The sequence below is a fragment of the Sceloporus undulatus genome, chromosome 5 (genome assembly GCF_019175285.1).
Source record: "Sceloporus undulatus isolate JIND9_A2432 ecotype Alabama chromosome 5, SceUnd_v1.1, whole genome shotgun sequence".
Classification (NCBI taxonomy): Eukaryota; Metazoa; Chordata; class Lepidosauria; order Squamata; family Phrynosomatidae; genus Sceloporus; species Sceloporus undulatus.
In genome coordinates, this window is record NC_056526.1 from 110,770,689 (window position 1) to 110,909,966 (window position 139,278).

The 139,278-nt window shown below is 39.4% G+C and overlaps 4 protein-coding genes across 13 annotated transcripts in view; 2 read left to right on the forward strand and 2 right to left on the reverse strand.

The window, feature by feature from the left end:
- FRMD4A (FERM domain containing 4A) overlaps window positions 1-22,488 on the forward strand; it is a 490,170-nt gene extending 467,682 nt beyond the window's left edge. For 6 of the 9 annotated variants that reach the window (XM_042468233.1, XM_042468234.1, XM_042468231.1 and 3 more), the window contains 8 exons: window positions 4,659-4,781; window positions 11,025-11,253; window positions 11,667-11,723; window positions 12,594-12,831; window positions 13,695-13,859; window positions 15,098-15,957; window positions 17,404-17,500; window positions 21,348-22,488. In XM_042468233.1, coding sequence (XP_042324167.1) covers window positions 4,659-4,781; window positions 11,025-11,253; window positions 11,667-11,723; window positions 12,594-12,831; window positions 13,695-13,859; window positions 15,098-15,957; window positions 17,404-17,500; window positions 21,348-21,450 — 1,872 coding nt within the window. In that variant the 3' untranslated portion in view covers window positions 21,451-22,488. Of the gene's footprint in view, window positions 1-4,658; window positions 4,782-11,024; window positions 11,254-11,666; window positions 11,724-12,593; window positions 12,832-13,694; window positions 13,860-15,097; window positions 15,958-17,403; window positions 17,501-18,687 lie in introns of all 9 variants that reach the window. The other 3 variants (XM_042468232.1, XM_042468228.1, XM_042468229.1) reach the window with 2 other exon arrangements.
- Window positions 22,489-29,420: 6,932 nt separating this feature from the next.
- Window positions 29,421-46,580, reverse strand: PRPF18 (pre-mRNA processing factor 18). 2 transcript variants are annotated; one of them, XM_042468237.1, is made up of 11 exons: window positions 46,507-46,580; window positions 43,071-43,148; window positions 42,928-42,954; window positions 39,679-39,789; window positions 38,462-38,575; window positions 36,769-36,915; window positions 35,382-35,450; window positions 33,108-33,248; window positions 31,026-31,097; window positions 30,222-30,377; window positions 29,421-29,976 (listed from the first exon to the last, which is right to left on the reverse strand). In XM_042468237.1, the coding sequence occupies exons 1-11, from the start codon at window positions 46,570-46,572 to the stop codon at window positions 29,896-29,898; spliced, it is 1,062 nt and encodes a 353-aa protein (XP_042324171.1). In that variant the 5' UTR covers window positions 46,573-46,580; the 3' UTR covers window positions 29,421-29,895. The 2 variants fall into 2 exon arrangements, with proteins under 2 accessions (XP_042324171.1, XP_042324172.1); XM_042468238.1 differs by lacking the exon at window positions 42,928-42,954.
- A 10,799-nt stretch (window positions 46,581-57,379) lies between these two features.
- On the forward strand, window positions 57,380-121,378 carry BEND7 (BEN domain containing 7). Its single transcript, XM_042468239.1, is given in 11 exon segments — window positions 57,380-57,644; window positions 67,543-67,626; window positions 84,039-84,338; window positions 88,525-88,647; window positions 90,162-90,427; window positions 99,850-99,935; window positions 99,937-100,046; window positions 100,049-100,066; window positions 104,594-104,713; window positions 108,345-108,392; window positions 117,820-121,378. Coding segments are annotated over 11 exon segments (1,260 nt in total). The 5' UTR covers window positions 57,380-57,583; the 3' UTR covers window positions 117,864-121,378.
- A 5,256-nt stretch (window positions 121,379-126,634) lies between these two features.
- CFAP45 (cilia and flagella associated protein 45) lies at window positions 126,635-138,279 on the reverse strand. The gene is made up of 9 exons (XM_042469660.1): window positions 138,127-138,279; window positions 137,377-137,547; window positions 136,670-136,848; window positions 134,971-135,100; window positions 131,753-131,899; window positions 130,860-130,973; window positions 129,840-130,033; window positions 128,311-128,535; window positions 126,635-126,818 (listed from the first exon to the last, which is right to left on the reverse strand). Exons 1-9 carry the CDS (start codon window positions 138,277-138,279, stop codon window positions 126,743-126,745), a joined length of 1,389 nt encoding a protein of 462 aa, XP_042325594.1. The 3' UTR covers window positions 126,635-126,742.
- Between the last annotated feature and the right edge of the window lie 999 nt (window positions 138,280-139,278).

Genomic DNA, 139,278 nt, shown 5'->3' on the forward strand with positions numbered 1-139,278 from the left:
ACAGCGACTCTAAGGTGAACCTATCATGGAGTTTTCTTGGTAAAATTTGTTCAGAAGAGGGTTCCCATTGCCTTCCTCTACTGTCCCATTTATAACATTACTTTATTATTCCAAAGCCTAGATAGTATGACAAGTATACAGTCACCCCTTCTTTCTCACAGATCCATGTTCTTGATTATATACGGAGGGGTGACTTCTATTATCCTCAATGGGGCACACCCCTGCAGCATGTGCCATGCGTATAGTCACAGGGGCGCGCCCCATTCAGGTCTATGGGGCTTGAATAAGTGCAAGTCTCTGTTTTCACGGAGTGATCCAGAACGGATCCCCCACGTAAACGGAGGGCCAACTGTTCTTAACAAAGTAGATACATTCCTCAGCTTTATTTCTTTAACAGAAAATGTGGTACTAGAGGCAGAAATAACTTGGAAGGATTATCAATATGTTTCAACACCACCACCGAGAAGAGCAAAAGCAGTTCATTATCTTCTATCAGGCTTTTTTATTCAGAACTATCATTATGCATTTGTGAAATGAAACAACCAGGTCAGATTAATCTTTCTGAAGTAAACATAAACATTTTTAATCTTCTGTAGACCATATCGATGTTTCATTCAAAATGCATTCACTTATGTCTGTCTTGCCTTTTTCTTTGATTACATACAGTAGCACCTCTCTGTAGCAAGGTAAAGTTCTGAGCACAGTTCTTCTCACCATAACAGCTTCAATCAAAATCATGATCATTTTCTGGAAGAACATCCAAGGCATGAGAAATTCCACTTACAGTCGATTGGGCCATTTGACCTTTCCTTTCATCAGCCTCCACCTTTCATATGATTTTTATTTTGGTGACCAAGGTTTTAGATCTGTGCTTCTTTTCTTTTTAACATGTGTAGGGTGGTTGCTGTGGCAAGTGGGTATTCTCCCCTTTTCTCACTGCTTTGCTGTTGTTTGCATGATCAGTAAAGGTTTTTGGAGGCAGTTGCTGTTTGTCAGCTTGGCTTGTCTTGGCTTGTGGTACACGTTGCTACAGTTGAATGAGACTCTTTCCCACCTTGTGCACATATGCAGCAAACAAAGTAAACAGCGCTTCCTGGACAACAGAAGCCTGGTTTAAAGCAGACACCCATCCAATATGGCACTAGAAGCTGCTTTCCTTGTGGGGATATTGGGACCACTGTTATGACTGCTGGTTCCCTGTGTTTTTCCAGCATGCTTTCCTTCACCAGCTTACAGCTGTGGCTCTCCATTATCTTTCCCAATGCTGCTGCTAGGAAACATCTTTCAAGTTGGTAGACAAGGGAGATGGGGTGCTTGGAGTGGGGCTGGATGGGTGTTAGACATGAAAAGAGTATTCACCATTTTTAGTGGCCAAAAACTGGGTTTCCCAACACTTGAGAAACTTGGCCATGAAGAAAAATGCAACAATGAGAAATTTGCACAGTTTCAACCCAGTATTTGCACATCCCAGAGCAGGAAATTATTGTTTGCATCAATACACATGGGATTTTTTGCATGAGAATCCTTAGATTTTGCACAAAAAAGCTCTTGCTAGGACAATAAGATGAATTTACAATAAAATGAATTTACAATCTTGTAATTGCTGAAAATTGATGTTTCCAGTTGTTAACAATTAAATGTGCCCCCCCCCCCCCCAACCTACTCTTTCTGCCTGGCAGTAACTCAGCCAAAGGGTTTCTTAGGCACTGCAGTTTGAGGTGCTGGGAAGTGGCATCTGCAGCACTATCTCAGTCATGGGGTTCACTGAAACAAGGGCTGCATCTGTACAGCAGAAATAATCCAGGTTGACACCTGCCACAGCTCATTGCAATGGAATTCTGGGAATTGTAGTTTGGTGAAACATTTCGCCTTCTCTGGCAAAGAGTCTGGTGACACAACAAACTGCAATTCCCAGAATTCCATAGCATTGGGCCATGACAGTTAAAGTGGTGACAACCTGGATTATTTCTGTATTGTCAATGCAGGCAATGAGTTGCAGCAGGACCCTGAAGGCCCCTTCAACTATCTCTTCTCAGTAAACACTGCAACCAAGAGAGCACTGCAGACGTCATTTCCCAGCATCCTAATTTGCAGGACTTCAGAAATCCTTTGGCTGATGCACTGGCAAGTTTTTGAGGGTTGGCATCATCAGACATTAGTATGATGATGGAATGCCATTATTGTAGTTGTATCTTGACTGTACAGGATCCTGGCCAGTGTTTCCAGACTCCCACAACTGTTTTTTGCACAAGGCTTTCATGTGAGGATTTGCTGTTTTTGTTTTGGTAGAAAATAGCAATCTTGAACACACAAAAAAGCTTTAATGGTGCAAGAGAGCTCTGCACTACTAACTTCTGTAGAAAACAGCAGTCTTGCACAAAAACATGCTTACTTTCTGGAAACAGTGTTTTTTGCACAAAACCTTGCAGTTCTCATGCTCCTCCCCCCAAGTGTATTTCTGCTTACAGTTTTCCAAAACACTTCAGGACATGTGGATACTGGGCTTTCTATGGAGAAGGGAGGAAACCCTGGAAGTTATTCATCCTCACTTGTGAGAATGAAGCAGTTGAATGTTAACATCCCTAATAGGTGTGAAAAGCTTCAGATTCGGAGATATTGGTATGCTTCTGTCTTCTGCAGACAAGGAGTATGCATGCCTCTGTGAGTTGGAAAGAATACAGTTCTAGCCATGCGTGCCAAAAAGCCTTGGTGAAAAGGAGCTTTGCTAGCAATAGATTCATTAACTGGGGAATGCTGGTATTGGTCTGCATCATCTCTATATTTTGAGAGGGTTCCATCTGGCAAACTAACAATTCAACACAGTAGTTCATTTTGTGTTTAAATCCTTAAGCTAAGCAGTGAAAAAACCTAGACCGCCTTTCCCAGTGATCTGGGGGGGAAAGGAGGAGAAATATTCTGTTGAGCAGAGAGGATAGTTGTGGGGAGCCTCACTTGTCTGTACACATAAACGCCAACTGCCATTGTGTAGTTTTTGCAGAAGATTTTGGAATTTTCTGCCTAATGGAATCTCTCAATGCTAGTGTTATAGGAAGAGCACAAAACCTCTTTTCATCTTTGGCACGAAGCTTTTTCTGTACACACTGCAGGGGCTTTTCCCTACCGCAGTGCCATCGTGCCTCCCTCTGTAGGCACTTAAATGGCTTTCTACTTTATGCTTACCACTGTGTAAACCAGTACTACACATGCCAACAAAACCGCAATGTCAACATAAAAGTTAGCACAGGTTAACCTTAAAAAAGGGAAATTAATATTTTGTTCAATGGCCTGAGGCGCTGAAGCATACAAGGTTTGCTTTGTTATTTTAGACTAATTTGTGTGAAATACACTTTCAGTCCAGCATGGCATAATTTAGCATAAGATCAAAGTATCCTATAAACCTGAAATTGCTGCTATTTTAACTGTATGAAGTAGTGTTTAGCAGATAAATATTAAAAAGATACTGTTTTATTATTCATAATTTGGCAAGTACTGTTACTGCAAGATCTTTAGTCACTGATAAGGCCAGCGTTTTACAAATTATTGTTAACATTTAAATAGTGCTATCAGCATAAATGGTGCTTTACAGAGGTTGTTGTTTTTTTTAATTTTAGCATTAAGGCAACTACGTTGTGTATGTTATGGTTTTTTAGTGTCTTAGCATAAATGGTGCATCCAAAATCTCAAAACAGTGATACTTTTATGGGGTCAACCAAAATGCACAAAATACATGTCGCACGCTTTCAAAGCTTCACTGGCTTCTTCATCGTGCAAAGGTGTTAAAAATCATACAGGGAAAAAATAATAATGTTTGTCACAAGCCTGCATTTTGTCAAGAGATATAGAGGGATATCCATACAGGCAAGCTGCTGCTTCTCCTAAGTCTAAAATTTAGATTTTATTCACTGGACTTTAAAATGCTTTATCTCCCAATACCACATGGAAAGAAGGAGGAGGAGTCTGCCCACATAGATATATTCTTCCATATAATCTTAATTCAGAACAACACCAATAACCTATTGGCAAAATGCAGACCTGTGACTAACATTTTCATTTCCCCCCCCCCCCCTCCTGTATGATTTTTAACACCTTTGCCTGAAGAAGCCAGTGGAGTTTTGAAAGCTTGCAGTGTGTATTTTGTGCATTTTGGCTGATCTTATAAAGGTATCTGTTTGGTGGATTTTGGATATTATTGAACTCTGCTATATAGCCAACATGCAAAGCTAAGGGGATGGAAGCAAGTAAATGCAGTTATGCACTCTTAGGGTTTGCTTCACATGAAGGGGAGAACAAATGCATTATTCCATGCACTTTAGAGAAAGGCATGTTTTGAGCTCAGAGTTGAAGGAAGCGAGAAGCAGGACGAAGTAATTCTTAAGAGGGAGTCCCAAAGAATGTTCACCACCATCATCATTCAATGAATTTATCTCAGAAAACATGATAGCTTTCAGTGTTAGCCATTTTAGTAGCTCAGCAATTCAGTACAGGTTCACTAAATATGATACCACTATATGCTTACCTTTAGACTGACAATCACTCTTCAGTATATTTCTCACCCCAATAAAAGGCAAAAAACCATATTACTTGCCTATATAAGCTCAACTTGGTTCATATAGACTTTCTCACACAGTTAACTTCCAGTGTTTTATATATGTTTTCAGGAACTTACAGGAAAATTGCCAAGAGAATATCCCCTCGACCCAGGGGAAGAGCCCCCAATTGTGCGAAGAAGAATAGGTACTTCTTTTAAACTGGATGAACAGAAAATCCTGCCTAAAGGAGAGGTGAGGGATCTGCCTGCCTGCCTGCCTGCCTGCCTGCCTATCTATCTATCTATCTATCTATCTATCTATCTATCTATCTATCTCTATTTGCCTAATTTATAAACCCATTTCATAGTGAAAATACCAGAGCAGAGTAAATTGATCAATTCAAAAGCACATTAAAAACAAATACATTTATGAATCTGTGGCTAGAAATGTATTAGTAAAGACACGCATATTTAAAAAGAAGGGTCTTCAACTAATCCTAACTGGAATGGCATTTCATAGGAAGGAAGCCAGTGAACGGAAGGCCCTTTTCCAGTTAATATCTCCCATGTAGTCCCATGGAGAGAAATACCCAATCTTCTTGTGTCTTTCTCTCTCACACATTCATTTTGTGCTCAGATCTGGAAAGAATGATTTAGTAATGATTTAGATCAATACCGAAATTATCTTCCCTTTGTGAAATTATCTTTCCTTTGTGACTCTTTGTGGTTACTTTCAAAGTAATCTAACTAGATGAATAAGATTAATTTTGGAAACAGCCCTGATTATTATTATTATTGTTGTTGTTGTTGTTATTGTTGTGCTTTCAAGTCATTTCTAATTTATGATGTCCTTAAGGCAATACTATCAATAGGTATTCTTGGCAAGATTTGTTCAGAAGCATTTACCTTTGCCATCTTCTGAGGAGGACAGAGTGTGACTTGCCCAAGCTCACCCAATAGATTTCCAAGGCTGAGTGAGGATTTGAACCCTGGTCTCCAAAGTAATAGTCTAGCATTCAAATCACTACACAATGCTGGTTCATCCTGATTGTGTAGATGTCTTTATACAGCTGGGATGCGTTGCAAAACATCTGCTTGGTTTTTATTTTTGTTTTTATTATTATTATTGTTATTATTATTATTATTTGCAAATTTGAGGTGCTGGAAAATCAGGTGAAAATTATAAAATCTGGAACAGTGGTTATCTTAATTGTATGTTTCACCTGGTTGCGTCTGGCATTCTCTTGACTTACCTGAACATATCTGTATTGCCCCCAATACAAGTGGAGCTGACCAAAGACCCTTCTGTGGTGGCAGCTAACACAATATCTAAAAAAATGAACTTCTGAAAATGAAACTTTAGATCATCTAATGACTAAATTTCTAAAAAAAAATCTATAAGTCACATCCAGAAATCTACTCTTTTTTCACTAATGTTTCTTGTGGCCTATATTAGTCTGAATACATGTAGATTGGTTTATGTTTTATCAGTCATTGTCTTCTCTAACCCTTCTTTTCTTGAGCTCAGTACAACATGAATGGGGTTGTTTTGTTTTATTTGCAAACAGGTAATGGTCAAAACTAGCAGGGATTGACTTGGGGAACATCTTGGCTGAGCCATGATAAAAACTTAACTATCCAAAGTCAGGGTCTGTTCACTGTCCTGGATCATGCATCCACATGAAAATATAATATTTAAAAGCTAAATTTCTGTTGTCTTGGACAGCTGTTGTTAAATTTCGTGTTATATTGGATGCTCTAAATTCATAATACTTTGCCCATTTATTTATAAATATAAAAAATACAGTAAAATAGGCAAGCATAAATTCTTCAGCACTGAGTAGCAGAGATATTGTTATTTCTAATGTTCATCCATGATTGCAAACCAAACGTACTGTAGCCTCCCAACCCTTCTTAACAATGAAAGCATTATCCCAACCCAATCCAACTCTATAGAAAATGTGATCTCTTTTCCTCTAAATTTGTCTGGGCGTGCACATTCTTAAGCCTCCTTCTTTGTGTCAGTGCTGTGAACCATGGCTATAATAGAAATCCTGTAGCACCGGAAAGGTGGGGCTGCAATTCTCACAAAGTCACCATCATCAACATTTATTTGACTTAAATCTCTCAATTGGTGTGTGCAGGCACACATGCACCTGTATGTGCATATATATGTGTATGAAGGCTAATTTTTCACATTTTTTGGTATATTACACTGTGGGTAGTTCTAGACTGAGTTGTTTTTTCTCCCCTACCTCTCCAATCCTTCCCCTCAGATGTTCCCATCCTTCCAGTCCAGAAAAGTTACCACCAGTACATTCATACTTTTGTTCTTCTCTATTCCTCCCCTGGTATCCTCCCCTTGCTTAGTCAAAGTACTACAATCCACACAGACAGAATCAACCCTAGTGTTAACTAATATATGCCAACAAATATGGAACACAACACAGTGTCCAGCAAACTGGAAACAATCAACATACATTCCCATCCACAAAAAGAAGACACAAAATAGACTGCAGCAACTATAGGACCATAGTATTATTTTCCCACACCAGCAAAATTCTATGCTCAAAATTCTGCAACATAGATTCCAGTCATAAATGAAGGGAGAAATCTGAGAAGTGCAAGCAGGATTTGGGAAAGAAAGAAGTACTAGGGACCACATTGTATACATGCAATAATTAATCAAGTGCATCAAGGAATTCCAGAGGAAAATCATCATGTGCTTTTATAGATAATAGCAAAGCCTTTGACTGCATAGATCGTGAAAAGCTATGGATTGCTCTTAAAGATATGGGAGGGCCACTATATTTGATAGTCCTGTTGAGACATTTGTACTCGGGCCAAGAGGCTATGGTTAGAACAAAATATGGAGAAACAGAATGGTTCCCAATTGGCAAAGGAGTCAGGCAAGGCCACATTCTATCACCCTATTTGTTCAAATTGTATGCAGAAAACATCATAGAACTAGTTTAGACTCAGAAGGAGGAGGAGTGAAGATAAGAACAACTAATTTAAGCAGTTTTAAACTGAATTCTTTGTCATGGCTTCCCACAAATAACCTTGAGAGTTAAAACTTTGTGAAGCTGCAGGAGTACTCTGACAGAAATATCCTAGAATGCCTTCACGACACTATAGTTCCCAGAATCCTGATTGGTATTTATAATGTATTTGAAATTGGTTTATATTTGTAAAGGAGACATCCATTTTAAAGTATTCCAAATATGTATATACCATATACTGTTGGTGCTTTTGAATGAATGCATCAAACCCAGCTTTTAGTTTTACTCTGGTTAATGAATAATGAACCACGGCCCTAATGTGTGTTCCAGACCTAAAGCATATGATTTGAAACCAGCAGATTCTTAAAAAGATTATCCAAGTGCACATTTGGTTAAAATCTAGAGTTCAGTCTTCTGCCTTTGTTGGTTGTTATAGGGTATTTTCTGGAGGAAAGGGTGAACAGTGGGTGTGAGCAGAATCTGAGTCTTAAAACTTCCTGAACTGAACATTTAATAAATTCACTGTTGACAGACCTTATAAAACCTTCAAAGCCAAACTCTTAAAATATAATGTGAGTAGAACAGTAATTATAGATTTAATGTAGTGCTGATTCATCACTGAGAGCAAAGGAGATTTTTAAGCTAAGATGTTCTGGTTGATTACTTCATAAAGCCTTCTTATCATGAAAAGAGACTGAGTCACAACAAGAACCAAATTCTGTAGTGTGAACACACAGGTAAATTGAGATAAGACTTCTCTCTCTGTATATTTTGCCTAGCATTCGTTCACATTCTGGCCATTTTAAGTTCAATGTGTTAGCAGGGGTGCTAGCCCCGCTTACCTCTGTCCTTGCTTCAGTCACCTTCCATACAGTGGGCAGCTTTCTGGAGATGAATCCGTGCAGACTCTAAATGTGATGAGGAGTGTCTCCAAAGCCTCTCCATTTTAAAAAGTTGCTTTCCCTAGGTTTAGTGTAACTGCAGTGTTGGTGATTTGTTCCCCCTCCTCACTTGTTTAACTTAGGATGCCTGAACAGGGCTTTGGGCATGACCATAAATCGGAATCCAAGATGTGGCTGTCCTGATGGGAGTAGGCTTGGTTCATAAACAGAAAATAGGTAGACATGAGGCAGGGCACACATTTAGGATCCCTCTTAATTCTGTCTCCGAATGTACACTTTTAATTTCTCCAATACCAGTGAAATGTTGTTGTAGGAGGAAAGGTAAAATGCTAATAATTGTGATGCAGTGTGGGGAGCATTTTCCCTTCACCTCTTACACTGGGTCCTGCATATCCACACATACTGCCTTCTCCCCTGAAAACAAAAAAATTCAATGGAGTTGTGCAATGTGTAAACCCTTTCCCATATTTCCCATAATTCACAATGATAAGTATTTTGCTAGTACAGTTGGCCCGCCCTTTACACGGGCTTGCCTTCCGCAGACTTGCGCTCACGAGGAAGGCAAGCCCCACTAGAAACAATGGGGTGCGCGCATTACGGAGCACCTCAGGAGTGCGCCCCATTATCCTTAATGGGATTTGAGTATCTGCTCAGTTCTTCTTATGCTGTGGGGGGTTTGGAACAGATCCCCCACATATGGGTTGGGAAGACTGTATAGGTTGAGTATGCCTTATCTGGAATTTCAAAATCCAAAATATTCCAAAATTGTCCACATGGGTGGCTGAAATAGTGACACCTTTGCTTTCTGATGGTTCAGTGTACAAAAACTTTGCTTCATGTACAAAATTATTAAAACTGTGTATAAAATTGCCTTTAGGTAAAATTACCATATCAGATGTATATGAAATAAATTTTGAGTTTAGACTGAAGTCCCATCTTCAGGATATCTCATTATGCAAATACAAGTATCCCAAAATACAAAAAAATAAAAAAATAAAAATCCCAAACACTTCTGGTCCCCAGCATTTCGGATAAGGGATACTCAAGCTGTAATAATTGTTTTTTAAAAAATTACCCCATGCCCGTCATTAGAATCCTGAAACAATGCTCCCCATGCCTGCTGCCAAGCTTTGATGGGATGATGCTACAGTGTTTTTCGTAGGTTTTTCAGGCTATGTGGCCATGTTCTAGAAGAGTTTATTCCTGACATTTCACCAACATCTGTAGCTGGCACCTTCAGAGAATCATTCTCTGAAGATGCCCACCACAGATGCTGGCGAAATCCCAGGAATAAACTCTTTTAGAGCATTTATTTATTATATCTATTTATTTATTGTATTTATTTGTATCCTGCTCTTTTCCCAGGACTGGGGCTCAGAGTGGCTTCATAGCATTAAAAACAGTACAGTACAATTAAAAACATTTTTTAAACATACATTAAAAAGGAATTAAAGTATTACGGTATTAAAACAGATTGTTATTAAAAGATAAAACTATGTAGAGAGAAAAAACTGTACCAAATTTTTATAATGGTCAAATATCCCACCCTGTCCTTATAGCAATTCTTTAAACGCCACATAAACATGGCCACATAGCCCAAAAAACCCACAAAAAACTATGGATACCGGCCATGAAAGCCTTCAACTTCACATGTTACAGTGTGTTTATAACAATGTCCCCAAATTTAATTCATTATTCAGCACTTTAAACATTGTGTTGGATCCACTGAAATCAATGGGGCTTGAGTTAGTCTGTTGTAGGTTTTATTCCAAGGATGATCCAGACTATTTGATGGAAGCCAGATTTAGGTACATACATCTCAACTAGTAGATGCAGAATTTTCCAATCCCTCTTCGCCACAGCAGCCCATCCAGGACCCTGAATATCATCTGAAAATACACAGGGCCAGGGGATGCTGCTGGAAGAAGTGGGCAAGCATGGAGATTGGTAGGGGCAATTAAGAAAATCGGGCAGCCCAGTTCCACATACTTAAATCCTGATCCAAACTACTGTGACCACAAATTAGCAAACACCATAAAAGAAAGACCAAGAAAGGAAAGGTCATGGAATGCCTAAGGTCCAACTTAGACTGCTGCACAATTCTCTTACTGAATTACATAGTAGTCGCCAGTAATATTTTAGCAGGAACAATGTGGTTGGTGAATATTGTTTCTCCCTTTGCCAGCACTGCCCTTCCTCTGGTGATGCTGGGTGGCATTTGAAGGAATCACAGGACTTGGCCAGTTTCTGGAGCAGCACAGAAGTCACTCATGCTTTTCAGCAGTATATAATAAATATTGCAGTTTGCCTATCTGAACATCCCTCAGCTCATTACAGAGTATAAGAGAATGTCCAGCACAATCCCTGTAATTCTACTAAAATTGATAAAACCAGGTTGCCTGAGCTGACATTGTTTTAGTACTTCTGTTGCACTGTGTTATATGAAAAGCTGCCATTCTTTAGATCTGTTTCAAGCATTGGTATCTAATAGGCACAGGCCAAATTTGCCAGCTGTCGGTCAAGCAGCTCTGTTTTGCATCCAAGAAGTACAGGTTAACACAGAGACAATGAAAGCATTTTCTTGTTGGGCAGGAAGCTGAGCTGGAACGCTTGGAAAGAGAATTTGCCATTCAGTCACAGATCACGGAAGCAGCTCGACGCCTAGCCAGCGACCCAAATGTCAGCAAAAAACTGAAGAAACAAAGGAAAACCTCCTACCTTAATGCACTGAAAAAGCTTCAGGAGATTGAAAATGCCATCAATGAGTATCGTATCAAATCTGGAAAGAAGCCAACACAAAGAGCCTCCCTGATTATAGATGGTAAACAGGACCAAAACATTTTTGTACTAATAATTCATTGATGGGTGCACTTGGAAAGGTTGGTGGGTTGCCAGCAGAATGCTTTGCTTCTTAAGGTACTAGAGGGGAAATTACTTTTTGGAACACTCATCCAAAGGTTTCCAGAAGCCCCCTAACCTAAATCTTATATGAAACTGGAGTGACAACCTTTTTCCATAGACAAATCCTGAACACATCCTACCTAAGATTTGCTGCTTATATGTCCTGCTTCAGGGAAGCATTGGGCTGGCTATTGTTGGAAATGGCATGCTAAACTAAAAATGCCTTGGTCTAATCCAACAGAACTCTAGCAGATTGTCTTGTATAGATTATGCTGAGCTTTGGTGTTTAACGACACAGTAACAGTGACCCCTCTATGTGTCTTCTCTTCACAGATGGAAATATTGCCAGTGAGGATAGTTCCCTCTCAGATGCCCTTGTTTTGGAGGATGGTAAGTAAAGCATTTGTGGAGCATATCGTACTTTGCATGGGCGTAAACACTGTAAAAACAAGCTTGTGTAAAAAGGACAAAATTCTTCTAAAACAATCCAGTTTTCCATTTGCTTTAGTGGAGAATGTTTAATGGTACCCTTGTCACTTTGATTGAAAACAATGGGGTGAGAATGCAGTATAGGTTCCATTCACCTTTCATGTAACTGAATTAAACAACCCCCCCCCCCCCCCCCCCTTATCCACCTTTGCCTTCTTCCCTTCCTCAGCTCAGCACCTGTAAACCTCTTAGAAATGGATTTGCCATATACTTGGTGGTAATACTGCAGGCCCTTGGTATCTGCTAGAGTTTGGTTTCAGGAACTCTTATGGATACCAAAATCCATGGATGTTCAAGTCCCTTTAAATACAATGGACAGTAAAGTGGAGTCCTTTATATGAAATGGCAAAATCAAGGTTTGCTTTTTGGAATTTTTTTTTTAATAGTCTGCTTTCTCTATACGCGAGGGATCCATTCCAGACTCTCCTGTGTATGGGGAAAAAAGCGTATGCTCAAGCCCCATAGGAAATAATTATGTGTGTGCACATGGCAGCGCGTGGGGTGCACGGCGCAGGGGTGTGCCTCATTATTACTAATGGGGCTTGCCTTCTGCGTAAGTTCAACGCCGCAGAAGGCAAGCCCGCCTATGAGTTGGCCTGACTCTATTTTCAGGCCACGGATGCTTGAATAAAAAATCCACGGATACAAAGGGTCCCAGTCCTGGGAAAAGAGCTGGAGACAAATAAATATTATAATAATAAAAATAACTGTATATTGTCAATAAATACATAAAAATTGTGTTTTATATTTTCCCCTTTGTTCCATTTTTAGAAGACTCTCAGGTTACCAGCACAATATCCCCTTTACAGTCACCTCACAAAGGACTCCCTCCTCGCCCACCCTTACATAATAGACCACCCCCTCCCCAGTCTCTGGAGGGACTCAGACAGATGCACTATCACAGGAATGACTATGACAAGTCCCCTATCAAGCCCAAGATGTGGAGTGAGTCATCCTTGGATGAACCCTATGAGAAGGTCAAGAAGCGCTCTTCACACAGCCATTCCAGGTAAGCCAGGAAAAGACAACACTGTCATGGTGTCCATTTTAAAAAGTAAAACCAGATTTCGGTCTGCCAGTTCCATGGATGTATGGTCAGATACTGGCTGTAGTCCCAATGGTGCCTGCAATTATAGTATGCCACAGACTGAAGTTTCTGCAACACTTTCAAAGAAGCAGCCAAATTAAATTACCGTTTAAAAATTATAATGCCAATTAGGTTTGGCTGTAATGAAAATGTTTGAGAAAATCTATATGCCGATATAGTTACTTTAGCAAATGCCACTGGGCCACCTTAATTATATTTATAGCTGTCTAGGTAACATCAGATAGCAATCACAGAATATATATTTAAAAATGTAAACATATAAATGGCAATTGGAAGCACACTTTTTCTCTCCATCCATTTTGGGGGTTGTGGGCGAAAGGAGGGCAAATTTGGTAGTGCTTGCAAGTTAGTTAAAGGCTTTGTTATAAATGCAAAGGGCAGAAGCAAAGTGAATGTGCAGAGCTGTTAAACAGTGGTAGCTGAGAGAATGAGCTGCCAGGTGGAAATTCATGTTTGAATTGTACTTAAGCCATGAACTCACAGCTCATTGTCTGAGCTACCACTTATATTCACTCCCAGCACAATCACTTTGCTATCAGTCTCAGTCCTCCAGCTGTGAGAATTATAGTACCAGTGGCATTGCATATATATGATTGATGTAAGGCCTGCTGGGATGATATCCATAGGGTAAATACTAAGTACTGTTTCAGCACACTGAGGAGTTCCTCAGGGATCAAAATGCATATGCAACAAATAACATGGAAATAAAAGTTTCAGGTGTAAAAGAATTGCTCTCTGAGTACCACATTCCCTTTTGTTCACAGCAGTCATAAGCGGTTCCCCAGCACAGGGAGTTGTGCAGAAGCTGGAGGGAGCAGCTCTCTACAGAACAGTCCCATTAGGAATCTTCCCCACTGGAACTCCCAGTCCAGCATGCCATCAACACCAGATCTACGGGTACGCAGTCCGCATTATGTGCATTCCACTAGGTAAGTCCTTTCACTCCAAGGTTTCACCCATTTGTCTCCCATTTTAAGTGTGAAGTCTTGATTTCCCACTACTTGTATCTAAATTGACCAAGTGACCAAGGAGTCAAAGGAAATTAATCACTGTTATTTTCACATGTTGCTGTTACATTTGGTCACAGAAACAAGCTATGTTTGAAAAAGATGCTGGCTAAAGGACTTGTAGAACTTTCTGTGACTTGTACAATTTTCCTGGAGTCTCATCTGAATGGAGGGTTTATCAGAGACTTGTGTCACATCCTGATAGCTTATAAATAAAATCTTGAGCGTATAAGTAAAATGTGTGGGAGAAACCATAAGTCTTTCCCTCAGTTTACTGGTAAAAGTGTGGAGCAGGAATACAAACAGAATACAGAAATTAAAAAAAAATCTATTGTAACACTTTGAAGTGCATCAAGTACTTCATTTGGTGTGGACAGGCAGATCTCAATGAAATATTATCCCTTGCCCCCCATCCTCTTAATTTGTTCTTCTATTCAATTATTGTTTTTCACCTTCCCGAACTGCCCAATCTGTTTTATTTCTTTATTGTAAATTAAGGAACACAGACTTTATTCTCATTGCAAAATCACTTACTTTCCCCAGCAAAAAAGGTGAAAATTGTTGTTTTTAATATTTTGGATAAGGCAAAAAAGCAAACATTTATTACCTCATCATATAACCATAAACAATTGTGGTTGAAGACTGATGTTAGCAACAGAGTAGCTGAGCATAAGAAAATTCTGCGTAACTGAATGAATGGGGTTCTTGTAGCACTTTTGAGACTAACTGAAAGGAAGAAGTTGGCAGCATGAGCTTTTGTAGACCTACTTCCTCAGATGTAGACCTACTTCCTCAGATGCATTTGGTGAAGTGGAAAGAAGTCTGAGGAAGCAGACTTAAGTCTACAAAAGCTCATGCTGCTAACTTCTTTCTTTCAGTTGGTCTCAAATGTGCTATAAGATCTCTCTACATATTGATTCTACAGACTAAGACAACTATATCTTTGAGTGAATGGGAGACTTCATAGTAGCTAGGACCATTTGGCCATCCAGAGGTTGTAAGATGGCAACTGCCATTAGTAGTAAACCATCTCTAATGGGGGAGGTGCTGGAAGTTATAATCCAACCACATCACTGTTCTAGAGGCAGTACACTACCATTTGTGAGGTGGCTATAGGCTTAACTCTTCTCCTCCTTTTTTCCCCTCCTCTGTGCTTGCAGGTCAGTAGACATCAGTCCTACCAGATTGCATAGTTTAGCTCAGCACTTTAGACACAGAAGCTCCAGCTTAGAGTCCCAAGGAAAGCTCCTTGGGTCAGAAAATGAGACAGGGAGCCCTGATTTCTACACCCCCAGGACTCGTAGCAGTAACGGCTCAGACCCCATGGATGACTGTTCCTCCTGCACCAGCCATTCCAGCTCTGAACACTACTACCCTGCCCAGATGAATGCAAACTATTCTACGCTGGCTGAGGATTCTCCTTCCAAAGCTCGAGAGCGCCAGAGGCAGAGGCACAAGTCGGCGGGGAATCTTGTCTCCTCTAATTCAGGGAGCATGCCCAACCTGGCTGCCAGGAACGGGACCACCCACCACGGCGTCTATCTGCATAGCCAGAGCCAGCCTTCCTCCCAATACAGGATCAAAGAGTACCCACTGTACATTGAAGGCAGTTCCACACCCGTGGTGGTGCGCAGCCTGGAGAATGACCAAGAGGGACACTATAGTGTAAAAGCACAATTTAAAACATCCAACTCGTACACAGCAGGGGGAATGTTTAAAGAGAACTGGCATGGGGATGAAGTGGACTCTATAAGATTGACTCCCTCCCGTTCTCAGATCATACGGACTCCATCTCTGGGCAGAGAGGGTCATGAGAAGGGGTCAGGAAGGACAGTCGTGTCTGATGAACTGAGGCTGTGGTACCATCGGTCCACAGCCTCCCACAAAGACCACAGCCGCTTGTCGCACACAAGCTCCACTTCCTCGGATAGTAGCTCCCAATACAGCACCTCCTCTCAAAGCACCTTTGTGGCTCACAGCAGGGTAACAAGGATGCCTCAGATGTGTAAAGCAACATCAGGTGAGTGTGCACTGCATTGTCCCCATGTTGCATTCACAGGAGTAATTCTTGGGGTGTGCTGGTAGGTCAATGGGTAAGCACAGCCACTAATCCACACAAGGCTGTATCTCTACATAATTCACTGCTCTGATTTTGCTGGAAGTAGGGAATCAAGACAGCCATGTGTCTGCTTTATCTGCTTGGTTCATGAAGCAGAATGAGTCACAGGGAATATGGTACCAAAAACTGGGTTCATATAAACAGATATGGAGGTACACAGGAACCTTCTAAAGTTTGTATATTGTCATGGCCAATGTCAGATGTTGCCTTTGCCATGAATTCACTAAGTGGTCTTGAACAAGTCATACATTTTCTTTTAGCTCTCCCAGTCCTAACAAAATGGAACTGTGTTATACAGGTTTTTAAACAGAGGCAGATGACCATCTGTAGGGAGTGCTTTGATTGTGTGTTCCTGTATGGCAGGGGGTTGGATATGGATGGCCCTTGATGTCTGTTCCAACTCTAGGATTTTATGAAACTAGATAATTATCTGAAGTGCTTTGACTGTTTGCTATGGTACTATATCAGTGTTAAGCACAATTAGTTAAAACTGGAGACAAATCAATAATGGTTCTAAGTTACAATGAGATGGTTCTTCTGATGTCACCTTTCTTTGGATGAGCTCCCAAAAGATGGACTCCTGCCACCACTAAAGCTTTCAGAAAGCAGCAAATGGAGTAGTTTTATCGTGACAAAAGCAGATTCTTCTTAAAGGTCTTACTAAAAGTAAAATTAACATTCATGTGAGTGCAACATCACATGAATGTTCATTTTGCTGTTGAAGACATACTTTATAAAGTTTTAAGGAATTTCAGAAGTAAAATATTGTTATGTATGTTCTATTGTTAGTTGGAAAGGAATGGAATTGAATCATGTATTTGCCCAGAAGGCATTGGTTTGGGGGAAAAACCTGTTAGGTGGAAAGCCCCAGGTAACATATTTATTACTAAGGAGACTGGCAGTGTTCCTATTTTCCAGATGGCAATGAGGGGTTAGAGCCACATGGGTGTGTGTTACAATGATGGTAGCAGCAATATAGCTGGTGTATTTCAGTAGCAGTTTCAGATTTAAGCACAAATTATTCATGTGACAATTTTGAGCCCAAAATAAAATGCTATCTGCGTGAAGTTGAAGGAGTGGGAGGGATGGTGTGTTGCTAGTCCTTGCATTCTCATAGTGTTAACAGAAAAGTTAGGAGGGATTGTTAGCTTCCATACTGACTGAATATATGTGTAACAAAAGGTGGAGGAGGGGGGAGACTGGCATTTACAGCTGTGCTACCCAAAGAATTGGGAGATTGTACCAAAAAAGATGAATGACTGGTGTATTACATGTGTTCCAACTGCACAAACCAAGCAACACAGGTTGTATTCCAGTCCCTGATTTGATCTCTCAATTGCTTTCCAGCTGCCTTACCTCACAGCCAGAGGAGTTCTACCCCATCTAGTGAGCTAGCAGCTACTCCACCAAGCAGCCCACATCACATCCTAGCCTGGCAGACAGGGTAAGTATTCAGAAGGATTGGGGGACGGGGGGCAACGACAACAACATGAGTAGGATTTAATTTTTTCCAGAAATGATGTTTCCAAATTTATTTGCATATTTATCATTCATCCTTCTATGCCACCTATTAAAACAATGTCCCTCCATGTTGCCTTTTATGCACTGAATGTATAAACTATTTAGGTTTGCAACTATTGGAGCTGTCTTGATTTAATTGCAAAGAAGGAGAGTGGTGAGGGAGGGATGCCCCCCAAAAAGGAATGCTGCAGTTCACATTGCTGTGATCTGACTTGCATCCACAAGTGTCATTTTTGCAAAGCCAGTATGTGTGAATTTGGAGGGGTTCATACCCCATCGAAGCACAGTGGAATTCCAAAATGTCTTAAAATGAATGACAAGACTTTAGCCACTTAACTGTGAACTGCTTCTTGACCTCTGCATGCAAACAGATCTGCTGTGTGATAGAGAGATAGGCCAGCTGCTAATTTCCCACTGGACAGAACAGAGCCTTTCCTATTTCTCAAGAACAAACCCATGGGTAAGATCCAGTGACCAGAATAACAGAGATGCAAACCCCTGCTCAACCAAATTTTTTCAGTTTAAGGAGCCACAATCATCACTTTACAAGCTAGTATGAATTACACAGCTATTTTTCAAGCACTGCCTTTGCCAAAAACATCTTAGGTGCCAAGATACAGTGACTCAACTTCAGTGTGCCATCTACAGTTAAGAGATAATAATATCAACAAGGCTGTTGTGAGGATTACTGAGAGTGCATGTGAAGTACTTTGAACAGTGTTTAAGTGTTACTGCTTTTTTAAAAAGATCAGTCAGGCAGTTATTTGCATGACTGGATACATTAAGAACACAGTACCAATTGTCTGCTTGAACAGGCAAGTGCTTTCTGTCTCCCTGGGAACTGTCCTACCTTGCCCACTGAAGAAATGGCTTTTTGCTTCCTTACTCCACACCCCTTTTCTGAGCCTTCACACACAAATCAAAGCATCAAAATTCTACTTTGACATACTTCCTTATGTCACTAACTTCTTTTTGTGTTCCGAGGTGATTCGCCAATCTATTTCTGCCTGGATTAATAAGCTCTTAACAAATGGTTTGTGTCACTGTTCTTCTTTAACATTTCCTCTTTCCTTTTCTTTTCCTCTCTGTTTTTGGCTCTCCTCTGTTCAGAGATGCAACAGACAACTCACCCACTATGGATGAGTCTCAGTCTCCAACTCAACAAAGTACTGATGAATAGAGGTATAGTGAGGGGATGTTTTGAATTTTGAAACCCACACCCCATCCCTCTGACCCACCATTATGCTTTGTTATTGTCTTTGTTTTGTAAATCAGGTTGTAGTGGAACTGCTTTTGACTCATGTTAGAAAATAATGGAAATTGAGTGCAAGACAGTTTGATTACTAGATTTAGAATCATAGGCCCCATACAGACAGGCCAAAATAAAGCTGCTTCGGGTCACTTTGGAGGTATGCTGTTTAAATGATGCATGCATCCTAAGAGTCCAGAAGCAGCACCAAAGCCACGATCAGTCCTAAGGTGACCCGAAGCAGCTTTATTTTGGCCTGTCTGTATGGGGCCATAGAATCCTAGAGTTGAAAGAAAGGACAAGGGTCATCCATCCAGTTTAAAATGTTGCTTACATATAAAGACCATATGCAAAGAGGCAATCAGCCTAAAACTTAGACCAGATCTCTAAAAGAGAGAACTGATTTGAAAATTTCTTAGATAACTCACTAGGGGATATGACAGCAGGGTTTCAGATTACCTCCACTCAGGTTTCAGTTCCCTAAAGTAGTTTACCTGCATCTAGTTCACCGCCCATGCTTTTCTATCTTGATGTACAGTACTTACTGGATCTGCTGCTGCTCATGTTTTCTTCCTTTCCACTGCCAAAACTACAAAGGAAAGAGAACCTATCTTGGCATCAGCCTCATGGTACAGAGATCTCTCTTCCCATTTTAGTGAAACAAATTGCCTGCACAGAATCAGGGGCTGCAGCAGTCATGTTATGGACTGATACTTTGTTGAATCAGAAGTTTCAAGTTAGTTTGTATTCTGGTGGTTGGCAGAATTTGCCCAATATTTTGGGAACATTATCTGCCATAAGCAAGCAGCAAGTTATGATGATCTCTTTAAATTAATAGCATCTAAATATTACCCCTTAAATTTATCAAGACAAGGTACAACTGGGTGCTTCTGGAAGCATACTATAGCTGGGTTAACAAAGAATTGAAAATAGGATCCAAGTTAATGAGTTTTCCTCAACCTAACAAGAAAATGGCTCTCTGTAAAGCAGGCATAGGCAACTGTGGAAGTCATTAAGAGACCTGGGAGGGCTGCACCCACTCAGAAAAAAACCCAAAAGGTGGGGCACTTAGGATCCTGTGCAAATCAGATTCTTCACCTTCCCAATATACTACTTGCAGTGATAGGTCATAGAGGAAGGATTGCCATCACTAATCAGGTTAGCCTAAAGTGGACAACTTTCATGTTTTGCTCCTGTACAAGTCTCAGTAGCCTGAAACCTGGAAATTTTATTATGTGAAAGTCTTCTCTGGCATAGAAATATGGTGAGAACACATTCATTCATTACATGTCAGGCCATCAGGCTGCTATGCAAACTACAGGAGTGGGACAAATGAGTAAGTAGTAACCTAATTTGCACTTGAGATCACTTTTGGACTCTTACCTCCCAATCCCATAATAGTAGAACAAAGTAGAACACCGTTTGTGCACTTTTCAGTCTGCATGTGTGTCACTATACATATCATAATCTTTGTATTCCTACTCCTCTTTTACTTATTCTAGGCATGCCTTTCTTTCCTAAATACAACTGTTGCCTCCATCCACCCTGCTCTTTCCGTCACCTAAATTTTGAACAGTTCTGTGCCTCTGCAACTTAGTTGGGGAAAGAATAAAGATTGTAACCTCCTCCTGCGGTGATTAAATTGCTTTGTTGGCCCTGCCCAAGGGAAATGAGCTTGAAGTATGAGCAATAAGACAAAGTCTCCTCCCCATGTTTCGTGTACCTTCAATAATGTGCCCAGCCTCTATCAGCTGTCACTTGCCTCAGCACATGCAGTATTCCATTAACCTAAGGAAAAAAGTTTTGCTTCTATTTAGATTCACCTTGGGCAGGTTTGTCTATCATGTGCTTCAGTCTAAAGATGTTAAGGAATTTAAAGAGAACAAGTTAGATTGTTAGATTACTCTTATATATTTACTGTTTTTATGTACAACGCTGTGCAAATCTGCAGCGCTAAATAAATAAATAAATAAATATTAAATTCCTATTTTTAAAATTTAATTTAGAGGATGTATTTAGAGAAGCCCAAAAATATTTTTAAGGCAAGAAGGGCTGCCTATATCTAAAAATCTCTACATCAGGAGAGATTTAAGATGAAATTCAAACAAAGAAGAAATAAAATGTCATTTTCACAAGTTGGTAGGCACATTTGGGATGAAAAGGATAAAAATACTAAATTTCACAGTCAGCAAGGGGTTTTGCCCTCACACAGTACTGGGCATCATTTTTCTGATGAAGCACTATAAATTCTGTAGCTACTCTAGATAACTTGCTGAACAATAAAAAAAAAGACTATAAATTGTGCAGACTAGCATCAGTATCCTCTAACATTATTGATCTGGGCAGACACCAAATTACAGCCATAATGAAAGAAGGTTCGCACAACATTACATGAAAGCAATGGGAGAGAATATGCTTCAATCCATCCTCTCAGGCCTGACCGTTGACCCTCTTGTGTGACTGCAATTTTCCTGTCTTGGCCAAACATGTTAATTTGCCCTTGCACCTCATCTCTCTCTAGGAGCTACAATGACAGCTGTTACCTGGATTCTCCCATCTATCCAGAACTAGCTGATGTTCAGTGGTATGGACAGGAGAAAGCCAAGCCTGGAACTCTAGTGTGAATCCCCTTGACCTCAGCCGTTCAAACGCATCAATGCCATTCTGAAAATCACCTCACTGCCTCTCATTTGCCTTACCCAGATGCACTGGCGCCTGACACCAGCTTCAAGTCAAAGCACTTTTTGCATAAGGCAACTGAAGATGACATTACAGAACCATCAACCTCTCCATGGTAGATCTCTATTCAGTCAATAGTGTGGGTGGGTTGGGGGAATCCTGCACTCTTGGTTAACTGCAGGTCTACCATGTGTCTCACACAGCTCAGCCAAGAGCAGAAGGCAATTAACTGGATTTTAAGAAGACACCAGTGAGAGGAAACAGTAAATTCAAACCATTTGTTGCATAAATAATCTTATTCTTCAGTGTGTAAAACTATTCTAACATATAATTTGAACTCAAAACTTAAAATACTGGTTAAATATAATGCAACTGTTACCATGAAAGACACATTTAATCACAGAAAAGAATGGAGAGTGGGGAAGAGAAAAATGCTGTCATTTTAGAAACAGGCCAGAATATTGTGATTTCTGTGCTGCCAAAGATTTCAGTACCTGCTACGAAACCATTTTTGGAATAGCCTTGTATAACCTGCTCTCCATCTTTTTCATGCTGATGCTCTAAAACCTCATACAATAGTACAGATATGTCCTGCATGTACAAGTCATGAATTATTTTCCACTGTGCAACAGAAGCACTGTTGTACACACATCAACAATGTGTTTGCAGACTGACCCAGTCATTGACATGTGTTATCATTTTGCCCGGGGGTTATGTAGGGCTGGTATAGAGTATCTCTGCAAGAGCATATTTACAGTACACTGATGGGATATTGGATTGAAACCATTGTTGGCAAATACCAGTCAGGAAAGAACACTGGATCGATGAAGACGGGAATGAGCAAGGAAAGAAATTGCTTATTTTAATATAGTTGTAACTAGTTGCAAGCAAAACCGCCAGTATTTTTCTTTTAAAGAATTTCTGCACTCAATTGAGAAGTAAAATACCAAAATATTTTACAAATAAAGAAACAGAAAAAAGCACACCATGGTCTAGTAAATTTCATCTTGGAATGCATTAATACTAATATAGCAAAGGGCTTATTGACTGGCCAGGGAAGTGTGCCGTGCTTTAAAGAGTGCTTTGGCAGTGTTGTCTATTTGACTACCAGCAGATTAGGTCACATTCCTCTATTGATGAAAATGAACCATTAATGTATTTGAAATGTTTCAGTTTGATACAAAGCATGATTGTCTGCCAATACCAAAAGAGAAAAACCTGTAAGTTTACATGTAACATTTGAGCAATGCTTTTTTTACAAGTCTAGAAAGCCATCAAACTTCAGAAAGGCCTCAATACTTTTATAATGAAATAATGCACAACCTCTCGGCCCTTGTTCAGTAACTGGTTTTGCTAGTAGACCACTTTTAGGTCAGGGTAGTGGAAGAACAACCTGCACACTGCCACAACCAACCTTCCCTCCATGCTCCTGTTTGCCAGAAATGGTGAGGACCAGAAAGCACCTTCCAGGGATCACCCCTACTCTAGCCTGATGCTGGAGCAGGTGCATCATGTTCCTCACTGTGGTGCTATGCTGTTTTTATGTGACTGGATGGCCAAGTGTCTTGGGGACATCCCCACATTCTGTCTTTGTTTGCATGCAGCTGACAACAGCAAAACCTGGACTCCAAATGGAATCTGTAGTAAATGTTCTTTGATTTGTACAGAATGTCTGCATGTTCCCAGGAAAAAGTTGTTGCTAACACCAAAAAGAAAATCCCCCAAACTTTCAAGGCTGCTGTTCTTTTTAGAGAGGAGTCATGAAAGTAGTTCCAATATAATTTTCAGCAAGATGCTGTTTGAAAGCAGAGGACAAAAGAACAAGCAAAACAATTGGTATTATTAATGCAAATGGCAGAAGAACAGTTAAGTGACCCAAAATAATTCTTTAAATTGCCTCTTTGCTAGGAAAATTGTACAACTGTGCCCCACCCTAAGCTCTTGCACAGTGACAATTTTTTTGGATTGTCAACACACTGATGGACAGAATTAATGTGACAACAGCAGGCTCTGGAACAATAATTACAATACTTCACAAAATCAGCCTTTTAAAAACACAATGTAATCTCGGGAATTTGAGCCCCTAAAAGCCAGAACCCTGTTGGTACAGTATGCTAGGGGTTCCACTTTTCTGAGATCGCACAGTGATAGCAAGCCTCCAAGCAATGTGTTTTTCTGATGCCATATACTTTGATCATGGCTACTATACTCGCCGCCTTTTCCCTCCAGCCATTATCTGCACTGGCAGCTTTATACTGGCATTGTGCACCAACAGGCTTCTAGCCTAAGATTTGAAATCCACATTGCTTTTAAACTATCTTCTGTGTGTGCAGCGCCCCCTCTGCTGGTAACCTCTAGTTGGTGGCTTCCAGCACAGATCAAGATAACCAACCAGACCAGATTTGCTCTACTACAGATTTCAGAGTATTTTCAGGCCAGTCGCCACCTAAAGGTATCTCTTTTGACTTTTGGGCCTCATTCCCACTTACAGATAAATCGGTGTGCAAGCCGAATCGATGGATCAATTCAACATTGGATCGTGGTTTACACTACAGTTTCTGTCATTTTTTGGCATCAAAATAACCCACTTGTGGTTCCCATTCACGAATGAATCGATTCAAAATGATTCAGTTCACACTTCCATGGAATCAATTTATTGAAAAAGAAGCTGAAAAAAATCAGTGTCAAAAAGATGTGGGTTAAATGGGTCTAGAGCATGGGCCCCCCTCTCAGAAATGCTTCAGCAATTCAGATTAAGTGGGAACCAGGGTCGTTTGAACTGATTTGAATCGAATCACGATCCAGTTTTAAAGTTAGTGGTAGTGAGGCCAGAGTTTCACCAAATATGCTAGTATGCTTACAGACCACTTTACCATTTCTTGAAAAAGAAACACAACAATAGTAACCATGAAATCAAGTCTAACTTGTTGCATTTTATCAATGGGATTTGATCACACTTAAAAGTAGCTGGGATGGGGAATCATCTCTTTCATCTTCAGCTAAAGTTATACTAGCCATCTGTTACATCCAAATGAGAGCTAACATGCTATTTAGCAAAAGTGCTGGAATCCCTAGATTAATAATTCTGGGACTCTCTGAAAGAGTAAAACAAAAAACCTTTCTTAAGCCTATCTGCAACATTCTTGGAGAGCTTTTGTTATGTGAGGAGGGTGGGTTGAGTGTTAGTTACTGGGTTTTTTGTTTTTCAATCAAGGCACTTGTGAGCCAGTCTGGTAGTAAAGACAGAAAATATGTAAAACAGGTTTTACTGTTTAACTCAATTCAGTTATACAAAAATGTACATAAAATGTTAATCAGGAGATTAACATGTTTTGAGTATAAAGTGAAAGGGGTAAAGCATAGCTATTGTATACAAGCACTTGACGACCCCATTAATAAGCCCCTTGAATTTTGCTTTTATATACATAAAAAAAAGATCCCTGGTCCAATATTGCATTTTGTCTGTATGTAAAAACCCAATTCCTGTCAAGCTTTGTATATGCATAGGCACCATATGACATGGTGGGCAGGGTTATTTTTAAAATGATATTATATGCAGTTGAGTGTTGGAAATGTCGGGAAAGAGTCCAGTTTGTTTTGTTTTTTCCACCCAGTATTAGTTTTAGTTTGGACATAGCAAACTCCCATTCAGGTGCTATCAGATGACCAGTTACTGCTTAGTTAACTAGATGTAAAGTTTTACATATCTATATTAATGTCAATAGTTTTATTACAAGTTGTGCAAAATGGACTCTAGTTTAAAATAAGAGAAAAACCTTAGAACTCTTCTGAAACTGACTGTAGAGCATGTAAAATGATTTTACTGAAACCTGTGCAACAGTAATCAAGGGAAAGAAAAAAATGTTATGTTGTAGAAACGGTTACAGAATTTTTTTTAAAATCTGCTTTTAATTTATTCTTTTTGTATTAAGAATTTGTATAGTTACCTTACATTTTGCAAAAACAGTGTTGTCAACACTTCCTTATTAAAGCATTTTCAAGATGAATGTCTGATGTGTATGCATTTTTGCAGTTTCTAAGACCTTAATTGTTGATGCCTTGGCATAACTGTAGGCAACTGCTTTCTGTCTTGCATTAGTTGTCTTGGGTTTGCATTTTGGAACAAACCACTCCTACTCTTTAGACAGCTGGAGAGAAAATTTAAAGGTAACATTCTTTTTGCTTTGTTTTCCTTTCTGGGCAACTGATGAAGCACCTATTTTGCAAAAAACATACTCACCAAAATAGAATATAAAAATTCAAGAGAACGCTCTCAATAATACCCTGCTCAATGGAAAAACAATTTTCTGATGTTTACCAGGTGGTGATAATTATTTATGCTGCCCCTTGTGTACACTAAACGAAAATCCTCTGAACTTATTTCAAAAGAGTATTGTTAAGTAATGCTAGCTAGAATTCAGGTCAAGCTCAGAAACAGAGAGGGTCCCTCAATCCAGAGGTAGCAAATGTTGCCAGAACAGCATTAAGGGCTGCAGCTGGCTCCCACAGTTAGGACAGCTGGAAACTCTTAAATGCAAACATGCCATGAGAAAAATATTTTGCAGGTTCTTTGTTTCCAATAAGGTGCCATTCCACAGATTGCTAGGGATAAAGTTATTCCTCACATAATGCAATTCAGTATAGGGAGCATATGGACCACCAACCAGGAGATAGAGTACTTATAAATAACTTTTTCAACAAGAAATAGCAGTTTTCAACACAGAAGCCATTTGCACCATTGCTTTTGAGAAGACCCCCCCTCTACATTTAAAACAAAATTAAAAACAGAACTCATCACAGTTGAGCAAGGTGAAAGATTGATTCATTTGCTGGATTTCCAAAGAATTTTGCTACTCCTTTTTTAAAGATAATACACCTACATAACTAAATGGTGCCATTTCCTTCCAGGCAAAATTATAGTTCATGTAAATCAGAGTTGGCAATATTTCTGAATTATTTAAGGAATTTGCAGTCAATCCCAAGCTATATAGGAATGGATCCAGAAACCAATAATGCAAGCCGTGGAAGAGAAATACAGTGATGTGAGAAATACTTCCTGTTATATCCAGTCCCCTGAGAACTGTCTACAAATCAATTCACATCTCATGTTTTCTTAATAGCATCTGGATGGCTACTCTCACATATTCCCAGGCCATCAAGTAAAGTTCTGCTTCTTTGCAACTCTCAACTCTACTTTCATCCCCAACCCCACCACAAGTTCTTTTTTTAATACTTCTGAACTGTAAAGGGTTTTATATCCTCTTCTAGGCTTTGATAACTTTAGTCTGGACATTAACCAGGCCTAAGGACTTTATTACACTTACAGAAAAGACAAGAGCACAGTGGGATGCTCCCGTCAATATTGCGCATATTGAACATTATCACACGACATTGTGCAATATTGCAATTATCCCATTAATAAAAAGCGGTGCTAGAATTCCTCTTTATTCACGGGATAATCGTGGGATAATTGCAATATCATGCAACACTGTGTAATAATCTTCATGCTATTGCAAAATATTGATGGGAGCAATATGATAAAGTCCTAAGTACCTCTAAACACAACAGTGAGAGCAAAACTTCCACTGAAACATTTATTTAAAAGAACCTGCAGAAAGCCAAGCAGCTTTGATAACCTACTTCAGGGAAAATTACATATTTTTTAAAGGATCCATCCAATTGCTGTCTTATCTCTCCCCTCCCCTTCCCCCTGCTCCATGGGTGGAGTGTCACACGATGCAGCCAATACAGCAATCCCAATCTTATTTGTCTCTGCCATTGAGGGTAAGGATTTGCAAGTGATAAACAGAGGGCAGGTAGGACATGAGAGTGCTCAGCCATCCCCACACCAGTTCTTCCTTTGCAACTTACTTCCCCCTCAATGTTCATCAGCATGAGATGTTCATCAGCATGAAGAAGGGAAAGCGTTCAAAACCTTTCCAGGCAGAAGCTTATCTCCCAGAACCTCATCCCAAATTGGGTTTTGCAGAGCAATTGCAAGGTTATTTTCTCTTATCAGTACTTCTAAACATTCAGACTGAAGCATTTCTAAATCATAAAGATTCAAAATAAATTTAAGCTTCCTATACAAACCTTGCCAAGAAACCCCCATGATAGGTTCGCCTTAGGGTTGCCATATGGCTGAAATGAATGGAAGGCACACAACAACAACATAAAAGCAATAGATTGAGCCAACATATAGAATCCAGACACTTGCATCCAGCTAACAAAACTGAAGTAAGACTCCCACACAGTTAGTTCCACAGCTGCCTGCCTTATAAGCTTTGTAACTCTCCTTTCTTCAGATCAACTGTTCACAAGATACTAGTTTGGGTTTAATAGCAAAGCTGCACAATAATGTATTAAATAAACAATTTGCCACCTTTTCCTAGAACAACCAAAATCAGCTTCCCAAGACAACTGCCTCACTCTGCCTAATAGTAGGGATGGTCCTGTTTCACCTTGAAAACCTTTCTAATCACCTATTCTTCCACTATTAGACTTTATACTGTTTTGAAAAGGGTTAAGTGTGTTGCCAAAAATGTGCCACTGTTTTTGAGAAACCAAATAAAATGACAAAGCACAGAACAATACACTACATAACTGGGGTGGAGATGGTCACAGCTCTGTGTGAAATAACTATATCCTTGTCCCCTTCCATATATATCTCCATCTATCTTATACTGTCACAGAATGACAGAAAGTGACTCCATGAAACTGGCATGGCGTAAACAGGGTGGATGACAGGATGCCTATGTGATCATGGTTAGAAAAAGAATTTAAAAATCAGGATGGCCAATATGATCAGGGGTAAAAAAAGAAAATTTAAAAATTTGGATAGGCAGGTGCTAAAGGAGGTATCCAGAGATACTATGGCACTGTTTGATGCTTCACTGGTGACTATGATTCTGCCCCAGATAACAGAGCATCTGCTTCCTCACAGATCTGTCCCTGGTTTGGAAAACTGCCTTGGAAAAACTAGTCTGTGGGCCATCATTGTGCATCACTAGGTGGTCATGAGGGAAAGGGTAATCCTCTTCTGTATTCACACACCAGCTTCTTAGATGTTATTTAATTAGCTTTCTGTCCCCACACACAGGTTAGTTAAACTGGATTATCGACTCATAGACAGAACAGGGCCTGAGGAAAAGCTTACTCATTTATGCTGAGATGAACACATTGTGCCACCATTTCACATTTGTCTCTTGTCAGCTCAAGAGCATAGAACAGAAACGAACACAGGCTCTGCTCCTCCTCCCTCTCTTAACTTCCCCTTCTGTCAGTTATTAAGATGCAGTGCAAGTAGCTGACTTCTGGTTAATATTCTGTAAAGTGCTGCCCATACCAATATAATTATTATAAACAACTTTGGTCAATATTCTTTAGGAAACAGATGGTGGCCTGCAGGAGGAACCATGGCCTATGTGGCTTCAGGTTGGTGGCATGTCAGCTCTCAGAGGGCTCGCCACTCCCTCCCAAGAGAGAACTGGTTAACATTTAGGCACCAGCTAAAACTAAATACATTCTCAGAATCGAAAGATTTCAGAGTATAAGCTCATGATTTGCTTAGCTGCTTGTTTATATTGTTGAATTTACTGAATTTTTACTAGACATTTGTGATTTCAAATATCTTTGTAGATGCCATTAATTACCCAGGTTTGAGAAGAGGAGCATGACAAATCAAATCAAATAAATAAAAATAAATAAAATTAACCTTTCAGTGATGGATAACAAGGAAATCCACATCTTTTACCACATATTTGTGATCCCAATAGAACAAGAATACAGGTTATCAGAAAGATCAAGGACTAGCCCTAGTACAGACATTGCTAAAGTTACTGTATCTGTGTACTTGTGACTTACTACAGAAAGGACTAGATAGGCTCACAAAAAGATAAAAATCAGAAGACAGAAACATTTTCCTCCTCTCTTTATATGCGCTGGTGAATAAGATAGGAAGGGATTCCATAAACAAGGATTTACAACTGGTTTCTAATTCAGACTTGTTTGGATGCAATAAACCAAAATCCCTGTTTCAGACATAATAATATGCTTTTGAGTTTCCATCCCTACATCCACAAAGAAAGGCATGAATAAACCACAGGGATGAATAGGCTAGTAATTCACATTGTGTCTTAATATGCAACCCAAGTGCAAGAACTATATACATTTCTGGAAATATATATTCCCCTAAAAATAAAATAGGATTTTTTTTAAAATATACAACTTTATCCAAGTACAAATGACTGTGACCTGTCCAACTGAACCTAGGTAAAGCACCTGGCTTTTCTTCATCCATTTTAGCCCACTTTGATGCACAGATCAAGAGTTCTTATAGAGATGGTGCTCTTCTCTCACTGTCCATATATCCAAAACTGTTGGCCATCGTGTCACAAAGCGTTATACTCCACGCATTTGGATGGGTCTGTAGGGAAGTGTTTCTGACATATGGTCATGAGCCTCTTCAAACCCTACAGAAATTAATAACAAACACTAAATTGGTAACATATCACAGCAAACCCAACCAACTGCAGAATGAGCATGCAGTAATTGCAGTTACTAGCCAGAGTACAGGTGGTCTAAATCTAGTCCCTTTCCCATTCCATTATTTTTGCTCAGAAAAAAATATTAATGCTAAAATTTTAACACCTCTTCAGAAATTGAAGCAGCTCTCCAGCTAATGAATCCACTATGCTGTTGTCTGTTTGTTTTTTACCTGGATGTATTTCCGCTGAGTTTCATCGTTTAGAACGTGAGCCACATGTTTTGAGAAAATCTTCTCTCGTCCAGTTCGGGCATGGATACCAACCATAGTGACACCAATTGGCCAAGGAGCATTTCCAATAGCCATCTGAAGGTAGGCGTCATTGGCCTGAAAACACAAAACGTAATCAATCACTGACAAGGCATAATGGTAAGGAAAATGACACACATCTTAAAAACACAGCCATAAGAGAGAAACCCTGGAGTTCTAACCCTCATAGGTGACTTAACAGTTCTGAGGGCCAAAGCCAAAGGAAATCTGAAGCCCCCAAGCTTACAATGCATTGGCATAAATTCTTGTTTCTATAATCACACAGCTTTAGATTAATTGCTGTTTTTATGCACATCTTCTCCATTTCACATTGTGAGCAAAAGCAGCATTTTTAGTAAGCACAATAATGCTAGCAGGTCAGTTAAAAAACAAAAACCATCCAGAACGTAACATCTCAAAAGAAATTTGCTTGAAGGTTTGCCCATCCTGTCAATCCACCATGACTAAACTGTCAATGTTCATTCTCTCCAGAAGGAAAAAATACAAATGGAGCTGAACGATGGCCATTTACTTCTCTAGGAAACTATTTAATGGAATGGCTTCCTCCACATCCCTGCATCTGAAATGTAAATAATACCATACATATATTTGAAAATATGTTGTTATACTTATCATTAGTGAAAAACAATATTGTCAACATCACACACGTTATTCCAATTAGGGGATGTGAATATTTTGCAATTTGTAAGGTGATTCTATTTTTACCTTCACATATTCCCTTTGCAGCATAAACTTGATAATATCCGTTATTGATTCTTTAATATCTGCAGGAAGAGTCTAAAAAACAGACAAAAACCTTAGCTCAAAGAGAGAACGGAAAAAAGCAATACATTGCATTACTAGATCAATCTTCCTATACCCCCAACAGCCATGCCAACACTGTATTTGTTAAACTTTTAAAATGGAGGCAAATGCATTTCCTTTTAGCATAACAACTCAATAACCTGAAACCAACCTAGTTTCCTGCCTTTGCACATGAGTGATGGGTGGAGACATTGTCTCTGAACTAGAAAGCCCCAAGCCCAGAGCAACAGTTTATTCAAATTTACAACAAGCAGCTTCCTCTGAGGACTGATCAAGCATGGCTGCACTGAAAGTGGCAGACCAGGCAACTGAGGTTAACCCTCAATGGAACCCCTGGCACTGGAAATCATGCAAACATAGAACAGGCACCATCCTCTACCAGTGAACATTTGGGAGTAACAAGAATAACAGGAACATTTATTAGCATGACAGAGTTGACTTTATTCACTTATTCTGCTTTCTTCCTCCTCCCTTCTCTCTGACAAGGCTGCCTTATTAACTACTGCCATGATGATACGCATGTTATCTCTTGTTTTAAAAGGATGCTAGGACTTGGAGAGGCAGCTCATAGCTATGACATTCTTACGGCTCTTTCTATTCTACTTTTTAAGGGAGAAACAAATGAGAAGAGGTAAAGAAGACAGCCAGGGAGTGGCAAAAAGAGACTTTAAGCAGCCAAAGAGGAAGAGAAGAAAGGAAAGCAGCCAGAGAGAGACAAAAGAGGGGGGAAATAGAGATCATGGAAGAAGAGTAGCTTTAAGCAGCCAACTGCCATCCCAAAAAGATAAATTGAGAGAAGTAGTAAGAGAAAGTCAGCCACTAGCCACTATCCTTTAGTTCTATTTGCATTAGAGAAGGGCTGGTAAATCCATGATCCTCCAGATGTTGAAGAACTATTATCATACCCCTGGTCAACAGTAACTAGAGTCCAGTATCTGGAAGGATGCAGTTTTCCTAGCCCTGGATCAGTCACTTTCTCCTCCAGCCATCTCCTAACATCATGTCCTGATATTAACCTTATTTGCCTCATTTTCCCTTTTCTGTATAATTGAAAGAGAGAAGACAGAATAGGTTCAATGGAATGCATTTGTGTCATGTAGGATTTCCAGGGAAAGAGGAACAAGCTACTTCACAGGCATGATCTTCACATACTTGTCTGTTTCCACTTTCTTTGCAAGAGCTTGCAACTAAGCAGGAAAATGCACATTCAGATGAATGCCTTGCATGAGAGACAAAACCCCAATCCTTTGCACACATGCTTTAGTGGCCTCCATCTCCTGCAACTCCTTGGTCTCCCACCAGCTGCCTTACCCTCCATGCCACCAACCCCAACTCATCACATGAACAGCATTCCACTTAACCAACCATTTAACTGATGACAATCAAATATGACCCTGAGAGAATTGTGAAGTCGAAGGCTTTCATGGCAGGCATCCATAGCTTTTTGTGGGTTTTTCGGGCTATGTGGCCATGTTCTAGCAGAGTTTCTTCCTGACGTTTTGCCAGCAAGATGCCAGCCACAGATGCTGGCGAAACGTCAGGAAGAAACTCTGCTAGAACATGGCCACATAGCCTGAAAAAAAAACCCACAAAAAAACTGAGACAATTGGCTCAAAATATCAACCTTTTGTATATGGATTCTCAGTGTGCCTTTCTGTGAGCCAAAAACATCTAATTAGTTCCCTCCGTAAAATGAAAATTATAATCATGATTCTGCACTCAGTATTATTCAAATAGTGAAACCAATAAAGGCTATGAAGAAAACTATAAATGTTACAACTGAAACAACAGAATATATACAATTAATCTGAAATAATATGGTCCTGAAACAGCATTACCACACGATCCACCAAATTATAGGCTGTCTGTTTTACCTGCTCTGGTTGTGTCAAAGAAAAACAACAACATTATTATCTTTCCATTGTTAACTGGAAAAATCCACAACTTATCATTGTTAATAACAAACAGAAACTGAAACATTACCCTTTTCCGAAGCTTCCTGAATAGTGGTCTCAGATATGATTCTGTCTGCTTTTGGGTGGCACTGTTTAACTTTCCCTGTACACCACGTTTCACATAATCTTCTCTGGCATTCAGTTCCTTAGCCCAGACTCCAAGAAGAAACTACAGAAGACAAACAGTTTATACCATACTGCCACAGTGTGGCTAAATAAGAAGTTGCAATTTGATACCCTTACTGGTGGTAAATCCCATTACCTCATGTCTCATGTATATGTTTGAGCTGTAAATCTAATGACCAAAGCCATAAATAATCTAGAATCTATATAAATAATACAATCCTCAGATATTCCATTTTGAGCACTATACTAAATGGAGCCACAGAGTGACTCTAAAATATATATTTGAAACAGATTACAAGTATTCAAAGCATTTGATATATTTTATCTCATGAATTTTTACAAACTTTCTGTAAGTAAAGTGACTGAAATTAATCACAGAATCATAGAGTTGGAAGAGACCGCAAAGGCCATCCAGTCCAACCCCCTGCCATGCAGGAAATCCCAATCAAAGCATCCCCAACAGATGGCCATCCAGCCTCTGTTTGAAGACCTCTAAGGAAAGAGACTCCACTACACTCCGAGGGAGTTTGTTCCACTGTCGAACAGCCCTTACTGTCAGGAGGTTCCTCCTAATGTTGAGGTGGAATCTCTTTTCCTGGAGCTTGCATCCACTGCTCCGGGTCCTAGTCTCAGGAGCAGCAGAAAACAAGCTTGCTCCCTCCTCAATATGACATCCCTTCAAATATTTAAACAGGGCTATCATATCACCTCTTAACCTTCTCTTCTCCAGGCTAAACATCCCCAGCTCCCTGAGTCTTTCCTCATAGGGCATGGTTTCCAGACCCTTCACCATTTTAGTCGCCCTCCTTTGGACATGCTCTAGTTTCTCAATGTCCTTTTTGAATTATGGTGCCCAGAACTGGATGCAATATTCCAGGTGGGGCCTGACCAAGGCAGAATAGAGTGGCACAAGACTAAAACAAAGACTTGCCACCTGGTGAGTTGCTGGTTTATGTTTGACCTCAGGCCTGATAAAAAGGTGAAGAGATGGGTTTTTGACAGTCCAGTCACTTTGAAAAGAGGATTCAATTTGGCCACTTGGTTACTTGAGTTCAGCACAGCTTGGCAGAGACCCCCAGTGCCAACCAAAGTAGAGACTATCCACAAGGTAAGAACAGTGACAAATTCTCCTGCCTGCTGCTTTTCCTTTGCAAATCCTCCCCACCCATAGTTCAGTTCACACTATTATCAAAAGGTCCACGTGTTCTCTTAGGATTATCAAGCTCCAAAGCTTCTGAATGTCGGGGGAAATCCCCATTTACACAAAGGGCATGTACTGTTCACAGTCCAAATTGCTAGTCACTGACTTCAACCTTACATGTAATTTCTGCATGGAGAACTCATTTTAGCATTAAACTAAAAGTGCAACAATAAGATAATTCTAATAATTTAAGACAGAAATGCAGAAAGCATCTTCGGGCCTGAGCAGATAAGCAACAAAAAGTAGCTCGGTACCAGTTAATCCCAAACCAGTTGGAAACCTCACTGTCCGCATGGCCCACTTTCAAAATGACTCGAAAACACATGGGCAGTCAGTACCATGTGGCATCAAGCCTCAAGCCATGATTATTCTTTTTCACCTCTCCCACATTTCATGCACACCATTGCACAAACACACTGCCTGTGACTACCAATTACTTCCCTTATTTTGAACAGCTAATATCCCATCAGAAGCCCTGTGTAACCGGCACGTGTGACCAGCCATATTGACACATGTGTAATGCACCACCCATAAATGCACTGGTGCACTCAGTCACACGCTGACAAAGCACAATCATGGAGGCCCCCCTCTTACCTGCCCCCTTTCCTCCCATCACCCATAGCCCCCTATTGGACTGTCTGGTTTGTTTATGTTGTAATTACATCCACTGCATTATTGACAATCTGCTGTGCTTGTCCTACTTTCGCATTTTTGCATTCTCACATTCCTGCACTCATGCCATGCAGTTTATATACATGTGCAATGATATGCACTTTTCCCATTGAGGCAGAGTATCAGATCTACTTCTTGTTGCAATTTTTAGCCCCAGAGCACAGCTTCCAGGCAATTTCCATTTGGTTTCGCATCACATGTCATCTTTCAGGTCAGTTTGGAGCTGCTTTATTTTGCCAGTGCAGACAATCCCTTAGCACCATATCAGTTTTTCCCTAATAGCTCAAAAGTGAAGCTTTTTACCTTTAAGAATTTGGTTATGATATCCATGTCCTTATGATCATCACCTTGTCCTAATGATTCTCCCAACGCCTAGAAAAATATATATATATATTTGAATCTACATTCTTCCTATAACACATATCAATGCAAATTTACATGAGCTTTGTACCACCATACACAAGTTATAATTATGCAGTATGCCTATATTTAGGAGTATGCTTGAAAGATGCTCTCTTTTAAATTTCATAGACCAGGACTGAGAGAGTGACTCAAGGTACATCCAAGTGTTTGAATATGCCCTATGGAATTTTTCAGCATCTTTTGTCAGATAGAAGGATTCTCCAGTCCCTGAGAAAGACAAAGGAGATGTGTGTAGACCAGACCCTTTAACTCAAGTGGCATGCTGCCCTCCTGGAGCACATAGCCTGTCACCGAGTCTTATTCTCTCTGGTGTTTTAATGCAAGCAATCTGAGAAACAGGATGATATGGAAATCCTAATATGCAAAACACAATTTGATAGGCATTACCAAGACATGGTGGAATTAAATTTATGACTGGAATATCATATGTGAAACATATGTCTTATTGAAAGGAACCTACCCACAGAAAAGGAAGGAGTGCTTACAGAAAGTATACCTGCATAGAAATCCATGAATCTGAGTGGAAGCCCTGCTAAAATCATTTGCAGCAGGAGAGACAAACAAAAGTGTTTTTGGACATCAGAATTCCTTTTATTCAATGTATTAATTAACACAAAGAGTCTATGATACATCAGACACACTCTCTACATTTTGGAGAGACATTTGCTAAGGAATGATCAACTGGGTCATCATAAAAGACTAGAGGAGAAGGGTTTCCACTGGGCTCCAGATAATTTGGAGACTGTGACAAAAGTCTGCTGAAATTTCTGTAACCCTACAACTAGCTGAATAGATTTTTTACTAAAGAGGGGGGGGGGGGGGTTGCATTGAAATCACTATTAAAACAGATGCAATTAGCAAGAAAACAGAACATTGTGTAAAATTATACAAAATGAAATTTGCAAATTTTCTCAAAATCCTTAATTGTTAATGGCTGAAAACCTTCTTGGCACAGAATGCATAAAGTGACTACCCCTTATCTGGAATTTCAAAATCCAAAACTTTCTGAGTTGCAACACAAGTAACATAGTATGTACCTGCACTGTTCAATGGTACCTGCAATGCTGAACCCACACCTCCCTTTTCACAGATCTTCAGTCTCTCTCTAGACTCATTATGTCTCATTGTGTGTATGCAAATGCAGGTATTCCAAAATCCCCAAAAAATACAAAGCTCTTTGGTTCCAAGAATTTCAGATAAGGAATACTCAACCTGAATGCACAGCTGTGGGTGTTATTTCAAAGTACTCAGGCACTTGGTACAATACCTCCAGCTCTTCAATGGTTGTGTTCTCTTCATGGACTTTGAGATCATTCTGTGTGTCATCTTCTCCCTGTTCTTGGCCACCTACAATTTCATTCAGATACTGCTGATCAATCTTATCCAAAGCCGCCTTCAGATCATTCCTCAGTCCCTACAGAACGAACAGTTAAAGAGTGTGTCACATTATCCAGAAAAAAAATTGTAGTCCAGTGCACACCTGTATATTACATGCACTGTCAATTTTAATGTACGATGTAGTACACAATCAGCCTAAATAGTCTAATTGGTTATTTTTAGCTGCACATGGTGATTTTAAACTTCATATCTCTCATGATCCTCTCATAGCCATTTCTAAGACCACACTGATCATTTAAAGGCTCTCCCTGAACTGGTCCCCTCCAAGTGCCTTGGACTGTAATTCCCACCATTGCTGATCACTCACTATACTGATTAGGGCTGAATTAGAGTTGTATCCCAAACCTCCAAAGGGCACAAGGCTAGGGAAAGTTGGTTTTAAAAGTGCCCTTTATATGAAATAGGATCAGTAGATTCAATATGCAGCTGCCACAATCTGACTGGTTGATTTTTTTTTTAAAAGCCATCATGGAAGACCCACAGAAAGTATGAACTGGCTCTAACATTCACACATTAAGATGCTTAAAAATTAGTTCTGACAAACCATAAGTTACATTTTCTAAACTTGTTTTCAAAAAAAAAAAAACACACACACACACAAAGAAAGTTACACACCACATTGCCATGTATACGCTCAAGTGAATGCATATAGCCATAGCTGGGAAGGACAGTTTGGCCATGGGGCAAGTAGTTTCAGCCTCACTGCTGCACCCCAAATATGTGTATAGCTGCACACAACCCTGCAAAGCACATATAACTGTCTACGTCTAACTATGTAAATAGATACTGTAGCACCTTTGAGGCTAACAGTGCATAGGAAGTTGTAGCATAAGCTTTTGTAGATTTGGTCTACTTTTTCAGATGCACTGCATGTGTACTGATATTCTTAACACAGCTATGTTTCTTAATTCTATACACAAGAATATTGTCAATGCAACTAAAGAGGTCAATGAGCCAAACTTATGGATAGCTACAACAGTGCTAAAGTATCAAACTAAAAGCTAATCTACTAAAACCAAACTGTACAAGTGGGCTCATAACTTAAGAAGATATATTCTTCGTACTTGAGACTACACTATTTTATATGTTTAAATAGCATATGCACAAATCCATCTAAAAACTAGGAGAAAAAATGAAGCCAGTTACACAAAGAATCCATGGAGTTTATCAGTCAAGGGGAATTGGAAGTATAATCCGATGGCAATTTGAATGCAATCATGGGGTTTAACGTTATTGCGTGACAACCCACTACACACAAATTCGGGCAATGGGAAGTCAGTCCGAATGCAATCATGTGGTTTCACGTTATTGTGTAATGGACTGCCACACTCAAATTCAGGCAATGGCATGCTATTTTCGGGCAATGGGGAGCCAGTTCGAATGCAATGCGTATTCACGTAACTGCGCGAAACTAGCGACTTTAAGTGAATGCATTCTGGCCCCACTTTCATTTCATTCGAATTTAAGAGAAATTCCTCCCATTTGATAAACTCCCATGTTATACATACAAAAGTTAAACATTAAGTTATAACCACTTAAATGATTCCTCTCTCAAGACTTACCTTGTTCACTTCTGGTGCCAGAATTTCTATCTTTCGTAATCGCTGAAAGGCATCGTAATCTGTTTCTCCAAACAGTCTGACTGGCTCCCCCCTTTCTCTCAATCTCCGAATAACCTGCAAGAAGTCAGCAAAGAGCTTCCTTTATACATACATGGACAAAAACAAGATAGACAAACCCATTCACAGGCTCAGTACAAAACAACACTTGAGAAAGAAATGCCAATATTAAAGAATAAACCCATTTAAGATAAATTCTCAAATGAGTAGAAAAAGCTTGCAGGGCATTTCAACAAGAATTATTATTTTCACTATATATATTATATATTATTATATTATATATTTTATTTTATTTTATTTTTACACCACCCTTCAGCCCTAAAGGCTATCAAAGCAGCTTACAACAACAACAACAACAACAACAACAATAATAATATTTAATTAGACAGTTCCCTGCCCTCAGGCTTACAATCTAAAAGACACGACACAAAAGAAGTATATTGTTGATGTGCAGCCTAAAGTCTCCTTCTTGCTGAAGGCCCAATCATGACTTGTGGCAGCCTTTAAAGAGTCAACATGCAACTAGCATTTTAAACATGGTTGTTCCAAACAGTTGGAAATTATGCAACTAAAACACTCCAACTAAGATCAGAACATTAACAGTGAGAGACATTAACTGGACCTGTGTTACATTTGTATCAGGAGTTTGAAAATCAAGATCTTTCCAGACAGATGGATTCTCAAACAGCTGACACAAATGTAACATAGATTTCATCCTTCCTTTACTCTTTCACTACTATTAAAGGTATTTTCATTTAATCAAGACTGGAAACAAAGGTTTAATGTTGATTTAAAATCTTAATATTCTTTAGCTGCAGTTGCAGGGGAAAGGTTACTCCTACAAGTGTAGGAAGAGAAAGAGGAAGACTACCCAAAGTCTTACTTTCAGTTATAGCAAGACTTCATGATCCTTACACTGGCTGTAAGGAAGTTAAAGACTGAGTAGAAATCAAAGGAGCTGCTGTGCAATCTTGGGTACAGAGAGAAAGGCTATCCTAGTGAACAGTTTCATACATGCAGCTAGCGACTATTCTTGTGTCTTGCTTGATCAAATTATCTAACTACCAAATAAGTAATCATTTCCATCCATAAAACAGAAGTAATTTGTTCGCATGTTGATAGGTAAATGACCATACAGTCATCCAGACACTGGTCTTCACCTCTTGTCTGGAAAGAGTCATAGGCAACTTCTCCTCTGCCAGCTCAAGTTCCAACACAGGATTTGATGAAGTGATTGCCTTCTTTTCTTCCTCTTCCTCCTCCTGTTGTATCTAGGTAATAACAAGGAGCATAACAATATAGCTTAATTTTAAATATGGATAGATACAAAATTCAATTTACAGGAACTTGGACTGCTTGTAAGAAATTTTTTAACCCTACAGTATATCTGACATGCAAAAACTGCTTGAAATCTCTAGACTGGTCACAACTAACAGAGCTGACATTAAGAATTCCTAGGTGACTTGGGGATGGGGAAATTAAGGACAAAAGGAACTATGGCCTGATACAGACAGCCAAGATAAAGCTGCTTCAAGTCACTTTGGAGGTATGCTGTTCCAATGATACATGCATCCTAAGACTCCAGAAGCCGCACCAAAGCCACGCTCCAGTCCTAAGGACTGGAGTGCAGCTTTGCTGCAGCTTCCAGACTCTTAGGACGCATGCATCATTGAAACACCATACCTCCAAAGTGACTCAAAGCAGCTTTATTTTGGCTGTCTGTATAGGGCCTATGTTTACTAGTGGAAACTACATATGATTTTTCCATTCAAGTTTGAGGACACAGAATATGCTTCGTCAAGTTCAGAGGTGATGGCAAACTGTATTATGATCAAAACATGAAGTCCAGAAAGAAACCTGAGCATCTGAGGGGTGAGGAAAGCCAATCCATGATATGCCATTATGACAAATGAGCCATTGCACCAATTTCAAATGCTATTTTTCACAGAAACAATGACATTCTGGCTGAGGTATCAGTACCTTCAACTATTAGAATATCACCCACTTTCTACTTCAGTCAATACCTCCAGCAGCCTATGCAGAAGGCAAAGCAAAAAGCCTCAGAAGAAACCCCAGAAGAATATGCAATTCGTGTCCAGGACTCTTTAAGTGACAAGTAAAAACCTCTCAAAATACCGTATCAGAATAAAATGATTTATTATACAAAATATTTTACCTGTATTATCACACAAATAACTTGATATATTCATCTCTGAAAAGGAAGTTGCCTATATAAATTAATTTCCAGATGGAAACAGATTTAAAGAATTCCTGTCAGCTGGATCCAGTTACAAATAATGTCTGCACCAGATTAAAAGCAATAGCTAACAACAATAATATTGTTTCAATGCTTTCTCTTAAATGCAATTCAAACTACATTTTTCAATGCAGTCAGCCCTTTGCCATGTCTTAAATACATTAACAACATTGAAATGTAGAGATGTGGCAGGCATTGGCCTGTTACAGACAGCCAAAATAAAGCTGCTTCGAGTCACAGTGGAGGTATGGTGTTTCAATGATGCATGCATCCTAAGAGTCCAGAAGCCACACCAAAGCCACACTCCAGCTGGAGCGTGGCTTTGGTGCGATTTCTGGACTTTTAGGACGCATGCATCATTGAAACACCATACCTCCACTGTGACTCGAAGCAGCTTTATTTTGGCTGTCTGTAACAGGCCATTGTAACAATATTTGGTGAGCTATAATGTCTCACTGTCATTTCCATCCACTGGTAACACTGAATTCTAATTTCTCCAAACAGAATATAAACACCAAGGACTTAACTTTTAATTGTACCAAGACTTGATCTCATTGTGATGTAAACTAGAAATGTTTACTGAACATCCAGGGAAATAAAAGAATCCAACCTTAACATATAGAGACCCTTCCATCAAACATTTGTCTGCATTGTCTGCATATTTGTCTGCAAGAATGTGTTCATTCATGCCGATTTGGTCACTGTAGCCCTGCACATGTCATCCCAGAATTGAGCAGCAGGTAGCCCTCTGACTGCTAGAATGCAAGTCCATCACACATACATACTATGAATGGTAGGGCTGAAATAGTCCAATGACATTCTAGATTACACATTCCTTGCAGAAACCCTAAGTCCAAGTCCCATCTACATCCATCAGCAGTATCAGTGTTAAATGGAGTGAATCACTACCTCTTTTTCTAACTGAAGCAATAGCAGAAGTGTGACTCCTTTTCGAAAATATTTCAAAGAAATATTTAAAATTCTGTAATTTGCAGAAGTTAAAATCCACAGTTTCATTTTCACATGTGATATGAAATGGAATCTATATTATTTTTATACTCCCCTTTGAGAAATATGGTACTTTTCAAAGAAGAGACTGCGATGCAAGCAAAATCCAACCCCATAGGTCTGTAAATTTAGACAACTCCATTGCACTTATAAGGACTGATGGCACACTGAAATCAGAGTACCATCTTCCAAAGTGCTTTGTGGACACATTAAGTATGGTCAAGCAACCCTGAAGCAGAGTGAGAGAACCTGCATCAGGCAGCAGATCTGAGGGGGACCACTTGAGGACAACAAATTGACAGTGATATATTTTTATGCTTTCACGTTCTTTAGATTTCATGATGGTTTTGTTGAATTCCATTTGCTGTAATCAGTTTTGTTTGACCCAGCCTTAGCAGCTTCTATTATGGCCTACAGCCAATGCAGAAATGAAATGAAATAGTTTTATAATGTTACCATAGCAGAGATGGAATTTGAATTTTCTGCTTCAGGCAGCAAAAGTTGTTTGGCCACATCTGAGTTGAAGAGCAACCAGTTTAACAGCTTTATGACATTAATATATTGATAGGACAGGCTGTTGAGAAGATTTTGAAGCAGACCTCCAATCTAAAGCAGGTTACATTTACCCTACTTCAAATTGCTAAACTACTATTTTCACATCCAGATTGCTTTCCAGACATGCCAGCAACAAGAAGCCTTATTTATTTATTTAATCCAAATAATTCATTGTTATGATGTGTCACAAGTACAAAGTATTTTATTATTTCCCCCCCTAAATGACCCCCCCTAAACACACAAGCAGCATTTCACTGTCTTTCAAGAAGTTGATCTTCTGGGCTAAAAACAGAAGATAACCACCGATGTTATGCTTTTTGCTAGACATCTAAGCATTGGAACCATGCCAGGGGTCTAGAGTTTAGCAGCCTCTCATGTAGTTCAATAAACAGAGGAGGATGTTATATTCGATCTAATGTACATGCCTGCTGGAGCAAAACATCAAAAAAGAAAAAAGAAAAAAGCAGCTTTAGTGTCAAGCAGTCTCATGCCCTCCACAGAAGAAGCCAAACCATAAACACAAATTCAAGTAGCTGCATATCCATGCATGCCTCTTCCTGCATTGCAAACTTTACTTGGGAATTCATACCTCTCCTGATGGCTTCTCGTTTACAGGCTAAAGTACAACAGTGATAGAGCAAACAAAGAATTATTGTTCGTATATTTCAAAATATTCAGAGATAGATACTATACAGCTAAGCATAAATGCTAACATGAATATTATCTTATTACCTTGTAGCCACATCTTTCGAAATATGCTTCTTCTTCCTTCTTAGCTAATTCACTGCGCTTAAAATACTTTTTATTGCCCTGAAAGACAGGAAAGTAGTTACTATCTTATGTGGTTTCCTTGATAACTTAATAAGTTCCATCATATTAAGCAAAATGAGAGTTGGCATAAGACCCCAAACAGCTGAATGATCTTTAGTGGGAACTGCATCCAAAATGGTGAAGTAAAAAAATTAGCAGCCTTTCTCATTCATCAATATAAGAATTACAAAAGGGTAGCTAGCAATTTTCCTCACATTTATATCAAAGGACCAGCTATCTTGTGTATCAGAAAACAACTAACAACTAGAGAAGGATACATTAACTATTAGTGTAATTTATGACAAGCTAAAGCTAACTCGGGGCCGAAACAGACGCCAGTTTGAGGCCGCAGCAACTGCACACCATGCCCCCAACCCAGCTTTTTGCCAGCACAAAAAGAAACGGCAAAATGCTACTCCTTCTTGAGCCAGTAAAAAGCTGGCTTTTCTGCCACCACTGCAGCTTTGCAATGCTCCTGCGGCATATAAACACTGTGCCACTGGAGCACTACAAAGCTGTCCACCATGTGGTCAGGTGGGCAGTGTGACAGCAGCTTGGGAACGGTGTCAGAGCATGCGACATCCCCTTTTCGCCCCTTAATGAAAGATCAAAAACTTTAAATCTAATAAAGAATTTATTACTCAGCAGATAGAAATTGCAAATGTTGCAAAATGTGTAGGGTTTTTTTCTGGCTAATCACACACCATAAACTAAATGAACAGGTGTTATAGAAAAGGTGTTGTGTTTGTAAACTATGGTTATATAGAAATATCGTAAGTAAAGTGTTGGGAGGGAGGGAGAGTATGGAATGTTGGGAGTGACTGGTGATGGGCTGAGCTGACTCTATGGTTATATAGACCATGGATGGATGGAATGAAGTGACCAGTGGGGTCCCACAGAGGTCTGTCCTGGGCCCAGTGCTATTCAACATCTTTATCAATGACTTGGATGACAGAATTGGGGCATACTCATCAAATTTGCAGATGACACCAAATTAGGAGGAATAGCTAATACCCCAGAGGACAGGATCAAAATTCAAGATGACCTGAATAGACTAGAAAGCTGGGCCAAAGCTAACAAAATGAAATTCAACACAGAGAAACGTAAGGCACTGCACTTAGGGCAGAAAAATAAAATGCATAGATATAGACACCTGGCTGAACGAGAGTATGTGTGAAATGGATCTAGGAGTCCAAGTAGACCACAAGTTGAACATGAGTCAACAGTGCAATGCGGCAGCAAAAAAAGGCCAATGAAATTTTAGGCTGCATCAATAAAAGTATAGTGTCTAAATAGTACCACTCTATTCTGCTTTGGTCAGGCCCTACCTGGAATATTGTGTCCAGTTCTGTGCACCACAATTCAAAAAGGACATAGAGAAACTAGAGCGTGTCCAAAGGAGAGCAACTAAAATGGTGAAGGGTCTGGAAACTATGTCCTATGAGGAACGACTTAGGGAGCTGGGGATGTTTAGCCTGGAGAAAAGAAGGTTAAGAGGTGATAGCCCTGTTTAAATATTTGAAGGGATGTCATACTGAGGAGGGAACAAGCTAGTTTTCTGCTGCTCCTGAGACTAGGACACGGAGCAATGGATGCAAACTGCAGGAAAAGAGATTCCATTAGGAGGAACTTCCTGACAGTAAGGGCTGTTCAACAATGGAACAAACTCCCTTGAAGTGTAGTGGAGTCTCCTTCCTTAGAGGTCTTTAAGCAGAGGCTGGATGGCCATCTGTTGGGGATGCTTTGATTGAGATTTCCTGCATGGCAGGGGGTTGGACTGGATGGCCCTTGTGGTCTCTTCCAACTCAACGATTCTATGATTCTATGAAAGGTTCATGTGTAGGACAATGAAGTCCAAAACATAGTGCAGAAATAATCCAGTTTGAGATAGCTTTAATTGCTCTGGCCCAGTGCTAGGGAATCCTGGGAGTTGTAGTTCATTTTAGCACTGGAGTTCTCTGAAAGAGAAGGCTAAATAGCTCACAAACTACAGTTCCCAGAATTCCCTAGCACTGAGCCAGGACAGTTAAAGCAGTCTCAAACTGGACTATTTCTGCAGTGTGTTTTGGACCTCAGAGAGAGCAAGATGACTCTGCCAGAGTTAGAGTTAGTCAGAGAGACAGATGCGGATTTACTTACTCCTCCATACTGAGGAGGTATGGAAAGAACAGAGTAAATCAGGTTTTCGGTATGTTAAATAATCTTTATGTTTTACTTATGTTACCTAAGTTATTTTATATTGTGCAATGGGCCCTTGGTATCTGCTGGGGTTTGGTTCCAGGGGCCCCCATTGATACCAAAATCCATGGATGCTCAAGTCCCATCATTATTATTATTATTATTATTATTATTTCTTTCCCACCTCTCCTCAAGGCTCGAGGCGGGGTGCAACATGTTAAAATACAAAACACAATTAAAAAGGAAAACACATCAAACCAACAGGTAAAATACAATACTACAAAACACTAAAATATAATTGTATAAGTACATTCTTCAAAAGTCATGATTTAAAATCGACTGGTTGCCATAATAGTTAAAGCAGAGTTATAACACTATAACTGCGCAGTGTGAAAAGACTAATTGTTCAGACTTCCTAGTTACAGGGAGATTAACACTGTTCCATTCCTTCTCCCCATCAGCCGCCATAGCCTTTTAACAACTTTATTGTTGATGTTGTTGTCTCTTCATGTTGTTGTTGTTTTTACTTATGGTGAACTTATCAAAGGTTTTCTTCGGAGGGGTTTACCTCTCTGAGAGTATTTGACTTGCCAAGGTCACCAAGTGGGTTTAATGGCTGAGCTGGGATTCGAACCCTGATCTCCAGAGTCGTACTTCTACTGCTCAGGCTGCCTCCCGTTGCATTCTGGGGTTTGTAGTCCACTGAGGCCTCAGAGCTCTCTGGCTGAGAATTCTAAATGCCCCTTCTTTAAACTGCAAATCCCAGAATGCCACAGGAGGCAGCCAAAGTGGAATAGCAGCACTATATGACTGTATTGATCTATTTGCACTCTGGAGGCCAGGGTTGGAACCCGACTCAATCCACTGGGTTACTTTGGGATACTCACACTCTCTCAGCCTCTCCAGGGAGAGGCTATGGAAAAACCTCCCCTAAACAAACCTTGCCAAGGAAACCCCAAAATAGGGTTGCCTTGGGCCAGTCACACTCTCTCAGCCTCTTCAGGGGAAGGCTACTGCAACCCCTCCTCTGAACAAACCCTGCCAGGGAAACCCCATAGGGTTGCCATGAGTCAGAAAGGACTCACTTCAAGGCACACAAACAAGAAGCAACAAGGAGGGTTTGCCACTGCCTTCCCCGGTGGGCTTCAATGGCCGACACCTTTGGGGCTGCTGCCCTTACCCCCAGCAGCTCCTTCTCCTCCAGCAGCTTTCGCTTCCGCTCGATCTCCGTCTTGAGGATGTCCATGGCTGCTTCCTCTCTATGGAATGGAAGTCCTCCAGCAGCAAAACAACAGGCCCTTCGCTTCCGCGCAGGCGCAGTAAGAGGAAAGGCCTTCTCGGCTACTGCCTCTTTGGAACGCCGCCATTTTGTTTCCTTTGGAGGCAGGGGAAGTGGCTACCCCTGGGCTGCATCCACATGGGTGAAATAACCCGGTTTGGCACCGCTTTAACTCTCTTCTGGCTCAAGTGCTATGGAATTCTGGGAGCTGGAGTTTGTTGTGGGCATGGGCCCACAACAAACTCCAACTCCCAGAATTCCATAGTACTTGAGCCAGACAAAGTTAAAGCGGTGCCAAATCGGATGATTTCACCCATGTGGATGCAGCCTCACCAAACTACAACCCCCCAGGGTTGTGGAGGATAAAAGTGGTGTCAAACTGCTTTGTTTCTGCCCTGTGCCACTAGTTTGGTATCTGCTTGTGAACTGTTGCCAACTGTCTCTCCCAGCCGATATCTATAATTTTAGATACAGGATTCAAAGATATAGCCGTGTTAGTCTCTAGAACCAGTAACTTGTGGCACCTTGGAGACTCACTAAAAGAAAGGAGTTGGCAGCGTGAGATTTCATAGACTTAAGTCTACTTCCTCAGGTGCATCTGAGGAAGTAAAGTCTGCAAAAGCTCCTGCTGCCAACTTCTTTCTTTCAGTGAGTCTCAAAGGTGCCACAGGTCTCTCTATCTACTGATTCTACAGACTAACGTGGCTATATCTTTGAATTCTATATCTAAAATTGTAGAATAGAATTGCGCATACCAGTTGTAGATGCTGTGCCTGATGTTTTCAAGGTGCAAATACATCCCTTAGAAGCAGACAGTTATATGAGCTAAGTAGAGTCAACTCATCTAACAGTGGCCGCCTGTGTCTTTTGAACACCCGAAAATATTAGTGTTGAAATCACACACTCCCATCAAAAGACTCCCTCCACAAAACATACTGTACTGCCATGGGATTTTAAGTGAGTTTCTTATCTCATTTGTCACATATTGCAAACATCAGTCTAACTGCCCTTTAGGGGGTCCCATTTCTAAGCCAGCACTCAGATGGATGGATCCTTCTGTGTCCCTTTTGCTCAGGGTGACCAGATGTCCTCACCGCAAAGGAGGACAGGGCACCTCAAAATGCAGGACATTCAAGAAAAATGTAGAGCATGACCAAAGAACAGCTAAAAACGCTAAACGTAAATCCATGCTTTGTAGTCATGCTCAAAGTAGAGGACGTTTTGGAATTCATCCTGGACACAAGGCTGAAATGTAGGACATGTCCTGGAAAAAGAGGATGTCTGGTGATGCTGATTTCCCGATAGTTCTAAAGTGTGAATGGGAAACTCCAACCAAAACAGAGAAACTGGTTTCTCTTCTAACCCTTTTCTATTCCTGTGGGACTGAAACAAAGGCTGCCAGCATGCAATAATGCTTCTGGATGATATTTGGTTTTGACTCTTAAAAGTCAAGTACAAATACTCTTCTATGGTGTGATAAATGGGAGATGTATGGATACTGTGAACAGCTTAAAAAGACCAATAAATAGGACCTGGTCTGGAGCAGATCAAGTCTGAATTCCCCCTAGAAGCCAAGATGACTAAACTGAGACTACTGTACTTTGGACATATCAAGAGAAGACATGACTTACTAGATAAGACAAAAATAGTTGCCAAGGTAGAAGGCAGGAGGAAAAGAGGAAGATTGTATTCCAGATGGATGGACTCAGTCAAGGAAGCCATGGCCCTGAGTCTACAAGAGTTGCTAGACAGAGTACAGTTTGAGTTAAGCAAATAAAAGTTCTACAGCTTCTGGAAGAGAAAAAAGTATAGGGAAGAAGTTGAGAGAGAAGAGAAATTGGGAGAAGAAAAGCATTTTGCAGCCAAGTATGGCTCGTCCAGATTTGCTGTTTGTTGAGCAAAATTGAGAATTCATGCCTATATTTGCTGTTTGTTTGGCATAGCAGATCTTGTGTCATGGGCAAAGCACAGCAACTAATCCCTGGGTTGCTGTGGTGAACCAGCCACCAGCTGGGTTACTGTGGTGAAAAGGGCAGGTGGAACAACAACTGTGATGTTTAAATTCTGTCACAGGCATGAACACACCAAAGGTTTTGCACCAGATTCCTTTCTGATCTCTACTGTAGATTGTTTTTATCTCATCAAACTGCTATAAAACCTCTTTCTGGACAGAATGTAATTAAGAGATAATGGAACAGAGGTAAAAAGGAAGTCTGGCCACATCCTTTCCACTGATTTGCCAAGGAAGATTGCTGTTAAGAGGCTGGGCTTCCGATCAAAACATGGATCCCAAAACAAAGCTAAAGTTTCTTAACGTTCTGTAAATGAAGCCTCTCCGGGAGATATAAAAAGGTCTGAATGGTACCCTTCCAGCCGTTTAGAAAGCAGTGCTCAGCTTCAAGGAAATTCCACTGACTACTGCAGTAAAGCAATCTTGAAAACAGCTGCGTTGCAGGTCTCAGCTTTGGCAAAAGTGGTGACTCGGGTGGCCAGAGCCAAGTACTCTGGAAAGAAACATTCATTCTGTGGCAAAGCCTCAAGTTCCATGACGAAAGTGAATTCAGCAAAGCAACTTCAAAATAAACTCTTCCAGAACACAGCCTCATAGCCCGAAAAAACCACAAAAAAACCAACTTCAGATCTTTCGCTTCTTTTCAAACAGCAATTAGGAGTGGTACAAAAGACAAAAATCCATGAACATTGCAGCCTGGTGGTTTAATAGCCAAAGAAGAGGAAGAAAAAAGAGACCACTCATACTTCTCTTCTCCTGAAAAAAGAAGACCACAAGGTTGAGAAATAAACTTGGTCAGGGAGAAGAATAGTTTTGATAACGTAGGTTCCTCCTGTTGTGTTACATGTAAAAGTAGTAGATCTTACCAGCTGTGTTCATATGTTATAAGCTAGTGCCAATTTATGTTATCAAATTAGTCACATATTGGTGGAATGGTGATAGGGTAGTCATCACTTTCAGTACTTTCCACATTGAATTTCCCTCTGGCCTCACTGTCTATGGTTCCACCACACACAGTGTGCTCATTATATATACCTGAAATTCAGGAAAATAAAGTAGAGTCCCTAAATGTTAGTCTTTAAGGTGTCACAAGATGTCTTGTTGTCCTTACTCTAAGGGATGAACACTGCTGTTCTTTGGACGGATAAAACACACACTCTTGAAGAGACAACATCTTGGCTTTTTCTCATGTTTGACTTGTCCCAGGTGCTAAAGAATGAATGATGACACAAGTAAGTTGGTCATTGGTGAGGGAAGAGCTCTCACATATGAGACCCTGCCTACTCACTGAGCTAGAAATTAGAATCCTATGCCTGCCTCTTTGACAGAGACAACACGCTGATATTAGAAGCAACCAAGACTAAAAGCATGCTGCTAATAACAAGTCAGTTCTGAAATACTTAATTCTTCACACTTTGTAAGCGACAGCTTCTGCTCATGTGTTAGAATGGTTTTGACAAAATATTGGCAGGATTATATTTGTTTCCCTGGAGAATACGCCAGATATTCCCAAGTGTGGAAATCTGAGGGAAATATTAGGAAGGGAGGGTTGAGGGGGAGTAATCTGGCAGTCTTCCTGATCAGGCTTTCTCTTCTTTTTTATAATGCAGACAAGCAAGCCAAAGTTAAAAATTAAAAACACAGAATCAGATTTAGGAATCCTGGGGACTTCACCGTTGAAATCCTTTTTGAAAAAGATAAAAATTAATAGTAGAAAAAGACTCACTGATGCCTGTCACACGTAGCTACAAAAAGATCAAACTCCCCTATATTGTGCTTGACATTTCATCCATCAATCCTGGTATTGCATGTTTTGACTGAAGGCAGTTTTCCAAGGTCACAGGCATCGGTCCCTTTCCCCCATCACCTGCTATTTCATGATTGTTTCAACTGGAGGTGCCAGGGATTGACCTTCTACTTGCAAAGCATATACTTGAATACTGAATTGCGGTCACCCCTTGATACACAAAATTATTAATTATATGCATAGTTCGTAGTTCTATTTTTAAAGAACTCCAGCTATATCATTTATTTCCTTTCTATTTTCTTGGTTTTTTAAAGTTTAGTTTAAAATATTTCTCACCAGTCTTCCTCCAGCTCAAGACAGTTTTTACACTTTAACCTCAATATAAACCTTTTAAATAATGGCAAAATTAAGGCTTGCTTTTTGGAATTCTATGATTCTAACTCTCAGTTACTACTACGGCCCTTTCTTGATCAAAAAGCAAGCCAGGACAGACAAAATCCCAGGCTCTATATGTTTTTCAGTGGAATAAGCATTACCCATTTAAAAATCTTTTAATACCACCAGTAGATGTTTCATTGTGTTCAACCTAATGCTCACTGTTTTAATTAAAAAGCATATTTAAGAACAGGAGCAGTATTATTATTATTTTTGCATCCTTTGTATCCTTAGGAGACAGCATATTGTTCTTTTGAACAACCACTAGGCTAACCTGAACCCAGGTCTCCAAGTCTGTGAATCTCTACCAACCTGAGGGGAGGTAATTAATATTTCTCATGCATTTATTACAGCAGATATCTGTACTCTCTGGTACACAGATCATAATTCAGCAGAGAATCTCCTTGGAGAAAGGATCAGGGGATTTGAGATGGTAGTATTTTGAGGTGACAAGATAACTGTGAATATAGCAACAGTGAAAGTTTTGGAGGGCTGATGGGAGCAGCTGGGTTTGCTGATACAGAGGATCTTGGCAGTCCAAAGGAAAACTAAGAAGATCCAAATAAATGGATTAGCAGCATACCAAAGCATATATCACTTCCAGTTTTTAACCTCACGTTGATTTTGATTTAAATGTTTACTTATGGAGAAAGAAAGAAAAAGATTCAAAAGGGAATCAAAAAGCAGTTTTAAGCAATGTCAAGAATTCAACTGTCAAACATGTGGTCTAATGTGTTGTCACCAATTGTTAGCCTCAATCAGGATGTATAAGGAGAGAAGTTGTTATAATTTCTTTATGGTTTTGATACAGTCTCCTATGGTTTTGTGTGGATCATGTATCTGCCACAGGCTAATTTAGTTTCTTCACAACTGTACCATCAGTGATCAACAAACACATGAATAAGCTCCTCTGGTGAGAACATTTAATGGTACAGTCTACATACTTCACTGAGAAGTAAATCCCATTAAGGTCTATGGGACCTGTTGTTGTATGCTTTCAAGTCATTTATGAGTTATGGTGACCCTAGGTCTATCATGGGATTTTCTTGTCAAGATTTGTTCAGAGGAGGTTGGCCATTGCCTTCCCCTGAGGCTGAGAGGGTGTGACTTGCCCAAGTCCACCCAGTGGATTTCATGGAATCAAACCCTGGTCTCCAGAGTCATAGTCCACCACTAAGCCATGCTGGGACTTACTCCTAGGTATGTTGGTACAGGAATGTAGCCTTAAGTCTATGAAAATAGCAAGATCCTAGCCAAAGATGGCCATACTTCATGGGACATCTATTAGTTCTGTTTCGAACAGCACATTTCTACCTTCAGGCTTAGGCAGTTCTGCAAAATGTGAATGGGTTGTTGAGAATGAAACTGTGACTGGTCAGCTTTGCTGATAAGATCTTTCTAATTATTTAAAATACATGTAAATGTTAAATTACAAAAATAATTAGGACCAAGTTAATACAAGATGGATTTTCTGTCGTAATTTCCTATTAGAAATGGGGCAGCAAAGCTATTTTAAAGTTTAGTTCCTTTCCTTTCTTCATCTTTTTAAACACAAGGATAATAGTGTATTAATTCTGAAGAGGTTGTTGCAGCAAAAATACGTGTGAAGAATGTAGCAGTGTAGAGTACCAGAACATTAGTAACAGTTTAATTTTAAGGTATATACTGAATACTAGTCACATGCTCTTAGCCTCAGGGCAAGGCAAACCTCCTCTGAACAAATCTTGTCAAGAAAAACCCATGACAGGCCTTTGGGTCACCATAAATTGGAAAAGACTTGAAGGCACATAACAACAGGCAAAAGATATCTTGTACTTTTTTTCTCCAGCCATTTCACCATCCGGTGTATCATTCTTTCATATATGCCCCTACCTTGTCCTTGGCATCCATCTAATGAAGATTGAGGTAACGAACAGTAATAAACTGATTGACAGATAATAGAAATGGAATGGAAATTTAAAGCAATAACCATTTACCTTTTTCCTGGTCCAGTGGCCAGAGTTGGAGGCAGAATGGATAACATTTGTATGTGACTGCACACTGGCAATATAAAAAGGAAGATATCAGCGTGCCCACCCTGCCATGTGTCCACTATCACAGAAAAGCTACACAGCGTGTTTATCATGAAGAGGCCTTGACAGAACAAAAAATTATGTTGACAAAATTCTGTAAAAACTATGTTGACAAAATGTTGATGACAACAGGCTGGATGAGATGGGAGGATCCTCTCAAGATGAAAATAGCAACACTGGAAAAATATATTTTTGTCCTATTTTATTCTCAGCACCATGGAAGCAGAAACCTCTTTTGCCTTCCCCATATGCTCCTGAAGTTACAAGGGATTTCCTGTGCCTGGTTTTTGAATAAGCAAAACGGTGTGCATTCACACAATCTAGTTTGGGGATGAGAGTTAATAATTTGATCAGAAGATTAATGTCCTAAAGCAAGTTTGACAAGTTAATACTTCTCAAATCTTGGCAGCGACAAGTCACTTGTCAGCCTTATTTGCTCCCCTTCAGATGTTTGCAATTCTGTCCCAGTAGCAGCACCCCAGCATGGATGCTGGTCATGGATTATAGGAACAGGGTTCAAATCACCACTCAGCTATGGAAACCTACTGGTTGAGCTTGCCACACTTTGTCAGCCTCAGAAGGCAATAGCAAACCCCCTGTGAACAAATCTTGCAAAGAAAATCCTGTGACAGGTTTCCCTTAGGGTCACCATGAATCAGAAATAATGAAACACAACAATAATCTTATGGGTGTGCCACGTCTTAGACAGCAAAATGTATTGAACAGAACTGTGACAGGTTCATCTTAGGGTTTCCATAAGTTAAAAAATTACTTGAAGGCACACAACCACCACCTCTGGCAGGCACTAGATTGATGCGCAGGCCTGTATATTTTTGAATGTGAATGTTGGCATACTAGCAAAGAGATACATAACGCCTGGCATCTAAAAGCTTGCTTTGTTTACCTACAAGAATCAGTTTATCATGGAAGATAGTACTGTATTAACATTATTATTTTATCATATATTATTTATAACCATTTAGTAATAAAACAATTTATGCATTCAGTATTAACAATTAAAACAACTATGCATTCCGCATGGTCCTGGAAAAAAGTCTGACATAACATTGTAGCTAGCACTTGATACGATTTGTTGAGGATGTACCAAAACTTTTGTTATAATGGGCATAAAATGGGGTAGTTACCTTTTCTTGGGGGTTTAAAAACTTTGTAAGCCTGTGGGTGTGTTGATGAATTAGTAATCATGAACCGTAGCTGGCCAAGATAGTTAGAATTACTGTAGTTAAACAATACCTGGACGACCGCAGATGCTCTAGCCTTACAGAAAGATGCTTTAATGGATAAAGATTCTTCTTAAGTAAACAATGATGTCTAGAAGATACTGGTTTGGCTAAGCATTGATGGACGTTATGGTTTCTGTGGAGACTGGCATATCGTCTACTTTGGTCGAGACTGGAAATAAATTGTTTGGCAACTTTTAGAAATCAATGAAGGAGCAGGAAGTCTGCATTTTGCAAGTGATTTTAAATAAGCAGCTTTTTAGTTGTTTTCCTGTGGTAGACCTAATTCCACTTTAGAGACCACCATTAACAAACTAGATGCTTTGCTGCTCCCCCATGCTCTAATTTTGTATACATGATACCAATATATCCAATACATATTACAAAGGAAAAAAATATTTCTAGTACACTTTCCTCTCAAAGAATGCCCTGTAACTGTGTATGACACACCATTTTCATGAAAGCTTTATGCATCTTGTACTGAAGGTATAAAATCTACATTGCCACATTCCAATTACTGTATATGCATTTTCTTGCTTGCAATGTAGCTTCGTTAACAATAGCCAGACAGGACACACAATATGAGGTGAGCTGAAGTGTGTTATGGACATTCTTGTTGTTATTTGCCACCACTTTTCATTGGTAAGGTGCTTTGTATTCCAATTTTGTGGGGGAAAGCAGAGTATGATGATGATGATGAAGTAGTAGTGTACTTTTATGTCATTTTTGGCACCTTTGTTTTCGACCAAGCAATACAACTCTCCTCCCTCTCATAGATGCCTCTGCTTACACAGTTTTGAGGGAAATTCAAATCCGTTTTTAATTTGTGGTGACTAATGTGAATGCCTTTGCCACAGGACTGTCACTCAGCCTAAGGGGAGTGACACCACTGCGCCTCAGATATCTGCGTTTTGGCAAAAATGGGGGCCTGTATCTCTTTAAAATGGTGATGAGATGGTTTCAATGTCAGTGGGAAGAGAAAGGAGAGGTCATAGTGTTTTTATAAAAAATTTGAAATTTGAAATGTTAATTTCTTGTTTACAAAAGGTAAAGCACAATTAAATCACCATTTCTGCTTTAAAAATACAAGCTAAAGCACAAATTTACAACACTGAGGTCTCATTCAGAAGAACTTCAGACCTAAATCCCCTGTGATGCTTTGATGAGACATGAGCCTGAGAGCTGCTGGAGTGTATCTATTCTATAAGAGGCAGCCACTTTTCCTAGAACTGCTTACAGTTCCTTGCCTCAGAGGTTATTTTCTTTAAAAGCATCACATTTTACCAAACTTTCACTTTAACTCCATGAAACTACCAGTATGCCTACGTAAACACATTTATATTGTGTGTATGATATTGCAATTTAAAGGTATAAATGCAGACCTAAATCTATACACACACACACACATATACATACATACATATAAGGCACACAGCCACAAGTTTTTAATGTTTTATACACACACATACTTATATGTCTGTGTGTGTATGTATATATATATATATATATATATATATATACACACATACATACATACATCTTTCAATACACACACACAAACACATGTATATATTTATATATAAGGCACACAACCACAAGTTTTTAATGTTTTATATATATATATATATACACACACACACACATATATTGAGGTGTGTGTGTGTATATAGATATATATACACACACACACTTATATATAAATATTGAGGTGTGTGTGTGTATATATATACACACACACACACACACACATATATTTATATAAGGCACACAACAACAACCACAACAGCTTTTAATGTTTTATATATTTGTTTTTAAGGTTTTATATACATGCACACATATACTTATATATTAATACAGGTGTGTGTGTGTATATACACACAGACACACACACACACATATATATATATATATATATATGTAAAATTTACCCACACACACACCTGGTGGTTGTAGTGTGCCTTATATATAAATACAGTATATGTACGTGAGTGTACTGTAATATATATTGAAAAGTGTGTATATGTGTGTGTGTGTGTGTGTGTGTGTATAGATATATATATATATGAGAGGAGGAAAGTCTGCATATATATATATATACACACACACACACTTTTTAATACACACACACACATTGATATACATAAGGCACACTGATTACAGTATATAACAACCACCACCACCGAGAAGCAACCGAGGGAAGCCCCTGAGTCTCTGGGTCCCTATTCTCTGCCGGGGAAAAGGGAGGCGCTGGGACTGGAGGGAGGAGGGCACAAAATGGCGGTGGCGCTCGGCTGGCCCTCCAGCCCAGACGCCCGCCCTCTCCAGACGCCAGGCGCGGGAAGGAAGGAAGGAAGGAGGGAGGGAGGGAGCGACGGGGAGCCGGCAGCAGGGCCGTCCGCGGAGTCACCGCCTCCTCCATTAACAGACATGACACTCAGCCCTCCGTCCTCCTCCTCCTCCTCCTCCCCTTCCCTCCGCCCCCTTGGGGCCCGGAGCTGCCTCCGCGTCCCCGGCCTGGCGTGGGGCTCCAAGCCGGCGTGGAGGTGGCGGCGGCCCGCGGTGGCAGGCCAGGCTCCCTGAGGGCGGCGCCCCACCGGCTTCTCCCAGCAGGTGGCACCGCCATCGCCCGGACAGGGCCACCTGCGACTGACTCAGGGCGCCGTCGCCTCGCTCGCTTCCCCGGCTCTCTTTCCGCCTCCTCGGCTGGCGGCTGGAGGAGGCCAGGCTTTGCCTCCCTCGAAAGAGGAGGAGGAGGAGGAGGAGGCTGCAAAGTTTGGAAGTGAATCTGGCTCTGAAGAGCAGGAGGAGGAGGAGGAAGAAGAAGAGGGAAGTCTGGAGCTCACTCGTCCCAGCTTCCCCCCTTTCTTTCGCCTGATTCTCCTCCTCCTCCTCCACCAGCTCCAGTTTTTATTATTATTATTATTATTGCTGATTGAAAGAGACGGACCTTGGCCTGCCTCCGCTGGGGGGCTGCTGGACCCAGACCCCCTTCCTTCCTTCCCTTCCTTCCTTCCTTCCTTCCTTTTCTCTTTCCCCTCCAGTTTCATTTCTCCTTCCTTCCTTCTTTCTCATTCTCTCTCTCACACACTCCTCCAATTTGATCCCTCCTTCCTTCTCATTCTCTCCTTCAATTTGATTTCTCCTTCCTCTCATTCTCTCTCCTCCAAGTTGATCCTTCCTTCCTTCTCGTTCTCTCTCTCCTCCAAGTTGATTTCTCCTTCCTTCCTTCCTTCCTTCCTTCCTTCTTTCCTTCGTTCTCATTCTCTCTCTTACACCCTTCCAATTTGATTTCTCCTTCCTTCCTTCCTTCCTTCCTTCTTTCTCTCCTTCTTTCTTTCTCGTTCTCTCACACTCCCTCCAGTTTGATTTCTCCTTCCTCTCTTCCTCCCTACCTCCTTTCTTATTCTGTCACACTCCTCCAATTTGATTTCTCTCCTTCCTCCATTCCTCCCTCTTTGGCCTCAGACACACCATGGAGTTCACTGAGAGGAAGAGGAGCAGGAAATCCCAAAGCTTTAAACTGATCAATCAAGGTAAAGGGTTGTTTACAGGGGTCGTTTTGTGTGGTGGGGTTGTGTTGTGTTGTTGTTGTTGCCCCCCCCCTTCTTTGAAAAAAGGACTTTGACATACAAGGAGTTTGGTTATTGAGAGGGACGGCCTGTTATGAAATGTGGCTCCTTCCCTTCAGGCCACCTCTTCTCTAATGCTCCCCTCTCTCTTTCTAAACTATTATTGCTATTATTATTTAAACTACCTTCTAAGATTGGGTTGTTTTTCCCCCTCAGTTGTGTTGAAATAGGCCCTCACTTGAGGCATCAAATATTAAAGAGTCAGGTTGCAAATGCAGTTTTAAAAAACAGATTAACCAGGAAATTAACTCATCTTAATTTAAAAGTATACATTCAATCTTCCTAGTTTTACCCCTGAAGGGTATACATTCAATCTAGTTGTGTATGTCTTTCTCAGTTGTGTTGAATATGGGCCCTCTCTTTAGGCATCAAATATTAAAAGTCAGGTTATAAATGCAGTTTAAAAACAAACAGATTAATCAGGAAATTGACCCACCTTGGAGAAAGAAAAGAGCCCCTTTTTGTGGATTTTGAACAACATTTTTGTTCCCTTCCTTATGGATCGATTGTGTTAAAAGGAAAATCTTCATAAGGGTTGTTGTGTTCAGCACAACTCAAGGCAGCTAGTGAATTGTGTACATGAGCAAAACAATTGTTGGCATTGCAACTTGTGCCTTCCCTGTTTGTGAGAGTGTATCTTCTCACTTTCATCTGAGATATATATATATATATATATATATATATATATATATATATAGTTCCTTGGTGTTGTATAACAGGTGTTCTACTTGTGTGGGGTGTGTGTTGTTTCTCTGTTTAAATTGACTTAAATAAAAAAACATGGCTGGATAAAGACCTGTAGGACTGAACAGAAATATCTCTGAACTGCGTATGTGCCTTGGCTGCCAGGTTCAAGGCAGGTAATTTTTTAGTGTAATGCCATTATTACTATTATTACTAGATTCAGTAGTAAATAAATACAACAAATGGTTTAGGAAATCCCCCCCTTTTGCTTGTCGTTTCTAGGAAAGCTGGACACAAGATTGCTGTGATCAAGAGGAGAGGCTATTTTGAGAAGCAGTCACTGACTTAAAGGGTGGTTTTCTGAATGCAGAGAGAGCTTGTAGCACCTTTGAGACTAGCTGAAAGAAAAGAGGTTGGCAGCATGAGCTTTTGCAGACTAAACTCTACTTCCTTAGGTGGATTTGGAGTTGGTTCTCTCAATATGTGTCAGCACATGTTGGAAGTTTTTCCCTCCCTTCAAGTATAAGTTTGTATTTGCAATGTGAACGTTGGACAGTAATAAGCTAGGACTGGCACTAGAAATTGTGTCACACTGGAAATGGGACTGATCTGTTGTTTTGAAACTTTTTTTTGCCTCCTCAACTTTAAGCAATAGAATATAAAGGCAGATTTCGGATATCATGAAGTATGGCTAGGTGCTAGTCCTTGTGCCTCCACATTTCATAAGAGAGATTCTCAGTAATCAAAAGTGAATGCACACAATGTTCAGTGCTCTAATGAAATATTTGACTCCTGCAGAGTATTTTATTTGGCCTGTATAATTCTTCTGCTAACAGTTTGTAGCCTCTACATAACAGAGAACTATTTTGGTTTTTAAGTAATATACTTAAAATCTACACAAAGCAATTTCTAAAATTATAATTTGATTTTGAGCAATTTATGCTCTGTGTTATTTTTATGGCTGGAGTTGTGTATTAGTAGGTGTTTCCCTAGCGATAGGCCTCCTTCTTCAGCTCGAATCGTAACAGCAGTATTGCAGGCTATTCTTGTTTGCTGTCATGGAACTGATATGCACTGAACAGGTCCTGGACTGTAGTATCTTGGGGAAAGAAAAAAGAGAGAGAGAGGCTGTAATTTATACATTTTTGACGTAAATTGTATGACATTTACTATACACAGCTGCACCTTTAAACCTACAGGCCATATTAAGCAGTTTCGTGTTAGTGCTTAATTCTGTAAAATGAATGAAGAGTACTAATTTACATTTTGACATAGTGGATAGTAACCTAACCTGAGGTGGCTATTTTGGAAATGTAGTACAGTACTCAATCTTGTGAATCCTCTAACATGTGGTATCCTATCACAAACTAAGCAGCAAAGGTCCATCAGAACATGTTAACCTGTAGCATACATCACAAATCGAAACTATCAAGAAAACAAAATCACGCAACTGGTTGCCGCACCAAAAGCAACCATTTATAGTAGCACCATGTCATAGTTGCATGAATTTCCTGTGAACCTTCCCATTAATGACTGTGTTGAGTTTTGTTTGTTGGTATTCTCTGTCAGCCTCACTGTTAGAGTCATAATTCACACACCCATAATGTCGTCTGTTGCATTATGTGCAGCGTTTTGTCTGGTAGTCGACCTCCTTAAACTTTGAGCCTTTTAATTATCAAAACCTCACCCAAGCCCAACAGACAAGATGGATTAAGCTGTCTGTTGAACGCTGAATCTTTTAAGAAATAACTAAAGTCACTCAGAACCAGCTTTGGACTGGAACAGTTTTTCTGTGAAAAGCTCAAATCATTCATACTTTCTCCAGAGGGTGAGATTTCCACAGATGTGGGGGAAAACACTCTGGATGATGCTCAGATGTTTCAGTCCATCTAGGATCCTATAGCTTCTCAAACAAAGGTAGGAATCGTGTCTACCTACATGTTGTTGGGTGTACAGCTCCCATCAATCTTGGATAGCACAGCCAGTGGTGAGGAATTGGGAACTGCATCTGGAGGGCTGCATGATTTCCATGCGGTCAATTACACATCTAAGCACAAGCAGTTTGGACCAGTTGTGTACAATGGGTTTGTATTCCTATATTAGAGGTGGAAATTGTGGCATCCCTCCAGGTGTTTTCAGGCTGGAAGTTGCAGCAGCCATAGCCAGTATAGCCAATGGTGAGAAAGGTTGGAAGTTGCTATTGAACAACACCTTAAAGATTACAGAATCCTCCCCCCTACTGTCTTGTATTGTACATTTCATAAAATGCCACAAAACTGGAGACTGTAAGAAAAGCAATACTGTACAAGATTTATAAAATGTTCTAGGCATATTTGCTGGAATTGTTCTAGGGATTGTATAGATATGAAGCCAATTAAGTTTAGTTATTAAAACTAGTCTGCTCCAGTTGGAACTTGCCAGCCAAGATCCAACATTGTACTTAATGCTCTGCCAATATACTTTTGTCTAGGCTACTCCTTCAGCCATCTGTGAGAGGCTCAATGCCAGAGCATCCCCTCATGACCAGAGAAGTGGCCAGAGAAGAGAGCACCCAGGCAAGATCTAGCTACAGTTCCACAGCCATGGCAAGAGACCAATAACAGATTATGGGGTGATCTCTGTCCTTTTCTCCTAACTGCGGAATGGCCTTCTACCAAGGAGGGACATTCTGTGAGGAGGTATTGAATACCACCTTCTGCAGCATCCACAAAATGGTGGACAGGATTGTGTGTCTAGTGTTATCAACTGGAATCTGGCCACAGTATTCAAATGATGGCTCTAGCCACTTAGTGGTTGTGCTTGGGTGCAAATTTCATTGTTATCTCTTCCCCTGAAATTAATGGCAAATGTGCTCCTTTCCCTGCCTTTTTTGCCTAGTTTTTCCCCCTTGTTCACTGAGTTTTATCTCAGTAACCTTCTGTAAGTTTGAAGTCTCTACTTGTGCCTTTTACACACATGGATGATGCAGACGGGAAATTATGCAAAGAAAACTATGGGTGTTGACACTGACATTTCCTCCACTTTGGGCAAGACAAGCTTTTGATGGAGTGTCTTTTCTGGCATGGGCTTTGGGTCGCACACCAGAATATTGGGGGTGGCTCATTTATGAATTACGTTTTTTGGTTTGCAGGATTCATCTCTTTAAGATAAGAGTTAAATGGCAATAGCATCTCCCTCTTCTTTATAGTTGGTTCACTTTCCATAAAGATCCAGTTAGAATTTGTTTGGGGTAGCATCTCTGCTTGTAACAGTCTAAGTTGTGGTGTTCCTGTTGACTGTTTATTTTTGTGGTTCTAGCCAACATATAGTTATGGTGTTTTTTTCTCATGTCTTCTATTATTTCAGAAGGCAGCGAGATTCCTGTAAGAGAAAAATAACTTCATTTCAAAGCAAAAAAGTTATGGTTATAGCTGTACCCCAGAACACAAGGAAATTTGGACCGTAGATCAGTCTCCTAAAACATGGGCGCATTGATGGACCTTTGTTGTATCTTAACTTCCACCTGAAGGAGACTGTTTGAAGAACCATATACTGTATGAACCTACTCCAGTTTGTTCGATCCTCCGGATGGGTGGGGGAGACTTCTCAGGACAAGGTTTTGTCTTGTTCCCACCACTGTTGCAGGCATATTTAGTGAGGAGATGGGAGAGGACCTTCTAAGTGGCTGTTTCAAGTGTATAGAATTCTCTCCCATGAGAGGCTAGGTTGGCCCCATCTGTTCCACTTTCTGTCAGTAGGTTGAGAGCTTTTTCTTGAGAGAGGGCTTTGGTCTTTAACTGCCTGCTCCAAAAGGGTCTTTGAATGAGATGTGCTGTCCTGTATCTCAAACGCCCTAACCAAAGGGTTTCAGAGGTACTGAAGCTCTGAACTCTGGGAAATGAATGCTGCAATGCTCTCCAGTCATAGGATGCATTGAGACAAGCAGTTGTGGCAGGACCCCAAGGGGTGTTTCCAGCTGCCAGTTCTTGACATGTGCCCCAACTGGGAGTGTGCTGCAGATGCCATTTCTTAACACCCCAGTCTACAGTTCCTCAGCAACCCTTCAGTTAGTGGAGCTCCTACATTGAAATTATATAGGCTTTTGGGTGTGTGTGTGTGTGTGACATCATCAGATGTAACTATAGTGTCAGAGCTTCATCATTGTAGTTATGCCCGACAATGCAGGATCTTGACCAATGTTTTTGGTTGCATATTTAATTTTTAAAAACTGTTCTACTTTATTATTTTTTTTTAAAGTTTGGGATAAATAACAATTCCCCCCCCCCCCCCCCAGTACACACACTGAATGTATTTGGGTCATTATGTTGGGAGGTAAGAACTCCCAAAACAAAGGAAGTTCATATTACATATCACCTACTCCAGGAAATTCTAAACAAAAGCATATTCACTGTCCCTGTTTTCACTTTTACTTCCAATCCAAGTAAAGACAAGAAGTGTACCCCAGCCTCTGATATTGCGGGCCATTACAGAGCCCTGTCAAATTACCTCAACTGTTTCAGAAGTGAAGGAAACATAATTATTTACTTTCTGGAGTGATAAGTATGGTAGCATAATATGGAGCATAGATTTCATTATCTTTGCTGAATCTACCACGGAATGTTATTTTTATGGAAATGTTTGTAATTGATACTTTGAAAAAGAACAGATAGTAGGAAGGAATCAGAGGATACAATCTTTGCCTATAGGTTATGCCATCTTTACATCTGGAATCCTATACAGTATATCTGGCTTACCTGGGATTAATCTCATTCAACGCAACAAGACTTCCATCTACCAAATGCAGATCAGTTTCACTAGACTAGAAAAGCAGGCCCCCTGTGCAAAGTACTATACTACAAATCCGGTTTTGTGTGGGGTTTGTTATTTTATTTAGTTTTTTTCATACTGCCAAAGCCTGTGCTTCATTCCAGTTCTTTCACAGCATTACTGATGTATCAAGTGGGAAGTGGAGTGGATAATGGCATAATGCTGTAGTGTGTATTTGGTGAAGGACCCAAGTTATAGAGGTCTCTCAAGACGCCCATGTTTTGAGTTAGTACCCTGGTAGACCGGATGAACTGTAGTCTAGATTTCTTTGCTTTCAGGGTATAGCTCAAAGCCTCCAAATAAAACATTTTATTAAATTTAAGGTTTTTTCTGTGTGAGAAATAGACATGGGCTTGGATTAAAAACTACATTGCCAACCGTAATTGTCTGATGCAGCTAGCTTTTGTTAGACTACCTGGTGTATATCATTCAGCTGAGAGACAACTCCAGATATTCAAAATCGTGTGTTGTGTATTGAATTTAGTAATCATGATCCTGATGTAGAAGTTATAACTTTAGTAAAAGTCAGAAAAGTGGAAATGTTTCTGTGAGCACAGACTATTGGTACTTTTACTTAGAGATTATTTCCCCTAGTTAAACTTCACAGCCACAGTTTAGCCATCTGTACTGTACTGACTTGGGAAATGCTGGAAACTGTGATCAGAGTACAGATGACTTGGAACTCTTGAGGCCTCCCTCCTCCCATATAAATGTCTGAATGCCCATATCTAGACACACCCTATTCCTTATAATAACAGACATTTTGATACTGAAGAATAGACAGCATGACATTTCAGGCAGTTAGAAGGACCAGCCGGTTCTCAGGAGACTGCAGGATTCAAATACGTACACACATCTCTTTTTGAGCATAACATTTTCCTAAGACTGTAATTCTATACATCTGACCTGGGAGCAGCTCCTTTTGAATGCAATAGCACTTTGAGCAAACTTGCATAGCATTGGGCTTTAAAAACTATTGAGGCCGTTATTTCAGTGTTTACCATAAATTCATTACTTTTTGAAGGGAAAGGAACTCGCTTCCCAATAAATGTGTCTAGGATTAGTGTTATATTTTCTGATTCCTGGAACTTAATAAGATCTGGTGATCATGTGATGTATTTCCTAGTTGTATCTCAGTCTTTGAAACAACACAATAAGAAACATATCTGGAGTAAACATCTTGGCCGTGCAGCAAAAAACAACAAAATCCACAAAACTGATAACTTTATTGGGATACTTAAAATGCACAAAATACATCATGCAAGCTTTCGAAGCTTCACTGATTTCGTCATCAGGCAAAGATATTTAAAAATTCATACATGAGAAGAAAAGTGACAATGTTAGAGTCACAGGTCCATGTTTTGTCTCAGATGTTACTTCTGTAGTCAGTGAAGATGCTCTGAAGAGATCTCAGTGCAGGCAAAGGTCACTTCCCTTCTTGGCCATGTGGGACCTAGGGACAAAGGGCAAGAAAAGACAGGTAATAAAATTTCAACTCCAGTAGCAACAGAAATGTTACTTCCCTTGAGCTCCAGGCTGGCACATTGAATTTCTCAAGGTGTTTTTGTACTGTTACATCTCAGAAAACGTTTGGGTGCTTTATTGGTCAATCTTGCCAACTGCAGTCCAAAAGAAAGGCCTTTATTGAGGCCTCCCTCCTCCCATATAACCTTTATTGTTGTTATGCCAGTGTTATGGTTAAGAAGTTGAAGTTGAGATGACTTAACTAAAAGTGACTTCTCCAACCACTTCTTGCTAGTTTACCATAATCTTTTCTTGAGAATTATGCTTGCTTGTTTTCTGGTTTTACTTGTTTTTCGTGGCATCACAGTTGTGCATCTATTGACAATGGTCATTAATGTCAAAATGCAGGTGCTTTCTTCTGAGGATCCTTTCGTACAAATTGTACTGAACAAAACACAGAATGTAGAATACTTGAAGAACGTTTCCCCGCCAAACATAAAGACTTACAGTTTCAGACTAACACTTGTAGTGTGTTAGTTCAGCATTGATGTGATGTTAACATGTGCTGCTTTAAAGTACCTCTTCTTGGTGCTTCTGAAAGAGGCAACTTCTTTTCTCAGACAAGACATTAGAAACTCACTTTGTCTATAGCAGTAGTTTTTAAAGTATTGCGTGAGCTGTCCAAGGAACAACAGTTGGCTAGGGTTAGTTACATATTGCTTGTCTTGATGGTCAGCAGGACAAGTGCCAAAAAGTTAAATGTATTATTATTATTATTATTATTATTATTTACGTTATTTATAATAAGACGGTTCCCTGCCCTTAGGCTTACAATCTAAAAGTAATGTAATGTTTTACATTGTACGGTCAGCTCTTCATATCCATGGCATCAACCCTCCACAGCATGAAAATATCCCTCCCCCAAAAAACAAAACCTTAATTTTGCCATTTTATACAAGGGACACCATTTTACTCCACCATTGTAATAAAGGTATGTGAGCATCCATTGATTTTGATATCCACAAGGAGGCCTGGAACAAACCACAGTGGATACCAAGGTGCCAATGTAATCCCTTGTCCCTTTTGTTTTTGATCACTGTTATATGGGCAACAGCTCTGTTGTATAAGAGGCTTTTACCCATCCTTTTCTCCATCCATCAGTCTCTTCTTTAGGGAATGATTACCCAAGACAATTCCCCCTTCTGGTAACGGGTTCATATAATTCCTCAGATATGTTCATATAGAGCAAGATTGGGCAATTGTAGCCTTACAGAAGTTTCTGGATTGCAGTTCCTGTAATTCCATGCCATTGGCTGTGCTTGCTAAGGTGGCTGGGAGTTGTCATCTAGAAACACCTGAAAGGCCACAATTGTTCTGTGTACAGTTGGCCCTTCTTATACACTGATTTTTTTATACACGGATTCAAGCATACACAGTTTGAAAATGTTCAAAAAAAGTATAAATTTCAAATATCAAACCTTGAGTTTCCATTTTTTATAAGGGACACCATTTTGCTATGTCATTATATTTAATAGGACTTAAGCATACATGGATTTTGTTATACACAGGGGATCTTGGAACCAAACCCCAGCGTATAACAAGGGTCCACTGTACTAGAAGAGGTGGCTTCTCAATAAAACAGGCACATTTTTGGGTTCCAGTGAAGTACTGCCATAAGTTAGAAATGACTTGAAGACACACTACAGCAACAACCTACTTCCAATATCAGATACTTGGCAAATTTCTCATGAGAGGTTATTAAATGTCCCTTATTTGTAAAGAGTTGTGTTTTTTAGTTTTAAAAAAGGTATTCGATAACAGCTTTTTGGTATACAGAGGATATACAGTGGTGCCGGGGTTACGAAATTAATTCGTTCCGCCATTCCTTTCGTAACCCGAAACACTTTTCCGTTAGCACTGGAAACCATAGCTGCACTTTGCAGCATTTGAATTTCGCGCCGAAATGAATTCGTAACCCGAAAAATATTTCGTAACCCGAAACAGTTTTTGCAATCCAACTTTGTCGTATCCCCGGAAATTTCGTAACCCGATCATTTCGTATCCCGAGGCACCACTGTACCTCATAGTGAACTTTACAACTCCTCGGGCCTCTTAATTTCTAAATCTGAATCAGTTGTAAGCCTCTAGTCATAGAAAGTACTAGTACTGTAATAGAGTCAGAAGCAAACCCTCCAAATGTAATTCTTCTATAAATGTTTGTCATAAATCTTCTTTCTCTAGTGCCTACATATAAACAAGTTTATTTTTTATTTATTTAGTATGTATTTGTAATAAAAAGAAGCTTCTACATTCATTTTCTATATTCAATTTCATTTGAAACCGCTATTAATTTTCATTCATCGAGACTGATCTGTTCCCATTAGAATTCATTGGCAGTCTTCCCAGATAAAAGGCCAGAGAGCTAAAAGGTTATTCATTGCATTTCCCAGTAATTTTATTGTGAGGCAAATCTCTATTGATCTATGAAGATGGCAAACCCGTCATTTTTGTCAAAAATTCAGATGCATTCTGTAAGACACAAGTCCAGATAGCTGGCATCTGGTATGTTACACTTAGTGTGAAAATGAGCATCACAAGCTAGGCTAAACATATCTATTTGGTAAAATATGTAAAATATTTTGGTTAAATATTTTCAGCATATGTACAGAGCTTTATTTGTTTTCAGGGAGGGCTGACACAGAGCATGTTTTCTTTGACTGATCTGTTGCACTTGGAATAAAATGTCAGATACACTGGTAGATTATGAGATAAAAATGCAGCAACACATTCAATGTTCATTTTTTCCAGATCACTTGATTTCTAATTTATTTCCTTATTTTAATTCCAGACTATCATCATGACCAATACAAGATCTCTGACTACAGTAATGATGTTAATGGGGAGGCCAAAGAAGTGCAACCATTTTATTTAGGTATGTTCTCATCTTGATTGATTTCTAAATGCCACATTTGCGGTGGAGAGGGAGATGGTGCATGAGAATTACTGCAGACACACAGGAGGTGTTTGCCATTGTTTAATGGGAAGGTTTTTTCAAAGGTTTTTCTATTTTGCAGATTGCTAGCATATCTTTTATTAACATTGCTCAAAACGTTGTAATTTGAGACATAAATGTTTATTAGCGTCTACACACAGTGCTAATTATCACTCACCCAGAGAACTAGATGCTGACTGTGCAGTTTTGCAGCTCTGTGCTCAACTCATTTACATTGCATATTTGCAGGCATGCTTCACTGGCAATAGTTTGTGTAATTGGGGTATTACATCTTTGACATCTGGATAACAGAAATTCAATTTCCAGGAAGCCACTATTTGTTTGGTTTTGCTTTGGCTGTGGATGGGATTAATGTGTTGTCTTAATGTAATGTCCCTTCACCTCTGCAAGCATGTCACTTTTCTTAACCATGGCAAAATTAAATTAAATCAGCTGTCCAAAATGTGCAAGGAAAATACTGAAATATTATATTCTGACAAATGGAAACTTGCTCGGATCCCATCAGTGAATTACTAATTATTTTCATTACTGCTCCTGCTATGATTCTGTCCCTTCATACAGGGACATAGCCAAGGGGAGGGGGTCTGTGGGGTTCAGACCCCCCATTAGAAGAACGAATGGCATGCGCTGCTGCGCCACCGCACCCAAGCCCCATTATAATGGTGGCACTTAGTCTGGACCCCCCCCCCTTCCTCAAATCCTGGCTACGTCCCTGCTTCATAGCTCAGTATTCATGCCTTTCTCATACCTGCAGTATTGTGGAGGAATCTTGAGTTATTCTTTGTTCGTTTAAAAATTGGGGGGGAAACCCTGTTCTTGCCTCAGAATGATTCTAAACAGTTCACAGTGAAACAGCAATTCTCCTGTGTAGAAAAACCAGTTAATGCAGAGTTCACTGGGATTTAACAATGCCTTGCCTTGCAGATATGACCAGTATTAATTAATTTTAATTCAGGGCTACCATTTGGATTTAAAAGCATGTTTCCAGAACATTGCTGGTCTTTCATGAGAGCTACTTGCTCTTCTTGATGCCATCTCCCTCATCTCCTGTTCCCAATATTGCACTGTGACTCTGCTAATCCACTGATGTCACCACTTTCTGTTGGACTGATAAAATGGCTGACTTGGATAAAGTGTGACTGTCACCAGAGAGACTGTACGAAAGCAGTGGTCACTAACATATTTGGATAAAAGAAAATTTTGGAATACGTGTAGCCATGGTACTGGTATGCAGAGCCAAAAATATGTGGGAAGTTGTGCTTATTTGGCGTTTTCCCCTTTGGGGAAAACATGTAGTTTGCTTGTTCAGATTTGAGTTTTGTTTCTGCTTTCTGTTGGTCTTGAAGGTTGAAGTATATGTATCCTTGAGGAATACTGATATGCTATATTCTGTAATGTTGGTGCATAACTCTGGTGTTGAAGCAGGCCTCGTATTTAGTTTATTTTGTGGGATAGGGCTTTCTGATCCACAGCTGTTCTGACAACATGCCTTCACCGCCATGCCATTTAACTTTAAGTATACTTTGTAATTCTTAAGAAACTTCATGCTTACATTCTTTTCTTCTACCTTTTGTAGAATTCATTGCTTTCCATAAGAATGGGGAAACACACACCCTTTAGAAACACTTTTTACAATGAAATTCAGATTCCGCTTTCGAAAGGTTAATACAGAAAGCTAATTATGCTATCCTGGTAACCAAATGTGTGATGAGACATTTATCTGTGTAATTAACTATGAAGAACTTTATGGTTTCATAAAATTGAATGCTACACTACGTGCAGTCACTGTGCATTTATTTCGAAGATGTGCTGAAAACAGAGATGTTTATAGCTGATATAAAGTGGGATTGAATTATGGTATAGTAGAGGTGTCTGTGTGTTTTACAACTCTTTTGTTTTTGTGAATTAGACTTTGGCAGAGTAATAACTTTGTTTTGTCAGAATAGAATAAGCAAAGTAGACTTGTGGTGGGGAAAAGCTGTTTAAAACCCACAGCACAATCTTTTACGTGTATACTCCGAAGTAAGTACTAAGTAAGTCCAGAGGTGCTCACTTCCAGTTAAGTGTTGTTGTTGCCATAATTTATTTAAATAGCCTAATCAATTTACATGGCGTTTTACAGGTACACCAACCAAAAACAGTGGGTCCTGCAAAAAGCATACAATTTAAAGTCTGTGTATACACATACTCACAGAGGGAAGGAAGGATAAATAAAATAAAATAAAATTACAAAAATAACTATAAAAACTATAAAATAAATAAAACTATACAATACAGTTATAAAACAAATTATCTAGATAGAATACAAAAATACAATATAATATGAAACAAACTGACCCAGTGGTATTCAGACTCTTTATCTTTGGAACCCCCCCTTTTTTTTTTTTTTTTACATCTACATGTAGATATTGCACCTTTCCCTTCAATGTAGTATATGAATTAAAATATTTTCTTTAGTTAGTTTATTTGTTTATTCAGTATTTTATAAGAAAATAACATTGTTAAATTAGAACAGTTTTATTTAAGTTAATTTAATATTTAACTCAATGCATGTGTAAATTTTACACATAAAAAGTTTGGGAAGAGGAGAAGGAAGGATCAGAGCTCCAAGTCTCTCGTCCCCCCAGAGCAACTCTTGTGCCCCCCTCCCTGGGGGTCCTGCCTCACCTTTTGACAACTACTGAACTAAGCAATACATGTGATCAAATATACAGGATTATGAAACAACATACACTAAAATTCCAAATGCTTTGAAAACAAGAACGTTTTAAATTCAGATTTAAAAATAGCTAGGGAAGGAGCAGTGTACAAATGTACAGGCAATTCCAAGACTCTGGAGCAGTGAGTGAGAAAGGATAAAGCCAAGTCAAGGAAGAGGAAATCCTTGGTTGGGTAAGACACCTAGAATTCCTAGAATGTCAATCTCGAGCAGACTAGTAAACAGAAATAAGGGCTGAAAGCTAGAGGGAAGCTAGATGGTGTAAGGTTTTAAACATTGAAACAAGAAGCTTGAATTCTAACCAATGAAGAGATATCAAAAGTGGGGTAATATGATCAAAATGAAGAACCAAAAAGATAATGTTAGCAGTAGAATGTGGAATGGAAACTAGAGGATTAAGGTATAATGAGAAGACACAGATCACTAGAAAAAACAATAATGCTAGGAAAGATAGAGGGTAGAAGAAAGATAGGAAGACCACAAACCAGATGGATAGACTCAATTGGTGGGTTATGGGCAAGGGTTTGCAGGATCTGGACAAGGCAGTGGAGGATAGGGACTCTTGGAGATGTCTCGTCTACAGGGTCACCATGAGTTGGAACTGACTTGAGGGCAGCTAACAACAACAATAGAATTGCAGTCTAGAAAGTCCCCAGGCCTGTATTTTTAACCATAATTAGGAAATTTTAACAGAACTCCAGGTCAGAGATAGGTTGTCATCTGTCTCATCAGGTCCACCCCAAATAACAAAGATTGCAAATTACATAGGCTGGAGTTAGCCTAACCATCCACTCTCAAATATTGTTTGTGGGAGAGCATATACGGTGCAGTTTTGAATCAAAATACTCAGAGCCCTCTCTGTACGTATTTGATCTCATACTGTCTAGTGTTAGTTGTCTTTTAACTGTATTCAAGGCAGATAAAAATATTGAGTAATTGAACACTGAGTGACTGAGTGTGAGGTACTTTGTAGTAATGCCCCATGTCGACAGGAGTTTTGTTGGGTGTAGATTAGGACATTATTCAAACCCAAAATGCTTAGAGCCAGAAACCACATGCTCAGATGAGGTGGAATGTTTGTCTTGACTAGCCAGCAGCTCTCAATTGTTGTAAACAACACAGAAATGGAATTTAACACCAAAAAATTATATAAGATTTATGCAACTGTGACGTTTATGAAACTGTAACATTTATGGAAATGTGCTGAAGATAAGGGAACTTCATTTCATATGTGCTGGACGTGCATAAAAGCAAGGCAATTCTGATCTAAAATGCAACATTTTAATTATTATATGATGTAAGAAAATGTAAAATTCAAACTTTAAATATTTTTCCTAATGATACAAGACAAAATAGAAAAAAAAACATGAAAATTTTTGTTCTATATGCTGTCAGACACAAGAACAATCTATCCCTGTTTATGGAAACAAGAGACTACACCTTCTATAAAAGATTGGCTTGAAAAATTGTTTGAGGTTATAGAAATGGACAAACTGACAAGAAAAATACAAAATGAGCATTCTGATAAATATAAACAAGATTGGGAAAAAGTGATCAATTATCTGATGCAGGAATGGGGAGAAATATCCACAATAAGATACACTTGAGATATGCAAGTGTGGAGCCTATGCAAAATATGATCAAAGAAATATACAGAAATATAAATGTTTTGATGTTCAAATCAACAGAAAAATGTAAAGAAAAACAATTTATTTTCCCTATTTAAAAAACACTAATATAGTTCAATTCTCTAGAGGAAAAAACCAAAAAGTTCTAGAAGTAACAAATAATGGATTATGAATGATTTGTCATTTGTTAAACGTATCACTTGTTATTGTTAGACTTGTTAAATGTTTCATGTTGAATGTTCAAAGGTAATGTCAAACATGGAATGCGAGCAAATAAGGTAACAATGGTTTATTTTTTAATTAATAATTTTAAAAAAGAATTCTTCAGGTGACAATGTTGTAAAATTGTTAGGGGTAGATTTGTGTGAATTCTGCAACAAAACATGACTCTGGGGGACAAAAATGACTGGATGTGAGGTAAGCACCATTAATTTCAGTGTAGTGTAAACACAATTGGCTGCCTCTGGGCTGAAATGACTGATCAGAGTGGACAGCAAACAGATACCGTGTGGTGTAATTTTAGTTCATTGTGGTAACAGTTTGTGTTGGCACAACGTGGAACTATTATTGGGACCATGTTTGAGATCTGAATGGTTAACACATTTGGGGAGAGAGAGAGAAAGGGGGGGGGGGGGGGAATCCTGCATTCTACAAAAGCTGGATTTCTATTATGTCTGGAATTAATCCAAGTTGCATTAATTTACAAACTACTTCAGTCAACATATTAGGTACATCTCCTGCATATAGCCATTCAAAATGAATGAAAGTCACACCAGATTGAAGTTTGTGTTGCCTTCAACTCCTAAGGAACAAGTGTAGAAGCAGTTTTCGATGAATTTATAACTCCCTGTCTGTAGTTAAGTTGACCTTGCTCTTATCAGCTTAACCATAACAACCTAAGATGAGCCATGCTGGATTACATCTATGTAGCAGCAAACCAGATGACTAGGTTGCCAAATCTACGTCTTATGTTGCCCTGTGACACACATACATAGAGAAGGACTGGTTAAAAATAGTTGGAAGTCTCTCCATTTTTATCAGCAAGACTGATTTGAGATTTTATATAGCCAGTTTTGGTATTTTTCTATTAAATAATTGAGTATCTGTGGTCAGAATTTCAGCAGTTGTTAATTCATTGTTATTGGGGTTTTCACAATGCAGTGGAAACAAGATCAGTAAACCACTTGTATGCAACTTTAGTTTATTTCCGAAATTTGCTGTTATTTGTGTCCCACCCAGCTGTTCCCATCCCAATGACAGTACAGAAATTAGTACAAAATGCCTAGAAGGTGTAGTTTGAATGTGTAATGACATTTCTGCTCATCTAGGAGGGATCTCTCCTAACCACATGGAGCATTTTAGGTGAACAGGCTGCAGCCAAGAAAACCATTCAGGAGGTTGTCTGCACTTTGAAACTCCAGTGGGATGGGTGTGTTAAACTGACAATTATGGAAAATTTACAAGATTCTCTAATGCCTGGCTCTGTTTGTCAGTTTTCCACCAACAGCTTTCCACAAACACTAGCCCCTGGAGCTTTATAAATGCAAAGAAACCACTGTTAGACAACCAAGGACTACAAAAGGCAAATATTTAGTGATCTCTGTCTGCCTGTGACAGCTTGAGTAAGAGTGATCTAAGTGGGCTTCTTGGTGCCACAGAAACTGGAATTTTGATTTGAAGATTGGGGAGGTTCCAACCGTCTTGCTACTTGGCTGGAAATGTTTCATTCAGGCTCCTCGTTTTTGTGTGTGTGTGTGTGTGTGTGTGTGTTGTTGTTGTTGTTTTAAGAGGCTAGGAATCAGTAAGCCAGGAATTTCTTTTCACAATTAGAGTTTGCTCAGAGACATAGAAGAACCTGTGGTTTTCAATGTTTTAGTATTTGTCTTTTAATTGCATTTTTCAACAGTACAAATAAAGTAACATTTAAACAAAAACTAAAAGGGAAGAATTAAAAATAGTGTTGCCTATTCTCTGAGATTCAACACTATTTGTTGTTATTTAGCTTTACAAATGGCAGTATGTGTTAAGCAATTTTTGGGCCAAGCAGAGGGGGAATTGACATGCAACTTATTTTGGAAACCTAATATTTAGCTGCAAAGCATATAATAAGTATAGGACATGGCTTAGCTTAAGCATGTTGAATACCCTTTAAAGCTATTATTGTAGGTTATAATTTACACTTGCTTATACAGGTTGAGTCTCCCTTATCCAAAATACTTGGGACCAGAAGTGTTTGGGATTTTGAATTTTTTTGGATTTTGGAATAACTTTCAAAACATGAATTATTTTAAAGATGGGTCCAAGTCTAAACACAAAACACATTTATGTTTCATATACACCTTTATATACATATCCTGAAGATAATTTTATACATAATATTTAACATAAATTTTAGCATGAGACAAAGTTTGTGTACATTGAACCATCGGAAAACAAAGGTGTCACTATCTCAGCTACTCATGTGGATAATTTTAGGTTTTGGAGTATTTTGGAATTCTGGATAAGAGATAACCAACCTGTAATTTGTTTTTCTGCTCCCCCCCCCCCCCAATTCCCCTACTTCAACTGCCATGGCTGTGAAGGTCTCAAAAATACCTGCCAGACTAATTTTAAACAGTTGCTTATTTCCCCACCGGTAGAAAGGAGCATCTGTTTTTATATTGTTTTATAATTGACTGGTAATTAATATATGTATGAAATTGTGAGTTGTGAAATTTATGCATTGTAATGCTAATTTTAGCTGTTGTGCTCCCGCCTCGATCCATGGGGAGTGGCGGGAAATATAAATAAAGATTTTATTTATTATTTATTAAGTTCATATTGAACTTTTAGGCCTTGTGTTGATTTCCAGAGTTTCCTCAGCATGTCAGCCAGATTCAAGTGTCCTTAGTTGAAGGGAGGATAGCCCTCTGCTGTCTAATTAAACAGTGCACTCTTCCAGAAAGCAAGAGACCCATCAAAACCAAACAGGCTGGCCTGTGTAACCATATACTGTGGAGTTATGTATCTGCTCAGCATTCACTTCCCTACTGTGCTGTGGATTTGTGCCAACTTTTCAATTTCCCTAGCCAGAGATGCTAAAAACAATAGTTCTGTCTCCCATCCCCAGTAGTTAGTTAACTAACTACATAGGATGCTGTAGTTCTGTGAAGTACAATGTGAAGTACAATCAAGCCACAAGACAACCAAGTGATGTTCCAATAGCTGGGGGAAGGCTTATATATATTTCAGGTAACTTTAGTGGAAGTTTTGTACCCATCATCGTGCAAAGGGATAGTAGCAAGAGGAACAAAACATTTCCTTTAAACTCAGTTTGCACATGAGACCATGCCACAATTCTGCTGTCTTCCAGCATATGCACCTCTCTTCCTACATTTGTGTGTTCTGATTCTCACCCTTTCTTTGCATGTGACACCATAACTTGCTACTGCAATATCATAAGTCAGGGCTTCTGATCAAGTGGAGCTGCATAACTATATTCACTTGAAGACAGTTACGGCTTCCTTTCAGGCCTTTCTTGGCAAAACAGGGTGTCAGGAGTTTAAGGGGCAGGGTTGGAGCCTATGACCTCTGCTCCCTCTACTGGTGTGCTGAAAATAATGCCTGACCAGGGCTTATGATTTTCCAGGAAGTTATGGAGAGTATTGAAGTGTGCAGGAATGGAGCAAGCATGCAAACCTGAAGACTTCCAGACTACAGTTTTACGTAACATGAACAGCTGACCCAGTGGTAGTTTCACTCTGTGTCTTTCTATAGCGATGCTAAAAGTAGACAGAAATGTATCAGCAAAGTGCAATAATACAGTACACATGATATTTCAAATAACTGCAGATATATTGTTTCAGCAACTCTACTGTTTGGTAGGCCAGTATAATTACTAAACAGAACAAAAAAGCCAAACTAACTGATTTGCAAAAAATATTTTTAATAATTTTCTTTCTTTATTAAAATTTTTATATTCCATCCATTGTCATAGGAGTTCAAGATGGCATACAGATAAAACAGTACAGTAAACAATTTAAAACAATTCTGTATTAAAACAAAGTACAGCCACCCCTCTGTTTTTGCGGGCTTGGAATCCACATCCCTCGCCTGTTTGTGGGCGGCAAATGTAGGGGGACAAAATGGGACATGTGGCTGTGGGTGCCCACATGTGCGTGTCACCATTCAAACCAATGGGGCTTGAATATCAGAGATTTTCCATTTTCGTGGGAGAGTCTGGAACGGAACCTCCACAGAAATGGAGGAGCGACTGTAGTTTGAACTAGATAAGAACAGGACAAGTTAAAACATGTATATATACATTTAAAAGAATTTAAGCCCCCCAAAGGCTTTAATAAAAATCCATGTCTTGACTTGACACTGGAAAGAAGCTAGTGTTATGCTAGTCAGACCTCTTGGGGAGGGCATTCCACAACTGGGGTGCAACAGCTGAAAAGGCATTCTCCCATGTTCTGCCACACTGTATTGCCCCTGCTGGTGGGCATGGAGGAAAGCCGCTCCTGCAGACCTCAGTTATATAGAGGCAGAGATGCTCTTTCAGATATGAAAGTCCCAGGATGTTTGGACTTTAAATGTCAGCATCAGGCATTGCATTGAGACCAGTAGTAAACTGACAGCCTGTGCAGCTCTTTTAAGATTGCTCTTATATACTGTCTATATGGTGTGTACTGCTCAATGGCATCATGAGTTGGCATCACCCAGTGCAATAACTTCTGGTGTCACCCCCACCCACCCTGATCTCCTCACATACCACACCATACAAAATCCTTAGTAAATTTTTTTGTGCTAATGTTACTCATAAATTGTAATTCCTTTATGTTACTGTATGTCATGGTTATAGTGACATAAACAACTAGCAAAATTGAAATTATACCTTTAAATTACACTATCATATGCACAACTAAATGTATTTGCCTGTACATTAAAGAAAATGTAAAGACCTTTACAAAAAAATAATTAAATCTTTTAAATCTTTTAAAAACCTGAGTCATTTCCTTTCTCCTCCAACTGAGCCTTACCCCACTCATATCATCTCTACCACTGAGCTCCAACATTTTAAAGGGATGCAGGCAAATAGCACAGCCCATTTCTGCCCAAAGAAAGATGTTTGGGAGCAGTGGGGTCACCTGCCCTTAAGGTGCCACCTGTACCTCCCCTAGTGACACACCTGTTATTGCTGTGTTGTGAAATAGCTGTAGCTTTTGATTCACGCCTTGGATCTAGACTATCTGAAAGACTGTTACCTCCTAGTGTGAGCCTGCCCAAGATTTAAAATTCTTGGGGAAGGCATTTCTCTTGGTCCCACTGCCATCACAGATCCATTTGGTGAAGGCATGGGAAAGAGCCTTCTTGGTAGCTGCTTCTAGACTGGAATTCCCTACTATGGGAAGCTAGGTTGGCCCCCTCTCTGCTCTGTTCCTGCTGGGAGGCAAAGACCTTTCTATTTAACCAGGCCTTTCAGGCTGCAACCACCTTGCAGAAATAATCCAGTTTGACACCACTTTAACTGCCATAACTCAGTGCTATAGAATTCTGGGAACTGTAGTTTTCTGTGGCACCAGAGTGCTCTGATAGAGAAAGCTAAATGTCTCCCAAAACGACAATTCCCAGAATTTCATATCCATGGCAATTAAAGTGGTGTCAAATTGGATTATTTCTGTGGTGCTGATGCAGCCTTGGTGTTAATTGTCTGATGCAGAAGGTCTTTTAATTAAGGTTTGTTTTACCTGCACTTTTGCATTTTTATCATTATTATACTTTAGCTGCCTTTAAAAAGCTTTTTAAAATTAATGTTTTATATTATTGTTTATTTAATTTTTAAAAATGTTTGCACTGTCAATTGTTTTAACTGTATTTTGTTAGGTGCATTTGATCCCATATTGGGAAAAAAGTGGGATATAAATTAAATAAATAAATCTTCAAGGCCATCCCCTCATAAAGTTCATTACAGTAGTCTTAATTCAGTAGTTACCAGTGCATGGACTACTGTGGCTAAGTTATCTCCATCCAAGAAAAGCTATATCTGGTGCATCAGTCAAACCTAGTGCTAAGCACTCTGAGCCGCAGAGCCTACTTGGGAGTGATAGAGATGGTTCTAGGAATACTCACAGGCTATGTAATTATTCCTTCAGGGAGAGTGCCACCCTCTCCAGACTGGGTAGGGTAACCGGTTCCTATACTTAAGAACCATGAGTGTACAGAATGTCAGTCTTGCAGGATTCAGCTTTAGTTCATACACCTTCATCCAGCCCTTTACAACATCCAGGCACTGCTTCAGCACCTACAGAGCTCTAACTGATTCCAGTGACAAGGAGAAATAGAGCTGAGTCTGATCAAAATAATAATGATATCTACCCCAAAACACCTTATCACCTCACCCTTAAACATATATCGAACAATTTGGGTAACAAGATGGAACCCTGTTATGTGCCAAAGTGGAATATGGGGCTGAACCGGCATCTCATTATGCTACTGGAATTATATCAGTAATTAAACTAATTAAGTTATAATATTTAAACACAAACAAATTATAATATTAAACTACAGTTGAATTAAAAGCATTTAAAACATGTCTATAAAAAGTACATCAATAAAAAAATACTTGCAAGTACTTTTTGCATTGGCATGGATCACTGTAAATTATTGTGGCTTTTTCATGAATTGTGAATTCATGAAATGGTGTTTCATGAACACTGGTTCCCATCCTGGCAATGATGTAGGTTTATACACACACACACAAAATAGAACTGGAAAGTTTTCCAGTGTTCTATATAACACTGTTTTTAACATATTTGGTATATTTATTATATTTAAGCACTGTTAAAGCTTTATGTGGAGTAGCGTATACTGTATACTCATGTATAAGTCTAGAAATTTTAGTCAAAAAATTGATCCAAAAAACCTGAGTCGACTTATCAATCTAGGTACTCTAAGTACTGTACATTAACACTTATTTTAAAAAAGGAACCATCCCCTGGTGAAAGGCAAAAATATAATCTGTGCTTTCATCCATCCAGCCTTTATTTTGAGCACAAATAAATATGCCTGCTAGAATTTGGTAAATTCTTTGGCATTGTTTTCCTTTGTATCATCCTTTCTTACATGCCCCTAGATTTTATCCTCGACTTATCCACAGATCATATCAAAATCCATAATTCTGACCCCAAAACTTGCACTTGACTTATATATGAAGTTAACTTATAGTTGAGTATATACAGTACTTCCCTTATTTTTAACAAAAATGGCTCCTCGTAAAAGAATTCTATTTTTAGGATCACAAACCTATAGACAGCCTTACTTGGTTTATCAGCAGTTTATCTTGTCTTTTGCTGAAGTACAGCTGTACTGCCTTGAACTTCACTCACACTCTTTCTGTACTGTCTATCAATTCCATTTAAGGTTCAGAAAAAACTGATTCAGTACAACTAGTTGCTAGTTGAGCAGTGTATTTCATGGAAGGATACATGTGGCAATTTACCCATTTTATCTTGACTACAGTATTTGTATTTATGACTGAGAAGCAAGGGATTTTGTAAAATTTGCTTAGCAATGCATTTCTTTGCCAGTCTGTTCCTCTGAATAGAGTTTGTCAATGCTTGTCTTAGAAGAGTAACTAGAAGTTCATACCTGATATTTGGTCCATCTAAGATGATTGATTGCAGAAAATTTTCCAGTCCAGATTTCTGATCCTGACTAACAAAATTTGTCAAAGGAAATAACCACCTAAATCCAAAATGGTTAATGCTGCCTTGAGAGAGGAAATCATTCTGGATACCTGGAAGGAAGCAATTGTGCAACCACTGCTGCTGTTGGTGCTGCAACCTATTGTGACTTAATGATTTGTCCATGTATCAATCATTGCTAATTTCGCCTTCGTGAGTAAGATGTTTGAGTAGTGACACTGCAAGTCCAGAGAGTCTAAGAAGAGATGGATTATTAGATCAGTTTCAATCTGGCTTTCAGCCTGTCTTTAAGACTAAAAATATTTTGGTTGGTGACCTTTGCCTGGGTATCTCAGCATTTCTCTTGGAGATTTCAAATTTTTAAATACTACTGTACTAGGTCATGGTATCTATCTGGATAGTCTGGCAAGGATGGAATTAGAAACACTACTTTCCAGTTGTCCCATTCCTTCTCATGGATCAGTTCTTATGAAGTGGAACTGTAACATTTTTGCTCAATATTCTATAATCCGTGTTAACAGTTTTCTTCAAGCCTTTGTTATTATTTCTGTCCTATTTGACATATACAAGGAGCCATGTTAGCAAGTTTGCAACTTATTTTGTCACCCAATGGATCCAGCCTTGCTTGGGGATGTGCAATTAGTTCAGAGCACATTTTTGTCAACAGTGGTTGGAATAATAGCTTTATGTCTTCTTCAGAAGAAAAGATCTTGCTGTGTATAGACATGATTTAGGAACATGCAGCCTTGATTGCTTAAAAATACTATATGTGGAGCTGCCTCCGAAAAGTCTTTGGAAGTGGTTCATTTATAGTGGCTATATAGTTGACCAGGACTTGTTAGAATGAGAATATTATACTTGTATAGTCAAGAGCCTCATTGGCCGTCATTTTGTTTCTATGAAATAGAATGTGTTGTTTGATCTGTAAAGCCCCAAATGTTCTGGGGTAGTTATAATAGACATTTCACATTCATCTGTGTGAACATGCACATCATATGAGAGCCCCTCTCAATATGTATCACCTTCAGGGTTTAGGTGGATAGCAACTAAACAGAGGGCTTTTTATGAATATACCTTGAAAGAATGTGAAACACTATTACTGTATCTTGATATATGAATTTGCCCAAGTTTTAAGATACACATAAGAGGGCTTTCTCATCCTGGATGAGAACACACAAGTGAATCTTTTTGGTGGCTGCTCCTAGCTTGGAGAACTCGCTCCCATGGGAGGAGATTTAATTCTTAACTTGTTGTAGCAAAAAGAACTTTTAATGAGGTGTGCTGTGCTTTTATCTTTTAAAATGTGGTTTAAATGTGTTGTCAGGTTTTGACTTTGAGCTTTTTATAGATTTATTTAATTGCTTTACACTTTTGTACTAGTAAATTTTTGTAGCTGTACTTTGTTTTAACTTGTAAGCTCCCTTGAGTTTTGTGCTGGGAGAAAGAACGAGATATAAATGAATTAAAAACCTGACTATAGAATTGACTTCCATAGATTATTTGACTGGCACTTACTTTCTTTATGGCATCAGGCAAATTCTAGTTATTTTACATTTTTGATTATTGATGAGCCCATTTTATTCTAACAGATTTTGTGTTGTTGGGGATTTTGTTGTGATGATTTTGTTGTTGTTGCATGCCTTCAAGTCATTTCTGACTTGTGGCAATTCTAAGGCAACTGTATCATGGGGTTTGTAAAAATAAAAAGTAAATCATTCACTTAAATGTAACTTCCGTAAGGGCTGGACGTAATAGCTAATTTCAGCTAGAATCAATGAATTAAAGGGCATCCATCAAATCAGTATTAATATAAATCCCATCGATTCAGTGAATTTGATCTTGTTGGGATTAACATTGGGAATTAAACCATGGTTTATTTAATTCTTATATGTTACAAAAATGTTTGCTGTTAAGCATACAAACTTGTATAGCATCCAATACCACATCTGTGGCATTTTACATGGGTATTATGTCTGGATGACTCCACTAGGAGAGCAGAGAGGACAGCAGACGTAGGAAACCATATGGATGGTGATGGGCTTGTGTCTTCACCAGGAACCCAAATCAGAACCTAGGCCACCATTTCATTCTTCTTGCTTTATTTTACTATATATATTCAAAAAATGAAAGCACGGTATATTTTTATTTACCCAGTTTTCTGTTGCAAAACTTCAGTGACCACAATCCAGGGAACAGGACAGCTAACTCCATGTGTCTGAGGAAGTCATTACAAGTCTATGAAAGCTCATGCTATCAACTTGTTTCTTTCAGTTAGTCTCAGAAGTGGTACAAGATCCCTTTCCATCTCATTTGTTATACTAAAATATCAGTTCAGCATGCTACTTGGCAAACTACTGCTTGAGTGAAAATGTTTGGGCACATGCCTTCCAACTATGTAATTTGTAAGGCAGTTTCCCTTTGTCTTCCCCATGTCCAAGTTGATGTAACAGCTAAGATACTCACCCAACTCTCCTCTAACCTAAACTCATAGTCTTAGGCAAACAACTGTTTCAGTCCCTTGCCTTCATTTTCCTACGTTAATACTACATACCAGGGGTATGCAACTATATGGAAGCTGGGGTCATTTCCCCCTCCCGCACATGCCACATCCCCACAGCAAACTCAGACATCTATTTTCTTCTGCATTCCCTCCCAAAATGGTGACAGAAGGCAACAAGAAGGGAAAAACAGAGTTATTTGAGCATAGTACAATGTTCTGAGCTATGTGTGGGGCCGGGATTTTTGTGTTTTCACATGTTTGTGCTTTTGGGGGCAACAATTGCCCAGAAATCACACAGACATTTTAAGTGGGGGGTTGGGGGCTTTGGGGGACTGGTGGGGGCTTCAGGGGCCACAAAGACAAAGTCCAGGGGTCAGGTTTGGGCAGCAGGCTGAACTTTGGACTTTTGCAGCTGTAAAGGAATAATAATAGAACTGGTCTATTTTATAGCGTTCTTGTAAGGTTGTTTCATTGTGGGAGGCATATTATACGATGTATGTGAAGTGCTTTGAAAACCTGGAAGCATTAAACAAAAAGTGTTGTTAATGCTATACAAATATGTGTTATTGTTGTGTTCAAGAAATGTTTCAGGGAAAACCCCATGGAGCCAAGCCGTGTTGATATCATTACTGTTATATGTTGTGGCCACTTTAAATATTTTGATTAATTTCATTGTATTTTATGGATTTAAAATTTTATTCTGTGAACTACCTTGAACAGGCTTTGTAAAGATGGTATATACTTTTTAAAATAAAATAAAGATATGACACTGTACACAAATAAAAGGCTTCAGCCGGACAAAAGCGGAATGGCTGCATGAAATGAAAGCTGTGTATGCATTTGTGATTTTGTGTGTGTGTGTGAATTGCCTGTTGACTTATGGAGACCCCACTAATTTCATAGGGTTTTCTTAGGCAAGGAATACCGTACTCAGTGGTTGTTTTGCCAGTTCCTTCTTTTGAAATATAGCCTAAGGCTCCTGGTGTTTGTTGTTGGTCTCTCATCCAAGTACTAACCAGAGTTGACCCTGCTTAATTTCCAAGTTCAGACATGATCTGGTGCTTTTAGGTTATGTATGAAAGGCTGTACAAGAGATTAAAAGACATTCTGGCTACCTAATGGAACAGATCTTAATAGAGAAGGAAGTATAGTGGATCTTCCCTTCTTTTTTCACTTTATTTGTTCAACACACATAGAAGTTTGACTAGTCACTGTGAAAAGCTACTCACATAGCAGCATATATGTTTGCAATTATGTGTTTTATCCACATGAATAGTGGGGAAAGACCATATGTCCTGCAAGGAAGTAACCTCCATTTGGAAATTCATCTAGTGTGAATACTATATTTTCAATCTCTGTTTTCACTCTTGGTTAAAATTCTTGATAGTTTTGCTTAGATGCCTTCTCAGCGGCTAATGAAATGTGTTTGCATGCCTCAGTGGGCAAAACGGCAACATTCTGCTTCAAACATATACACATGAAATGAGTATGGTCATAAATAAAATTAAAAATTACATGATAACCAAGTACATAATTAGTTTTCAATGTGCTGAATTCTCATTAGCAACAGTTGCATCTTTCTTGTTTGTACTCCCATCCACCCCGCCACTCAGCTTTTCTGCATCAAAGACTGTGACCATATTCTACTCTGTTCATGTTGAATTAAATGTAACTATGTGTGTAGTTATGCATATGCATTTCAGGAGGCAGAAATTCTCAGAGTTCTCTGAAATGTAGTAATATGTATCATTACCATTTTTGCTAATTTACAGTGATAACTGTGTCTCTGTTTTCCCTAGGAGATGAAAGCCGGGAAATTAAAAAACAAATTACAGGGATGAGAAGATTACTGAATGACAGCACTGGAAGAATATATCAACGAGTTGGCAAAGAAGGAGAAAAATTGAAAGAAGAACCTCAGGATTTAGATTTGGCCTGGGCTCATCGTGTAAACGCTCCTGCAGAAACTCAGGCAAACCCCCATTCGTCTCAGAGTGGTACTTGGAATGAATTATCTCCTCAAACTAGCCACTATTCAGGGCAATATGGAACTCGTTCCAAGACCTTCCAAAATCAAGCTAGAACTGTAGACTCAAATGGTATGATTTACAAATTTAAAGCATTGTATATTTGCTATTTGTTAAAGGCTGTACTGAATTTCATGCACTAAATAATTAGGCAAATGGCACCCTTGATTTAAGGGTGCAGGTGCCAATTGCTTCAGTTGATGGCAATGAAATTAAGTTTTAGTCATAGTTGCCAGCCTCATAATAGAAATGTGTGCTAGTCTGGATATATCAGTCTGGAAGGAACAGGAACAAGAGTTGGGTGCTACATTCCTGCTTGTGTCTCCTATGCTTTACTGCTGTATACTTATGCTTGCATCTCAGGAGTTGAAGGGGAAACACCATGATAAACATAAGAGGCTGCATATGTGCTATAGTTTGCATTGAACTGGCACATTCCCATCCTTTGAATTTGGTCTATAGCTTACTTGCCAAGAAGCTTGGCCACTGCTGATTCAGTTGATTAACTGCCATGGCTATTCAACCTCTAGTGTATAACTGTAATATTTCTCATTAGTTCTTGGTGGCCTTTCTTTCATCTGGTCAGTTTATTCTTCTAAAAGAGCTAAAGTGCTAAATCTCAAATACATGTGTATCAAAGAAACAAGATACTTTTGCTTTGACATCTTCTGGATTATCATAGGGGTCTGTAGGAACAGTAAAAATGTGTACTCCAAATGTGTCTTACAAAATAAATAGATGCCTATTAAGTTATTAGTATTTGTCCTGTAATGCTGCATGTCTTAAGATTTTCTTTAAAGGCACAAAAATGATTTCTGGTTGTTTTTTTTTTCCAGTGTTGTGTAAGAACGGAAAGAAAATTGTCCCTTCACTGGGATTTTGATGATCTGATCCTTAAGTATCTGCATAGACCCTGATTGAATCTAAAAAGGATAGCAGTAACCAGAGCTGTCATTTTAGCCTTTAACCAAAAAGGCTATAAAGCTAACTTCTAAGTTTATGAGCCGCCTTCATTAAATGAAGGCTAGATGTACAATATTTTTTGACACTTCTAGCAAATTGCACCTTCTCTGATTCTTTAAAAACAGAGGTAGACGTAGAGGTTTTGCTAACCTGACAAAATGAAAGTCATTCCCATTTTAAAAAGTTACATCTTTTTAAAAAAGATTTTTAGCTAAAATAAAGTATGGGCACCCCATACTGTGTTTTGGAGGGGAAACCTCAGCAACTCAATTCTCCCATTTGACATCTTCCCAGTTTTAGCAGTATTTTTCTGAATTCCAGAAAAATGGCTTATGGAACTTACTTTACCCTGCTCTGTGGGATGGGCAGTCCCAGCTCAAGTATCTCATAGACTAACCTTCTATAACAGGGGTAGGCAACCTTTTTGAGCCGGGGGCCGGGTTGCTGTCCCTCAGACAACTGGGGGGCCGAAGCAAAAAAATAAATAATTAAATTATTATTATTTTTCAAAATTTAAATAAATAATTAAACCGGGACAAATGTAGGATAACATTTTCAAATGGTGGACACTTTTTTTTAAAAAAAGTGGAGGACATGCAAAAAAAAATTGCTGATTTTTAAAAAAATGTTAATATGCATGTTTGTGAGGCGTCTATAGACAATTGCCCCCCTTGCCCCTGCGCGCGAGTGGCCAAAGGCCCCGGCGGCAATCAGCGGCAGGACCGGGCTGGGGCCGGTGCCAAGACCTCACCGGGCCACATCCGGTTGCCTATCCCTGTTCTATAACTTGGTGCCCTCCAGACATTTTGGACTACAGATACCCACATTCCTGGCCATTGGCATTCTATAATGTAGCTGAGTCTGACACCCACTAAATAAAAAATGTCTGTAGGGAATCAGATTGGGAAGGCACAGATAGACTGGCAAGTCTGTTTCACAGATGTTGGACCTAAATTGTCTTTGTTGGTGGTTTTGTAAAGGTATTGACAGCAGTGTTTTTCCTTATTTTGTTTTCATTCGTTACTTGGGTTTATACTGTTCTATGTTTTAATAATTGGAAATAAAATTGTAATGCCCACATACCTGACTTGCTGTCTAAAATGGTGCAGATAGTTTCCTGAAAACTATCTGTATATGGAAAATGTGTTAATAGATATTTTTTGAATGCTCCCACTGCTAAACTACAGTGCAGACCAGTATAAAATTGCACTGGTTGAAACAGGTGTAAAGCAAGAGGTGATTCTTAAGGACTTATCTGTCCAAATAGTTTTTTTCTTCAATTAGAAATGTAAATTAAAAATATTTATAATTTATTGTACATACATACATACATACATACAGTATATATATATATATATATATAGAGAGAGAGAGAGAGAGAGAGAGAGAATGAGAATATTGCTTTTTTCTTTAAAATGATAAAGGTGATGCTTTGAACATAAAATAAGAACATTCTATAATATGTTTTTGCTATTACTGATCCAAAGAAAGATGATGGATTTTTTAAAAATTCATAAATATGTATGAAGTTAGCAGAGCCCTGCTTTTGATTTGAAATATATTGGTGGTCTCCTTTTTTTTTCATTTACTGTACATAGGGTAGAATTACATGGGTAATTTCTATCAGTGCTAATGGGAATTATAATGTAAATCCCCCATGCCTCAGTGGGAAAACAAACCCTCTGGTTTTCAATTGGGAGTTTCAGTACCTGCACACACTCATTAGTACAGTAATGCATTATATCTGTAACAGAAAAGATGAGCAGGAATTTATTCCAATGTTTGCTTTGTCAAAATGTTATCATGCTGTTCAGCAGAATATTAAACACTGGAAAAGGTAGAGGATGAATTCATAAAATACTGTTTATTTGCTAATCTTTGCAAGACACAAAATACAGATTAGCCTTGTTCAAAAAGATTCTTAGTAGTAGTAGAAGAGGCAGAATAGACTGGAAAAAATAGGCTTTAAAAATATACTCTGATTCCCATCCTTAGCAGATTTTGTTCTGTACTGCTTGACTAGACTGTGCAACTAAGAAGAAGAACCCAGAACGGTTATGAACAGAATTAACTAGAAATAATTTAGTGCAACCACCACTGAGATTAATAGTTATTGAGCAGATGTTCCTATTTGTGCCCTTTTTAATATGTAAAATCACTGTTGATAGATATCGTGGAAGAGATTTTGTGGAAGTCTGTCTTGTGCTCATACTGGAACATGCTCATACAAGTTCAGTGACTTAGTGAGCTTTTGTGATTATTTCAGATTATTTCAGAACAAAGCTGTTGTCCCTTTGTAGAGTTACAAAAGAGAATTATCTGTTGGTAGCCAAGTGTGATTTACGCTTAGCATAGACAAAAATGATTCCAGGTTAGTTTTTCTACTCTAATGAAATTTGCAAGCAACCCTAACAATATTTGCTAAATAGAAGAAATAAATTAGCTTAGTTTTTAAATCATTCTCATTTGCTAACAAAACATTAGATGTGAGGGGTTTTTTTAAATCAGAAAAAATAAATCCTAATTTTGATTCTTCTAGCACTTTGCTAGACTGACCTCTGGAAGATGGCAAGATCTGCAATTCTAAGTTGCTAAGTCAAGCATAGGAAACTTTTAGACTCGCTGGCAAGTGGTTTATAAATCTATGATAGGTTGAACAAATACCCTCCCCGAAGTCTTTCTGACACATGGTACAATAGAATAAAAATAGTCGACTACCACTTCCTCAACTCTGTACTTGAAAATAAATGATGAGAAGAAGTGGATTATTATCAGGAGAAGTATTTTTTAGTATTTTAACCCCACACAAATTATCTGTTCATAAAAATGGGGCATAGAAGACTCTATTTAAATATATATATATATTAACACTGTAAAGGGACAAGCAATCCCCTATCCATTTTAGATTTGTTAGGTCTTTATTAAAGAACATTTATTACACAGGCATCTCATTCTTTGTAAGGCTCTTGTCACAGAGAAGAGTTTCTGTAGGCTTTTTGTGCATGATAAAATGGCTATAATTGTAATGAGGCTTGATGCTATTCTTATCCACTATGAACTAGTTTGATAATAAGGAGGCCCTCTGTTAGGTCGTATTCTGTTTACCGTTCTGTATAGACTTCACAAAATATTACATGCAACTTCATTTTGACCCACTATGTCACGGTAGAAATTTTAATTTGGTCTTTTTTTTACTGTGCGACAGCAGGTAACAGCAATGTTAAAATCATGTCAAGTTGTTCTGTTAGGAAATGCTTTTCCTATATCATTGTTTTCATTTCAATTTTTTCCTCAGGAGAAATTCCAGCAACTAATTCCTCCTCTAACTCAAACTGTTGTACTTGTAATTGCCAGCCAGCATTGCAAGCCATTCTTCAAGAGCTTAAGACCATGAGAAAGATAATGCAGATTCAAGCAGGTATTATCATCTGTTTTTTTCCAGAAATGTAATTCTGAAGATCTAATCTTCATCTAAGAGAAAGGTTTCCGTACAGCTGCCCAAATGGTACAGACAGTATCTTTTGTTAGAGCAAATGCTTTGGTCAGGTAATAGGTTTTACAGTTGTGCAGAGGACTTCAACATGAATGTTGTTGCTTGAAAAATTACATGGAGATTAGTAGGTTCCTTTCCTACCAGTATTGCTGAGTCAATTAATGCTTCTGGCCATTTGACCACATTGGCTTTTTGCTTGCTTCTATTAAAAAGCATACCTGAATTTGTACACAGCTGAAGAAACACACAGAAAGAGTTATAGTGTTTGACATATTTATCCGCTTTCAGTGAGGAGTTATATGGAGAGCTCTGGGGATAGAGGAGTGAAACGGCAAACTGCATGTAGCATATTGGACATTTTCAACCAAGACTGATGAAAAATGGCAAGCCTGAAGTATATTGACAGTTTTCAAATATTTAAAGAATGTCAGGAATAGGAATGATAAAGATTGAAGCAGTGGCTTTCAGTTATAAAAGACAAGAATTAGCTGAACTAGTAGGGTGGAAATAAACTGCCTGGGAAAGGGCATCTTTTGAGAATGGTTTAAATATAAGATATTTTCACACACATACAGCATACATGTACATTGCTGTTGTATAACCTGATTGCACCCAATCACTGGCAGTTGTAAATGTCTGAACCGACTTCCATTTTAGGAATCTGTGAATTCCCATTCATACATGCAAGTCATCACACTCTTGCATATATCAAGGGAATAATGTGTGTATGTGAAACAATCCTTACCTTTGGATGTCTACTTATATTTGAAATGGAACCCTAAATGGTTTATAGTCAGAATGCTGCAATCTACTCTATAGTTGAAAGCACATTGGCTGAAATCCTGTTAGTGATATATGTATATTTAATTCTCTTGGACAGAGCTCAAGGTTCTATTCTGAAGCTCTTTACACAGCATCCAAACCTAGGTGTCTCTTCAGCACTAGGATTTGCTGAATAGGAAGAAATACATGTCCAATATACCCTTTTTAATGACCCACTCCTGGCAATTTTTAACTGCTCCCCAGACTTCCCAGCACTAAAGGATGAAGAGGGCTTAATACAAAAGGGTTTCTAGAGTCCCTCCCATTTTAGTGTTATGAAGACAAAGGGGCACCTAGCCTGCTTTAAAATGGGAACCTTTAGTACATCTCTTGGTCATTGCTGAGTATAGGTAATAGCTCTAAGTCAGTAAAGCTGTAGTGGGCAACTGTGACAATATAGATACTTTTATACTACTTTTCCTGCAGCTCATCTTCAAAGGCTCTGCTGGCTAGGGCTGATGGAAGTTGTAGGCCAAAAATATTTAGAAGACTGTCATCATCTACTCCAATAGCAAATGGTAAAATTGAAAAGAGGTTAGGAAGCTTGTTTGGTGTTGCTGAACTATTGAGACTTCAGCCAGTCTAATAAATGTACTCACAAGTTTTCTTTTCTTCAGTTGCTGCTCAGAACAGACAACAGCCTTCGGTTCCCCTGGTTTGTGCGCAGAAATCTGCCCTGTCAAGAAAGAGAAATAAAAAGAAAAAATTGCCCCAAAAGACTATTGAAACTCTTACTGTGAATAAGAAACCCAACACTGTAGAGCATGAAAAAAAGTTACCAGCAAGTTCTGGAAAATCAAATGGAGAAGTAGCTGAACCCTCCTTGAAATCGGAGCCACAGATTTCAGGATTTGGCATTGTCCTTGAATCTTCATCTTCAGATGTAAGTATATAAAAGTACAATAAATTATATATAACTTCCAGTTGCTAGCAACACAGATCCCAACTTTGTGCTGGCTTAATGTTATAGATTTTGGAACTAATGCAGCATGTTTTAGGATTCATCTGTAACCTTGCTTGCTTGTGAGGTATTTTCTTCCACTTGCATCACGGCTGATCATTCACTTGCATTTTCTCAGGAAGTACCTGTGCACAGTTACTGAATATCCTCACAAATACACATTTTTCCCCAGGTCCCATTTAATACTTGCCCTGAGGGCTATACCAAAAACACTAGGGCAAAATGCATAAGGACTATCACTAAATCAGCATTGAATTGGTCTTGTTTGTTTCGTTCACAGTAGTAAGCCATTAGTTATGGGACAAGAACAGGAATTACCTTATAGGTCTTGTAAATGTTTTGTAAATGAATACTAGATAACCTCCATTTTGGTGCTAAAGTGCAATGATCAAGTGAGATAATGTTGCCTTTTGCTCAAGAAAGCAAAGGTGTCCGGAAGGGGGACTGATGAGGAGGCTTTATGTGTAGTAGCAATATAGTTACAGATAATCAAAAGTTATCTGTAGATCTTGAAAGCTGGTTTCTCAGTTCTCTTTAGACAGTTTAGTGTAGTTGGCTTTTTTAAAATGTGGAAGTCACACTGCTGCTATCGTTTAGGCAGTGTCATCAACATACATGTATAAAGTTCCTGTCCCAAAGAATATGCAGTATATAATTCAACAGTGTGAGAAGTGTCAAGGAGGAGGGGAAAAGAATAGACTTTGTACCAAGGTTTTATAGTCTGGCTTCTGTGTCTGCAGATTCTGCATCCATGATTTCAACCATCCATGGCTTGAAAATATTTTTTTTAAAAAACAAAAATCCAAAAAGCAAACCTTGATTTTCCTGTTTTATTTAAGGGACACCATTTTACTAAGCTATTGGACTTGAGTATCCATGGGGGGCCTAGAACCAAACCCAATGGATACCAAGGACTACTGTGAAAAATACACAGGGGTTTGGCTCCAGGATCCCCTGTGGATGCCAAAATTCGTTAATGCTAAAGTCCCATTATATTCAATAGCATAGTAAAATGGTGTATATAAATAAATATATAAAATAGCAAAATCAAAGTTTGCTTTTTGGGATATATATATATATATATATATATATAAAAGCAAAAATTCCAAATAGCAAACCTTGATTTTTGATTTTATATAAGAGACACCATTTTGTTGTGCCCTTTGATTGAATGGGACTTGAGCATCTACAGATTTTGTTATCCACGGAGGGTCCTGGAACCAAACCCCAGCGGTTATAAGAGATCTTAAATAATCCGCTTCTGATCCGAATGTATGAATGTTAGTTGATGATCCGCTATTTTAGTGAATTATTAGTAATGTTATTGTTTTAACGATTGTATTTTATATGGAATTGTTTTATTGCTGTAATCCTGCCTCGATCTGCATAATAATTATTATTATTATTTATGAGTTAGGTTGTAGTAGAGCTCACAAGGTCAAAGCAATGGGATGTTTTGATTCGCAGGGTGAAGTTATGAAGTAATCTGCCACCCTTCTAAGATTTTCCTGATCCTTCTTAGTTTAGCTGGAGTCCTCACCATGGTGGAAAGAAGGAGGCAGGAAGGAATTTTTCCAAGCAGCAGTGTATTGTTTTGTGCTACCCTTGTTGTAGCACAAAGTATTTTGGGTATCTTAGTTTTAAATGAGATCTTTACAAAAGATCTGCCCCTAGATATAACTGATTTGCTGATATGGATCGACACAGCAGCCTCCACTTTTTATTTTTCTTTGGAGTATGGATGTAGGAACTACTGCAATGGGTACAGTATTTGCGTGCAAAAATTTACCATTTCAAATTATGCTTTTCCAGTAGAGCTAGAATAGTTTGTTCTGTCTAATTCATACCATATGTAGCGACGGAACAAGTCACATTCTGCAATGCAAGCCAATGGCCATACCTTATTATTTAGTGTGACCATGTAGGAATACCACAAAGTGGATCCCTTCAATGATAAATTAAAGAGAGAGGGATTTTCTGGGTAGGAAGGCAAAGCCAGTTTACAGTCAGCCCTCAGTATTCATGGGCTTGCCATCCGCAGATTCAGGCATCTGCGGACAGCAAGCCTGCATTGTCCCCCCACAGATACAAAAATCCATTGTTACCGATGGTGGTGTGTGCATGTGGCCGTGGCACTATTAGTGACAGGCCCTGTTGTCCCCAGTGGCAGTGCGTGTGCATGGCCATGCCACTGTTAGGTTCTGTTGTCCCCATTGGCAGTGTAGCCACATGCACCTGCTGCTATTAGGGACAACAGAACTTGAGCATACGTGGATTTGGTATCCGTGGGGGTCCAGAATGGATCCTCCATGGATACTGAGGGCTGACAGTATTTGCTGTCCAAAAGTACAGTCACTAATGAGATAGATTTCTGCAAATCACTAGCTGTGCCATTGCTGCCTAATTGTAACCATAGAATTGAATTGCCCATTGTAACCATAGGATTTATATGCGTGCTCCCATTCTCTCTCTGTGTGTGTCTTTCATAGCACAAAGATAGAGAAGTGAAGCAACACTTTTCTTATAGGGCTTGTGAAAGGTTTTGCAGCGTGTGGGCTGGAATTTGCAAATGTCAAAATATATGCATGGGATTTAGAAAGGGTGCACTTGGCATTTTCTCCTTTTGAATTAGATGTTTGCAGAATGAATACCTGGAGAGCATGAGGGTGGCCATTTGGCTTTGTTAGCTCTTCAGCACAGGATATCTGAAAAGTTCACTGATGAGTAAGCCGATCATTAATTTCTTCAATGTATCTTTTTTAATTTTGAGAAGTCAGTTTCCAATTTCCTAAGTGGAGCAAGCTCAGAGAACATAATTAAATTCTGTATCAATGATCGTAAATGAAAGGAATTCTTTAGATAATATTGTACCTTTCCAGAGGTACTAACTAATAATAAAAAAGAGCAGTCATGATAAATCAGTTACACAGATGTGAGCTATACCAGTAATGAGATTAGTGTGTCATATCACAGACTCTATGCAATGATACATAGTTACTGGTTAAATGCTTTTCTTTGTTTTCATACTATACTTGTAATTATGGCTAGAAAGGTGTATGCTGGAAAAGGACTGATAACCTCTGCAGTTTTATAGTAATTCTATAATTTTGACTTTTTTTAAGATTGTCCTTCAGTTTTCCTGTTTTTTGAACATGCAGATGCAGTTTTAAAGCAGGTTTTTAAAAATTCTCCCATGCTTTGTTGGTTCATTCTAGGTACAAAACAGAACCTAAAGAAATGGGAGCCAAATTGGAAAGTTCAATTTGGGTTTGTAGGAGCCCCAATGCTGCTTTACAGGTGAATTCCTGGTATCACTGGTCAGGAAGAGTTGTCAAGGGTTCTAGATTTTTTTTTAATAATCTTTAAATTTTTAAGTCTTTGATTGTAATAGTGTCAGAGAAAATAGCCTTTCTCTCCCCCTCCCACTATGAAATGAAACCTTTTAAAAAGTTGAGGATCCTAGTTAATTTTGAAATTTAAGGGAATTTTATCTCTATTGGAAGACAAAATGTGACGTAGTACATACAAGAGGTTGGAATCCCTTGGATAACCTAAAAGAACTCAGAAAGATTTCTGAATATTGGATCAATATGCTTGTCTGCAATCTTGTACAGTTATGTGTGTCTCCTTCAATTCAGTGGAATTTCCGTATGAGTAACTGTGTAAGATTAGCCCTTCAGCTTTTGTTATTTATCATTTTATTATGCTAACAGATGTTTAGGATAAGAAAATGGTATGTTTCACACTCATAAAGCCAATGTGAATTATCTTATATGTATGATATATCACAGTGGGCCCTTGCTCTTTGCTGTGGTTTGACTCCAGGTCCTGCCATGGATACCAAAATCCATGGATGTTCAAGTCTCATTAAAAACAGTGGAATAGCAAAATGGTGTCCCTTATATAAAATGGCAAAATCAAGGTTTGCTTTTTGGAGTTTATATATTTTTTTGAATATTTTCAAGCCATGGATGCTTGAATCTGTGGATAAAAAATCCGTGGATATGAAAGACCAACTGTATTAGCAAACTCATTATTTTTAATGTGAATCTTATAACTAAAGCAGCAGCATCCATGCATAATAAAGTAGTATCATCAAATTTGGGGAAACACTAATGCTTACAACAATACCTCCTTCAAACAAAAAAACAATAGAGTAGAAAAAGCAGAACACCTCATGAAACTGGCATGCCTCACAAGCAACTGACTGACTCTTGGAAGAGAGAAAGAGGAGGCAAATAGATGGAATGGAGTGACTGGAAGCCTGAAGCAAGAGGTTCACACTGCTGCATTTTGTTGCCAGGCCCTTTTGCCTTTCAGTTTACATTCATTACATATTGACTGAAATACATAAATAGGTACAGTTTTATGACTCTTGATTTGTTTTCAGGGTGACTTTTAGATCTGAATAAATAAGTTTCTCCTGTGGTGAGTCTCTCAATTGTAATGGTAGGGATGCCTATGTATTCATGAGATTATGATAATTACTACTGTAACTAGCATTTAGATACTACTACTTTAGTATCCCAGGTATTATACACATTATCTTACTATCCCAAGCTCTTACAGTGGTCTTGTAATGTAGAATATTCTATTTCCATGTTGCTTGCTCATGACCATCCAGGTATTAGAGTACAAGTGGAGCCCATGTTGTGGTCACAGTGGGCCAAATTATGTTTTTTATTCTTGTTTACAAAATGTGTTTAAATGGATTATATGCTAAAAATGCTAAAGAATTGACCCTAAAACCTGGGTCGACTTATACACCAGTCATACAGCAATGCTTCTTTTAAAATGGCAGCAGTGGCTGTTTGGTTTCCAGGCCACAGCAGTGAGAGCAGAGAGAGTCAGAGCTTCTTTTATGTAGGTAAAAAAGTAGATATAAACTCTTGCCGTCGTCCTCCCCCTTTCCATGCTGTGGCTGGAAGTGTCGAAGAGCCCTTGCTGTGGGATGGAGAGGGAAGGTCAGTGTTTCTTTTAAGATTGTCACTTCATCACCTGTCCCCCCCCCCCCCTCAGTTGTTTGCAGCCAGTCCGTTGTCTCTTCCTCCTCCTCCTTTCCACTTTCTGTAAGGAGACAAGCAGCATAATTCAAAGTTGTGAGATGAATTGTTTTATTTTGCTTTATTATTGTTAGGTTTTGTACAAGTTGTTTACTTAAATAATAACAAAATATTTTTAGAAAAGAAAGCATAAATAATGAACAGTTAGCGTTTCCCTGATTAACATTGTGAACACATCCAAGTTTACTCAAAAGTACTCCCAACTGTGGTTTAGTTGGGCTTATTCCATCGTAAGTATATATAGTAATTCAATATATATTACTGACCTTTTGTGCATGTGTGTGTAGTGTGTTGTGCACACCTTCAAGTACTGTATATACTCATGTATAAGTCTAGAAATTTAAAACCAGAGTCGATTATCCATGGTCATGTGTAAGTACTCTACTTTAACTCTTATTTAAAGAAGGAACCATCTCCTGGTGAAAAGCAAAATTATAATATGTGAAGCACTGATCCCCCAGGGACATAGCCAAAGGGGGGGGTTCTTGAGGTCCGGACCCCCCCTCCATTAGAAAAAGGAATGGTGTGTGGCTGCGCGCCACTGCACCCAAGCCCCATTATAATGGTGGGACCCCCCTTCCTAAAATCCAAGCTACATCCCTGCCCCCCTCTACTCTCTCATCCATCCAGTCTGAAGAACAAGACACATAGAGTTATGTCTGCTGGAATTTATAAGTTCTTTGACATTTTTGCTTTGCTTCATCCTTTAGATCCTTTGTTATATGCCCCTAAATTTACCTCGACTTATCCACAGGCATAGCAAAATCCATAATTTTGGCCCAAATCTTGCCCTCGACTTATAATGAGGTCGACTTATAGTCGAGTATATTGGTAGTTTCCAACTTATGGCAACCACAGGGTTTTCTTGACAAGATTTGTTCAGGAACCAATTGACTATGCTTCTAAGTACATGTTTGTTTCTACAAAACAATAACTTTGATAGACATTGGCCAAGGGAGATCTATTTAATCAGTGAAAACATTCAGAAATGCTTAAGATTAAATCTAATTTGCTGCTTGCTAATTTAGCATTACAAAAGTTTTGGCAATTTTCTCATTTGTGTTAATTATGTATACATTGCTTTGATTATTTTATGTTAGCAAGCCCTATTTGGCTATAAATCATACTGGAGATGTCCATGTGAAACTCAATTGGAAACTGATTGCTTACAATTGAAGGATATTCACTACTGAAGGAATTTGGAATAAATCAGCATTTTTTTTAAATATGTGACTGGGTACAGACTGATTCATTTATAAGACACAACATACAAACCTTCAAATAGCATTAATTGGATCTCTGACTGAGGCTAGGATTGCCTCTGGAATGTTCTTGTTATACATTTGTTCTGTCTTTTGCATTATAGGGACATTGGTTTTCTAATGGGTAGATTTACAGTCATATCCTCCCCATGGTTATTGCTGTTACAGTATTGTGTAATAGACTGGTCACTGGAACTGCGCCAAATGCTTGTCACTATGGAGCACATGCCCTTTCTATAATGCACAGTTTATCCCAATCAGTGAGAGGAGGAAGAATTCACATGTGACCATGGAAGAACTCAGCTTCCAAATCACCATGAAGTTGGTATCCAAACAAATTGTGACACACATTTCAAGAAACTGCTTTTTGTTTTTTTTAAGGTCAGGAAGTGTGTGAAATCGTGAGGATATGAACTTTTCATTCTCAGTCCTCCATCCCCTGCTTGTGTAATCATGGACTGACTCTTCTCTTGTGACAGATTTCAGCATTTAAACAATTCTTACACTTTTCTCTGTATGTGGAATGTGATCTGAATAGATAATTCAAGCAGAAGGATTCCTGTCTAGGAAAAAACATTGTCTTATTACAACTGAAGATCATTCTACCTTTCAATTACTATTTATTCTAGTTTTAGTTTTAGTTTTCTTGGCCTGTTACAGACAGGCCAAAATAAAGCTGCTTCGAGTCACTTTGGAGGTATGGTATTTCAATGATGCATGAGTCTAAGAGTCCAAAAGCCACACCAAAGCTGCACTCAAGTCCTTAGGACGGGAGTGTGCTTGGTGGCGGTTTTGGACTCTTAGGACGCATGCATCATTGAAATACCATACCTCCAAAGTGACTCGAAGCAGCTTTATTTTGGCCTGTCTGTAACAGGCCTTGTGTGCTAAACTGCTACACTTAATCCCACGATCAAGTAAGGGTAAATGTGAAGTCGAAGGCTTCATGGCTGGCATCCATAGTTTTATGTGGGTTTTTTGGACTATGTGGCCATGTTTCTAGAAGAGTTTATCCCTGATGTTTCACTAGCATCTGTGGCTGGCATCTTCAGAAATGCTGACCTGGAAGAGAGTGGCTCTACACACACACACACACACACTCCCCGTATGATACCGACTCTCTCCAGGTCAGCATTCTCTGAAGATGCCAGCCACAGATGCTGGCGAAACATCAGGAATAAACTCTTCTAGAACATGGCCCAAAAAACCCATAGCGTAACTACTGTACTTTGAAATAGTTACTTAATTTCCTAGTGTATGGTGTGCTCATTAAAAATATATATTTGCCTCAATTGGTTGAACTGATTGTCAGTAAGTTGACTGAAGTATAGACTCAAATATATTATTTTAAAATTTGATGTTGCTTCTGTAAGGTCAAGAATCTGTTTCTACACCATAAATCCATTTATTGTGGTGCCAAAGATACATAGTATTGGATGTAGAAGTGGGAACACACTGGTATTTCCAGCTGACAGAGAAAGAAATCATGGCCGTAAGATGTTTGCGTATACAGTTCAACTCACCTTTATCTGAAATGCTTGGGACCAGAAGTGTTTGGGATTTTGGAGATGTTTTTGATGGTGCACTACTTGCATGCGAGTATGCAAAGAGCCAGTCGGGATAGTGGTTTGAGTGTTGGGCTGGACTCTGGGGACCAAGGTTCAATTCCCAGTTCAGCCATGAACCTGCTGGGTGACCTTGGGCAAATATTTTTAATTTTATGTTGGATGCAGTTAGTGTGTCCTATGTTATGCAGTTTAATTCAGTTTTTAAATGGCTTTTAATCAGTGTATATTCTGCCTTGAGCCTTGAGGAGCGTGGGTAAGAAATAAAATCTGATTGTTTTTAAACTTGCCCACCTTTTCCATGGTTTGAAAAAATCCATATGGTCATCAAAGCTTGAATATTAATTAATTATGGTTGGAATAAAGGAAGGCAATTACATTGTAAGTTCAAATGCAAAATAGAATAAGCCTTGTTTTTCTAGCATCCTTCTAGAATCTGGCTGTTGAAGTTACCTGTCATACACTGTTACATGTGACTTTTAAAATACTACCTAGACTAATACATTGCTGCTTATTAAATTCTGTTCATGTCAACAAATGAAAACTAGCTCTTAAATGCTCTTAGCTCTTGTTCTAGTGTCAGTTTTGTGGGTTTCTAAGAGATGTTTGTTATTAGAAGTAAAAAGAAATTACTTACGGGCTAGCAATCTCACAATTGTTCAGTTGTTTTTGGCATACATCTCACATTAGCCTTAGTCAGAATAGCCAGTGGTAGTGATTATGGGAGTTGTAGTAAAAAAAAAAAAAAAATCTGTGTGCTGCTGCGGTGTGTGTCTTCAAGTAGTTTCTGACCCTAAGGCAAACCCATCACAAGGGTTTCTGGACAAGATTTGTTCAGAAAGGGTTTGCCCTGCCTTCTTCTGAGTGGCTTGCTGAAGAACACCCAGTGGGTCCATGACCAAGGAGGATTGAACCCGGCCTTCAAACACTGCAGAAATAACCAGTTTGAGACCTCTTTAACTGCCCTGGCTCAATGCTGGGAATCAGGGAACTGTAGTTTTGTGAGACATTAGCCTTCTCTGTCAGAGAGCTCTGGGCCCACAAAACCACATGTCTTAGGATTCTTAAGCACTGAGCCAGGGCAGTCAAAGCTGTCTCAAACTGAATTATTCTGCGGTGTGTTTTAGTGCTTAGACCATACACCATGTTAGTTTTCAAATTGTTAAGAGCTAGTGCTCTACACTATTGAATAAATATTATGAAACCAAGTTGCTAATTTGAAATTGTACAGACATCCACATAACCACTGTTTGAAATTCTTCCAATACTACTAAAGCATTAATATGATAATTTGCATTTTATGATTCTCAGTTATACATTTTATTTTTGAAATAGGAGCCTATTGTGGGATAGGAAAGCCTTGTGTTATATACTGATATGAATGACCACTCATTTTCATGTTGGACAAAATAGTTATGAATAAAGTGCTAATAAGTATTGATATCTTTTGGTAGCCAGACGTGCAACTTGCTGAAGGCTTTGACGTCTTTATGCCTAAATCACAACTGGACTATATAGCAAATTATACCGCTCAGGGAGCCTCTGTTTAAAACTGGTGTGTGCATTTTTGATGACAAGACCTTGGCCAACTCCTTACCCAATGGCAAGAGAAAAAGAGGCCTGAATGACAACCGGAAAGGATTAGACCAAAATTTGTGGGTGCAATAAAAGGTATGTTTGTCTTTAATTATATCAGTGCTTTTATATTTCATCTAATGTTTATGCTGTATTTCATTTGAAACTTGACAAATTATTGGTGATTTCTTCTTAAGCGTGCTTCATATTTATCTTTAATAATGTTTGATCTGGTATGAACGGACACGTTGGTAGATTAGGGGAATACAGATTTTTGTCACTATCCTACAATATATGTAGAGCACTACATGTAGAAACACTACATGTAGAAACCTAGTATGTCAGGGAGGAAAAGTTAACTGCATTGTTGTTCACATAAAATTTCCTGATGTAGGAAGACGTCTATTTATGTGGAGTACCATCATCTTCTCATGTCTAGCAGATTGTGGAGATATAGTCCTCACTGGAGCTGGAGCACTATGCTACCCTGCAGTTTGAAATATTATCTTTTCTGCACAACATCATATTACACTGGGCCTCAGCCCACTGAGTCTTTTTGCTTTGGTACTCTGCAGATCAGCATGTAAGGAAGCTCAGTGTGCAGTGTTATGTTTGCAGTTTGCTTTTACTATTGTAAGTAGCACAGTTGTTCAGTGCTATGTTCAACGTAATGTTGCGTTGGTTAACTGCTCGTCTCATCAGGATACCATGTCGTCGTCCCCAAAATGAGCAGCATTAGTGGTGGGAATGTGAAGGCCTGAGTCCTCTACCCCACTACTGTCACTTCTGTCTATTCAGGGTGCCACAGCCCGCTGAGGAAATCGGCAGCAACGGCAGCAGGAAGGTGGAGGACTCAACCCTCCACCACTGCTACCACCTCTTGTTTCTTCAGGGCACCACAGCTCACCAAGGAGATGAGTGGCAGTGATGGCAGGAACAACCTTGGTGGTGAGGATCATAGAGTAGTGTCTCTGCTTCAGTCTGAATCTCATAAGCTGGCTGGGCAACAGATCATGACTTCTCATCATGTAGCAGATTGTGGAGGTAAAGCCCTCATTGGAGTTAGAGCACTATGTTTGGCTTTTGTTGTCAGTGCTTTTGCATCAAGCACGTTGAGTAGTTGAAGATCTGCCCTTCGATGACGGTACGCCCTTTGATGATGGTGGACTTTTCAGTGCTTATACTGACACTAAACTCAAACACACACTGAAGATGCAGTCCATAGTAACTCCACCTGGTAAAGATAAGGCTCTGCCTCTAAATGTACCCACAGCCCCTCTTGATCTTGTTATCACCGTACCTTTTCATTGCCTTCCTCTGCTGGGCAGAAACACTACTCCTCTACCTCCAAGTTTAAGTCTGGCTACTCCAAGATGTGTCAAGATAACTTCTCCAAATGTTGTCTTTGACTTTTTCCTTGTTGACTGCCTTGCCTCCACTGTGTATCAGTGCTTGCCATCATCATTCACAGCAGGCTCGCAAAATTCACTCCTGCTTGGGCCTCCATCATCTTGGATTTGTAGGTTTTTGACATTGTCAACAGAGGCTGTGCCATCAAATTCTAGAAGTATCTTCCCTCCAACATCCTTCATACCACACCTTCTTTGACAACATCCCTCCTGGAGGTGGACACCATCTTGCAATAATGGGCCATCAAATCCGTCCTGCCTTCATAGGAGCGTCGTCTTCTGCCCATCCTTCCTTGGTCATGTCCCACCTGTACTTTGGATTGCAGCATTAGTTTCCATCAAACTGCCAGTTTTATCAGGTGGGAGTGGCTACTGCCAAAAATCTTATTTAATACTTTAGATGGTTCTGAAAAATGCACTATGCAGGGGCAGGATAACCCACTTGTCTGAGTTCACAGGTGACCACATGATGCATTATACAGTGTGCCCTTGTTTTATGCGGGGGATCCGTTCTGGACCCCCCCCCCCGGCGTAAAACAAAAAGCGCGTATGCTCAAGCCCCATTACAAGTTATGGGGCTCGTGCTCTCGGTGGTGCGCACATGCCATCGTTTCTTCCAGCACATGGCGCAGGAAGAAGCAGCACTGCTTTCAGCGTATGCTGAAAGCAGTGTATAATGCGCCCTGCGTATGACGCGGGCATACTGTAGTTAAAGGTATGCAACTGGTCCTTCAGCAGAAATCCACACCTAACAGGAATTCCAGTCTGTAACATATATATAGCCTAACTGGGAATCTAGATATTGGGCTAGCATTTGACTAGCAAAATAGACTTTGAGTAAGAGCTGAAATGGGAGAAATTGTGTTGTTGGAAAACAGTTGCATATACAGTGGGCCCTTGCTTTATGCGGGGGATCCGTTCCCCCCCCCCCACGTAAGGCGAATTCCACTTATGCTCAAGCCCCATTCATTTGAATGTGCACGGCAGCGCAGGCTTGTGCACGGCAGCGCGGAGCATGCAGGGCACCACAGGCGAGTGGCCCATTCATTTGAATGGGATGCTCCGCCCCGCGCGCTCCCTGCGGCTTGAGCACGTAACGCGGGCGCACTGTATGTTGCCAGTTGGGCAAGTTTTATGCAATTGTTTAATAATAATAATAATAATAAATTTATTTATATACCGCGCCTTCCTTGGATCAGTGTAGATCAGTTTAAGTGTAGATGCTTTAATCTAGTGGCCATAACCTTAGTCAAATGAAGTTGGGGGGCATCCAGACCCTTATTTCAAAGCACTGATGTTATCTGAAAAATTTTGAAAGCAGTCATACTTCAGTTCTGGAGAAATACTGTAGGTGCCAAAAAATTGTAGCATATTGCTTTCTTGGAGAAAGAATTGCTCAAACTTGTTGAATATACAGTATAAAACAAACATAATGGAAGTTAAAACTCCAGTGCAATTTTGAAATACCACATTCCCACTGAAACACATTTCTCAGTTACGTCCAGCAGCTGATAATATCGGGGGTGGCACTGCTAGGCACTGTTATTATAATAAGAGGACTCTCTTAATTGTCTTCATGGCACCACACAAATGATATTGCTATGCTCACTAGGGGATTCTGCTCTTAGAAATGAACAGCAAGGACTGGCACACTGTGGAACTTTACTCTGCCTGGCTCCGTTTGCACATTTTCCTTTTGAAAAACTGTTCTACAAGATACTGTAGATCCATTTATTCCTTGTGCCAGTGTAAAACCTCCTTAAGAAAGACAAGATGTATGGTGATTGCTGTCAGTTTGCATTGTGGTTGTGAGAGGTTCTTGTACCACTCTTCCATACCTTGTTTAATCATACTTCTGCTACTCTTTCTTATTACCAGGAATTTAAATTATGTGTTGATGGAATTTATTTTATTGTTCGATGTTCTTGCTTCTTGCTTCTTCTTTCCTTCAGTTCTAATTAATCCCCAATCGATCATATTAATAAGATCTGTATAGTTCCACCATGTCTCTATTTCTTGGATGTTTATTCTTCAGGAAATTGGGAGGGAGTATATTTGGCTGCTGGTGCTACAAGGGTTGAAATATACAAGTAGGCTACATTGCGGCCTGTTGATGTGTAATATTATAGCTGATAGACACTCTTTATCCAAAGCTTTTTTTTAATGGGATGAGGTATTTTGTGAAGTCTTTCCCAAATAATAAGTTACTGATTTTCCAAATTCAAATTATTTCCTAATTCTATAGATGTTTTCTCTTCTCTCTACCTCCCCTCTCCATGGTGATGAAAGACTCTCAAAGGAAAAGAGTTAGTAAAATGTGAATCAGAATCATTTGAGGATATTATCATTATGAGTGTCTTATTATTTACTTGCTATTATCTTCCCAGTAATAGGACGGAGCATCTGTATATCTCCTCTTTAAAAAACAACAGCATCAACAACAGTGAATTTAAGATATCAAGTTTTTGTTTCAAGGAGAAAGCCTGATGTCAAATGATGTGGTTTTGAAATATATGTTTACCAAATCAGTGTGTTGGTGGACTGACTTAGGCTTGAATGTAGCTTAAGTGTGTATGAAAGAGTCACCCTTGATTATTCTTGTTTACAGAATCAAAGCTATGCATTGTGCTTTTAAATTTCATATTTGTATATTTGTGTGTGTCAGTTTGCACCAGTAATTTCTAGACAATGTTTTTGTTGTCCTCTGTTTAGATGTCTAGTTAAGCATATTTCTAGAATTTCAATGCCATCTTCTGTTAATGTTTTCAATAAGTTAAATGTTTATTGAATGCTTAAGAGATCTGAATTGTTATATGAAGAATTTCTAAGTCTATTGGGTGCTGTCAACTAGCAAGCTAATGGCTGCAATCTAGATTTATATTATAACTCCCAGAGTCTTCAAGAAACTCTTAACTACCTCATGCATGCATATAAAGGGCTTGTTTATTTGAAGGCCTCTCATGTTTATATATCCTTGTGCCTGGAAAATTGAGGAGTGCAAAAAGGTTTGTTGGCATGAACAAGAGGGAAATTTTCTGTGGGAAGAATTCAAAGTTCTCTTCAACCAATTCTGAGCTTGTATACAAAACATTGCATTTTATTCTTTTACTTTTCTCCTGTCTGGTTGTTCAGCTTTTTTATTTGAAGTTATCTGTCTTCTTCCAGCTTTGAAAAATCTTTTGCTAAATAGATGCTTTGTTTCTTCCGATTTTAGTGTTCACAGAAAAATACTGCACGGCAAACCATGTGGATAAACTGCCTGGCCCAAGAGACTGGGTCCAAATTCTACAGGATCAAATCAAACTGGCAAGAAGACGGTTAAAAAGAGGTTCAGGTAAGAAGAATGACAGGGTTGTGGAGCAATATGAATAAGAGCGAAGATTTAAAGCATCCATGAGCCTGTGCTGAGAACTGTTGAAGCTCTTTGATCTAAGGCTTGGTTGGTGCACATATGTTCTGTACTCCTCTGTTTCATTACTCACTATTCTGAGTTAAATATATGGCTTGCTGGCATTAAGAAGTTTTGTTTTTGTTTTGAGTTTTTTTGAGATGACATGAAAGTAGTCTCGTGTTTGATCTGTGACTGTTCCATAGATGTCAATCACTTTGTGACATTAAAGATATACAATGGCTAAGGAGGGCAGCTAATGTTACTCTTTACCTTTCAGTATTTCAGCCTTTCCCAGGCTTCGGGAAGGTTGTCCTCTACAGATAGTTTTGGGCTACAGTACCCATCATCCCTGACCATTTTCTATGTTGGTTGTGGTTGATGGGAATTTTAATGAAAACCATCTAGAGGACAGTAATGGAAATAATGTTTTTCATAGCATTACTAATTCTAAAAAAGCCGACAGTAGAGACATGGCTCTCAGAATCTGAGCTGAACTGCTCTAAGAATGTTCTGTTTGTTTCATGAGAAGGTGGAATCATAAGTCTTTTTTAGTGCCATCCTTTAGCTTAATATCTTTGGTATATTGATTACTTCAGTGGAAGAAATTGTACAGACCAAGTCACTGATGTTGACTGCTGTAGAAAGCTGAAGGATCAGTTTTCTATTTCATACTGTCTTTCTTTCTTTTTGTTCTCCTCAACAAAATACGTAGGGCCCTGATATTCAGAGATAAAATCCTTTCAAATAAATAAGACCTCTAAACATTTGCTCTGAGTGTAGACCAAAGAAATCAATATTCAACCCAACCTGTGACTTTTTGGAGTAAGAAATCAAACATTTTCCCCTACAACCAGTCCCCCAAATTGCTACTATATTTGCTTTGAGGTATGGCCTTGATAATGCTTATCTGTCCCTACTTCTCTCTCTCTTGTCCATTAATCCATAACTTTCATTTCTGGGAGAATGGCAAATATAGATGCTATGTTACCTGAATGTGTGATGACATTTTTAAAATGTCAAGTCAGAAATGCAGACCATCTCCAGACTTCTCAAAGTCTTAACAATTAAAACCAAATCCAGCAATACTATGGCCTGTTACAGACAGCCAAAATAAAGCTGCTTCGAGTCACAGTAGAGATACGGTGTTTCAATGATGCATGCGTCCTAAGAGTCCAGAAGTCGCACCAAAGCCACACTCCAGCCCTAAGGACTAGAGCGTGGCTTTGTTGTTGCTTCTGGACTCTTAGGACGCATACATCATTGAAACACCATACCTCCACTGTGACTCGAAGCAGCTTTATTTTGGCTGTCTGTAACAGGCCTATATGGCTTCTGCATTGTTAGACATTACTGTGAATCATGCCAGAATATTCAGTACCGTCCTACAATTTTAAACCCCACCTACTAGGGTATGGGTTTGATAGCTGTTTGTATTCTGGTTTTGGTAAATCTTTTAAAGTTCCTCAGCTCGTAGTACTACATTGGTAAGAATAGGGAGGCCTGGTGATGTCTCATCCACAGGGTCACCATGGGTTGGGGTCAACTCCACGGCAGTTAAAGACAACAACAAATATGCAAAATAAATTTTCTACTACTAAGTTGTGATCTTTCCCCCACCTAAAGTGAAGTCTTTCTAATGTCTGCTCCCCAGGACAAGCTTAACTAGAGAGGGAAGGTATTGTTCTCGGAACCTCATATATTCAAAGTTTTCCCACTGAGCTTTGGTCCTTTTGCCAGTCTAATGCTGTGAATATTTATTTTACTTGATGAGGAATTCAGTGAAACTTGAAAGTCTAGCTCATGTGTTCAGTTCCTGTTGACTTCAACAAAAGATGTGATTTATTTCTTTGCCACAGCTACAGTGGGGTAAACATAGCAGATTAAATCCATTGCCGCATTAACATCCTTCCTGTAATGCAAGAAGCCTCCCCCTATCACTGCCCCAGCAGCCTTCTGTGATGCTTGAAAATCTGCCCCAGAGGGTTTTCTAGCCTTTGGGGCATTTTTTCAGGGCACACCAGGGTATTGCAGGTATGAAATTGTTCTCTTCCAATTTCACTGACAGAATTGCTGAATGATACTGTTGGGTCCTGATTAATATGTATTTAAATGCTTCGTAAGTGGAAAGAAAATATCATCTCAGTAGTACTTGGTGAAACTGACTTAGAATCATTCGAATCATAGAGTTGAAGAGACCACTAGGGCCATCCAGTCCAACCCCTGCCATGCAGGGAATCCCAATCAAAGCATCCCCGACAGTGGCCATCCAGCCTCTGCTTGAAGACCTCCAAGGAAGGAGACTCCACTACACTCCGAGGGAGTTTGTTCCACTGTCGACAGCCCTTACTGTCAGGAAATTCTTCCTAATGTTGAGGTGGAATCTCTTTTCCTGTAGCTTGCATCCATTGCTTCGGGTCCTAGTCTCTGGAGCAGCAGAAAACAAGCTTGCTCCCTCCTCAATATGATATCCCTTCAAATATTTAAACAGGGCTTTCATATCACCTCTTAACCTTCTCTTCTCCAGGCTAAACATGTCTGGATCCTGAAATCTGAATAATACCTACATACTAATATTGCTATTCACAAACCATGGCAGTGAGATATGGAGTTATTCTGCTGGGATGTATATGTTTTGTTTTGTTTTTTAATCAGTCCCATATCTTTGTCATTCTTCAACAATGCTAAGAATCAGAATCATTGACCTATGCACTGTTCTCAGCATCTTCCAAATTCTAGTGGCCAGGAGCAACTTATTTTTTCCCCTTTTCCTTCCTTCTTTGCAGGAGACATTACTTCTGCAATAGCAGAAATATACACACATAACTTAAGTTTTTGTTACATTTCTGAATGTTAACAAAGTGTCCCTACATTCCTAGTATTCACACTTAATCACTTAATTCATTTATTATTATTTTATGTTGTTGTTGTTGTTGTTGTTGTTGTTGTGTGTCTTCAAATAGTTTCCAATTTACGGCAACCCTATCACGAGGTTATCTGAGGCATGTGAGAGTGTGGGACTCACCCAAAGTCACTCAGTGGCTTTCCATGGCCATGCAAGGAATTGACCCTAGTCTCCAGAGTCCTATGCTCTTTAGCCATGTTACTACTCCAAACCCTTTAGACAATATAAAATAGTTGAGGAACTGGGGTTATGAGGGACAGGTTTTTATGGTTATCTTGGGGGAATTCTGTATACAATTTCAGGTTCAAGCCCTGACATTCAGAACAGATTTAATGGCTAAGCACCATGTGACCTTTGGCATAAGCTACCAGTTCTGTGAGATTATTTGTACTTTCTTTTCTGAGGAGTGTATAATGACTGTTGGGTGAAATAAGATGCAAGCCTATACTGGATATAACAGAGCAGTTCTGGTTTATCTGCACATTCTTCTGGTACCCCATAATTTATACAGTGCTTGAGAAGGTTTTACTGCACTCCCACCTAATATTTAAAGAGCTATCTTTTATTCCTTTCTTCTGTAATCTTATTACTCCTATTGTCCTAAATCTGATTATATATATATATATATATATATATATGGGGAAATAATGATGTTCTGTTTGTATTTAGCAGAAGCAAATGACTGTGATGAGAAATTGGACTTTTCTCTACTACAAACAGGTAAGAAGCTGTTCATTAACAACTACACACTGATCACTTGTTTACTTTTGGTCTCATTGAAGTTGCAGTAACTGTCTAGCATATCTTTACACCAGGGGTTTCCAACCTGTGCTCTGAGGAACCCTTAGGCTCCACGTACAGTTCCCAGATGCTCCAGGAAAATGAAGGAAATAAAAATGGAATGAAATTAAAGAATAAGAATACAGTCACCCCTTTGAACTTGCGAGGAATCCGTTCCGGACCCCCTGCAAGTTTGAAATCTCACGCATATTCAAGACTCATAGGCTTGAATGGGGCGTGTGCATGCAGGGCACGCACCCCATTAGGGTTAATAGCGGTTGCCCCTCCACGGATTTCCAAGTCCACAAATTTCAAGTCCGTCAATTTGGAGGGGCAACTGCATAATCTTATATATATTCCTGAACCCCATTAACTTGTGAGGCGTAGGGTAGGCCTCCTAGGGGCTCTTCCATAGAAATTAGGGCTCTACAAGTCAAAAAGCTTGGGAACCCCTGCTTTACACAATACTTCATACTATAACTCCTTTTGTCTATACCACCTTTCAGAAGATAAACCTCCAGATCTCCTTTCCCACCCACAGTCTCCAAAGTCTAATCCATAGATCTTTCAGATGCAAGGAGACTTAGCAACAGCACTTAGCTGAGGTATTGCATATGATCTTTTTCCCCCCTGAAGCATGAAATTCTAGAGAGTGATTTGGACAGAGGTTATAAAAAAATACAGTTTGGACTGGATGGCAAACAGATTACAGTGTGCCCGCATTATAGGTGGGTGCATTTTATGCAGCTGATGGAAGGAAGGGAGCCACACACCAGAAGGAAACAGTGGCACATGCTCCTGTAGTATGCATGCCGCTGCAGGCATGAACCTCATTCATTTGAATGGGGCTTGCGCATCCACATTTTTTCCCTTACACGGGGGGCCGTAACGGATCCCCCGCATAAGGAAAGGGTGGACTGTATTTTGTGTCTTCTCCTATCTCTTTGTATCCAGGAGTGGGAGGCACAGGATCAATAACAGCAGGCACTAATTCAGGAGTATTGCTATTGTTACAGTTTTCTTTCCTGTAGCTTTGGATCAGGCTCTGCTTAGATTTTGGAATTATTTTATAATTGAGCATTATGTGGTTCACTTACTTGGTCTGTCTGGGCCGTTCCAACTTGCCTTGTTCCGAAAAAGAACCGACCAGAACATTGGAAGGGGACCTGGCAGGAAATTGGTCTGGAGCAGGCGAGGCCAGTTCAATAGATGCTAACAAACATGGTGAACAAGGAAGAGACAATAGAAGTGTATCAGCCAAGGATTCCTGGCGAAGTGGAACAGGTGGAGCTTCAGTCTGCAGACATACTTGTTGAGGAGCTGTGGAGCAAAGTTGCAAAGATGACGCTGACTGTAAAATCACAGAACCCGTAGGGGATCCTCGAGGGCCTATAGGAAGATTACAGGCATAATGCTGTGTTCAACCGAGAGATAGTAGAGAGCTTTTATTGTAGGAGATAGTAGAGACCTGTTGTTGGAGACAGAGTTGGAGGCCTGGGTGATGTGCACCATGGAGTAGCAAGAGCGATTCTCCTCTTGTCAGTGCCGATAATGGTCTTGGTCAGCGTCAAGACGGGACCATGGGTCGGATTCGTACCGATGTTTGAGTTTGAATCATGTCTCAGACTTATACTGATACTCCTGCTGGTATGCTGGGGACACAGACAGATGGTTGCTCACTCTATGTGAAGCGAGAGAACTCCACACGACACGTGGGGGGGCAGTATGTGGTGAGGGAAATAGATTAAGTTGTCTCACCAGGGGATCCACAAGCTCACCTTCCAAAAAGAAACCGCCCTGAGTTTCTACCACTTGGAGAGATGGGTTAGGAGAGACAGGCTTTTCAGATGGCTGAGCCTCCGATCTAGTGACCTTCTTGGTGAAAGAGTGTGAAGAAGAGTGTTTATGTTTCTTCTTCTTAGCCTCCTTGACTCCTTGAGGCTGAGCAGGAGGCAATGTTGGTTTCTGCCATCAAGGACTTCCACTTTTTTGTGGGGACGTCCTCAGATTCATGGGCCACGGGTTCAAAAATGGCCTCATAGCTCAGATTTGAAGAGCCAGGGCAAGTGGAGTCATCATGGCTACTTGATTCCATTGTTGAAGGCCTCCTCAGGACTATAGACGGCAGGGGCACAGAGACAGTCGCTGTGGGAGGCACATGTGGCTTCAAAGCCTTTTCATACAAGAACACCTGTCGTCTAGAAAGGTAATCTTTCCAAGCCTGAGGGGATGAAGACCCTGCAATGAGGGCAAGTCTACATATTGTACAGCTCAGCAAGGCACAGAGAGCGCTTGTCCTGGTCTTGAATCTTTGCCCACATTCCTCAAAGCACTTGAAAGACATGGACTGAGAGGCCATACTTGCCAAAGGAAGCTTAGTCAAACAGTCTGGGTCAAACCATTAATGTCAAACAAGGCCCAAATTGCAAACCAGAGAGTAGTCGAGGTAAGCAGAGTCAAAACCAGAAAAAATTCTATGCCGGTGCCAAAATCCAATAAGAAGAGTAGTTAAGAGTCAAATCCATTGTTTGTAAAACTGTTATCTCCAAGAATGAGAGTTATTGTGTGGATCAATTCCTTAGATGCTGCTAGCGAATTGCACAAAAAGGAACTGAAGGAAAAGAGCAGGAATGCTAGGGGTATATATAGAGTGGGCAAAGCTGTCACCAAAAAGTCTTCCCTAGTGATTCTAGAAGGTCCTGAATGTCTCCGCACAGGCGCAGGAAAACCCATTTGTGTGATACACAGAGACCACTTAAAGAACCAAAACCAAACAGTTACAAGTAGGCAACCTGATCTTTCTAGACCTTGTGTCCAGCTGTAAAATTTGTGTAGGCAATACTTGGTAAAATCAGAAAACTCAGAAAGCAGTTAAATTATTTTTTTAAACATGATGTCACAGGACGTCATTCATTGTTCTGTCCATAATTAGCAAAATAAATATGAAACATGGAACTGAGTTTCATTTGCACAGTTTATACAGTAGTCCTATGTATCCACAGATTCTTTATCCGTGGATTCAAGCATTCATTGATTGAAAATATTTTTAAAATACATAAATTCCAGAAAGCAAACCTTGAATTTGCCATTTTATATAAGGGGCACTATTTTACTATGCCATTGTATTTAATGGAACTTGACCCTCCATGGATTTTGGTATCCACGGAGAATCCTGGAACCAATCCCCAGTGGATAATAAGGCCCCCCTTGTAAGTTTGCAGGATCTATCTTTTCCTAAAAGAGAATTTGAATGGTCCAGGAGATGAACTTTTTAGAAGAGAATATACACATTCCTTGATTTAGCTTTGTGAAGAACCCAGTTACCTTGTTGTGAGAAACAACCTGACCCTTTGGTTTTTACATATATGCGCTCTCACATATGCACGTCCTGTGACACTACTTTTAGTAGCAGCTTGTCCAGAAGCAGCATACTTCTTTTATACAGGATCATGTAGACAAACAAGAAATACAGCATTTTTCATGTATTTTGTGAGCTTTCCAAAGACATCTGGCTGCTGCTCTCAGGGGAGAAAATGCTGAACCAGATGGAGAACAGTCAGATCACTAAAGCAATTCTTTTCCTGTTATACATTATGATAGTATCAGAGAACAATTGCTGTAACATTTTTTAAAAAGGAAAATTGAAACAGGCACATATTAATGTTAGATGTTATATGCATGCTGTTATGGGATATCTTCCAGCACTTTTAAATATCTCCTGTGAACAGCAATTGTTGTCCTGTGGCATTTCCTGTTTTTGCCTAACACTTCCATCCCATGCATGATTATTCATAAATAAGCCACACTAAGTTTCATAAGACCTCCCTCCAAAAAAGGCACTTCGGATGACATCTAAATTTTAACGGTAATACCTTAAATACAGCCGGCCCTCCTTATCCACGGATTTTTTATCCATGGATTCAAGCGTCCACAGATCAAAAATATGCAAAAAAAATTGTAAATTCCAAATAGCAAACCTTGATTTTCTATTTTATATAAGTGACACCTTTTTGCAATGCCATTATATTTAATGGAGCTTGAGCATCCACAGATTTTGTTATCCATGGGGGGTCCTGGAATCAAACCCCAGCGGATAACAAGGAACCATCTTAACTTTAATGATTTGTAGATTAATTCAGATTGTTACAATTAATGATTTCACCCACTGTTTCAGTTGTTATAATGGCCAATAATACATTTCCTTTTGAAATACAAGTAATTCAGAGTCAATTTGTTAACAGTGGTATGCAAATCAAATAGCAGAACATTTCATGTTTTTCCTTTCTATTGTAATATAGTATTTTCCAAGTGCCTAAAATCTGAGACTTTTTGCTGTGTTCTTTGTCTCCCTGTAATAAAATACACCAATGTAAAGGATGACAAATTTTAGTAACCCTATACACAAATGATCTTCTTCGTCACACACAGGACTTCCCTGTGCCTGTTCCTCCCGTTCCCCGCACCCCCTGTCCTCCCAGGCCTTTAGCTGCCTCCCTGGAAAGAGCTAAAGGCCCGGGAGGGCAGGGGAAAGAGGAGGAACAGACATGCGCCTGTTCCTCTCCTTCTCCCTGTCCTCCCGGGCCTTTAGCTGTCTCCGGAGAAGCAGCTAAAGGCACGTGCCTGCCCTAATCTTCCCCTGCCCTTCTGTCTTTTCATGTGCCCTCTAAAATGGTTTTGTGTGCCAGAGTGGGCACACATGCCATAGGTCCATCACCACGGTCCCAGTCCAATGCTCAAAGCACTACAGCACACTAGCTTTTCACAGAATTCGTAGTTACATTAGCATTTTACTGGCGTCTACTTCTTCTGATGTAGTTTCATAGCAACTGCTAATTTTTATATTATCAGAGATGATGAATGCGACATACAAAGGTAGTCACATTAGTCAAGAAATCCTATTTCCAGGCTAGTTATTTTTGGTCTGCTTCTTTCAAGATGTTCAGTGCACGAAGAAATAGATTCTGTTTTGACAGGAGTATAAATGGAATCTAGTGTACTGCTTTTGAATAAGAGGACCGTCACATAGTTTAATGTAGAACTTATATGTAGATTCTTTGAAAGATACAGTTAGAGAAAGGTAGCTGTATCAGAACAAATGTGTGCTGTTCTAAAATTAATGCTTTGTGGCTGAAAGTATTTTTTTATATATTATAGGTACCATTTATTTAGCAGGAGACAATCATTTTGGGATTATGTATACAGACGACTTTATATTAAATCAGAACTGCTTTTTAAATTCTAATGTAGTAATGTGGTGAAAACAGTTGCATCCGATATGTAATGCAGTCTCGTTTTCTACTGCCTTCTACTTTACCAAGCATTATTGTCTTCTCTAATAGTAAGTCATTTCTAGTAAGTCACGTCTTCTCTTGATATGTCCAAAGTATGATAGTTTCAGCTTAGTTAACATGGCTTCTAGGGAGAGTTCAGGCTTGATTTGCTGTAAGACCCACTTATTTGTCTTTTGGCAGTATAGGATATCTACAGAAATCTCCTTCAGCACCACATTTCAAATGACCTTGGTCTTACAGCTTTATCCTTAATTATTTTTTTAATGAAACATCAAAGATGATTTTTCTGAAGTAACAGTATTGCAGAAGTGTCCCCTTACCCCCCCCCTCGTGCTATTTGAAACATAAAATTTGAATGCTTGTGAACACTGCATCTTAACATTTTCTGTTAGTGAATATCTTTTAGTATTATAAAGCCAAATACTGTTTTTCTAGATTTCATTTATTTGTTTGTCACCTCTCAGCCCACCAGAGCCGTGGAGGCAATGCACAACAAATAAAACTAGATAAAAGCATTCATTGAAAATAAACCAAAGCAATGTTTTGATTGTCCAAAAGCTTACTCTGGCCCCATACAGATTGCCGAAATAAAGCTGCTTTTGGTCACTTCGGAGGTATTCTGTTTAAATGATAGATGTGTCCTAAGAGTCCGGAAGCTGTGTTCAAACTCTGCTCCAGTCTTTTGGCGCGGCTTCCGGACTCTTAGGACGCATGCAATGTTTAAACAGCATACCTCCAAATTGACTTGAAGCAGCTTTATTTTGGCCTGTCTGTATGGGGCCTCTGTTTTTAGAGATATATAAATATAAACAATGTGGTTTTGGCTCCCTGTTGAAAGCTCAGAATGGATGGTGCTTGCCTGACTTTCCTTGGATAACTTCATGGAATCTCTGTATCTCCCCCCCTTTTTTTTGGGGGGGGGCGGGGGGGGCTTATACTGCACACTTTTTCTCTTCTTATTCTTAATTGACTTTTTTTTTAAAGGTCTTTTTTCCTTTTATGAGGTCATTGATAAAAGAAATTACGGCGTTCTGTCTCTTAAGGAAAAATGGATGGGCATAGTGCACTCTGAGAATAAAGAGTGGTTCCATCTTAATTAATTTCCTCTCTTTTGCAGCAGGGGTGGAGAAATGGTTTGGGTTGTTAGCAGCCACATGAAGAACATTTGTTCCAGTGAAGAAAATTCTTCCTCTTCTGCCTTGGTCTTCTCTCTTTTCTTTTTCTTATCCAAGACAGGAAGAACAGAAATTTTCACCAGCTGAGGATGTGTATGCATGCATCTTAGAAATAAAAGTGTGGCGTAAAACCAGAGAGATGACCAGGAGATAGCCTTGCTCCATGAGTACCAAATGAACACTTCATACAGGAAGGATATTGGTACTTTAGAAACACAAACCTTGTTGCCCTCTTATGAAAGATGAATCATAGCTCTGGCATTACGCTGTAAGCAGTGATCATATTGGTTAAACTTTCTCTGCTGCTGAGACTTTCTTTTGTCCTTCCATATTGATTCTTCATCTGTGTACTCATCAGGTAGTACACAAGCAAAAGGAAGAAGTGATTTTTTTGCTAAATACTAGGAAGTATGAAGTAATTCTGTAGCAGAAAATGTTTTTTCACATCTTGAGGGATGCAGCAGAGTGAAAGGGGGCTGGCTTTTCTTCCTGGTTATATTTGTCAGAAAGTACTTTAAGACATCAAGATGCCTTGGATTGATTCAGAATACCTCAGTGTTATGCTTCACACATGTTCTAAATCTGGTACAAGATGGCAACCCAATAGAGTGTTCAGTCCAATGCAAGAGTATAAGCAAGTGTTCTACAACAATTAACTACAGGCTATCTCACAGAGAGGTGAGATAGGTGCTATTCATTGTGGTTGGACTTTGAGACATTCTACCAACTCTGTGTAAACAATGTCTATGCCTATCTTGGCTGCTTGAAACCAGATGAAAATATCCTTTGCCAACTCTTAGGCTAAACTGCTTTTATCAAAGAAAGCAGAATGACAACCAACCTTACAGCTGTTTATGGTAAAGGTAAAATTATTCCTCGTTGACAAGGTTGTCAAGTCGGGTCTGACCATAGGGGGCTCCTCTCAGATACTAAGCCGAAGTGCCAGCGTTGTCAGAGACTACTCTGTGATCATGGGGCCAGCATGACTGCACAGAACGCTGTTTACCTTCCCACCAGAGTGGTACCTATTTATCTACTTGCATTTTACATGCTTTGAACTGCTAGGCTGGCAAAAGCAGAGGCTAGTGATGGCACCTCACCCCATCATGCAGCATCCGGACCTTGAACTGCCAGCCTGCCAATCTTGCAATCAACTGAGTCAGGATCTTAACCCCTTGAGCCACCGCATCCCTCACAGAGATGAATTAGTTGTTTGGCTGCTATTGCATATGTAACGGGCATGTCCTTTGGATGCAACCTTCCTTTCTCATTTCCAGCATTCCCTGTTGTTGGTGTTATCTAATGAGCAGTTCCCCTCAGTTTCTACTTTTTTCGTATTGTTAGTCTTCTGAACTCTTGACTGTCATTTTACTGAATTTATTAGACCTGGCTGAAATCCATGTTGCCATTATCATGCACTTGTAGTTCTGTTCATTTCTGGTAGGAACAACAAGAAAGATGCCTGTGGCACCTGAAAGACATTATATTAATAGCCTGAATTGTCAATTCCACAGGAGTCTGATGCGTTCATGAGATTTATAAAGTGTGGTTCCAGAGATTTGGGGATGACATGGTTAGCATGAGGGAAATTAAAGACCTATCCACTAAGTTGATGGCCATTTTGTAGAAGTGAATTCTCTAAAGTGTATGTCATATAAAGAAGTACTTTCTTTTCTGTGTCCCACCATTTGGCTTCATTGGATGACTCCCATTTCTAATTTTATTTCTCCATGTTAGGCATAATGTTAGCATTTCTGCCTACTTATACCCATATTCTATATCTGAAAAAGGCCCAGATTTTGTACACCTTTGTTATCAGGGATGGGGGGGGGGGGTCCTTCTGACTATCCTTTTCTCTCAGCGTTGCAGGTCTTGAATATGCAAATTGCTTGGAAACACATTCTGCAACATTGACCATTCTGATCGCTGCAGTACTTCCATGTGATCAGCATATGACTTACTCCTTTAAGACTTTTTAAAATTAGAACTCCTAAAGTGCTCCGTAAAGATGTTAATGAATATTCAGAGATTCAACTGCTATAGAACTATTATTTCCTTCTTAACCCATGTTATACTCATATTTAGCATTTACATTGGTTTCTCATTATCTTCCATGCAAGGTTCCAAGTACTGATTTTGACTCTGTAAGTGTTAAATGACATGCCATAGAAACTGATTTTCCTATCATTCCATTGTGATCTTTAAAATCAAATGTTTGCACTTCTGACTTGTACCACCCCTGTGCTAAGTATGGGCACAAAGGCATGTACAGAGATAATGTCTGCTGTTGCATTACAAGTAAGTAGCTGCATTCACCGGCTATTCTCCAAAGATTATTTTCTAGATGCTGTGTAAGACTTCCTTTTTGGACTAGGCTTTAACTGGTGGCTTTAGGAGCTTTAATAATTGTTTTAAAAACTTTAGTGGGTATGATAACATATTTGTACAACATTGTTCCCACTGTCAACCATTACGGGGGGGGGGGGGGGTTGAGATGAAATACAGTTAGTTTTTAAAACAAATCTGGAAATTAATTTCTGGTGTTTGACCCAAGACCTTTTCATCGTAGGCTTAAAATTCATGTAGATGCTTTGTTGTTCTCTGTCCGTATTAGAACATTTTGAAAGATTTCCTTGGTTCTTTTAATATATATCTTTACATGTGTTCTTTGTTGTTCTAAAAGTCCATAATTTTTTCTTTCCTTCATATTCCTTCAATAGCATCCTATCTTGGATGATTACTAGTAGCAGTGATGAAGACATATACCCATTAAAGTAAAATTGCAAATAATGCACTTCATGATACCATGGTATTGAAATCTATAGGTTAGTTTTGAATAAATGTATATCATATTGATATTTCTAAAAATTCTAATTTTAAGTTGTAACTCTTCTTTTTCAGGTAACCTTTTTGAAACTACACATTCTGCACCGGTGTTTCATTAACAGTTCTGGACATCTACGTTGGAGCAGGATACCAGCAATATTTCCAGACTACTTCAATATGTGTGTTCTGTTGTGTCATGGCCTCTTACATTTTCTTCATGCTTTTGTAACATGGGATAACAAAGCCACTAAATTACTTGTTTCCTTTAATTTTAATCAAAATAGGCTTGTTGAGCAGCAAGGATTATAGTGCAGTTAGTCTGGTAACCACAATAATAGAAGAAAGTTTGCCTTTATGATTGCATTTTCCCACGTAAATATATGCATGCTGGCTATTCCATTTTCAGTTAAGTGGAGAATAATAAACACAGCTAGAGGCCTCTCTTCTTTTCAGGAGTGAGCGCTGAAGGGCCCCATTTTAAATTGGTTTCTTTTGTAGAAATCACAGGATCAAAAATCTACTAAGTAGTTTAATGCATCATTAATTTTCATCTGTTCTGAAGACTCCCTCTCTGTGTCTGAACATATTCTTCTCATTGGCTAAAATGGTAAATTTTCAGGTGTACTTTTAAGAATAAGAGAGAGTATCGTTGTATTTGACTATAAGAACATCATTAATTGATGCAGATATATTGCCTGTGTTTAGTCCAGAACTAGTATCGGTAAATGTGATTCAAATTGTTTTTGAGAGTGCTCAGATGATGTTTTGAAGACTCCTCATCTCTCCCTGGCCACTTAAGTCTGGCTGTGCAGTCTTGTTGTTCCAAAAGGGAAAAATATTTCAAGGATTATTGCTGCCAGTAGTCTCTGTGACACTTTTATATACACAGCTTTTTGGTAATATTTTCATGAGATATAGAGAATATACAGTCCCACTTTGTGTGGTGATTGTTTTCACACATTCTTGTGCCTCTCTTCTTCCCTCATGCCAAATTTATCAAGGGTTTGTTGGATAGTCCATGGAGAGAAGAAAATATTTTATAGGACAGTGTATATGAACATGTATCTTGTATGTGAGAGTCTGTCCAGTATCTCATCCCAACCAGAAGGAGCTGAAATTCATCACATCTTTTCCCTATTACTTGCTGAAATAAGGTTAGGACTGCAGTAAACAGTTTGCATATGTATGTGAGAGAGGCATCTTCTCCTTTGCACTTACTAGACAATAAGTTCATGTGAAAACACATGTAGAATTAGTCTTCATAAACTTTTAATAAGAAAGAATGATGCAGTTTGAGCCTTCATACATTCATCCTGTGAGCGGTGTGCAAGTACTGACACAGTATGTGTATAGAGAGTGAAAGCCTATGCATTTTGTTCCACTTTATTTAACCAACTCCTCAATTGAGGGTGTATGTATGAGAAAAGAGGACCTGCCCATGTTACAAGCATGCCTCACTGAACACTCTGACAAGAAAGCTCCCTTTTACAAGGTCTTTTTATGCCCACCAACCCCTTCCTTTGCCTCTGACTAGCTGGGAGTTTTTTAGCTGCATCAGCATTGGGAGGGTGATGGAGGAAAGATAGAGGAACACAGACTTTCAGTATCAGGTTGCAGCAGTGTGTCTGCAGTAAACAATGCAATGAAGCTTGAGCTGGATAAGAATAGGATTCAATTCTAGCCAATCCTACTGTAGCTGTGTATGCCTGCCTAGAACAGGCAAGATAAACAGCAATTGCCTCCAGCAGCATTGAGGATGTGTGAACAGAAAAACAAAGAGAAAATGGGAAAGCAGAAGTCTGCCTCATCACCAATACTCTGTATGTTAAAAGCAAAAACATAGATATGTACATTTGGCCACCAAAATTGAATTCATAAGAAATGTGGAGGCTGGTGAAAGGGGAAAAAGTGATCCCAGAATGCATTTTGGAAGAAGCTTTCAAGTGATCTCTCAAAAGTTTTAGATGTTTTTATTTATGCAAGGTTTACCTGACCTGGTTATTTCATTTCACATGAGCATATTGTTAATTTTAGAGAAAAGGCTTAGTGAAACATGTTGAACTGCTCTTCTTTCTTGTGGTTCAGGAACTTATCCCCATTTTTTTCTATTTTATTTCCGCCTCTGGTACCAAATTTTCTGTTAAAGATGTAAGGTCCAGGAACACATCTACTTTGGTGTACTTTATTTTCCATCTTTATATTTTTCCCTATGAAACGTCATAAAGGAAGGAAGGAATTTGGCTGTTTTGTGCCAGAATATACAGATTCACACACTCTCACACACCATATTCATACCACAGCGGTTGTCTGACAATATAACTGGTGGAAAAACTGCTCTTTGGCCAGGTTCAAGACTATCCTCTGTACTATTTCTATTGCAGGAATGGAAATGTTTAGCACTTCAGATGTTATTAGACTGCAATATACCATCAGCCCTAGCCAGCATAGCCAGTGGTGAGAGATTATGGGAATCGCAGCTCAGTAATTTCGAGAGGGCCACACATTGCCGACCTCCCTAGATTGAGAACTAGTGCTGGAGAAGGCCCATCTCTATTTTATTGAACACAGAACAAAACTTGCACGACAGAGCACTAACTGTGCACCTTGATCCAAAACTAAAGAAATAATTTTAAAGAAAATATTTTATTCCACTTTATAGTTTTCTGGTTAATTAATATTTACATGTATTTAAGGATCCCCCTGCTCCCCAAAAACACCTGTCCCATCCATTAGGACTGAAATAAATATTTTCTACCCATGATATTTTGGGTTCTTTTTGTGTTTCTGCTGCCCAAAGGAACTTGTCATAGGTGTAAGAAAGGTCAATGTAAATCTGTACACTGATCTTTCGAGCTATTTAAAACCCTGCAAATACAATTTCAATAATCCAACTTTGTATTCTTGTCATCTTTTGAAGAACCAGGCCTGAATCCTATTCTCAGCATGAAAGCTATCACAGCCATGCTTCTAATGAAGGATTAATAACTACATGAGAATTTCATACATAATTATAAGCACACCAATAGACTGTCTTGATAGATATATCAAGAACCTATTGCGTTTTTAAAACATCGTCTGAGTAACCACTTCTGTTGCAGTTCAGTCTCTCTCTCATGGAATTTGAAACTTAATGCGGTCAATTTATTGAAATGTTGACTCTGTTCTCATGATGACCAGACAAATGTGGCTTGCACTTGTTCTTCAAAAATGCATCTCTTCCTTAGAGACTGATGCTCTCTCATGAATCAAACTTTTCAATCTTGCCAGTAAATCTCTAAATAAAGCATACATATTAACACTTAACCAACAATCAACATTCTTTTCATGAATCTTTTAAAAAAACGTATTTGTGTCTACTTAACTGTGACTACTGTTCAAACTTCTCTTCAGAAGTCTTTTTATAGGTTTTATTAGGGAAATCATTCCATATTTAGGTAAAAAGTGTCTCAATCTTATGTATATAAGTTTTATTAATATGTACATATTTAGCTATTTTTTAAATTACTATGTTCTTAATAAAAACCAACAAGGGACTAGTTGTGAAATGGTGCATAAGACTGTGTTTGTGATATCAATCTCTGGGAATCCCTCTTTGTCAAGTTCAGAAAAAACCAATAAATTACTCTTAATTCAGCAGGTGTCTTTGGTGTGTGAGCTTATTACCTTTCAGAAAACATTGCAATGCAAGTGAATTTTTCCGAGAAGCCAGAGCCATATTTGAAGAGTCAACAGGTGGCAATTCTATAGTGTCCAGCTCATGGCATTTCTCTACTGGAGGGATAGATATCATTTCTGACTACCTTTGATGCTGGGTAAGAGGCTGTCAGCAAGTAATGGCTGCACAGTTTATCCTCAGTGATAACTGAAGGGTTTTTAATACATCTTAAATTTTAATGTGTAATGTTTTGAACTTTTAAAAATGGTTTGTTTTTAAAACTTTGCATCTACATGTTAATGTTTTGTATTGTTTTTAACTTGTACTGCATTAAATGTTGTTAGCCACCTTGAGTCCCTATATTGGGAGAAAGGCAGGATATAAATAAATAAAGACATGCTTATCGAATTTGCAGATGACTCCAAATTAGGGAGACTAGCATTTGCCTCGGGGCAGCCAGTGGAGTGATCTTAGGATCAGTGTTATATGGTCTCTTCTAGTTTTTTTGAGACCAGCCTGGCTGCCATGTTCTGTACTAATTGAAATTTCTGAACTAAGCACAAGGGTAGCCCCATGTAGAGTGCATTACAGAAATCGAGATGAGAGGTTACCAGCGCATGTACCACAGTTTCAAGGTCCCCGACCCCCTGGAAAGCATGCAGTTGGTGTATCATCCGAAGCTGATCACAGGCGCTCCTGACCGTCGCATTTACCTGATTTGTCATCTGGAGTGACGGATCTAGGAACAGCCCCACAGTCTTTTGACTGCCCCAATCTCCTAATCCTTAAATACCCAAATAACAGTGTTATTATTTAGTATACTTATAATGTCATCAGTGCATAAGACTAGACACAGAGGAGAGAGCATGGGAAGGATGAAGAAGCAGGGTAAATACAGAATCAATCGGCAGTTTCAGTGGTATAATCTGAGGCTTAGTTTCAGGTTGATTGATAGTAGGGCATGGTAGCGAGGGACTGGTGCTAAAGCCTGCACAGAAAATATGGGTTATAAGAAAGGATCTGTGTTGTGTCTTTTTTATTGGAAGCTTGAGGGAATGGCCTGATTTTGTTTACTTTTTTTAAATTGAGATATAAACCGTTCTAGAGCCTTCTCCAACTGTTGAGTGAGGCAAAATGCTTTAAGTAAGGCATTCAGGGGTAGCTGTGGTGGCCATTTAACAAATATGAACAAAAATCCATCAGTGATACCTTTAGTGGCCAACCGAAATGCACAAAAAATATTTGTTGCAAGCTTTCAAAGCTCCATGGGCTTCTTCATCAGGCAAGATGTTACAAACCAAACAGGAGGAGGAAAAATGTGTGGGGTATATGTCACTCTACTCAGTGGCAAAAGTCAATGGGTTTGGGAGACATCTTCCAGCCATTTTTTTTTTCCTAGAAAAACAAATGCACATGGCAAGCATCTGAAATTGTGTGGATTCTGCAACATGATTCTGCAAGACTAAAATGTTCCGTTTTAGCACAACAGGATTAAGTATCATGGTTATATGATGAGAACAACAGAAGATGGGAAGCTATTTTGATAGCAGAATGCTGGGAAAGAAAGAGTGTTGAAAGAATGGGGACATAAGAGAAGACCAGATAAAAGACTGCAGTAGTTTAGGGAAAAGGTGGCTGGTGTTAACCAGTTTTACCCATGTTGGATAGAAAAGCAGGTGCCATAGTTTTAAAATGCTGAAAAGGAAAAGAAGCAACACAGCTAGGTAAGAGACAGGTAACATCTTTGGCATTTTTAAAGGGTACATACACAGTATAACCATACATAATACATGTGTCATTCTGTGTATGCCATTTTAGATATTACAATAAATTTTAAAATCCGCTTGACATACTAGCATCTTGGTTAGTATTTGGATAGGAGACCAGCAATAAATACCAGGCACTGTACGCTATATTTCAGAGGAAGGAACTGGAAAAACCACCTTTGAATATTTCTTGTTCATGAAAATTTTATGAAATTCATGAGGTCGCCTTAAGCTGATAGATGACTTGAAGGCACATACATATATGTACGCTCTCTCTCCCACACACACACACACACACACACACACCAGTATAGTGTACATAGACCTTTCTTGCTATTTGGAAGTTAATGTTGAAGGAGATTGATATCTGACAAATAGTATCTGTTTGTATTCAGTTAAGGTGTCTTTGTTAAAGTACTGAGTCTTCTGGAACTAACCGTACTGTTCTAACAAACATTCTTGCTCTTCATACCTGGCTAATATGTTGGAGAACATTTCTGGAACACTTTATAGCAACTATATATATGAAAACCCTCCCTGTGCAACTGAGGAAGAAACAGAAACCCATTCATGTTCAAGAAAATAAATGGGAAACCAACTGTACCACAGGTGAAAGAAATGCTTCTATCTGGTACATTAGGAGGGAGTTATATGTTACAAGACCAACTTTAGAATGTGTGCAAGTAGGAAAAAACCACTTAAAGCTATCTGAAAGGGATAAGTCTCTTTCCTGCCTCAAAGTAATTCCTTTTTTGATCTAAAACAACAAGAGGAACCCTGTGTGATCTGTACCTGGACCACATAGTTCGAGATTGCAGATGGAACTATGTATTCAGTGCTTGACTGCTCCACTGATACTCTTCATATATCAACAACAACAAGTAACATGCTCTGTTGTTCAGGGAGAGTGTTTTATGTTGATGCTTTTGTCATGTTTATGTTATGCTTATCAAACACTTGATTGTCCATAAACGTTTAAAATTAGTTCAACTCAACCACAAATACATTGTGTGACGTTCCTACTTGTTAGCGCTCTGGTATTGTAACACCCACAAAAAGAGGGTTTAGCGTACCTCTTCTGTGTTCTTCAGTCTCTATATTGAAGCTGCTGGTCTCTAGCATAAAAACAGCGATTGGGCTTTTGTTTATCCATAGATGTGAGTAATTTAGAGTTAGGTAGAAATTAACTCTGAAAGGGAGTTGAAAAATATAGTTTTCCCCAGTAGATATTCCTTTCGGTTTTGTGAATAAATGACAAAATATTTAATATGAACCAGTGGAAATAGTATAGAACAAGAACATTTGAACCTTTTACTAAAGTGTGGCATTGAACAATATGAACTATGGGGAAGGATCAAGAGGGATGATGAGCTGGTCTGGCAGGCAACAAGCTTCAGACATTGCCTCATGCTTGACAATCCAGTTCCTAATATCCCACCATGCTTATTAAGTTATATTTAATGCAAAGTGGCTAACAATTTTGCCATCACTAATTATTCTTCCTATTCTCACTTTGTCTACCTAATTGCTTTTAAGCAATTTTATTATGCCATCATTTTTATGACTGTTAAGATACAAGCAAGCAATACTAGTTTGCTCTAAAGACCACTATATAGGCCAGGGCTGAGGAAACTGGCAGCCCGCCATACATTGTGAAATTCAGATTCTCAGCACCTCTAAATAAATCTGATGTTGTTGTATATACTGATGTTGTATGGTGACAGCAGAACTTAGAAAGCTACTTTTTAAAATAATTACTTACAGTTAACAATCCAACATCCAACAACATAATTAGTTACCATTATTCGTATAATTTAAAAAACCCACATCATTCTATTCATATAGTTTTGAAAAGTAATTGAAACAGTTACTTAAAACCCTATCTGAATCTACAATCCACTGGTCTGTGGTACAAAACATTTCCATTCCTTTTGCTGTAATCTCAAAACCTACACTAGAACAGGAGGCAGCAATATGAAGCACAGCACAAGCCAGTGATGGGGTGAGCTCCCATCACTAGTCCCAGCTTCTGCCAACCTAGCAGTCTGAAAGCATGCAAATGCAAGTAGATAAACAGGTGCCACTATGGTGGGAAGGTAAACAGCATTCTGTGCAATCATGCTGGCCACATGAACACAGAGTAGTCTCTGACAATGCTGGCTCTTCGGCTTAGGAACGGAGATGAGAACTGCTCCCTATGGTCGGACATGACTTGACAACCTTGTCAACGGGGAATACAAGTCAGCATCAGAATACAATATTCTTCCTTCAAAATTTACTGCAGCTACACCCCATACCTATAACACTAACTAAAATGTTACCGCTCCACAGCAAAATAAGTGTTCTGTCATTATATTACAAAGGTAATAGTTATATGTGGTTTGTTACGTCCAGACTAGTTAATTAACATCAGGAAGCTTTAAAGTTCCTCACCTGGGTGCATGCAATGTATAATGGTTGGTCTAAGCATGGTCTGTTCATGTGGGCTCATTTTTGTTTTAAAGAAAAGGCAGTTGTGGTAAGCTGCAAATTGAAACAAAGGTACAGTGGGCCCTTGGTATCTGCTGGGGTTTGGTCCAGGACCACCCATGGATTCCAAAATCCATGGATGCTCAAGTCCTATTAAATACAGTGGTGTAGTGAAATGGTATCCAATGTATCAAATAGCTGGTCAAGGTTTGCCTTTTGAAATTTATATATATATTTTTTGGAATATTTTCAAGTCATGCACAGCTGAATCTATGCATAAAGAATCCGTGGATATGGAGGGCTGATAGTACTTTGCAGAGGAAAAGCAGCAGGAGAGACTACTCTCTCCCACACAAATGCTGCATTAAAGTATCCTCAAGTCTGAGGGCACTTTGATGCAAAATGTGTTGTTGTTATTTTGTGTTCCTCAAAATATGTATTTCCCTGGGCAGTTGCCCTCAGCAGCTCCTTTAGTTCACTTATTTTGAAATAGTTCCTGGACTGCACACTGCAGCGCAACTGTGGGAAGAAAGGTCTGTGAAATTCTTTGCATTGCCCCCACACACAACCCAGCATTAGTCAAATGTGTTGGACTGCAACTTTCACCATTCCAAGACCATGTGTTGGACTATAACTTTCACCATTCTGGGTTATTAGCACAGAAGTCTTATCCCAACTAACATGACAAGTCCAGAGACTGAACTAGCAGCCTGCTGCATGTAAAGGACTCTGCTAGTTCTCATCTTCTGCTCCGTAGTGTCAGACCATTTTGGCCCATGTACCTTATTCTGGTAAGGGGTCTGGGATCCCAACTGCCTGGAGCCTGATCAATACTGAAGCATCATTCCCTTTTAATCTGCTCTCGCACCCCTTTCTTGCAAGACATACCCTCCTAAATTTGAATCAACTTGTGGTGAAAATGCTTAGGTGATTTTCCTTATAATTACTGCAAAAGAGTTTGAAAGCGTGGTTTGAAAGTAAGAAGAAACATCCACACAAATCCAGAAATAGTTCTATTCATAAAACATGTCCAGAAACTAAGAAAATAGAAAATCTAGGATACATATAGAGATAATACAGTGTCATAGTGGGGAAGTGGTTTTCCCATTTAGCGCACTGGGGCTGACTGGGTAAATGCTTTTCGCTCCACTTGAGCACAATACTTTTCAGGGAGGCCAGCAGCTCTGCAAAAAAAAAAAGAGAAAAAAGGAACCAGTTACAAGAGGTTAGGTGACTCATGAACATCATGGACATGTTAACCAGGCCTGGTTATCACAGCACTGGTAAATCCAAGTCTAGACCGCGCCCTTTCAGATTTTCTTTGAAAACAAATCCTGCACCCACACCAAAAATGTCAATGTGAAAACTAACCTAGAGTCTTATCCCCAACAGTTGCCATTTTACAACTGAGATCCAGAATCAGTTTCCACGGGGAATGTTTTTGTCTAGATATGACCCTACATGTACAATCTGTTAATATTCCAGGCTCAGGTTCACCATCACTGTGAGAAAAAGATCCATGATACACCTCAATCTTCATTCCTCCTCTTCACAGGAAAATACAGGGGCAGCTCTTCTCAAACATATATCTGGAAGGGACTGTTCCCCCAACTCTAAGTCTCTAAATTCAGTCGCTGGGGCTAGTTGTAAGTTACGTACTTTTTTTGGACCACAACTCTCAGAAACCCATAGTCACTTGCCATGTTGTATTGGGGATTCTGGAACCTGCAGCCCAAATATTTTTTCCAGGCTCTTGTTACCAAGACTGATCAGTTACAGGGTCCAACACTATACAATCACTCCATCTACTTCCTGTTCAGTTTTCTGAGCACTTGCATTTAGGTAGCCAGAAATTCGGCATCCATAGTCTACAGCAAGGTATCACCTAACTCAGGGCAACCCTTCAGTTTGCAGAAATAAAATCTCTAAGGCCCCATACAGATTGCCAAAATAAAGCTGCTTCGGGTCACTTTGAAGGTATGCTGTTTAAATGATGCATGTGTCCTAAGAGTCCAGAAGCTGTGCCAAAGCCGCGCTCCAGTCCTTAGGACTGCGTTGTGGCTTTGGTGTGGCTTCCAGACTCTTAGGATGCATGCATCATTTAAACAGTATACCTCCAAAGTGACCTGAAGTAGCTTTATTTTGGCCTGTCTGTATGGGGCCTAAGACAGGAATTAGCAACATGTGACCCTTCAGATCTTACTGAGCTGCAACTCCCAGCATTCCTCACCACTGGCTATGATCTCTAGGACTGTTGGGAGTTGCAGTCCAACAACAGCTGAAAAAGTATACCCGCTCCTGCTTCCTAAAGAGCAATTCTGGGGTGGGGAAGAGACCCACCAAAAGAACAACTGACCACAGAATGCTGAAAAGAAAACACCATGAAAATTGGATGTAATATGGAGTGGAATGGAATAACAGGAGACTCAGGATGAAGGGACACATGCATATAAATAACCCAGAAAATAATCCCATTGTCTAAATTCTCACTGGGAAGCCATTATGTTTTCAAGAATGGAAGTGATCACATAAATCAAGAGGGAAAGCCAAATTCTCATTAAGCTGGGACTGGGCACCAGTATAGCCACCCCACATTCAATTACAAGAACAAATGAAATAAAACAAGCACAAGGTCTGTGGGAATTGGGATCAAGTAGGATTGCTGAGTAGCCTCACCGGAGTTCATCCAGTTTCTTCCGCTTGATCTCATTGATGCGCTCACTGCGCCGCCGTGCCTCCTCCTTCATCCGTTTACCTTCCTCAAATATAGCAATACGTTCCTGGATTTGTTGCTGTTGGTGTTCACGCACTTGGCGCCGGATCTCATCAGCATGGGTCTGCTGAAGAGCTACACGTCGTTCATGCTCCTTCCGCTCCTTCTCAATCTGCTCCCGTTGGATCCTGGGGAGGTAATGAAGACATGTCCATTTGCTTGCTTTCACTTGAAACTGATCAAGTAAGGCACTGGGTTAGATGGTTTATTACACCTTCGTCAACTTTACTTGTACAATAGGGGCTGCCACAAGGGAATGGAAGTGAAAGCTAGCCACATAAATCAAAGGGGAAAGCCAAGATTCTCATGAAGCTAGGACTAGGCCTCAGTATTTCCACCCCACATTTAAAAAACAAAAGTGCAAATGGAGTAAAATAAACAAACAAAAAGCCTGATGAGTTGAGCATGTTAACTGGGTATTAACTAGAATCCTGTTGGTGACTTATTCCAGTCTAGCCTCATGTTGGCATAAATACCTTTTCAACTGATGTACAGAAGCTGTGGGAGATGGTAACAGAAGCCATCTCTGCCAGGAGATAAAGTTGACCTGCTGGATCCCAAGCACCTTGGAATTGGCTGGGCAGCTTTATCTCCTGACAGCTTTCACTGCTATTCCCTCATCACTGGCACCCTTTCCTCTGCTGCAACAATGCTTCGTCTTCTGCAACGTCTTCCTCTGCCAGTGTTAGTTGTGCTAGCAAACAACATCAGAGCTCTTAAATGTTGACTGTTCATAACAAAGAAGGGAAAATACACAGGTAAAGAGAAAACAGCATAAACAGAAGCACTCTATGTGCCACATGGATGGACAGAAAATGAACAGATGGAGCCCAGTCTCCAACATGAGGGAATCCCGTTGTGGATGACATCCCCAGACACTGTGACTCAGCTGGCTTGATCTTCTTAGTTGTGTTGCAGCACCACCAACTGCAGACTGCTAGAGTGTGGTGATGCAGCTTGTCAACTCAATGGAAGTCATGACATAAAGATAACTCATTTGACCTTATAAAGCTGATAATTCTAGTAGCACTCCTCAGTTTAAACAGATCTTCACCTGGGTACAAACAAAGCTATTCAGAGGATAACCCATCTCTGCTCATCTCACATATTGCCCTTCTGACATCTTGTCTTTCTGTCAGAGTCACCAGCCCAATGTGTATCTTCCCCAAGTACCGAAAATCGCAAGCAGAACAAAACAAAATGTCTGAATTCTCAAGATTGGTATGATATACTGTATTCCAGAATTTGGTTATGTTACTTTCTGGACTGCCAAAATCCCTCTGACAGAATGGCTACTGCTGGCCACACTGGCTGGAGGATTCTGGAAGTTGTAGTCCAAAAAAGTAATATCCCCAGTTTATTTCAGCTTCACTATATCCCACTGAAGCGATTCCAATGCAGAGTCCTCCAAAGATGGAGCCATGTTCCTTACCTAACAATCCTCTCAAACTCAGCTCGGTCTCGCTGCACTTGGACAGCCAAGCTGTGCTCTTTCTGGGCCACCTGTTCCAAGCGGCTCTGCTTCAACATGGCTTCTGTTTGAGCCTTTTTCTGTGCAGCATCCTTTTCCTTCCTGCGCCACTCTCGTTCAGCTGCCTCCTGGTTGCGCTTAGCTCTTAAGGCATCCTGGAGGAACGGGAAAAGAAATTCTTAAGTTACACCTCCTGGCATGAAAGTTGGCACCTTGTTAGTGACATAACTAGAGGTTATGCCTGCTTAATACTTTTTCAGGCCTTGCAGAAGGGGATATTCTGCATCTCCTTATAGAGTACCTCCTTTTGCAAGGCCTCCACTGTGGTATATAAAAACTGACAGTGAGTAATGGTCATAGCTCCATATTTCTGTCCATGGGGTTGTGCCCAGGCTCATTCCAGATGCCCATGAACATTAAGCAAAGAAAGAACAGCCTTATCCTTCTTCTTCCCTGCATGCTCAAGACTAGCTGGAATAAGTTAGGGAAATAACGCTGCACCCAGCAGCACCCCACTGTTTTTGTGTATTAGGGGGAGGAACCAAGCAGAAATACAGGCTTCATCTCTTCCACTGCCTCTCATGAGTATGGAAACTTGCATTCCACCAGGACGAAGTATTTTGGCCACAAAGGATTACAGATTTCTGTGTACACCTGTGCCTACAGTTGCATGTAAAGTGGAATCATAGTACCAAAGACAGACTGTAGTCTGAGAACATGATGTAGTATTTTGTCTCCTTGTGTCATTTTTAACTTGAATACGGGCTCTACATAGATTTTATCTAATACAGAGCTATATGCCCAACACAGACTGCAGTAAAGTTTCTTCTTCTTAAAACGGATTTCTGTCCCAACTGGTCTGCTTTAAATAACCTGGACAGGTATAATCTGTTCAATCTAGACACACAGGAAGGATAACAGAGCCCCATGTCTCTTTATGTGTATTGGGGAATGGGAGAGAGTTGCATTGCCTTATGATACCTGCTCTGCCTGGTGATCCTGGGCTTTCTCTTGCAATGCCCGCAAGCGGGCCGTCTCCATCTCCTTTTCACGACGTATTTTCTCTTGCTCGGCCTCAAATTCAGCCTCCCGCGCCTATGCATAGATAAAAGACAATGAGCACCTGGGCCAAGAAAATATTTGTTGCTAATCAGACCAGAGCTTGGAAAAGTTATTTTAGAGATTACAGTTCCTCGAATCTCCCAGTCACCATAGCCACTGGTGATGATGGTTGGGAGAATCTAGAGGTTGCAGTCCAAAAAGGTAAATTTTCTAAGGTCTGAGGATGACTCTTTGGTCAGGGTTGTATGGCAATCAGATTCTTAAGTTACACTTCCTGGCATGAATGTTCTGGGCATCAGAGATAGTAATCTGTGGGTGGACAAGACACTGACTCACTCATGAGGCCCTGTGTCTCACTACCAGGAATCAAAAGATGAAGGAAAGGATGAAGCTCCTTCCCACTTCGCAGTGCTTCTGAAGTTTCAATTAAATTCATAGTCAACAGCAATTGGCCTCGTTCTACTTCCCTCTGCCCTTTGCAGCCAAGTGGGCTTGAAGGGTCATGGGCTGAAGGAAGTGAAGGAAATCTGGAAAGATTTTCCATTATCATTAAAGCCACACAACCCTGTTTTATTGATATACTTTATTTCAAAAAGCTTTTCATCCTGCTTTTCGGTCTTATCTAACGCTCAAAACAGTTCAAATAAAACACTAAATCAAATACAAAATGTCTTCTATGTAAGAGAATTAAAATTAAACTCCTTTAACACTTTGATTTTAATTCTGTTACTTAGAGCTAAAACCTTAAAATGCATTTTTGTCCTCATGCAGTTGGACATACAGCAGTCCTTCCTTAGCATCCTACTGCATACCATCTTCTTCCTCTGGTATTCTAGCACCCGCATATCAGCCATCCTCTCTTGTTCTAGCTTCTCTTCTTTGCACTTCTGGTTCTCATCATTGATGTGCTTGATCTCAGCCTGGATCCTCAGCTGCTCCAGCCTCCTACGCTCCATTTCCTGTAGGAGGACCCAGACAGCTAAGCAGCATCATTCACTGTGCCTACATAATTCCCAATGTGATGCCTTCTAGATATTTTGAAAGACAACTGCCCTATAATGGGAACCATAATCTGACATATCTATAGGTGCAGAGATGTAAACGTTCCAGGAATGGTGAAGCAATGGAAAATAAATGTTGTGGAAAATGGAAAAAATTGATATTATTCCTCTTTTACAGATTGAAATCTACTTTGTTACTTGAAGAAAATGACTTCTTGTTGTGTATTATGCTCAATTTTCTTTGCAATAAAGAAACCAGTTTGATATATTAAAAGCACAGTTTACAGAAACATTAATTACAAATTAATGTTTCTTTTTCAGAATTTTATTTTGAAGTGTAAGGAACCTCTTTGGTTATGTCAATTTATGATATATTGATCTTTTAATCATCCCCTATAAACAGAATAATCCCACTCAAAAATGTTCTAGATACATTTCAGATACATACTGAGCTAAAAATTATTAACAACAACACTAAATTACTTTGTATAAACTTACAATTGGTTCTTCAAAATAAACTTAAATTCCTACATGGATCTGATCTTTGTTTTTCAAGATTCAAATATCTCAGAATTTTAATACTAAAAATCTTTCCCAATTATTCCATTGTAATTGAAACGCAATTTGTAAATATCTAGAAGAAAAAGTTAAAAGCTGGGCAAAACCTATGCTGTCTCTCTTAGGGAAGACTGTCATGGTCAAAGGATGTATCCCCCCCCCCAATCTCTTTGTTTTTAAAGCTGTTCCACAGAATTTTAGATTGGAGACTTTGGCCTGTTACAGACTGCCAAAATAAAGCTGCTTCGGGTCTCTTTGGAGTATGCTATTTAAATGATGCATGGGTCCTAAGAGTCCTGAGGTCGTGCCAAAGCCACACTCCATTCCTAAGCACTGGAGTGCAGCTTTTGGTGCAGCTTCCGGATTCTTAGGACCCATGCATCATTTAAACAGCATACCTCCAAAGAGACTCGAAGCAGCTTTATTTTGGCAGTCTGTAACAGGCCTTAGAAAAGATGGCAAAAAACTATTGAGGGATTTATTGCCTCAGACAAATAATTGAGATTTGTAAATGGAATTGACAATACTAGAATTCTTGAAATACTAGAGAGGACTGTGGTATTTCATTAAATTGAAATTTCTTCTACAGAGGACTGTAGTATTTCAAGAAATGTAGAATCGTTGTTGTTAACTGTACTCAAGGTGATGCCTGATGAAGAAGCCAGTGAAGCTTCAAAAGCTTGGAATATGTATAATGTGCATTTTGGTTGGCCCAATAAAAGTATCACTGTTTTGTGGATTTTGGATAATACTGTACTTTGCCATATGATCAACAGGACTATCCCTGAATATGTTTTCTGGATGTTAAAATACCACATTTTAGATGTCACTGGGGAATTCTAAAGAGAAAGCCAATATGATCTACATCAATAGGTGTATAGTATCTAGACTCAGGGAAGTAATAGTGCCACTTTATTCTGCTTTGGTCAGACTTCACCTGGAATACTGTGTCCAGTTTTGGGCATCAAGAAGGATATTGTCAAGCTGGAGCGTGTCCAGAGGAGGGCAATCAAAATAGTAAAAGTGCTGTAAACCGTGCCTTAACTATGCTAGGAAGCTAGGTATTTTCAGCCTGAGGAAGAGAAGATTGGCAAAAAGGGTGACATGATAGCTTGTTTAAATATTTGAAATGATGTCATATTGAAGATAGAGCAAGCTTGTTTTCTGCTGCTCTAGAACTAGGATATGTAGTAATGGAGTCAAACTACAAGAAAAGAGATTCTATCCTAACATTAGGAAGAACTTCCTGATGGCAAGAACCATTGAACAGTGGTACACACTGCCATGAAATGTGGTGCAATCTCATTATTTGGAAATTTGAGAGTGGATAGTCATTTTTTGGGAGTGGTTTGATTGTGTATTCCTGCATGGTAGGTGGTTGGACTGGATGGTCGTTATGGTCTCTTCCAACGCTATGATTCTATGATTCTAACTCTAAAATGCCTAAGAGGGAAAGCACTATCAGGATCAGGTGTATGCTAACAACATGTTTTTCTCCAATATGAAAGCCAGAGATGTTCTTATTGTTTCAAATCATGTTATCAAAGGGTTACAGAGCAATTGCAAACAATAAAGGTGATAGAGAACAAACCTGTCAGATACATTTAAATAATTTGATAGTTGAGGAATCTAAGTGATCAACATGGACAACAGCACTTAATCCAGTGTAGAGTTGTTTTAACACTGAAATGAAACGGGATCTAAAACCCCATTTTGTGCAGTAATTTGAAGTTAATTCCACTCCAGCCTATCAAAACATGGGGGCTTACAATTTATGAGGAATAAATAAAATTACATATCCACAGCTTCCAGAACTCACAGCTTCTATTACTGAATTAAATGGATTTCCAATGTCACACTCAGTATCTATGGATTAAACCATCCCATTTTCTTTGTGGAGACAGGTTTGGACATTGCAACAGTGCAAAATTCAAGAAAACCAGAATTTGTGTTACTGTTCTGTGCAAATCAAGGTTCTTTTCCCATAATCTGCTACCTTAACCTTTTAAAACATGAGAAATGAGTTATTAAATCTGAGAGCTGCTGAATGCAAAGCATATGTTCTACCTACTGACATATGATCCCTCATGTGAATGACTTCAGTCTACTTGGCTCAGTATTACCTATTCTGACTGGGCGAAATTCTTCAGCAAAGCAATTCTTCAGCTAATTCCTTTGAGAGAGCTGAAATTGAATCTGGGATCCTCCACACACAAAGCATGGGGTTCTCCACCTAAAAATAATTCAAGATTCCAGTCCTCATAATTCTGAAAAAAGCCTGGTTTAAATGGGAACATATCAAACAGAGACCAATGATTGTCAGCAGTTCTCCATGGTTTCAAACAGGAGCCTTCCCAGTGTAACATGGAGATGCTGCTAACTGGAGTAATGCACAGTAGGAGTATGCATGCATAGCGGGGAGCTCTTGCCCTCACCCCAGCTCACGCAGCCCTGCCATTCCTCCTACTTACTCTTTCATCTTCAAACTGAAGTCGCTCCAGGTACTCCAGCATCTCTTGGGCCTCTTGATCCCGTTGCTCAGCCTTCATGGCACGCAATTCCCTGTTGTTCTCTATTTGTTCAATGATGTGGCTCCTTCCCCTGAAAATCAAGTAATGAAAAGAGTTTCTTCACTGGAAACTAAGGCCCCACTAGCTGGCCTCGCCAGTTAGAACCCTATTGTGTGCCTCTTGGGAACAGACACATCATTCCAACACAGAACCAAGACCTTCTTTCATCTCCTCACATAGTGAATTTTATGAACAAATCACAGAATCATTGAATTGTAGAATTGGAAGAGACAACAAGGGCCATCCAGTCCAACCCCCTGCCATGCACAAACTCTCAATCAAAGCATCCCAGACAGATGGCCATCTAGCCACTGTATAAAGACCTCCAAGGAAGGAGACTCCATCACTCTCCAAGGAAAGAGACTCCACAAATCAAAAAGAATTCTGAGAACTCAGCAAATTCTAACAAATTTTGAGAGATTGCAGAATGTACAGGAGGGTAGTATGAACGAAAGTATGTTTCTAATCATCACAGTTCTGGAGACACTCTGAACCATCAGTTTTCTCAGTTCTACCCTGTCCTTGGTCAGGACAGAAATGTACACAGTGAACCACTAAGATATAAATGGATAGGATGTTTACTTATACAGTGTGCCTGCATCATATGTGGGCGCTTTTTACGCGGTTTTCAGCTTACATTGAAAGCCGTGTGATGGAAGTTAAAATGGTGAGTGTGTCCATGGGGTGCACACATCATGCACAAGCCCCATTATTTTCAATGGGGCTCGAGCATACATGCTATTTGCCTTACGCGGAGGGGTCTGGAACGGATCCCCGTGTAAGGCAAGGGTGACTGTAATTGGTTCTTTAAATGATAATCTGTGCCCTCACACATGGGTTTTATGCCTGTGCAGAGACTCCATATGGAAAGTTATAGAGCTGAGTAGCTTGGCAGGAATATCTCACCACTTCCCATGCATGTCTGAGCCCCCAAGTTATCTTTCCCTCGGTTTTGAAGTCTGTCATAAAAACACAGGGACCTGACAGAAGCGAACAGAGGGAACAGCAGCTTAGCAGGCTCAGACATATGCTGTAGGTGAGAGGGGTGGTATTCCCACCAAGCTATCAGCTCTAGAAGTTTCTATATGGAATCTTTATGCCGGCGCAAAACCCACAAAGACCAGAAACAAGAACCTAAACATCCTTCAAGTACTAGGATGCTCAAAGTAACACTGCAACAAAAGAGTTGGCTACTGAATTTCGATCAAGATACAATCCAGGAAGTTCCTAGTTTTTAGGTGTGCATGAGCAATCCAACTGCCAGCTTTGTTAAAATAGGCTTATAGGTTTAGAAAAATAACAAAAGCCTTTGACGTCTGTTATTTTGGTTTTGCCATGAACAGCCATAATTTATCTTTTAAACTGCTGTTGTGCTCTAAGAGGAAACTACTGTCCACCCACTAGTTTAGCAAGCACCTATTGCAGCTTCCCTCAGCCCAGGAACCTCCATATTTTTAAATTACAACTCCCATCAACCCAAGTGAGCACAGCCACAGAGATTATGGGAGTTGTAGCACAACATACCAGGATGAAAATAAGATGGGTAAGGTTGATCCCATGGTTTTGCTTCAGCCCTGTTGAACCCCAAAGTCTGGACTACCTGTACAACTCCTCCTTCCTCTTTTGCTCCAGCTCATGTTGCATCTTGCTGGCTTTTTGTCTCTCCACCTCCATCATTCGGTCCAACCGCATCTGCTCCTCATTCATCTCTTTCTCAATCTGCTTCTTCTCAAGGATCTGAGCATCACGAATGGCATGGCATTTTGCTTCCAGGATGATCTGTAAAGAGCAGAGAGAAGTGCAATCACTGTCTGAAGCATGTATCTGTTTTTCATCTGTAACCAGGGCTTAGCCCTGCACCTGCATTTGCAAGTCCAGAACAAGCAAAACCATGCCATTAAATACAATCCTGGGAAAGACAGGTTCTAGAAGATTTTAATACTAATTCAGAAGCTAGATTTAAATGTCTTTTTTTTTTTTTACAATGGATGTAAATTATTACTGGAAGGATACTGCTAAAAGAAGGTTAATTCAAATCAGCTGGTTAATTCAAATCAGTATGTGAAATTCTCTGCTCTCTGAGGTACAGGCATACCTCAGTTTAAAAAGCCCTTGGCAAAAAGCAAAAAGCTGAAGTTCCTGCATTGAGCTGGGGGAAAGGGGTTGGACTTCATGGCCTGTGAAGCCCCTTGCATCTCTATGCTTCTATAATTTTCCTCATCCTCTGATCACTGGATGTCTTTTTAGAAATATCAGGATGGAGAGGACAATGAAAGAGAACAATTCTGGTGCTGGAGATATTCTCACCTCACTGAGTGACTTGATCTCATCTTCCTGTTCCATTCGCAGGTTAGCAGCTCGCTCCAGCAGGTACTGAGCCCGCTCCTTGGCCTCCTCCTCTAGGTCATTCAGTTTTTCATTCTTCTTCCGTAGGATCTCTTTCAACTTCATGGATTTCTTTCGCTCATTCACGGCAGCCTGATGGAGGAGGAACGGAGGTAAACAAGAGGGAGAACCAAGTCTTTTATTCCAGAGGTTGAAGCCTCAGTACCATAGCAACAAACAAACATGGCTTTATTTAGAAGACTTAGGTCCATACTGGTGATGCGTGCTGATTTATACCACAATATCTAATGTCACTTCTTGATGCTTCTTGTCAATTCCCTGTCCAATGCTCTCTTGTTTTAAAAACATCAACAGAAAGGTGATATATTTTGGTTCATTTGTGTGCATCTTGTTTCGTAATGTTAGATGTGACTCTCTCCTCCCTCTTTAAAGTCATTCTTAAAATATAACTTATTATGCCAGTAAAGACACTTAATTTTTTTACTCTTTGCATTGCTTTTGATAGATAGATATAAATAAATAAATAAATAAATAAATAAATAAATAAATAAATAAATTGTCTAACTGGTTACAGGCAACTAAAGATAAGGCTTTGTTATCATAAGCTTGTTAACATTTCCTTGGAGGTCCTGAAAGAAAGATGGACTATTAATGCAATAAAAAAATTAAGAAATTAGATTTTCTGTTATGACAAGGCGAAAGTACACATACTAGGATGGCTTCTCGTTCTGCCTTGACGGCTGCTTCTTGAGATTCGCGTTCCTCTTTAGTCAGGACATGAGATGCATTCTTGATACGCTCAAAATCCTTGGGACTGATGATGAGGGATTCCCCTGAGGGATCCACTGTGGGCACACTGGACATGGAAGAGAGGGGAAGATAGAAATAGATGAGCAATGTTTCTCATGCTTCCAAACGACAGCCTGGAAAAGTTTTTTTGGGGGGAATAACAACTCCGAGAACCCCACAGGCAGCAAACTTTTTTCAATCTCTCCTTGTGACTTGGAAGGGCAGCCATGACAAGACTAAGCTGGAATTCCAAATACATATGGTATTGAATTGATAGCCAAACTATGGCCTGTTACAGACTGTCAAAATAAAGCTGCTTCGGGTCTCTTTGGAGGTATGCTGTTTAAATGATGCATGCATCCTAAGAATCCGGAAGCTGCACTCCAGTGCTTAGGAATGGAGTGTGGCTTTGGCGTGACCTCCAGACTCTTAGGACCCAGGCATCATTTAAATAGCATACTTCCAAAGAGACCCGAAGCAGCTTTATTTTGGCAGTCTGTAACAGGCCATTATATGTGGTATCCTTTATGTTATTTTATGACTGTGTCATCACAAGTATGGTGTGGTTTGCTGCAATCTGACCTATGTAACATCATCATCATCAATTTATATAGCACTATCACTGTATATGGTGCTTTACAATACAAGAACAAGGAGAAACAGGTGTAAATCTGTCTTTGCAAACAAGCCATGTCAATGGGTAACAAACCACACTTTGAATCCATGGTATTTTTTGCTAGCATAGAACTCTGGCTTCTTTCAATCATGGTTTCATGTAACACCCAAACCAACAAGTGTGGCTTATTCCTGGCTTATTATCTCAACTGCACATGGAGCCGATTAAAAATAAAGGCCCCATACAGACAGGCCAAAATAAAGCTGCTTCAGGTCACTTTGGAGGTATGTTATTTAAATGATGCATGTGTTTTAAGAGTCTGGAAGCTGTGCCAAAGCCATAATCCAGTCCTTAAGACTTGAGCGCATCTTTGGTGCAGCTTCCAGACTCTTAGGACACATGCATCATTTTAATAGCATACCTCCAAAGTGACCTGAAGCAGCTTTATTTTGGCCTGT

Bases quoted from the DNA above. Each gene is read 5' to 3' on its own strand.
- PRPF18 (XM_042468237.1), bottom strand. From the start codon at position 46,572: ATGGACATCCTCAAGACGGAGATCGAGCGGAAGCGAAAGCTGCTGGAG. The intron at 38,576-39,678 runs GTGAAGACCAGT...GACTTCTTGCAG, and splicing joins TGACTCTTTCCAGACAAGAG to GTTATTCGGAGATTGAGAGA. The intron at 36,916-38,461 runs GTAAGTCTTGAG...TTCGTTCTGTAG, and splicing joins TGGCACCAGAAGTGAACAAG to GGACTGAGGAATGATCTGAA.
- CFAP45 (XM_042469660.1), bottom strand. From the start codon at position 138,279: ATGTCCAGTGTGCCCACAGTGGATCCCTCAGGGGAATCCCTCATCATC. The intron at 136,849-137,376 runs GTGAGAATATCT...TGCTCTTTACAG, and splicing joins AGATCAAGTCACTCAGTGAG to ATCATCCTGGAAGCAAAATG. The intron at 130,034-130,859 runs GTATCATAAGGC...CCGTTCCTCCAG, and splicing joins AGGATCACCAGGCAGAGCAG to GATGCCTTAAGAGCTAAGCG.